Here is a 144,179-nt window from a genome sequence, read left to right as displayed (position 1 = left end):
TAAAATAAGACTGACGTAATTTCTTAAGCTCACTTACAACCAGACATTATTTTCTGCAAGTACTGCACAGTATACCTAAGATGTGATACATGATGATAATAATGCCCACTCTTGACTTTTGCTTCATAGTCTTCTAGAGAACAACTACAGTTTATATTAAAAACTGAAAGTATGTTGTTCCTTGTTCATTTGTATAACAGCTCCAAAAGGAAAAATAGGAAAAGCATCACAGAAATCTGAAAAGCATCACATGAGTTGCAGATTTCACTGCTTAAGGAGAGAGTCTTGACCCCAAGGGCCTGTGAACACTGAGCAGTGTGCTCACAGAAAGCTGCTGTGTGTAAGTGCTGGCCCAGGTCTGGTTACAAGATAAGTTACTCCCTGTTGAAGAGACACTTGTTTGGGCACACAGGTGCAGCACACACTGAAGTCTTTACTTGGTATAATGTAACATTACAGGAGCATTATCTCCAAGTTAAAAGCCACTTCATCACGTTTAAAGGACCTATTTGCCCACAGCTGTTCATGGAAGCTCTCAGCAGAGCTGCAGGAGGCCTCACAACGCAGCCCCTGTCCCTGTGCTCCCGTGACCCCTCTCACAGGCGGCTCTGAGGCTCCCGCTGCCCCACACTGCACCAGCTGAACCACCGGCCCTGTCCCCTTCCTTAGGGCGCTCCCCAGCCCCGGGAGGGAAGGCAGCCGGCCGACAGAGCACAGCCGGCACAGCCGCCGGAGCCGCGGCCAGCCCCGGAGAGCCGCACCTGGACGGGCCGGGGGCAGCTCCAGGGGCGCGGGGCGAGCTCGGCCGCCGCCACCTCAGTCCGCTCAGAGGGCGGCGCGGGGCGATGCTGCCGTTATCCAGCGCACCTCCCGCGGGACCCAGGGCCGCGGACGGCGGCAAAGCGCGGCCCGAACAGCGAAACCCACCTGAGCCGCCACGGCCACCCGCCCTCACAGCCACCACCGGGGCGGACCCGCCGCGCTTCCTCATCACACCCGGCCCGCGCCCGCCGCGCTGATTGACAGCTCCAGGCACCAACCCGCGGCCAGAACCGCCCCGAACCGCGCTGATTGACAGCCCCAGGCACCAACCATAGCCAGAACCCGCCCGGCCGCGAGGGAGGGCAGGCCCGCCCCCGCTGATTGTTTGAAAGCAGGCGCGCATGGTCGCGGGAACGCGCCTGGCGAGCTGATTGGCCAAGCAGGCAACCAATGACAGTGTGAGTTTTGTGGAGGGGCGGGGTTTCGTGGGCGGGCAGCGGCGCCATCTCGGAGCGGGACGTGGCGGTCGCCTGGCAACGCGCGGCCGCGGGGTGACGTCACGAGCCCGCGAGCCGCGCCTCACGGCCGTGTGGCGATGGCGCTGAGGGGAGCGGGGTTCCCGCTCCTCCCCGAGCTCCTGCCCCAGGCAGCCTTCGCTTGGCTGCTCGGGAACCCGCTCTGCTTCCAGAGCTCGTTCTCTTTAAAAAATAAAAACCTCCTCAGAAGGAGCAGATTTATTGCGCAGAGTCGCAGGAAGCGATTCTGACCGAGGGTTGGTTCCGTTTGTAACAGCCCCACCTGGTGCCTCGCCCTCAGCCCTCAGCGAGAAAGGACCCCGGGCAGAGACCCGTTTGGGTCATTTGTTGGAGGATTTTTATTAATGGGAGCAAACACTTCGTGTGTTTCAGTGAAATTCATAGAAGTTTGAAAAGGAACGAACAGCCTATGTTGAGTAAATATGTGACATTATAGGCGAAATCAACCATTTTCCCCAGAGGATTCTAGTAACCATTTGAACAGGGATTAACCAATTCTCATCATTTTTACAGACATTTAAGGACTCAAACAAGAACAAAAAGGGTTTAAATGTGTCTGACAATTCATATTGAGTTTCTCAAGAACAATATTTTGGAAACTTTCCAAAATTCAGACCACTATTTTTCTTTTTAGCATGATTATTTCTAAGACTTCCACAGAGGAGCTGACAGTGTATTTTGCATGACACAGCTGGGCCACAGAGCAGCATTAAAAGCTTAAATGAAGGCATGTAAATGCTAGAAACCAAAAACTGAGAATGAATGTAGTTTATTCTAGGAAAATACATGGATGCATTGTCTTTGACTTTTATCTGTAATTGGTTGGATTATCTGCTTCCTCCCACATCAAAAGATTTTTATATACTTCTTTATTGCTCTAGCACCCAATTATCTTCCTTTCCTTCCTTTTTACTTTACAGTTCTGCTTCAGACACATAAAAATATGCAGGAGCATCAGAACAAAGATCCAGGTCTTTTAAATGTTTTACATTGGTGATATTCAAAAAGAGAGACACATTATACTGTGATGTACTTCACACACTGGCTCTGGCTGTCCTTATTCACTGGTTAAGTGAAAACTGATGAAGAGAAAAAAGTCCCTGAGTCAGCATCTTGAATAGCAAAGTCAAGAAACTTTGATCTCATACTATCACAGCTTCAAATGCTATTAAGTCCTGAGTAACTTTGATTTGTTCCAAAAATAGAAGTGGAGTTCTGCACATTTTCCTTCTATGACGTGTCATAAAACTCAGCTTTGATACAAAAATCAAAACAAGTCTTTCTCTCCACTTGACGTGCCACAGAAGTAGCTGGGTTTGCTTCATTGCTTGCTCCATAGTCATATCAAGCACATGCTGAAGTTTGACAGGATGTGAGAATAGAAAGGATATTATGCAGGGGGTTGATATCCCAGTTACAGTTTCTTGCTGTGGTACAAAGCTCCAGCCTGAACTCTTTCTGGAGGCCTTCACAGGTGAGCACCTTGCACAGGAGAGAATGGGCCAAGTTTGGGCTGTTAGCCCTGAAGGCTCAGGGTATTGAAAATGCCAGACTATTAGCAAGGAAATGAACTCCTCATGTTTAAACCTTCCCACTGCTTCAGTATATGTAATTGAGTAGTTTAATAATATTATTATCAAAGAATGAAATGTATTTTTATGGCTATTGGCTGAGGATAAAAGTAAAGATGTTTTCTAGTAGACTCTAAGTGTGGCTCTTTACATTACATTTTCCCCTCCAAGGAAGCTTGTCTTCCATAATTTTATAAGACCTCTCCTCTTGTTTTCTAGAGGAAGGAGCTCATACTACAGTGTTCCCTTTACCATGAACACTGGCAAACAAACAGTATATTTTTTATGGTCAAGATTTCCAGCAACTGCTGAACTCCACAACAATTGTCTGCCTTAGGAACTGAGCCAGTGGGCTGGGAGACAGAAAGAATTATGTCTGTTCATGCCAGAGAATATTGCTTGTCTCAAATGCACCATTTCCCTCAGGCCATCACCTGGACTACCAGTTCATTCCCCAAATCTTCCCTGCCTTTCTTCAGTCACTTATTAAATCACTGTTTCTTCAACAGGAAGCCAAATAAATCACTGTTCACTCTGAATATAGGATTGTTCATGTTTATAGTCTTTATTGTGGCAAAACAATTAATAGATTTCTTTTAAAAGATTTTTCCATGTTTAGGAACAAAGGGACTCTATGTGAAGAGGGGAAAACTATTTTGTTTTGGAAAGAACACTGACTAAGGACACATGCAAAGTTCAAACATCCTTTAAATAGTTTTCTCCCAAAATGTATCATTAGTTTTGTTCAGCTTTTCTAGTTTGTAAACAACTATGTAATCAATGAAAATATATTTAGCCTACCTTTAAAAAGATGTTTCCAGTATTAAGTGATAATAATAGTAAAATCATATGCAAGACAAAAATATTATGATCTAGCATGCTTGTCCCTTAACAAGTTCTATTCCAAAATTATATTACATATATTAATTTCAACTTTGTAAATGTTCGTAATCTCAAATCTTTGAGCAGTCAGACAGTGACAAAAAATTATTTAGAAACTGGACAACCTTTCTGTATTGTGAATGCCATTCATTTCAAACGTTACTTGCTAGTAAAGTGCTGTTACAAGCAAAATGAAATTGTTAGTGTCTATCGAAAGAAGATGACATTTTAGTAATATTCAAATTGTACTTGTTTTTGGCAAATAGTTAAAAGCATAGACATGTTTGTTTAACCACCCAAAACTAATTCAGTATAAATAACATTGGTTTCAATAATTCTATGCTAAAAGGCACATACTAATATTCCAGCAGTTCTTTCAAGTGAGCTTTTGTATGTAGAGTTTTAATTGTGCTTTTAAATAGTTACTGATTCAGTATGACCTTGAAAGTGACATTTGTGCATGTCTAAAATACCTTCTCACAAATGAATCTCACACTCTGAAGGTGTAATTTTGTTAAGATTAAGATTATGTGTATCTATATAACTATGCTTGTTGATCTCTATAGATCTACATAGATATACACATATACATATATTCATACATACACACACATAAGGGCTTCTTCTGGAACAGCAGCAGAAAGTGCAGTCTATACTTTTTTGACTTGTCTTCATAATAGAAAGTTCAGGTATGAATTGTCTTGGGATTTGTGAGATCCAAGGGATTATTTGTGATACTGCGTGTGTCCCATATTACTCTCTTTCCTTACAGGCTGCTTCAAGCTCACTTCACTTCCAGAAGAGATGATTGGCAAATTATTTTCCATGTGATACTGAATAAGATGACCCACACTATCAAATATATGATCTTTGGTTCTCACCTAGTGGAAGAAGCAAAAGAATATATTTTAGGTTAGATTGTGCTTGTACCCGGATGGACACGAGGCTAACACGTTAAAATCAAAAGGCACTTAAGCCACTGAACTCACTTGAGCAGGATCATTAGGCTGTAGACAGCAATTCAGATCTATCCTTTGGCCCACAAGAAAAGTAGTGGTAAAGTGAAAAGATTGTATGTCAAACTGGGCTGATTATGCTCAGGGGAAAGAAATAACCTTTTTTTTCTCCAAAGAACAGAGATATTTTTCCCTAAATCCCATTGAGGATTACTTTTTTGATTTACTCTCTCCTCAAAAATGTCACTCAAGACTGCTGTTCTGAGCAGAAGAAAGTAGAATTGAAGTGACAACAAACCTTTTTGTATCCAGAAATTCATCATTAAGGATATTTTTTTCCTAGCACTAATGGTTTGCAGGATGTGTTTAGTGCATACACTAATTATCAGCACCTGGACTAACAGTATTTAAATTCCTCACTGCTACTTCTATGGTACTTCAGTGCTTTTAAGTTTTTGAACTTTCAAACCGTCTGTAGCCACTGGCTATATTTAAATTAACCTGAATGGAATCAAATCACTTCCACTTGATGGAATGCAGCCATGCATTTTGATTGAAATATCTGAGCAGCACTGAAATTTCATTATATGAAATATTCATACCTTGCCCTCAGGATCCACCAAGAGTAGATGCTTTGCCTGCCCTCCCTGAAGTCCACTGAGGACATACTGACCAGGTGACGTTGTGCTTTCTCGTACCAGAAAATCGCCGTCGTTGACTAAGAGGCTCTCTGCTGCTTTCCTGTTCAATTTGCCATGGTAACAATCTTCATTCTTTAGCTGTTGCTTTATTTGTGGCAGAGCACAGAGACCAGCTGTGTTGCTCGTGGCACTCTGCTGAACAGGTTCCGGTAACTCTAAAATTAAATGAAAGGGAATGTATTGGACACTTCACCTAAAACCTCATCCTAAAAGGATGCAAGCCAATATCTTTAATAGCTTTTTAAAAATTCAAACAATTCAGCCTTGAAGCAAACCAACCTTACAGACTGTAAGAATATGCACACATGAATGCTCATGACCCTCCAGTGCATTAGGCAAAATTATCACACCACCTCTTCCCCTACCTTAGATGGGAAAGCCTTTGGTCGCTAGGCAACAAGGATTAGAAAGAGGAATTTTTCTGATGCTGTACTGGTTTGGGGTTATATTTCTTTGTATGAAATAGTCAAATTTTCCCTGTAAAAACAAGATTTTTGTTGGCTTTTTAGCTTTATTTTTTTCCCTTAAGATCTTGTTTTTCCTTCTTCCTTAACAAGCTCTGAAGAGATTGTCACAGATCATTGGGAGAGTCATGTTGAGTGGCTCCAGCTATGTGCAGGAATGTAAGACAACATAGCCAATGTAGCCAGAAGGGAAGGATTACAGCATGATACATTTGCTGTTAAAAAACGAACAATTACCAAATGTACTAAAAAAACTGGGTGGTTTGGGATATAGCCAGTCAGACTGCAAATGATTCACAAGCAGGCAGGATTCTTCTAAGGAAAATATGAGGATACCACTTCTTCAACGGAATTGTGCAACCTAAGGCTCCTCAGGATATAGGCAGTTCCTTTTAGAGCATGATGCAGTCCCAAGTTGGAAATGTCTCAATGGTCAAAGATTTCTTTATTGTGTTTCCTTTATTGTCCAGTCCTTTTTCCACTTTCTTGTGTGGAGCCAACTCTGACAGAGAAAACACTCAGTGGGAAACCATAAAAGGCAAGGCTAATAAAGTATATTCAATAATGAGGACAATCAGTAGCAACTATATAATCATTTAATGGATGTCCTCCATTTTGAGTCCATTAATCAAGTTTGGACATACATTTAGTTGATATGACAGATCAAACAGTTTGATTTAGAAATTATTGGATGGGATTCAATGGTCAGTTTTGGAAGAACTAAGAACTAACCTTGCATGCTACTGCCTGTGAAGCAAAGGCATCTGAGGTCATTTCCTTAACCTTAGAGTGGTTAAGACCTTGAGCTTACAGGGGAAGGCTTTTCCTTGAGGCAATGTGCAGTCCCAAGCTCCTGTCATCCTAAAGACTTGTTTTTTAATACCTGTGGCACTTCATTCATTATCATCAATGAACTACAGAAGAAGAAAGGTTACTCTGCTTGTTTACTATCACTATTTCTGCTCTTTAATCCCTTTTCTCTTGAATCTAACAAGGAAAAAGAACAACCAGGATAGATTTCTTCCCCCATCTTTTCTATATTTCTTATGGAAAAGCCAAATCTTTCTGCATGCAGAGAAATGAGAAGCCCCCCTCCTCCCATGCTGAGACAGGCGTGGCATCGCAGTGGGACCTACTGGCCTGGCGCAGAGGGCTCCCAGGGCTCTGTGCTGCTGCTGCACCTCGGGCTGCACAGGCTGCAGAGTGCAGGGACTGTGTGTTGATGTAACAGGGATCATCAAAGAGATCTGCTTTGTAGGCAGGTTTCAATGAGGTTGCCTCTTTTATTGTCTTCTGTGATCTCTCATCACAATTACCTGCAATTAGTATATAGTATGCACAGATTTTTCCTTCTTTTTTTTTTTAAACTCAGCTTTAAGTAACTGTAAAAGCTGACACAGGAATGATGTTCTTCTTTATAGCCCACTAAAGTAATTCAGAAGGAAAATAAAAATGCAAATGAACTTATTTTTCCTGATGTCTAGAAGGCATCAGGTTCAAAAGTAATTAGAATGAAGTTTTCAGAAATGCTCTGCACTGATCCAGTTCTCCTCCAATCAATGTCACTGAACCCCCCACAGACTGGAAAGAAAATAATACATATGCCTCTACAAAAACACAAACCATACATGTTATTTGTTGCAAAACCCTTTCCTTCCCCTCTGCAACACAAAAAGAACTTGTGGGAAGCTGAGCAATTCTCTCTCTTACTATTCTGGTGAGAAGGGAGACATGGAGGAGATTGGTGCTTTGAGGCTCTGCCTAAAGAGCCCAAGCCACATCTGTCAGGTTAGGATCCAAGCCTAGGAACAGGCTAACAGAAAATCCCCTGCAGGGTATGAAAATAATAGCACTTCAGCTAGCCAAATAGCAGGCATATTTTTGCTCTTCAACCAACTTTTTATTCATAGATCTATTCATTCATTCTTTTATTTGTTCTCCCTCTCTTTGTAGAAACCATTTGATTCTCCTTTCCTTGAATTGGAAATAACACAAGAAACTGAAGTATCCCCTACAGACAGTGTAATGGATCACTTCAGAGCCGTGCAGGTGGGAATTCAGAGAGGACCCCACTGTGCAGTGAAAGAGAGGAGCTGAGCAAATGTGCTCAGGGCATCAGCTGTGGCAAAGTCCAGAAAGGGATGGGGGCTGATAATCTCCTGGGGTCCCTGAGAGCAGACTTTGCTAAAGGCAAATTGATCCTGGGCACAAAGCTGCCTAAGGCAGGGGAAGGGCACAGCCATACCGAAGCCAGGGATGCTGGAACCAAGGGGTCAGACTCTGTTGGAAAAACCCAATGCTGATTCTTTGGATCTCATTGAGCATTTGTAGGAGAAGGGGATATACTCAGAGACTGATAAGTAATGAAGTATCTTCGTTTTTCAAATGGTATGAAGAAAGGGAACAACAAAGGAACAACAAAGAGTATGAAAAAGAATAAAAAAAAACAAAGAGCTACTGTACAGTTTCATGAGAAGTAAAATGAGTAAGTCTGCCAGCAGACATGAAGATAGATAAGTGGCCTTTAGAAAAGCTGTAAGGCTTTTTTGTCTGCCCTGCATCTAGGGAACTAAAAATGACCCACTAAGTAGAACACTTTTCACCATTGTATTGAAAGCCAAGGGGTAGCTCTTCCAGGCAGCCTGCCCTGGTTAATTCTGCATATGCATGAGAAGGAAAAGAGAGTACATACCCACAGTTTTGTTTTCTTCTGGACAATTTTCATATATATTGATGAAGGTTGGGCTGCCTGTCTGTAGAAAAATTTTAAAATCAGTCATGTAAAGTAGTCCCCTAGGAAAACCCAGGTAACTTCAAAACATCCATGCATTAGTTACTAGATTTACAGGTAATTAAACATGTTCTTCACAAAAAAATTCCCATCTCCTCAAATAATATTTCACACTGATACTCTTCTTTCTTTAGATGTCACGTCTGGACTCCTAACAGTCTCATAACTGCCCAGTTATGTATCTAATGTTATATACAGTATAACTCCTAGGTAAGAAAGCTCAGATTTTCTAGTAGGGGTCCCTCATCATAAAATCAACTACAGGTATCATGGTTTGAAAGTGAAATGGTTACTAAAATGTCTGAGCAGCACTGAAAGAGAAAGGAAAACAAAAAAGTAACAGCCCACAAGAAAAAGGCATTTTCATTAACATGCAGTGTAACTCCTTGCAACAGTACTGGTGAGCATCAGGTGCAAATTCTGGATATAGTAAAACATTTTTTGATTTAGAGAATTGCTGGGGAGGTGGGGACCTGATTTGCAGAGTGTGGTTCATGTCAGCAAAAATAGATGGTGCAGTAGCACAGGAACACACAGCAGCCCAGGAGCAGTTGCTACCAAACACAAATAACACCTGGGAGCAGCAAGCTTTTAGACAGAACCAGTTGGATTCCAGCAGGCACATCTGAGTGTGCTCCCTCTGAGCAAAGTGGTGGTGCCTTCTTTCCTGTGTGGGGAAAGGATGGTGCTCCCAAGGCCTCACAGAGCAGACTCTGAAATCTGTGCAGCCATCTGAACTTGGCTTGTTTTACTCCCTGATTGGTTTTTATTTCCCACTATGCCAGACAAGAGCCACAGATCTCTTTTGCTGATTTAACAGAGCTTCTTGAAACAATCCAAGAGTAATGAATATTGTATATATATTGCAATCAGTCAATGTTGTATGTGTAAGTTGTAGAGCATAATGGACAGGATGAAATATTTATTAGATCACAGAATAGGGAGCCAGGAGGTCCCAGATTTTGCAGATGTTCTCTCCAACAAGCCATTTAAATTGGTATCTATTTTCTTCTCAGAGCTAATGAGTGAACAAGGGAATACTACTTGGTCTCCTGAAAGTACTCTAAGGACAAACCAGTTAATATTCAGAAAGTGCTTTGGGATTCAATTATGTACTAAGCATCATTAAATCTAGCCTAAAAAAACTTTTCCCAGGATAATCAGGACCTGGTTCTGATGTTAATGCCATGCTTTAACACCACAGAAACATTTTATTATTCATTCCCATAATAGGCAGTGAGTATTTATGCCAGCAGATGCTGTACTTACTGAGCAATACTGCTTTTTGCACTGGACAGGACACTTAGCCCTTGGGTCTGTCTGCACTTTCATTCGCATGTCCAACACTCCGCCGGTGGGAGGCTCCTTCCCTGGAATTTCGTTGTAATATTCATGATGATCCTCCCTCTCCTGTGAATTCCCAGCTGATCCATTAGCATTTGCTGCCTCACTGAAAAAAATATGGGGAGGGGGGGAAAAAATGAAGCTTCTGATGTAATCAATTGCTTTCTAGTGCAGGCAAACATCCCCAGTGTCTGCACAACGCACAATACACAGATCCACCATATGGAGGCTGTAAAGGGCTTTGGGCCGGAACTTTCAGAGCTGTTTATCTTTCCAGTTACTTCTTCCTGAATTAAAAACAGTCATGACAGTTTGGGGTAAAGGGAGGTACAGTCATTTCATTAGCACCAGGCAGCCCAGATATATTTTCAAGTCAAAGAAAAGGTAAGAGGAATCCACTGAAACTTTAAGAATTTCAATGCATTGTTCATTAAGGTATCCAAAATGCTGACCATAAAACTAATTCTTATGGCTTCTTGACTGAAGTCTATAAATCTAGAGATTGCTGGGGGGCAGCCAGACTTCAAGAGAAAAATGAAAACCTCATGGCATTTAGTCAGACAAGCCTGCAACTGTGTTAGAAAATCAAATATTACTACCAAAAAAATAAATAAATAAATAAATTAAAAAGTAGCTGTCCTCAGAGGCATTTACTCTGATTTTAATAACCACAATCAATATTCTGGCTCAGCTTGAAGGAACACTGAATGACATGAAGGAGAGCACACAATGTTTTTTTTGAGCTAAACCAGAATGATGATAGTTTAAATGTACAGCTGATACACTGCAAAACAACTAGGTGCTTCCTGTACTGTCTCCGGTCCCAAAATAAAAAAAAAACCTCATCTCAAATCTTACTTCTCTGATTAACAAGAGTATAATTGGATAAAAGGCCATGAGCAGGAAAGAGATAAAGTTCAAGTAGTTGATTATGTGATATGCAGTGCAAGTATTTGATTATGTGATTCATAGTAGTTTGGAAGGGAGTGACTCATTCACACAGCAATATCCGACTCCTCTGCCTGAGGACCATTCTCGGAGGCTGCCTGTGGGTTATGCTCAAGGAGGAAATCTAATTACCCTCTTCCATTCCTCCCTGCTCCTATGCTGCTTGTGACATAACCTAGCAGGATTTCTTAGGAATAAAAGGCTTTTCCTCTGGTTATTTTCCCCAGGAAAAACAGACCAGTTTTAGCAGTGGAATGGCAAGAACCATCATATACATTGAAATAAATATAAACTGGAGTTGCATTTGTGCAATAAAACCAGCTCTGCTGTGATGCATTAGGCCCTGTTCCAGTGACACTGCCTGCTCAGGACTCCTGTGCTCAGGGTGCAGGTAAGTAGTGGCACAGCTTTACCTATTCATGGGAAGTAGCAGACAATCAAATTTGGTGTTACAGTAAAAAGAAGCCTGAGAAAAATAGGCATGTCTAATCTGTGAGGAGAGCCATAAATTAGAGCAAGAATTGTGTCCTCAGTGCAGTGGAAGAAGGGTAAGTGAAATGGGGAATTGTGGTCCAGAAACTAATCTAGGCCCTGTATTTCAGGCAATGTGCAGAGGACAGGGCTTCACACTAACATACCAGGTAGTGGCTGTGTTTATCTCAGTACATGAGGCTGATGTAAGTCATGCCAGGTGAAAACTGAGGCTGCTGCCAGAACATGAGCAGAAGCAGAAAGGTGAATTAAAATGGCTTTTTTCCCCACCACACACTTTCCACAGCTGCAGCAAGCTTAAACTTGGCACAGGTCAGGACTGAGCTCAGTCTGTGTGTGTGTGTCTGCTATTTATAGAGCTGAACTTACTTGGGCAGAGTAATTTGAACATTTGTTCAACTTGCATGACTTAAAATAAGGCTGCTTTATCTAAGGAACAATACAGCTTAATTCTGTGTTCTGCACCTGTACAAATGTCACAAAAATCAATGGAGTTCACTGGAATAAGCTAATTTTGGTATCTTATACACTGCACGTACAGGCAGGCATACATTCAAATTATCCTATGTCCAGAAAGCATATTCAAAGCGTCCTACTTATGGTTCACTCTTTGTAGTGTATTGTTTTCCTGAAAAGTACCAAAGAGAAGGAAACTGCCAGTTAAGTGACTGAGAATGTGCTGACCTTTCATTAGATGTAACCAGGCTGGATGGGTTCTTCAGGTACTGTCTGAACCGGAGCTCAAAGGCCTGCCCTATGGTGTTGATCACCTCCTGTGCCATCCCATTAGGACATTCCAGGATGTGGCATGCTGAAAAGAGACACCTTACTTTAATTCAGTAAATGCAGTTTATACCAGAAAGTAAAGACTCAAGCTATATTGCTATATATGAAAGTAAAGACTCTATATATTGCTATATATAGAAAGGCTGTTGCCCCTTCATGGAGCCAGCAGCTAGTACAGCTCCAGTCTGACCTGCAGATTCCCACTTCAGTACACAAAGAACATGACACTTAAAGCCTCAGCCTGCATACTATTGCCCCTATACACACAGAAAAGCCAGAAATTGTACAGAGTATTCAGCTGAGTTCAGTAGCTTCCTTATTTTAAAACTCAAACAATTCCTTGTTACATACAAATAAAGCAATCATATCAACACATAATATTTGGAAACTTGCTTCAATACCTCTCTGATTAACCGGGTCTTTTGCTACATATGCCACGTAGTCTGTTGTATCCTACAGGAAAGAAGACAACAAATGTCTTGAACATTGTAATTATGAACAACTCTACCATCACAGCACAGCAATTGCATATAGACAGGTACATTTTTAGCTTTAAAATGCATGCTTCCTTCAGGGAAAAACAACCAGAGGTACTAGCAAAGTGAGCCAAGGAAAATATCAATGACACACTGGTGGCTATCAACACAGTAATTGTCCCATATTCTTTTTCTTCTAAAAAATGCACTAGACCATTTGTCATTCTTTGGGTCTTCAATAAACTGTGTATTCAATTCCAGCTCTGCATCAGGAGTAGAAACACAACTGGTGCCTCATGACCAGGCACTGCTGCCCCTTCCACTGCTCCCATGGAGCTCACAGCCCTTCCCATGTAACACATCAGGGCTGTGTGACTGCTGCTTTTGGCTGAGACCGTCCTTACCAGACTCACTGGAAGATAAAATAGTGCTAGCATACTGCAAAGGACAAATTTCCAATGTTCCCAATTTGTAGCAATAACATTGAGTTTTGAAGGCATCTTAGAGAAAAGTTAAACTTTAAAATTATGCAGAATAAAATGGGTATCTGATCTCAATTGCTCCTGCCCAATTTTAGTCTGGCTGCAATCAGGTTAAATTACCCTGGATCTCAAAGCTGCTGCTGAGATCAGACAACCTCAGTATAATCAGTTTTCTGTTTCTGATTCTCTTTCTAGCCAGCACTGAAATAATCCTCTTTTTCTAGTCAAATTGAAAAGGGAACTGGAATAGGAAAATTAACATTTCTAATGATACCGCAAAAGCAAAGAGTGGCTTGATAATTCTGTGTTATAGTCAAATTGGCGAGGTAATGAATAACATTCCTTTAATTATTAAAGATGCATTTTGTTATTTTGGATCTTTAAGGTGGGACAGGGAAAATGCAATTCACAGCTTAAAGGCATGGTTCTCTTGGGGGAAGAGGCAATCAGCTGGCAGGAAACAAGGCCCCATTTGCAATATGCACAAGAACAATCATTTAATAATTCACAATGAGTGACACAAGAGGCAGGTCTTAGGGCCAGCAGAACTTGTCCTAGATTTTTTTTTCATCTCTAAAGTTAATATCACTAAAGCAAAGCAAGCTAAATATTTCTTATGTGTCTAGTGAACTCAATTTCCTTCCTTTTCCTTTCAAGTTTTTCTTAAATTCATAAATATTTCAGGATAGAGATTTTAAAATAAATCAGATCTAGGGAGTGACTAGAAACTAAAGTAACTGGAGCAGCACCTGCTATTTTTTGTGTCTTTTTAATGTTTATGTAGATGCCTGGATGGTTTTGCTTCAAAATAAAGCCAGAATAGGCTCAATTATCAGGCAGAATAGTGCTACTCCTTCACAGCCCAGAACAACACTGAACTTCAATTAGACCCTGAATGTGGGGCAGGTGGAAAGACAGGTCCTGTGGAAACTATCTCCCGTTTTACATGTAAATTGAATTTTGAAAAAATTACCTGAACAAGACAACAAAATTGCCCCTTATGTGAAGGGCCACTAGATTTATAGTTACCACTGATGAGCAAGACCTCTGTTTTGCATTATCCTCCCAGTAAGAAGTGTCAGCAGCTGCTCCACCAAGCCCATTTCCTGCAGCACATCTGTGCACACACATCTCTTGCTGGCCCTGCCATTAAGCACTGACCAAACCCAGCCCTGTGTAGCCTCTGAAATCTGAAGTCACTGTGCAAGACCAATGCAGGATAATAATATAAAAAACACTAAAAAAGGTAAATAAGCCCTAAGGAATTATCTATCCAACCCAGATAGATGCATTTTTTGCTTACAATCATTACAGTAGAGTCTGAAATAGAATAAAAACCCTCTGACTTGGAAACATCCATGACTGCATGGCAGTGACACTGGGAAGAACAGCCCTATCTGCAGGAAGAAAGTGGTTATGCCACATCTGTCTCATAGGAGCTGTTGGCTTGAGTCAAAATTAATCTAAAAATTTAGAGGTGCCAGTGCTGACAGCTTTCATGACAGGTATTGGATCACAGGGACCACTGAACTGTTCAATTCCTATGTTCGCATTCTTATTTTTAGATCCCCAAGTCAGAGGGCTTTTGAATGGACTGACACTGATGGGCGACAGGAAAGTTAACTGTGTATCTATTAAATAGGCACTGAGTCACTATTCCACATTTCCTTTTCAATGTCAGCCCCAGTTTTCTTGTATTACTGCTCATGATCCAGAAGTGCAGTGTACTGTGTTAGTGCTTGTGGAAAGAAAGGATGAAGCAAAGTATTTCCAGGTAGCAATTATTACATGAGTTCATTATACCTGCAGAAATATATTTTATAAATCAATACTTACTGGGTCACCTCCAGAAGCAAATGAGATGGACTGCATGTGATGGTTGGCAATAATCTGAAAGGCATAACAGGCTAATTAAACATGCTCTTGGGCCACACATTAGAAAACATCAGAACATATGTCTCTATAGAACAAGCAAGTAAATTCATAACAATCCCATTTATTAATTTATGCATGTATCATTTAGGAAGGAAAGAGATAAAAAAAAGGAATATTTTTGAGATTACCCATTCATGTTTACCAATGTCTAGATCCCTGAGTAATCTTCCTTAAAGAGTCTTCAGAATGAATTCAACCACCAACTTCTAATTGTAGCCAAAAGGAAGAAAGGGAAATCTGGTGTCCTAATCCCCTCCCAGGATGTGCAATGGACAGGAGACCTCTGCACTACAGACAGCCCCTAAGAGCTCCTTGATGCTCAGCATGGCACCAGCTCAGTGCAGCATTCCTCAGAGCCAGTGAGCCAAAATGACCTCCCTGATGTTCCCCTGCTCCAGCTTGGAGCAAAACCTGCTGCTGGCCCGGGCTGAGATCACCCAGGGAGCAATACCAACAGCTGAGGGAGGAATTAGGTGGGCAGGACAAAGATCCTTATCATATCTGCCAAGAAGGAAGGGAGCACAGCCCAGTTCCAAGCAAACCCAGGCTCTCAGGAACACACCTCAATGGAGCCTAGAGACTTTCCACAGTATAATTGATTGTACACATGTATTATCCAGCTGTAATATAGCTTTGAATGATAGCAAAGCCAAGCTCTGACTTAATAGCTATATGAATTTTTCTTTCCTTCTATGACTTGTCAGAAACTACAGTCAGGACTTGTTTATTGGCACTTGACAGGCAAACACATCCAGAGAAACAGTTTGCCAAGTGCTCAAGGATTCCTCCCTGTGGAACACACCATCATGAACAAAAATGACCTGTGTGCTTTCATTTTTAAATTCAGAGGCATCATGTACTTCAGCTTCACCAGGCATGCCCAGGTCTGCTATAGGGTGCTGCATTCCCTTTGCAGGGCACTTCCTTCCCTCAGAAGCCACAAACAAGGACAAAACTGTAGCATGGAGAAAAGGACCCTGAGTACAAGGATCCTACCTGCTGCGTGTCAGCATTAATCAAAGTGAGGCTGCTTGTTGAAATGGTCAGCTTTATATTCATGCCAGAAAACTGAAGGTTACTTTTGCCAAGTACAGAAGACAGAAACTTCACTGGAGGCTTTGAACAAAGAAAGAAAAGAAAGAGGCTGTCAGCCCAGTCTGTGAGGGGCAGAAACATATGAAAGTCAAGGAGGTTTTATGGTATCTTATTGAGACTTTCAATGGAGCAAGGATAATGGCTTGATCAAATGCAAATAGATCTTCTAACAAACATCAGCTCTGAATGCAATACTGGTAGGAATGGGTTTTATGTCAATAATGGGAAAAAAAAAAACCCAGTGAGCTAAATGTTATAGCTGGCTCAGTAATTCAGAATGTGCAGTTTTCTTTCTGAACTCTTCTTTGTTTCTGGAGGATGAAGTGTTTCTGGGTAAAGCAAGAAATTCTCTCATGTATTCCTCTTTCAGAAGCAAGTTCATTCCTCTTGAGCTCCACAGTTACAGAAGGAAATCTGTAAGTTCTGCTGGACACAACCCAACAGCAACCACGGATGTTGCCCCTCACTGCATCCCAGTTACTTAATAAAATCCATTAAACACTGCCATTTTAGTTTAATGTGTTTAATTTTTTAATATATATAAATAAGAAGCAGATAACACCCCAGTGAATTAGCTCCCTCTTGCACTGCAAGGGCTGGTAGAAGCAAGAACTCTGGGCAAAGCATTAATCCTGAGAAAAATAAAGTAGGGCAGAGCCTCAGCCCCAAACCAAACAGGATAAACACCCTGCTACCAGCACTTCCATGTTATCCAGGCTGAGTTCAGATGGATTAAAATGCACTAATTCCAGCATGGACTGAAGCCTGTTAGAGAATCATGTATCCAGCTTATCAAAAGCAGATATAGAAAAATAATTGCTGAGCTAAAACAGGATTTACCTTCCGCTTTTTTATAGCTCCATTTGTACCCGCCACAGCTTCGCACAGTCGGCTTATTGCTTCCCTGCAAATAAAAAACACAGCACAAACTGTTGGATCATTTCACATGCACCATCTGTAACAGAGCCAGCAACTCTGCAATTTATTGTTATTGGCCCACTTATAAACTCTTAAATCTTCTGGAAGGTCTTTCACAGTTGTTTTTCTTTCTTCTTTCCTCCCCCTGTTAAAAAAAAAAAAAAAAAAAACAACAAAACAACCAAAAGAGCTATTGAACAAAATACAGTGATTCAGCAGCCTGGTTTGGATTCTTTTTCTTCATCAAACCCATCCATTTCACCTTATGAAAATGTTTTTAATTAAAAAACCCTCAAACATAACTAACCAGAAGACAAGCAAATTAATACCTTCAAAACCTTTTTTTCAGAATGGTTGATAGGTCCCTTACATGGCAGGAGGGGCTCCTCCCTACTTAATCCTTCCTATTTAGCACAGCAGGTGCATGCTGAGTGAGCCCAGCTGGGTTCTCTGATTGACTTTCTGGGGTTTGGGATTTCTTTTCCAGTAAAAAAAAAAAAAAATCCCAAAACAACACCTCCCCCCCAATAAAAAACCAGAAACCCAGAAGCGAAACCAAAAAACACAATAACCCCAACAACAGGGGGGATGTATAATCACTTTCTCCAGTTCCTTTTCAGAGCTATCCATATCTTTCCATCTCTGGTAGGAATTTCCCACCCAGCCCCAGCATCTCCAGCTGCCCTGGCCCTGTCCCACAGGGGCTGAGTCTGCTCAGGCTTAGGCTCCCATTTTGGGCACTCCAAGCCTCAGCCTTTCTCTTGGGGCTGAATTCAGATTTACCTTCCCAGGATGGGATTTTGTTTGGTTCTAAAGGGGAAGGGAGTTTGTTTAATTGTTTGTTTGTATTATTGAATTATTATCCAAAGAGCTAATTAGGAAGCGAGCTGGTTGGGAAAGCTTGTCTGTTTCCAGATCCCAGCGTGTGTGTGGGAGGAAAACACCACTGGCCTTCACCTCCTGAGAAATTTTTAGTCCAGAAGGGCTGAAAATTATCAGGAAAGCACACAATGACAAGAGGCTCCAGCCAGGTATGTCCCATGAAGCAGAGATGCCCAGTGAGGAGGAGTGTGGTCCCCCCAGGACCCTGCAGATGAGAGAGGAAGCCAAGCCAGCCCAGCGCTGCTGAACCCCAGAGTCACTGCTGCCCCTGCTCAGGCCCCAGGGCTGCCACACCAGTGGGCTGTGTGCTGGAGCACTGAGGATCAGTGATATACACTGAGGGAACACCCTGATTCTACTGGATGCTGTCACATGAATGGAGACCTCACCCACAGCAATATATAATTAATATTTTCTGAGCAAAAACATCAGGGAAGAAAAGGGACCTCATTGTGGGCAACACAAGATCAGAAACCCAGCCTTTTAAACGCTGACCCTTCTTAGCATTTAAAAGCAAAGTACTTCCCCCTGCACAGCTGAAAATATGTTTTTTAAGAAAATTTCTGATACCCTTATTGGTTAGCTCCTGCTGTTACCAAGAGGAAGGCCAAACATGGCCAAATTAAAAAAAAAAAAAAAGAGGAAAGCATCCTGCAGGATGATCCTGCAGATTCCAATAATCAGCTTGGAAAATGAGAACACATCTTCTCATTCAATATTAAAGGAAATTAAAATCAGAGCCAAGACATTAAGGCTACTTGGAGCCTTCAAGTCTAGCCTTACCTAGAAAGAAAACCAGATACAGAACAAATTGGAAAAACAGGGAAGTTGTCTCTTTTGGTGACAAATGAGTTATTGCACATGTCAGGCAGCCCATGTGAAATTAAGAGTTGCAGGCAGAGTTGCTAGTCAGAGCCTGTTCTGGTGGCTGCCCACTTCACCGTGCTCTGAAGCAAGTGTCCAGTAAAAAGGAACCAAAAAGTAGCAAAGCATTTAATAGTTTCTATTACCTCTCTTTGGTAGGGGAAATAGTTGTACAGACATTTCTTGCTGCCTACCTCTGGGTGATTTTCTAAGTGATCTAAACACTTTACAAATGTGATCTAAACAAAACTTTACAAATATTATTTGAAAGGTGTGAAAAGCAGGAGTTTGGTAACACCTGCTGCTACAACTGAACACTTCCTACATGCAGTCATTTCCAGAAACTAGAAACTGCTCCACACACTAGGAAGAAAAGAAGCTCTGGATGCACTCACGATAAACAGAAATGAGTGACCCATTTTTGGCATCCATAAGCCTTTAAACCAGCTTTTTGGGGTTTTTTTTAGGCCCACTCAGAAGTACAGTGCACAGGTTTCCTCTGTGTCTGCAGCCTGCAGTGAAACCTGTGGCAGACCCAGCTCCTGCAGCCCGCAGAGCTGCCCGTGAGGAGAGCGCCTGTGGGCAGCAACACTGAGCCACTTTGTTCATTGTTCCCCCAAAACCAGAATAAAGGACGAAGGATGGGCTGATGTAAGCAAGCAAGCATGCTGTTGAGGATTTGCTTTTAAGCATCTAAGGCCCTGCCTACACCATGTAACAGAAAGGGATTATGTGGCTCAACAAAGTTGAAATTAATCTTCCAAACAAAGTCAGCCTTCTTCCAGCAGCCCTCCCTGGCTGCACATTTCAGACACCCTTCACCCCTCACTGCCTGACCATTTTCGAGTTTAGAAGTTAATGCCCCAATCCAAGATACAGAACCTCTTTTCCCAGAAATGCCCAAATTTGATGACTAATAATCAGCTTGATTTAACAGAAATGTGTAAGAGGAAAAGAGCTGAATGGCTGGACAAGAGAAGCACACATCAGGGTCCAGCAAAGGCAGGAAGGACCTGCCACAGCACAAGGGTGACAACCCAAACACCTCTTGTATCCAGAGCAGCAAGCACAGGATTACAAAAAAAAAAAAAAAAAAAAAAAAAAAAAAAAAGATACAAAGACCCTCAAGCAGAAGAACCTGTTACACTTATTATTTTTTGGTGTTACTTTGTAACCTACATGGAGTTTGAGATCACAGACTTCTGCAAAACAGGAGGAATGTCCCTAAGAACAAGTGGGGTCATGGGCAGGCGACAGCAGCGAGCTGGAAAACTCACAATGGAATCTCCTGTGCCAACCTCCCCACCCCACAGCCACGGAGAGTAGAAGCACCTCAGTGCCCACCCTTCTCCTGCTGTGCTGGGGTCATTTGGCCACACAGCACCTCTGCATCCCATGGTCATTCACAGCACCAGAGAGGACACTGTCTGCCTTCCCTGACCATGTGCCTGCCAAACAACTGAAAATGCAAATCCAGCAAGAAGCAGACAGTAAATTCTCTATGTTCTCCTTTGGATTCCTCACTGCACTTTGGCAAACATGAGTTTGTTCATCTTTCCAAAGGTAAATAATATCTTCAATTTTAGATAGCATGAGGTAACAAAGCATGCACATACACATAAATCAAGGCAGGCTGCAGACATAACTAGAGACCCTTTCTACATCACTTTAAAACAGAAGATGCCTCTTTGTTTAGTGAAACGCCATCCAAGTAAAAATATTTTTTACCCCAATTCAAATAACAGGCATGGTTAAAATGGGGTAATTTCCAGCAGCTCCTTGGTTGGTGCATTGTGCATGTGTCTATAAACTTCCTCCCCTGAGAGAACAATAGGGGAATAATCAATGTTATCTTTGCTCCAGTCAGCTTGTCATCGATCGGACTTTAAAGTCTGCATGTGTGAGCTCAGCACTTCAGCATTTGGTTTGCAAACAGTTGAAGTTTTGAATTTCTCATGCACAAAAGAGCCCGTTAAGGTCAGCAGTGGCTTTTTTTTTAGGTGATGGAAATATTTCCATTGTTAAGTTTTGACACAGTTCTGCTTAACAAAACCTTACTATCTGGCCCAAATTTAAGTTGGCAAGCTCTTGTCACGCAGTAATTCATATTCATGATTTCCCTGACAAACCAGGCAAAATTCTGCTCTGTTAGCACAGCAGCACACACACCTCTTGCAAACAGGAGATAACCTCGCCCTCTGGCTGAGCTGTGAAGAACACAGTGCCCTGGGTTGGGTGTATTACATGGCTCTTCTTGGTCTGTAAAGGACCTGCCTGAGGGAGGTATATTGGTATCTCAGGCACCTCTTCATACACTCATGCAGGAACTGGGTGAGTGTGTGCCTGTACCAGTTGTACATTCAACAACTGCTGGTTTTGAATATAAAAGAAACAGGACAACTTTCAAGTGAAGTCTATAGGCATTGAAGGACTCATGTTTTTCAGTTTCAGCTGTTAAGTCTGGGAGCCAACAGGTATAAATGTAACACTAATCCCTTCACGTTGCTTTCCTTTCTCCATGAATTTTTGGATACAAACTTGAGGAAGCAAAACAGCATCTGAAAATCTCCCTCCAGCAGGAAGGAAGAGCTGGGCAGGTACAGGAAGCCTCAACCACACTCCTGGCATCCTCAGCACGAACTATGCCAGAAAAGCAGATGAGAGGAACATGTCTAAGGCAAGGTGAAGATAACCTGCAGCCACCCACCCCCCAAAATGCTGAGTGGCTGCTGGGGCTGCCTGGTGGACCATGAGCACATCACAGCACCACACAGCACTCAGAGCTGGATAGAAGGTGATTGTTTTGAGAACTCAAACACTCCTGCACTGCCAGACTTACAAGGATAAATGTAAAAATAAAAATGTGCTTTTCTATTTCTGACAGGACATTTCAGCCACCCCACAGGCATAGGGGTACTAACAATCTACACTCAGAAACTGGCAGTAACCTGCAAAAGAAGTTGCAAAGTTCTCAAAAGACCACAAAATATTTCACGTTTTAACCACATCCCCAGTTGTATCTAAGAATGAAACATTAATCTTTCTCTGATTTGCAGCCTGAAAACTTAGGCTTGCAGTACAGATGGAAACAGCTGTATTTCAACATGTTTTCCTTGTGACTCCACTTCCAGCTGAGGCTGGTCTTGGTGCAGATGGGGTCAAGCGATGTCAAACATCTGATAAAAATTCCTTAGATGACGTTGCTGGATTGAGGGACAGATGGCACTTTCTGCACCAGGGGGGAAGCAGCAGATGCAGACTGCTGGCAGAGAGACCCATGAGGGTCCTGGCCCTGCACCCTGGCCATGGCACCCCAGGCACAGCAGCTCCAGTGCATGTCCCCCTGCCTTGGAGAGCCGTGCAGGCAGCGCTGAGCCACGTGCAGAGCCCAGCTGCTGCTGGTGCCCAGCTGGCTGGGGACGTCTGCTCTGTGCTGCCACTGCGGGGGGAGGCTCTGAGCAAGAGCTGGGAGAGAAATTACGTCTGTGCCTGAAACAATTCATTTTCCAATGCAAAATAGCCTATTGTAATGATCAAATAATTCAAATCATCACTTAGGAAAAGACAAAACAAAACATGCAAACTCCTATTCAGAATTGTCTCAGAGCTTGGCATGCACCCTCAGCTTTATACAAAAATTAGCACTCAGGCTTTTAATTCTTGGGCTGAATCTCAGTTTTACACCACCTACCTGGTGACTTGTGTTCGTGTGCCAAAGTCCAGGGATCTCATCGACTGCAGCACCTCAATACAGCCCATGTACTATGGAAAACAGAGAAAAGGGAGGACTGTTAATATCTGGTACACAAGTAAGAGGAGGATCTCAGGAGGAAGCAAATGTGATTATTGTCCACTAAGTTTATGCAGAACCACAGTCTAAATGGAAAATCAAATCAGCCATCCTAAAGCTGCTTCCTAAATAGATCTTGTTTTACTAAAAATGTAGAGAAGAGCAATAAAGATACCAATGGCTTAAACACCATAGCACCAAAAAAAAAAAAAAAAAAAAAAAAAAAAGGCAAAGCACTCTGGGAACACAAAATCCAATTATTCCTTTTTTTTCCCATTTCTGCTTACTCTCACTTATTAGCCTGTGACACTGAGCTGGGAGGAATACATGAGGAAATACTGGAGAGGACAGAGTCCTCAGGAGCAGAGGGGCTCTGGAAACCCCTCGAGACCAATGCACTCAGAGCCCCCACGCAGAGGAGCTGAGTGTCCCTTCAGAGAGCAGGAGGCATTACAGGCCACAAGGAAAACCACTGGCTCCACACTGCTCCATGTCTGATGACAAACAACCTCTGCACAAGATGAAGGATGTGAAGTTGCAATTCCAGCTCATAGCAACAGCTCTTAAGAGCCTACACTAACAACTGACCTGCTTTAAATGAAAGGCTGACTGCCACACTTCTGTTGTATGGGACAGAGCTGGGGCTTTTGCTATTCTCATTCGGGATTTGTATAAGACTAATTCTCAGAAATATCAATTATGTGAAGGCATATCCCCAACCATATCTTACTAATCCTTCAGCATTTCTATGGATGTCAATCTCTCTGTTGTTGAAGCAGTCTGATCTCTTCATTTCAACAGGCTGGCACAGGTCTGGGTCTCTCTTTTTGCTCTCAGGACCATCCTGCAGTGCTCACACAGAGCCCAAGGGCTGCAGTCACAGCATGCTTGTGCAGACCTCTCCTGCAGGAAGTCAAAGCCTCTGGGACAGAGACAACTTGGAAAACCCAGGCAGGGTCATGCATGCTCTGTGCCTTGTCTGAACGGATGGAGGAGGCATTCTGTGTCAGAGAAAGGGTCCATATTTAGTTCCTCTGCCTTACTTTGTCTGTAAATCAATTTTTCTGCTGGGCCATCCAGAGAGGGCTGGATTTAGGTATCTGTTTCAGCTTTGCAGACTTTCAGAAATGAGTGTGTGAAAAAGAGAATGTTATATGTGCAGTCAGGGATTCCACAACAATTGTATTATCCCCATTTTGCTTTCTTTCCAATAGCAATGTAACCCTTGGGAGAACTCCAGAATTAGGTCAGAGACCTGGAAGGACATCAATAAGAATCTGAAAGGTTGGCAGAACTGCTTCCCTAATGAACATTTAATGACTTTGAGAGCTATCTGCCTTGTTAAAGATATTCCTGCTTAACAGGAACAAAGCAAATGTGGAAAATATGTCTAGAGCCTCAGCTTGTAGCACAGCAACGACCTTTGATCCTACAGTATAAGGTCAAGCATCCTGTAAGCTGGTTGGCTGCTCCTCTATCCTTGAAAAAAAAATAATTTAGAGAAGTAGGTGAGTCATATGCTGACAAGTGAGTCCCCATTGCATCCTGAACAGATGCGTGGGAAGCTACTCTAAGCAAAGATGAAAAATCAATATTAGGTTTTTGCATAAGTGACCCTGAGTGAAGCTGAACTTATCAATGATTCACAAAAGACCTTTTTTTTTTCCCCTTTAAAAGCCTGAGTAGGGAAGTGCATTAACATGACACCTCACTGCATCTCTCATTTATTTCAGCTGTCGTTGGTTATCTGAACTGGCACAGTTGGAAATGGCTGAACACTCACATCACAGGCACAGAGAACCAGCAGAGCCTTGGGCAGGGGGACAATGTGGGGCTGGGGCAGAGCAAGTCAGGGTCACAGAGCCTGGGAGAAGCCCATGGAGCACACAAAAGGACAATGGAATACCAGAAGCCTATTCAAGAAAACAAAAGACGCTCTCCAAGGAGGAAAAAAAAATAACAATAAACAAAAATATTAACCCCTCCACAGCAAAATATGAGAAGCAGCACAACCAATGCACGAGAGGAAGGGGAAGGCAGCAGAGAAGGACAATGCTTGTCTCAGAGACTTCTGCACCCACACTCCAGCTCAGGTGGTGCCCCCACTCTCCGTCCTGTACACCCCAAACAGCACCTCCCAGGAAAACAAAAATGGATTCTCTGGTGATGCAGGGCCAAGGCCAGCTCCATCCTTCCTGCTGCAGGGAAGGTTAAGCTAAAGCATGAGCAGGGCAGCAACCACAGGTGCCTGGGAGAAGAAGCCACAGCAGCCCACAGCTCTTGCTCCAGTGCAAGCTGTTCACCAGGTGCTCTTGTGAAAACCAGGTCCAAAGGGGGTGTACAGGGAGGGGGTGTTCATCTTCTGAAGCCCACAGAGAGAGGCAAGGCCCCCTTCACTGAGCTGCTGGGCAAGCTGGGGGAAGCTGGACACAGGCCCAAGGGTGCACTAACCTGCCTGGGGCAACAAGCACAGATGTGACTGCAGAATTCAGCTACCTACAGAAAAACAGGACACCAACAGTGAAACAAGCCAAGTGCTGAAGATCTGACATGGCTAATGAAAGAGGATGCTGAACCCACTGTTCTGTCAGCAGCAGGATGGAGAGCTCTTGCCAAGACAAGCAGCATCTCTTAGGAAGGAAAGACTCACTGGCCCCTGCTGGAAAGGGAAGGGCTCCACTAATGGCAATGTGTGCAGAGATATCCCATCTGCCTGCAAAGGGCTGTGAGAGCACTGGCACCAGGACTGCTTTGTCCCTTGGTGTTTGAGTACAGAGGGTGTTCTGGGGCTGGCTTGCATTTCCCCACACCACCAGGAGAGAACAGCAGTTATTGAAGATGCACACACCTTTCCACATCTATTGACATGAGATGACAGAAAGTGCCTGCAAACAGGATGAGGAACTGCGTGGGAGGAGATGAGAAGGCACCAGGCAGGGCCCATGTGAATAAGCAGCACATGGCAGGACAATGCAGAGTGCCAGGCTCAGGAACCTGCTGTGAGATTTCTCTGCTTTCACCCTAGCAGGAAGGTAAAGTGTTGCCTTCCCTCCATGGACAATACCAGAAGCCAGCCAGGGATGTGGTGACAGAGCAAAGCATGATTACTGGAGTTTTGGTAGGGAAGTTTTCTCAGCCCTTCCTTAGATGCTCCCTGTGGTAGCCTTGGGGTTAGAAAGCCACTGTGTCCACTGGAAAGCAGAGACCACCAGCGGTCCCCTGGCAGTGGCTCTGCTCCTGCCAGCACACAGACTGCACTGTGCCAGACAGCTCAGTGCTCATCCTGCCTCTCACAGCAGGGTTTACAGTGCTGGGTAAGTGCTCTGTAACTCTGCAAGCAGCCTCTAGTCAGGCAGCTAATGGAGAACTTTGGCCCAGGTTTGCACCCTGCAGGACATTCAACTGGCTCATTCCTCAGCCTGAACCTCGCTGGTTTCCTCCAGCAAACACCAACCCCATCCAGATCCAAAAGCAAAGGCAGCAGAACCTCTGCCATCCCCAGCACGGGAAGCAGAGAGGCCAAGGCAGCCCCCAGCACACCACTGCAGACGTGGCTGGTACCCCCAGGGCACCTGTGAGACAGCACAAAATCCAGGCAGAACCAGCTGGAAAACAGACTGGATACCTTCAAGGATCAAAGGAGCCCATTAAACACAAACCCACAAACCTAGCCTAACTCTCCTCATGTGCTTGCCCTGCTCTCATCTTCCCCCCTGCAGCAGCAGCAGTGCAGACAGACAGACAGACAGGCCCTTGGTCTGTCCCACTCCTCATGCCCACGCAGCACAGCCTGAGGGCAGCAAGCCGGGGCTTTTTGTGAAGAAGAATAGCTTTTGATAAATGAAATTTTTTTGGGAAAGTCTGACTCTATCATTCACATGTTTTCAATTAAAAAAAATTAGGAAAAAATCATAAATACAGATATATATAAATATTTTAGTTTGTTTTCTGAAAAATCACTTTCTGCAGGACTGCACTCAGCCAGGTCTCTAACAGAATTGTTCCCAACCCACCCTGTCCCGGTTCTCCGGCTGTGCTGAAGGGAATGCCCTGGAAACCCGCGGGTTCCTGAGGGGATCGATCCCCGAGAGGCGCGGGTGCCCCGCAGGCGGTGCCGGTGCCGGTGCCGGGCGCGTTCCGTGGGACGAGGCTGCCCAAAGCCCGAACCCTAAACCCCAAACCCCGAGCCCGGCACAGCAGCACCGCCCGGCACCCCGCTCATGATTCACAGCTGCGGCTGGAGCCATGAATCACCGGAGCCCGGCTCCTTCCTGCGGGAGCCCCGGCTCTGCAGACGCCCGGAGTTATTTATTTACGACGGGCGATGCAGAGCAGCTCTCCGGGGGCAGTGTCGGGGTGCTGCGCGCCACGGAGGTGGCTGCAGCTCAAACACCACAATATTTTCCTGCCCTGAACGTGGAAGAAGCGCTGGTGGCAAGCTAGGACAGGAAAGGGCTGTGCTGGACCCTTCCCCACCCAGGCAGGGAGCAGCTGCTCCAGGCTGACCTGTGGCATCCCCCCTGGCCAGCAGCAGGGCTGAGCAGGGCACTGGTGCCCACACGTGCTTCAGGGTGCAGTTCATGTAATTCTGAACTAGCGTGCTGGAAATGGTCAGGCTCCTTTTAATCTAGAGACATGTGGCTGATGTTAGACATACATGCTGGCATGTATCTATATGCATTCACCATCAAACCACTAGCAGAGGATCAACCTGTACATTGCTAAAAGCCCTTTGAAACAAAGGATGCTGCAAACAACCTTTACCACATTATTATAAAGTATAATGGTTTTATTATGAAATATCTGGCAATAGTATTTCCTTTTCATATTTTAGTTAAATCATTTTTAAAAACCAATCATCTTTCAAAGACTCACGCTTTGATTTAAGCTCAGGTACAGAGCCTTACTCCATGTTAGGTCCAGTAAACATCATCCTTGCTATTCTCAGAGAAACCACTGATGCAGGACAGTGCTGAGAGACAGATCTTATCCTCCTTCCCAGCAGCAGCCACATCCCTGGCACTCCCCAACAAGCAAGTGCCTCTTGGAATATTCGTCAGACTCATCACAGCCATAACAAACACCAGCCGGAAAGATAAGTGCCATGGCCACTATGGGTGCCCTTCAGAGACAACCTCAGCCCCAGATGGGCAGCACTGTGGGAAGGTTTTTAACAGGTAGAATGCGAACAAGGACATGGTAAATATCCCCCTGGGAAAGCCTGCAGCAATCTGCGTACAAAGTATGTTTTGAAACACAACAGCATGAGAATCAGAGCTGTCCAGGCTTCTCTTGGAATATTAGTATTTGGGCTCTTTGTTATTTGCACGAGCATTTGGGGGTGTTATTATGGGTCTCAGCTTCCCCAGCAGGCCCGGGTGACACGTGGCTGTGACACAGGTGCCCTGCCACCACCAGTCTCACCCTGCACAGCTGCTTCCCCAGGGGATGCAATGAGCCCAGCACGGCCCTTCGTTAAAACAACACCAAGGAAAATTCTGCCTCACTGCAGTCTGCAGGGGACAGCTTCTGCCCTACAACATTTCTCTAATTCACCACATTACTGCCTTTCGAAAATAACTGTAGATCCTCTCCATGTACTTGCTGAATCCTCCTCTTGCTCTGACTAAGCTGTTAAGGCCAAAGATCTCTGGCAGCAGCAGTCCCAATAACGTGGACCTGCCCTGCTTTCTAAAAGGGTCTCTGTGGAGATCCCAGCAATCCCATACCCCAACAGGGCACAAGAAGCTGCATGGGGAGAGTGAGTGCCTCCAAACACACAGGAGAGAGAGCAACGGCCAGGGCTAGAGGGTAAGGATTGGAAGCAGCTCCAAATGCCCTTGGTCTCTTGGCCCTGCTTTGCCTTCAGGTGAGACCATCCTTCTGCACCATAGTCCTGCCATGCTGCAGCCTTGGCCACTTACCAGCCCATCTGAGCCCATCACCAGCTACTGAAGAAGCCTGGTGGTCTCTGGGGAAATGAGTGCCTTGCTCATCCTCTCACCTTGCACATCCTCTGATGCTGAAACGCCCAAACCCCCACGTTACTTATTTACCAATCTGCTGTTACTATTGAAATGGCTAGTTGAAAAACCCACCAAGATTGGGCCAGGACATGTCAGCGATGTTCCTGCAGCTCTCCTTGGGCTGGATCCTGCAGGCCCACAGCCATGGGATCAACATAACCAGGAAGATGAAGGGAAAAAAATCATCTCCCTGTTGAATTGTGAGGCTCCCTGTTGCATTGTGGGGCCAGTGAACCCCCTTGTGAGATATTGCCCACAAAAGGAAGACCAGCAGAAAACCACACTGGAAATACAACCTGGGCAGTGCCTGCCCCACAGCCTCCCTGACATATGTCAGCAGCGTGGGCCAGAACGCACCTAATGCCTGGAGCTGCTCTCTGTGAGGGATGGGAGGCCCTTTCATGGGCCTCCTTTTCCCTCCAACATGCAGAATAACCCGTTCCAGTTGTGGTTCAGCAGCACTTCTCAGAGAGTCTACAGACAGTCCTTTGGAATTGGATGATGTGTCACCTCTGGAAGTAGCTGGGGTGTTTTTAGCTCCCCCAGCTCAATGCCACAGCCCTACAGACACCAAAAGACAGGAACTACATGGGAGAACGCAGTGGTTTGGGGCATGGACTCTAGAGGCAGGAAAATGGAGGTGACCCAGCAGCCAGCCAAGCTGTTTGCTTTGTCAGAGGAAGGGAGCCCAGGGGATGTACTCACCCGCACGCTGTAGGTGGTTCCTGGCTCCTGGCTGTACGTGCTGTCATTGCTCTGGGCCTGGCCCCTGTCCTGCCTGCCCACAGCAGCCTCCTCAGCACAGTCACCCGCTGCCTTTGGGGCCAGGACCAGCTTGTCCAGGTCGGGCTGGGGGTAGGAGGCCGACAGGCAGCTGATCTCAGGCGAGGTGGGGCTGCTGGGGATGGTAACGCACTCGGTGAGTTTAATGCGTGGCACCTCTTTGGTTCCCAGGCAGAAGCTTTTCAGGCCCGGCAGATTGGAGGGGTTGGCAAGTTTGATGTTGGCCATCCGGGGGATCAGCGTGCACAGCGTGGTGCAGGTGTCCTGCGGCCCCAGGGACACATCTTCTGCCAGTAAATTAGGTGTTGAAGAGTGGGAAGAGGAGGAAGAACCTTTGATATTTAAAGACGTATTTTGTGTACCTTCATCTAGGGAGGTAATGGAATCATTCCTGAATCGGCTGTACTTAGCCCTGTGCAGCATTCCTGGATGTCTGAATAACCCTACATACAGGACGTGTCCACCGAGGCTCTGCTGGCTGCGTTCTCTCATAGCCTTGGCAGGTCTGTAACTGGATATTCTTGCATAAATTAGCTCTTGTAGATAAATTATATGGAAATCAAGCAAGTCAAACAATTTTCAAAACAGAAACCTATAGGATATTTTTGCTGACTCCCTCTTGAACGGTTTATTTTCCTCAAAGAACAAAGCTTAAAACTGCATGGGCATCTGGCATTTTGTAAGAAGAAATAAAAGCAGCATACAGGAAAGCACATCGGTGGTACAGCAGCTTAAGGTGAAGAGCCACTATCCAAACCTGCCTTCATTGCTGCCTCAAACCAGGCAATAAATCCCACCTAGCTCTGAAGATTCACACAGCTGTAGCATCAATAATTGCAGAGTCCTGGCTGCAGCGAAAGCTCAAGCATATTCCACACAAAGCAGATCAAGACAGCTACAAGCCCAAAGGTATTTTCAGACCGGCATGAACCCCGTAAGGTGCCCGGCTCTCTGCACTTCCACCGCCGCTGCCCCAGAGGCAAAGAGCATCCCTGCGCTGCAGCTCCTGCCCCGCCGTCAGGCGCAAACCCAGGATTCTTTCCAAAAACACTGAGCAGCGTCGGTCTGGCTAATTCCTGCTGGGAAGTCCTTCAGCACCATAATAATCCCGAAACAGCGGAACACTCCCGCGGCTCCGGGGCCGTTTCCCGCAGCGCCGCGGGGCAGCAGCTCCGCAGCGCCCGGGCCGCCCCCGCCGCCGGTTTTATGAATGAAGTTTTTGTGAATGGGCTCGGCGCGTGCGGGCGGGCAGCGCCGTGAATGGCGCTCGGCGCGCGGCCGCGGCCCGGCGGCCCCCGGGGGGCGCCTCGCAGCCAATCACCGCCCGCCGCCGGCTCACGCGCCCTCAGCGCGCGGGGAACGCGGGGGGCGGGGGGAGAGGGGGCGCGAGGGACCCTCGGGGTGGTGCCCAAAACCCCAAAAATGCCCTAAAAACGCCAAAATCCCCCAAAATCCCCGTTCTGCGGCCATCTCTCCTCCGCGGCTGCACGGGCAGAGCCAAGGGCCGGGGCCCAGCCGGAGCCGGGGCCTCGATGCCTCCCTGGCTGTCCGGCCGGCGCCAAGGAAAGGACAGGCTTGTCCTGCGCTCCCTGCCTTCGGCTCCAGCCCGGGGGATCCCCTCAGGCATCGCGGACACCGCCGGCAGCCAAGGAGCGAGGCAGGTTTGCTTTACTCTCCGAAAATATCAGGGCCCTCCTTACTCCGAAAATATCAGGGCACGCGTTAGCTCGGCCCCGTGCGGGGCTCCGACCCCCGGGCAGGGAAATTCAGCACCGCGGGGCTCGGAAACCCGGCAGGAGGGCCTCGCTCCCTGCTCAGCTGAGGCGATTTCTCTCCCCACATTTGCCGTGTTGAGTTCACCCTCCCCATGCTCGCGGTGCTGCGGCCTCGTTCCCCGCTGGTGTCCAGGGCTGTGCATCAGCTGCGGCTGCCCCAGGAGAGGCCGTGCTGCCATCGCCCTGCCCGAGACAGGCAGAGAGAATGACAGCTCTCTGTCACAGAGAGAGAAACCTCATCACAGCCACTCCGTGGTTTTACCCCGTGTGTGAAAGCTGCTGTTCATCCTAGAGATGCAATAATTGCCACAGTAAAGTAGAGGGGAAAAAAACAGTCCAAAATCTTTTGGTGAAATGTGGCCCAAAGAGGAAGTGGCTGCTTTGAATGAGCCCATTTTGGTGAGGATGGGTCAGACTGCTCACAAAATCAAACCCAAAGGCAAAACCTGGACCAGCCACAAGTTACAAAGAATGACTAATTTCTCATGAAGCTTTAATGATGGCTTTGAGCACAAAGGAACAGAAATTTCAGAAGTGACTAGCAGCACTACTGATTGTACATAAAGCACAGAATCTCTCCTGGCATGAGCATTTTTCTTTCATTTCAGTGCCATGCTGAACATGGCATCAACATGGCTGGAAGGAAAACTGGGATGGAGAGGCCATGGGGCCCACACTGGTGATGAGGAGGGCCTGGAGGGGAGTGCAAACTGTGCTTCCCATGGAGGGGACAATGAGGATCAGCATTCAGGGAGACGCTGATGCCCCAAGCTTCCATACGGGGGAACCTCCCAGATTTGCCTTCTTTCTACTGCCATGAAACACATGCAAAGAGACAAGCCAAATTTCCTCTTTGTGCAAGATCAGCCCTACCATCCTTCCTACCTTGTCTCTGAGCACACAGCAAGGGTCTCCTTGCCTTACAGCAGCCCCTTGGCATAGATGACAGCAGCAGGAGAGTATGACTTGGTGACCAGGACACTCCCCTGTGCCTTAGGTCCTCATCTCCTGACCCTGCCTGCTGATTCTTCCTCAGGAGGTGAGTTGAGCCTTCTTTACCTGTGCAGTGGGGTCCCTGCTGGGCCTGCAGGAGCTGCAATCCCCTCCATGTCCCACTGCAGCTAACCAGAGCTGGCAGGTGAAAAGGGTTAATGGGGCAGGCTTTAAACCTGTGAGGTGAAAGGGGACATTTTCAAGAAAAAGAAAGAGCAATGCAGCAGCCTGTCCTTCACCCATCACCCATGAGCTGTGTCTGGAGCCCTGCATGGCACCAGCACCTGCTGCCCCATGGCCAAAGCCTTGCTGCCCTCTCAGGGTGCCAGGGGGGCTCAGGGTGGCTTCTCCAGAGACACAAGGGAGGCTGCCACTTTAATCAGCATTTCTCTGCCCACAGGCACCAGCAAGTGTGATCACAGTGTGGGAGGTGAAGAGTGGCTGGTGTTTTACTGCAGGTTCCAGAGAAAAATGCAATTGTGACAAGCTCTGCTTTCAGCAGTGATCAGGAAATACAAGCTCAGAGCAGAACCCCCTTGGACAAGGCTGCAAAGAGCAGCATTGTCCAAGCAATACCAGCCATTGTGGGGAGGGAGAGCAGGGAAAAGAAAAATGCCATGCCTTTATAAATTAAAAAGCTTTTTTTCTCAAGGCTAAAACAAGATTTCTGTTTAAGATACTGGGAAATCAGCCTCTAACCAGCACAGAGAACAAAGCTCCTTTAAGCACTGGTGAAAGTGAGCCTACAGCCTTATCTAAAAGGAGCCTGTGTTTCTTGCTCACAGCTCGAGTTCCCTGTTGCTCACTGTGTTTAGGGCTCCTCACCCTCCCAGCTCTGCCCACCCCTGCTGCTGCCCCAGCAGGACACAGGGAAAAACCATTTTTCCCCTCCCATGGCTGCTGACCGAGGGCTGTGCCACACATGGGGATGCCCTAATGGTGCACAGCTGAACCCTCTGCCTCAATCTCTGTCACCATCTCACCCCAGCCCTCCATCACCCCCTGTTACAGCCCCAGGCAGCCTCTCAGCCTCAAAGATGCTGCAGGAGAGCCTGCTGTGAGCAGCCCCAGCCAGGCACTGCCAGAGGGGACAGGAGGTGCAAGCACAGGGCTGCGGCAGCACCGTTACTCAGGGGCAGCTCACAGCTCCAGCCACTGCTGACACCTTCAAAGAGCTGCAGAGCAGGAGGCAAGGCAGCAGCAGCCACGTCCCCAGCATCAGCACAGGCAGCTGCTCTGGCTGGAGCAGCAGTGTCAGCCTGGAGCCTCGGGCACCCTCGGCAGTGGCCCCGTTTCAGATCTGGGGCTGTGGGATCAGGGCTCATCCTAATGGCACCACCCCACATCCTCTTTCTGTGTGGGGGCACTCAGCACTCGCTGGGGACGGGAGAGTTCAGGGTGAGCTGGGGACCAGCTGAGAGGAGAGCGGGAGAGCAGGAGAGCAGCGGCCAGCCCAGCTCAGCCCGGCCCGGCCCAGCTCAGCCCGGCCCAGCTCAGCCGTCTCACCGCGGGAGTGTGGGGGCAGCGCACACGGGAGGATCGCTGTCACACACCTGCAGGGCACGCCCCGCCAGCAGCTGCCTCTCGCAGCAGCCCAGAGGAAACCTTTACATGCTGCTCTCAACCCGTGCATCAGAGCCTGGCCTTTCTGTTAGAGTGTGGACTAACCAAGGGACTTTTTTTCCCTTTATAAATAGCAACAGCAGAGTCAACTCATGCTGAGGTGCACCGAGCTGATCTGCCTTACTTCCTCATTGACATGCCTGGCTGATCCTGGCAGAAATCAGCAAATTGTTACAGAATGGCAGGAAAATCCGTGGCAGGTAGCAACATGGTGGCAGCCACCTCTGGGAAGCCTGAAGCTGTTTATTTCCACTAGAGAAAGTCATACACACACAAACTGTTTTATTTCAATTGAGAGAAATTTCTTTTCCCCCATGTTGAATCATTCTCACTGTTGTATCTCCCATCCATTGTTCTGAATGAGATAAAACCAAGTGTGTTTGACAACTGCAGACCCTCCTACTTTCCAGGGCAGTCCAAGAGGGTTTGCGTGGGCTGAAAATACAGGGATCAGAGCTACTGGGTTTGGGGAGGACAAAGGCAGGGCCCTAGATACAAAAATCAGAGATTAGACTATCAGTGCTTCTGTCCTATTCTAGCTAATCCCAGAAATCACGTTCTAGGGTGAAAGTCAAGTACCAATTTCCCTTCTTGGGCACCAGGCTGTGTTTAGCTCAGCCCAGCTTCAGTAGCCACAGTAACACTGCTCTCTCCAAAACTGCAGCTCTGAGAAAGCAGTGGGACAGGGCAGCTCCACCTGGGCAAAGCTCACATCCAGCAGGATGCATGGAAGGACCCAGCCTGCTGTGCAACAGGGCTGAGCTGGATGTGCTCCATGCCCTCTGGTTTTATATCCTCTTTGCCTGGCAGGACCACCACCTCCTCCCCTTCTCCTTCAAACACTGCTGGGCTTTGTTGTCTTTTCCTAGAGCTCAGGGAACAGAAACAAGATGGAGAGTCCTGTGCAAAAGCCCAAAATCCAGTCTAAAGGCTGCTCAAGAGCCAGCACAGAGCCAGGCCTTGGAGCTCTGAGGGAAAGCAGCCATCAAACATAAACAGAGAGAGCTGAGCACAGGAGGAGAGCACAGCATGGGGCACCTGTGCTGCAGCTGTCCCATCTCCAAGACAGAAGAGCTCGTGAGAGCTGCTGCACATCAGAAAACACCACACTGCCCTAACCACTGCTTCCTGAAGGGATCTGCAGACTGAGAGCCCAAAGGTACAGTCAGCAGCACTTGTTGGGCTCCCTCAGCACTGCTTGCAAGGAGGCTGAGTGCCCCTGAGCAAAACCCAGAATCACCTGGCATCTGGTGCATAAAGTCCTCAAAGAGCACACTAAGAGTCTGACTGGATACAGATCTGAGCACAGCCCACAGCAGGAGGAATAAAAAGAGAAATTTCAGACAAAAGTAGCCTAAAGCTTCCTCTCAACAGAATAACCCACCACATGAAACAAATTTCAGCAACAGCATCACCAAACTAATGTCAGCTCCAAAGGAAGTTGGGAGCAGTCATGCTTTAGTGGCATCACAGGGCTTGGTGTCCTTGTGGTAGCAGGCAGGGAACAATCCTTTCCTGCAGTTATCTTTAAACCTGTATTTTTGTAGGGCAATCCACTAGCCCATATTAGAAAATAATAAGTCCCACAACAGGGTTGAATTTTCCCAGTGTCTCCTGGTGTGCAGAGGAGACCCAAGGAAACACTGAAGGAAGTACCCTTGTTCAGCATCTGCCACTTCTATACTTGGTCATTGCCTTTAACTTGGAAAAAATCAGAAAGTAAACCTTGACATGGGGGCATTTCCGATCACTTCTTTTTGTTAATTTGCTCTCTTCCTCTACAGTCAACATTCCTCCATAAGGAAAACTTTCCAAGAGCTGCTTTTTGCTATATATATGTTTTTTTTTTTTTTTTTGCCAAACATCCTCACTTCTCTGGTGCTTACCTATCACTCAAGACAATCAATGACAGAAGAGACACTTACCATCACACCTGCAGGCAGGAAGTCCCCAAGACATTGAAACAGCACTCTTGGGCAGAATGCATCTGAAAATGTGACCTTCCCTTGCAGGAAAAGCATTATAAGGAGTTTAATGCTCTAAACATACATTTGGGGTTCTTTTCCCTGAGAGATGCCACTTAACAAGAAGACTTTTGCTACAATTTTTTCAAAAACTGTACAAAACCCGCAAAGGTTTTGAGTGACAACATTTATTATTGCTTTATAACTGCAAGAAACGAGTAACCTACTACAGCAGTACAAAGCCTTACAGAAGGCTGAAGTTGTTTTACATTTGGTGTGGACACACATTAACTTTCCCTGTAAACACAGACTGAATTGCTGTGGGTGTGAGCAGTGCTGCTGCAGCCTCCAGTGTCTCCTGAGGAAGCCAAAGCCAAACACAGCTCCACACAGATAACTGTGGGACATGCAGTTCATCCCACGGCCCCTCTCCCACTTCCCTTTGCAGAGGAACAAGTCTGTTATCAGCCTTACATGATGATTAAATTCCTCATTACTCACTGAGGAGTAATCACCCACCACAGGAGAGAGCTGGGTGTTCTCATGGTGCCCAGACAGAGCCCCCACGCCTCTGCCTCGTGTGGGAGCTCCCCAGGCTCCCTGGAAAAAACTCCTTCACCAGCTTGGAGCACGCTGGGGCTGCAGCTGGGCCCAGCAAGTGCATTCCAGCTCAGCTTCCCCTGCATCTGCTAACTCAAAAGAGCCCCTGAGGTAAAGAGCCTGCAGCTGGCAGCAGCTCCTTTGGGGTGGGTTGGTTTTGCCCAGTAGCACTTTAAAAAAAAATCCCACAACAATAAACAAAAAAATTAACAAAGCCCTGTGTTTATTCACAATGATCCCAAAAATTTAAAAGCAAGTCCAAGGAGCTGTCCCTTTTGCTTAGTGCAGTTTGACTGACTGGGGTCTTTCCATACCTTGTGGACACAGATTCAGAAAATTCCAGCGCCATCCCTATAAGCTGGTATTGGAGAGCCCATGCTGCTGTGGGAGCACAGGCAGGGCAGTACTGCCTGAAGGAATTTAGCAGGAACAATTATTTTCTTGTGGTGCCTTTTTGGTATGTGCAGAAGTGCAAAGCACCACTTAAAAACTCACCAGAGGCAAGGAAATTTGCTCAACGTTAGTGTTTCTTAAATGGCAAAGAAATGAAGAGGGAGTAAAAAAATTCACTTTGTAAAGGCATAAGAGTAACTAATTTTTTGTCATTTCCATAGCACAGGTCACACTGTGCCACCCACATTTTCTTTTACTTTCCAAACTCCTATCAGGTAGAGAAGACAGAGGCTGAACCCAGACAAGAGGAGTAATTGCTGGAGTAATTCTGACTGCAAGTCACAGAACCTCCAAAGTGAGGTTTGTAACAGAAGCACTTCCACCAGAAGACAACTGCAATAACAGAACTGAAACATGAAGTTCAGGTACATAAAGAGAAGCTTCAGAATTACAGGACAAAGCTTGATCCTTTTTGAACTGCTATAGGTATTTTCACATGTGGGAGCTGCAACCCAGGTAATGACACTGTTACAGGTGAGCAGTTAAAGAGGGGACAACAAAGAGGGAACTTCCTGTTATTTTCCAAATGTGACTTCATCCATCTCTCCAACAGTAAGGGCAGGTCAAGTGAAGTTCTCATCCAGTAAAGTATGAGAGAAATCCCAGCTTTTGGAAGTACCTGTGCTTATCCTTGCTCATTTCCTCTAAAGTAAAACATTGTTTCCAACTCAATATTGTGGACCTGCTTCAGTCCCAGGGTCTCTGAAGAAGGGTGGGTTTTTCTATCTAATATTTTTCTGTCAGTGACACGGTGGGTGACAACAGAGGGCTGGGATCCATGTGAAGAGCCCTCTGCTCACCCTGCTTTCTGCCTCAGCCACTCCCCACTCGGTGTCACCCCGAGTGCCACCACACGGCTCCTCCACCCTGTGGCCGCAGTGTGACACACACCTGTCCCAACTCAGCATCACAGAGTCCTGAACAAACACAGCACTGGAATAAAGCCATAAATTTCTACAATCATTTTTATTAGTTATGGAAGAATCCCCACTAGTATTTACATAGTGCAAAAAAGCTGTTATTACTCCAAAAAGTACGGTAGACAGAACAGTTATCCTTCATACAGCAAAAAAGAAATGGAACAAACCCCTTCATATTGTATTTTATAATGGTTTTTCTACTACTTTAACCTAAATATTACTATAAATTTTAAGACATTGAAGATTAAACAGCTTTCCTTATTAGAATCTATTTAAAAAGTAAATTATATGAACTATTGATGAACATTTAGAGCGTGGGCTGTGCCAACTGGGTTTCTACTTTCAGCATTAGCATTCATTGGTGAGGAAGTTTTGGGTCAGACATTCTCATGTTTCCTTGTGTGTGGCAGGGTGAGCCCCCTGTTCCTGGTTTCTATGGCTTGTTTCTGCTGGGTTTTGTTCTGTTAGCAAATTGCCATGTCTAATTTTTAAATGGCTGACACTGAAATCAACTGAACAGTTTCATTAGTTGGCACAACTTCACAAGAAATACTAAGTGACAGTTTCAGCAACAGCAGCTTTTCAAACAATAATACTTTTTTACATACATATTTAAAGTAACATTATTAAAATTTAAGCTTGTGTTAAAGAACTGGACAGAACCACATTGTGTAAGCTCCCACCCACCCATAAAGACACCTCTTAGCTTTACCAGAAGAACACCAACAAGTGCATTACTGAACATTTTCTACAATGAATTTTTAAAACACAGGTCAATACTCTCTGTCACTGTTTAGCTCCAATCCTACAACAGCCTGCACACAACTTAAGCAGATAAACAGGCCACCAGTTTAAGCCAGTGGCACTAACACTCCAAAGTATGTGTGAGCAGGATCAGGGCCTTTGCCTTAATCAGACATTGCTACTTGGTCCAACTAAGGACTGAAGTTCTTCAGAATTTTTCCCTTTTACAGATTTGTAATCCATGTTTTATTATTGACAGAGATACTTAAGAGTATTTATATAAATAGGTTGTATACATAGCCACCTCTATCAGTTTTAAAGATCCCTACCCCTACCACAGATACATTATTTTTGATTTTACCAGATAAAGTAAGTGGTGAAATCATTTCTATAAACAATGCCTTAAGAAAAGTAGATTTGTTTCCCAAATAATTATTTTCACAACAAAAATATCTATACACCTATAACTACAGAAACATCTTTTCATGGGGACAGTAACAACCTGTATAAACTGCACACTTTTACACTGAAATAGAAATTCAACTACTTTTTAAAAAAATCATGGTATTGTAGAACATTTGTATGCTTTCTTCTTAAATTCTGCTGATAATAGAACCAAAATTACCACAGTGAGATACTCTCCTTAAGTGCTTCAAGTGGCAAGGAACTTCCCTAATTTCCGATGCAAATGGATCACTCCCAAAGCAATTGCAATTTCATTCTTACAGTTATTGCTTATTCCCAGCTTATCAAAAAGGAAGCACTAAACCCAGTTTTCTTTACTCAGTTTCAGTTTGCTCCCCTAAGGGTGATCTGCCACATTTTAAAAAGAAACTAGTTCCTTATTTGCTGGCAAATTGAGAGATAATTATAAGTGCTGTACCACTTTCAAGAACTCTATTAAACTTGTAGCAAAATTGCAGTTAAATAGTGGGCTGAATATTACAAGACTTCTTTGATATAAATGTCAGAAAACTTTAAAATGACAGTCCAAGTTCAGAAAGACATATAAAAAGATGCGCCTCTGATGTTAATAATTCAAGATCAAAAGTTATTTGAATCACTGGCACTGAAAAAGCTCAAGGAGAAACTACAAACACCTTTGTTTTTTGATGTTCTGGCAAAGTTTTGCCCTCAGTGTATGCACTGATCTCACCTGTGCCGAGATGTGCTTACACATCCAAGGGCAAGTTTTGCTTGTCAGCAGTTCAAACACCTGTCATGTCCTAAAGCAAAAACTCTTAAAACATACAGACAGTAGAAATCTGCCATGGGGACAGTAAAAGGTTTAACATTCAGGAGGCATCATTCCTTAGTCCTTGTTTTCCTATGAAACGCCTGTTCTACACCTAGGAGGATTACACTAAGGAGCTAAGAACGTGACACAGCAGCCAGTTGTCACAGCAGCTCTCTACTGCTTATCTACATAGCATTTGCTATGCCTAGAGCTATCCAAGCATTATTTACATAATACACAGTTTCTATTATTCTCATTAGCATCCAAAAACCCAGGGCTAGATGACTTCTAAACCTGGAGTCTTATTTTCCCAGTGCAACTTAAAACACCAGCATCACTACTGCTATAAACATTGGTCCCATGTTCCTAAGTGTGGACTGGACACCCAACTCAGCTAATTTCAGTTTCCTGTGGTTTTCAGCCTACCCAGAGGCTTTTCATGCATTTTGATACAAGTGATCAAAAAAATTAAGTGAAATTAAAAGAAACATGTTTGCTATGAAAGTGTTATTCACGTGAGTTACTCTTTGGCTACCCCTGTGGTGAAGCTCCTGCTGCTGGCAGTTTCAGGATATCCCTTGCCAATACCAAAGATGGAAAACAGACTCCTGACGTGCAAGGTCTAGACACACACTCCATCCTCAGTCTGAAACAAATTCATCACCAGTTAATGCATTTCACTTCAGTATTCACAACAGAACATGGAACAATTCTCTAGGAACAGTTATGTTTCAGAGAGGGCATATTTTTGTTTCTTTTACCTCTGCACCACTGAAATACTTCCCCAAACTACAGGGCACTTCCTTATGGCCTGGAATAACTACTTTCTTCTCTATCTAGAGGTCAACTCCTAAAGCTGTTACAACTGCAAGAGGAGACAAAGAGGTCACGTTTTCAGCAGCAGTTCTTCAGATCCATCCTGGCCAGGATCACAGCATGCAGGTGAAGGCAGAGATAGCCACCACATCATTCACACTTGCTGTTAAAGGATTATTCTTGCTTTTTGCAGTGTTATGCAGAATACAAAATGCAAAACAGCATTCCTGAGGTAAGTGACAGGAGAGAGAGGAAGTCATCAGTTTACTAAAAGCCCTGAATAGGGATTATGGTTAATGAGTCACTTAGTGTGGTTTGGCAGACAGCAACTGCAGAGAGAATGGGAAATTTTTGTTTTCTTTCCTGTTTTGTTGGTTTTTTTTTTTAATGCAATATTTCTACCTTGTAAAGAAAACCTGCAAAACACTAATTGCATCCCTCTGGTTTAAAGTTTTTCTGGAATCAAAGTTATTATAGCTTATTGTAACCATTTCAGCTATCAGCAGCTTTTTAATGATGCATTCACCAAGAACAACTAAAAAGCTGCATCTATCTTAGCATAAGAATCACACACAATTTCTCTACTATTTAATTCTCATTAAGATTGCAAATGGCTTCTTCTAGCTTTTCATGAAAGAGAATCAAAATTTTCTTTTTATTTCTAGATAGAATTAGAAAGTCATGGCCAAATGACACTGACAGGCGTAGTATAACACCATACCACCAACATGAACTGCTGGTAATTTGCCAGTGTTAATGTAGGCTACCTGTTTGAATATAAGCTTAAGAGTCACAACTTGAAAGAATTTTTCTTAAAACTGGTCAGTTGCAAGATGTTTCCTTTTACAAAACATCAAATGAATGCTTACTGACAACTTTTCCACACAGTTTCTAATCTGGGAAATCAATAGTGATTAAGAGCTAAGATAGTTTTTAAATCAAAAAAGTAACAGACAGCTACAAAAATATTGTTGTGAATTAAATACAAGTATTAAATGTTTAACAGTGCAAAATGTTGAGATGAAGCATATGAAATAATGGCTGCAACCTTTACAACAGTTAGTTTTACTATAGTTTCTAAAAAGTTCCTGAGTTCCTGCTTATTTTTACGGCATGTAGATGGAATCTGTGTGTTCTTTGTTCAAAGAACTGCAGATGGTGGGTTTATGTTGAGTGTTACTTGCGTGCTTATCATTTGTCCATTCCTCCCCATCAGTGCCAGGATCAGCCTGCTCTGAGGTCTCCATTTCTTCCTCTTCACTTTGCTCAGCATTGTCTTCCTCAGCACCACTAAGGGTCTTCCCAAGCTGCAGTGTCTCCATAGTTCTCTGGGTCTCTGAAACCCAAGATTCAATTCTGCTATTAAGCTGAACTTCTACAGAAATTGGTTCGTGGGCATAATCCTCATCATCATCATCTTCCTCTTCCTCCTCCTCTTCCAGCATTCCTGGCACAAGGGTACTGGTGGTACTGGTCATGGAGGAATTGAGAAGGTCTCGGCAGCTGCCATCCAGGGATCCTGTTTCTGTACTCTGCTGTGAGGCCCATTCCAGGTTGTCATCTGGTTTCACCTCATCTTTGTCACCTGGGGTGGATTTCCCGTGATTTGCTGCTGAGGTAGTGCCAGTTGTAGCCAGAGGTGGTTGTTTATTAAGAGTGGTTTTTTCCATTTGGCCACTGCCAGCTTTTTCTGGTACTGCAGCCTTGCACACGGATTCTCTCTCATTTTCAGAGGTCTCTAGCCCATCAGATGTTTCCACCATATTTCTCCAGTTTGTTTCTACAAATTTTGAAAGAAGTTGAAGTAGGAAACATTAATTCCTTGTACATAAAAATATTTCTCCTGAGCATGCAACAACAGCCTCAATAGCAAAATGAGCCAATATTAATATTATTCTATGCTTTCTAGAAAAATTTCTACTAGAAAAAAAGAGGAAGAAGGGAAAAGGAGAGACAACAGAAAGAGCTGTTAATAACTTTGGGTTTTTACAGTACCCTAAAGCAGACATTACAAAGTTGAAAGTTTGTAAACACCAAATGTAGTACTAGGAATAGTCAAAGAGGTTACTCTCAAGTATAAATCAAAAGAACAAAATTGCCACCATCTTAAGTTATTATTTAATGATTTTTTTATGAAATATTTAACTCCTGAAATGAATTTAAGATACCACAAAAAAGAATTTACTAAAAAAGACAACATTCTCTTTAATTCACTCTCAGATTCAAAAAAGAAGGCTTTTGACTTCTAACAAGTACTCTCCCTTTTATATTCTTTTTCATCTGGGCTTAAGCAACTGGATAAATGAACTCTCCTTTGCTCACAGCAGAATCACTCACTGACATCTCAAGTTTAAAAATGTAAGCTACATTAAACATGTCCTATCTTCAGAGACTTCACATTTTAGTTCCTGCTGCCATCAGTTCTTCTTCAGTCATATGATCAAGGTATGTTCAATAACAGAACAATTCTGTTCTGCTCAACAAAACAGTTCAATAAAACTGGAGAAGCCACCTACACTGATGTTAGATACCTATAACACTCCTGAGGATGGAAATTATTGTTTCCTATATTTTTTCAAGAAGAAAATTACTTAAGAAATTTACTGAAATCTAGCTGATCTCTTCTTATCCCTGGACATTGTAGAATACTGTAAATTAGGAAGAAGGATTGCATCTTTAGCTACATTTCACAACAAACATCATTTGGAAAATCCCAGCTTCTATTTCCAAAGGTAAGCTTTAAGCTACTTACCATATTCTTTCTCATTGACCTCAGAGATGGGTTCAGAAATAACACTGCAGAAGGAGATAGCACTTGCTGCAGAAGGGTTACGAGAATGGCCCATGTGATGTGGGGCCTTCTTGACATTCTTCAAGGCTTCTTCTGCCTGTTCCTGCTCCATTGCAGCCACCATGTCCCTGTAGGCTTTCCTGGCCTCTTCAGTCAAGGATACCAGCTTATTAAACAGATCCTAAGTACAAAGGCAGTTTTATCAGCAGTAGCTCTTACTAACAGTTTCCACTTTACTTTACGCCTTTCAGTCCAAGGTATACCACATATGAACCGCAAGATTAGCACCAAATACCTCAACTTGAACTAAGAATTAGTTCCTCTCTGTATTAAATAATAAAAACATCACTCCAGGTTTATGTAACTTTGAGGAGATGGCCATACTTTAGAATACTTGTTTTCTAACATTCTTAAGCCTTCCAGAGAATTTCATATTACAGTTTAAGTCTGTTTAAAATCTACTATGAGATTTGACCAAAGTGTTTTAGCACAGTCTCTCAGTACCATAAAACTGAATTTCAAAGAAAAAAGACACCATAATATAGATGAGCTCAGGGTTATTATCAAAAGTCTAATAGGTGTGCTCCAATGCCAAACCAATTCTTTACTAGATAATTGTTGACTCCAGCCACTTGTGTGATTGGAATGACTCACCTCAGCACCTGAGTAGTTGAAGATGCCCACAACACTAACAGGAACCAGCTTGTTCACACAGCGGCCAAGGGCCTTGCGGCCCAGAGCAAACACAAATGGAATTTCTTGTTCCCGTGCCATGGCTATTACATTATAGAGAGCTTCATCTAGTCCACCTTGAAGAAAGCAATTTTAAATAGATATCTAGTCACTTGAAGTCATCATATGGCACAATACAATTCTCTAATCCACTTTAACTGCAATTAGCTAGTAGAACTTCAACACACACATCAGCAGCTCCTATGTCCCAGAGGATAACAGACAATACATTTCAAGGGTAGTGAATGAGCACAGATGAAGGCGATATTCTGTATTCTCTATTAGTCCTGCACACAAACCAGAGTTTCACAGGTCATTTCTTAAGAGAGCTTTGCTACTCTCCTATCTCAGGAAGCCTCTGTTTATACTTCTGTTTGTGCAAAATGCTTTGGTTGGCTAACGAACAATTCACATTCTTCTTAAGGAACCTTCCTAAAAAGCACCCAGAGTCCAGGACTCTCTGCAAGGTGTACTGAACACAGAATGAAGTAACACAGAATAAATTTCAATTCCACAATACCTATTCTTCTTTAAGTTTTTCATCCTCATGAACAAGTTTCTTCCAGAACAGAACAGAAAGGAATAAATGTGGAATGGCAATTACCCAGTTGGAGTCTGGAATGTTACATCATGCATAACAACAAATGCTCCTAACCTTGCTAATTAACACACTTAATCAGCACAAGAAAACTGAAAAGAGCCAAGTGCACCACTTGTTTTTATCATTTATACCTTTTGACTGAATTTTTTCACAGTTGGGGGATATGATGACACACTTGATCTTGTTTAGTTTCATGTGTTTTGTAACCTCGCGTAACCCCATGACGAGTCTCCTCCTGGCTTTGGCTCTCGTGGGATCCTTTTGGTAAATCCGCTCCTGGAAGCTGACAAGCTCTTGCAATAGCAGAGTCACACACTCATCTATTTCTTTACTTAGAACTTGGTTACAGTATCTGTCAATTCAAAACAACATTGACGAGTGTCAGCATTGCTACTTCACAAATGCTAGCATAACCAATGTTTCACCCAGCCTTTTTGCAAATGAAAATAATTTTACTTCCCCAGAAGAGTTATTTAGCTTTTACTAAAGTCACTAAAAGGATTTAGAAATCAGTCTGCAAACTGTAAGTTAAAAACACATCCATAAAACATTTGTATTTGTAGTAATATCCCTTACTTCAAGAAGTCAATCAAAAACAGTATTAAAAATACAAACAAATACTGCAATAAGTGCCACAAGCAATTTTCCTCTACTTAATTTAGTACATTACAAAGATACATTAATAAAAAAGCCCTAACACATTAAGAGGTACTATTACAGGATTTTAAGCATTCCTAAGTATTCCTTCCTTTCCCATTCAAAGCATACAGAGCCTTCCTTCAAAAAATATTTTGCAGAGAAGACTCCCACCTTGCTTATTTCCTGTGACAACGAAAGAACATCTCAAGTGAGTGTTTGTTCATCTATACACACATTTCTGTGCAAACACAAGCAATCCATTTAGGGGGAAAAAATAAAATACTTGCAGAACCTTCTATTTCTGAAAGGGAAGCTTATGTTCATTAAGCTCTTAAGTCTACTAAATCTACCCACACTTGAAACACAAACGTGACTGAAGTGCAAGCCTTGAATTTATATAAAAAAAGCAAAACTCTTACTCTCTGAATCTCTTGCTGTGAATTTTGGTTATTGCAGAAGATGCCATTGGACTGCCAATTCCAGAACTAGCAGGTGAACCCTGTGACACTGGGGTCATGCAGTATGGGGAATTCTGACTTGCTGGAGAAAGTGAAGTATCACTAGGCATACTCAGACCAGTTTCTGAAAGGCAATTTTTAAACATTACAAAATACAAATACATTTTTAATGTGAAAGAAACAGAACCACACTTCTTGTGTTATCACTCCCTTACTTTGTCCAAATTCCATTTTGGAAACACTAAGCATTATTCTTCCCTCCCCTTCTGGAGGGGTAGGGGAAAGGGGAAAAAACTGAACAAACATCCACCACTCAGCATGGACTGGATAAATAAGCGGTATTTGAATATTCATTAAAAAATATCTTGAGCTTACTTTAGGAACTTGATAAAACAGAAGAAAAAACCTATTTAAATGTTATTACTTCTCCCAATAATTCCTTACTATTTATATATATGAAATACTCTAACTTATTCCTAAAACATCTAGGATTTTCCCACTCCAGTCAGACAGGTCCATTCAGAAGAAAAAGTTATGAAGCAGCACATGCAGAATCCTGATAGACACCTCCTTCCCCCACTCCCACTGCCCCAAACATGTTGAAGACATTGAACATTCACTGAAGCTTCTCAGTTGCCCAGGCCTGCTGCTGCAAACTGACAATTCAGAAATTGCAGCTGATTGACATGTTCAACAAACTGGAAAAATCTATTTACAGTTTGCAACTTCTATATCTGGAAAACTTTCAGTATGTTCATCATCAAAAAGTACTGTTATCAACACAGCATGGTTGACAAGAGCCACATTTTGCTTGCTTATCAAAACTACTATCAACTCTGACATGTGGTGGGAACAGCCACTTGAGATGATAATTAAAATGCTGTATGGAGATCATGTACTGAGAACCCACAGAGTCTTGAGCCTTCCACAACTGAGGGACAGCTAAGAAGAGAAACATATTTTATGTTTCTCTTCTTATGCCAATTGTGGGGCATAAGAAGAGAAACATAAAATATGAGAATAAGCAGATTAGTATAGCTGAGGGGGAGTGATGGGCATCTAGAGACAGAGACCAACCTTCCTGAGAGGCCAGCTCCTGAGACTGGTCAGCAGCCAGGTTTAAATGAGCCTCTTTCTGTTCATCAGAACCCAGAAGGCTGTGGTCAGCTGATAAACGGCCTTTCTTCTCTTCTCTCTCTTTCAAAATAATCTAGAAACAAAACCAACAGCTGTCAGCATCTGAAAGTTAGATACACCTGTAAATAAAAACACCCCTTTCAGTGAACATAACAATGTTAAGCAAGTTGTTTTGAACCCTCCTACTCATGCCAGGTTAGAAACCCTGGAAATCATTTCAAGTTTCCTCTTGGATTACAAAGAGTATTTCACTGCAGCATTTTACAGATGGTGTACTCAATACTCACACACTTCTACATAAATAGTACTTTCAGTAGTTTAAGTACTTTTACAGCTTCCTTTCTGATACATAACATTCACTCATTAACAGTTCCTCATCCCCATGCCTGTGGAAGAATACCTTATGCAGGCATACCAATCATCTTTATGAAGCACCTCAATAAAGACAATCCTTTCTATAAAAGAAAGGAAAGTGCAAAGGTAAGTAGCCATGGATATCCTGGTATTACTACCATTTTTAATAGCAAAAACATAAAAGCCTTGACAACAAAGAGCTTAGAAAACTGCTCTGAACAGGTGAATTCCTCTAACTCAGATCACAGGCCAGTCAGAAAAAGGTCTGCATTTTTAGGGGTCACTTTTTTATATTTTACTTTCTGATCTCCATATATATACTCTATTCCTTCTGCATATATATAATTTATGATTGCATGAATATAGATATATAGAAGCAATTAATTATTTCTAAGCTTACTCAAAAATTGTGGGTTTGCTTCAAATTCTTTACCCATCTCTATAAAAAGGAGTAAGAAAAACTAACCATACTAAATTACACTACAGACTAGGAATCAGCCACATGAAAAAACTATGGAAGCTTTTCCATGTGTCCTGGTGCCTGTAGTTAAAAAAAGAAAACACCCTTGCAATCTGTATTGAGATACATTTTGATATCTGCATAATCAGTTGAAGTTAATAAAAGTTATGGTACATGTCTAGATCCAAAGGAGAGGGCACCAGTTTAACACAACTGGAGGCAGCAGCTCATAATTCCCTTGCCCAATGCTCATGGCAAGTAGTCCTCAACTAAGAAAACAACAGGGTTTTTTAATATTATTTTTCAAGTATGAGTGTGGCTGAAAACACTCCAAGGCTGGCACATTTTTACCTTTTTAAGTGCTGTAGGGCGTTTCAGTTTTGCAATCTCTCTCTCTTTTCCTCTCTTCACTTTTGGGGCAGTCGAATCCAAAGGATTAAGGCAACCCATAGAGGGCTGTCCCTTTGTGAAGGACTTTCTGCTGGCAGATTCTTTGGTATGAAAGGGAGCAGCACTGCCAACTAAATACAAGATAGATATTAGTTTCACCAAAAGCCATGTCAGCTTTATTTCAACACTGTTTTCAGAATTTCCACTGATGAATTCTCTAAGTAGATTTTCCTTCCTTGGAAAAAAAGCAGTTCATAATGACAGGAAAATTACATCATCAGATATTGTTGCTTCCAGATGGTTTTAAGCTTTCTTCAACTTAGCCTCATGTTTTAGGAAACTGCGGATTCCAGGAATTATTTTAATAAATGGTAAGGGGTCTCTCAAATGACCACATGTAGCTTTATTAGTTAGATGATTATGGTAAGATAAATTGCAAATATTTATCCAAACATTGATTTTCAGTTGTTAAAGACTTGAATAGTTGAGAGGACAAAACAGATGAGAGAGTGCAGCATGTAGTTAAGTGGATCTTTTGCCAGAAAGAATAAAACAAGTGCTGCCTCCAATGGAAATGCCAACAGTTCTTTGCTGAGCTTTGTTTGATATAACCTTGCCAACTTGAATTAATGTTTGAACACTGCTGAAACTCAAAGCAGGTAAAGGAACCAACACACCAGAAAGAAAAGGGTAACTATGTGCATAATGATGGACTCCAAGCTACATACAAGAGCTTAGGAATCAGACTGGCAGGGTTATAAGTAATTACAAAGATGTCAAGTCTGCAATTGGCAGCTAATATTAAAAAAGCTAATTTAATGTTGTGTTGATACAGACATAACAAAAAAGCATAATTAAGCCATTGTATACATTCATGATGGAACTATAACCTAATCTGTGTATGTCTGATCTTATTTTTAAAAGAATACAGTAGAACTACACGAAGGTACAGAAAAAGAAATATGGATTCTCAGAAAAGATACTTCCAGAATTAAATAACTAAATAGACTAGGACTCCTCAGAGACATCTAGGGATCAGAAGAGGAAAGAAGGGAATGACTGCTCAGTCTTTGTAATACAAAGGCTGTGAAAGCTAACAAAACTTTGAGTTACAGCACAAAAAAACCCAATACTGACCTCCATCCCAAAAAAACACAGCAGAAAGAAAAGTTTCTCCACACAGGATGTAGTAAAGTTACAATTCATTGCCATTGGACATTACGCATGATAAAAGCATAAGGTAAAAACAATGGACAGTTTTAGAGACAAATTTGATTTGAGTAAGCCTTGGGTCAGGAGACCTTGAACTATAAACAGCAGAAATGGGAAGAATATCCTAGTGACATATCCCTCCACATCACTGTCAAAGGTATCCCCTCCTTCAAAGAGTATTTTATAACATCTGCAGTAGAGATGTTCCTTTCACATATTCATTTCAGCACTGGATTACTCTCAGGACACAAGTGAGTTTTGAATAGCAGATCTTCCAAGAAGACATCTGGCCTCAGCTCTACATGGATTTTCACCACTGTGTACAGCAGCTCAGAGGATGATAGCACAGGTAATTAATTGAGAAATGCATTAAAAATCATCTTCCCAGGTTTTTATCACGCTTATATTCAACAGGTAAAACCTGACAGAAAGAAAAACATTTAAGATGCTCAGATCAATCACATTCATGTTGGCACACAATGTTGTCAGGCACATTAGAAATACCTGTGTATGAGAGAGGCCTGGTGTTGGTGATCTGCCGAGCTTTCATTGCTTGCTGCTGCTTTTCAAGAGCTGCTAACATGTCACCCAAATCCAGCTGAACAGGGGTCTTGCTCTTCTTTCCAGCTGCTTTTGATAAAGCCTCCTACAACAGGAACATCACATGCAATAAATACAAAGAAATGGTGCCTGCAACATTCTTTACCAAGGATTACTGCTATTAGAGATTAAGAGGAGCAACAGATAACTAATCCTCCTCTTGACCAAGTGCTGGGGGTGGACAGGGTGCTACACACTTGAAGTTTTTTCTGTTCCATGCTTATCTCTGAATACTCTTGAGCTGTTGCAAGTGCTGCAGCCAAGGCCTTCTTCTTCTGACTTTTTGCACGCTTTGGTACAGAGGTTGTAATGGGAATTGGAGTTTGGACTATATTGATTGGAGAATTCTCTGGTAAGTCATCCAACTAGAATTTTAAACAAAATGCAAAAAAGCCACAGTTAAAAGACCTTTCTCTACAGACTACCAAATATAGGGCATTTCAGAAATCAAATCACCCGAGGTTTTGATTACCAGTATGACATGCTAATTAATTACAGCTAGATGACACAAGTTAATAAGGAAGTTAATAAAACTTCTTTATATTTCATTTTTGTCTGGGAAAGCTATTCTATTTAGCTCCAATGATGGCTTCAGAAGGTTTTCCAATCTGATTACTAAATAAACAATTTCCCCCTCCCCAAGCTTTCACTTAGGACTTGACTTTCCTGGAAAGCAGCCAAATAGTCTATAGGCACAGTTGTGCAACAAAATATTTAAGTAGATCACATACTAAAAAAAAAGTACCTTTCCAACAACTGCTTCCACACCCTTAAAGCAGATTGAAATTAAAAAATCTACAAACTAATTATTTTGAAAAATTGACACCATTACTAAATATTTGCAGATTTAACAATTTTAGGAGACATCTGCATGAAAGCATCATGATATAGCCTGGGACAGTCTGTGATACTGAGTGTCTGCCACATGTATCTTACAATCTCATTAAAAGAGAAAAATCCTGAAGTTGTGTTGTTGGTTTTTTTTGGTTTTTTTTTTTTTTTTTTTTTTTGGTTTTTTTATTTTTTTTTTAAGATGGGTTCCTTTCACCACTTATTTTAACTGGCATTTCCTTAGCATCCAAGGCTGGTAACACAGACACCCCAAAATCACCCCAATTACTGCAACTTAAGTCTTGTAGCAGAGATTCCTAAAAAATTACACAAACTGAATAGTCTCAAAAGACAATGCTTTGCAAAAGAAAATAAACACTTACAACTTTGGGTGAAATCTTCTGTTGGATGCTACTACTTTTGCTGCTGCCATTGTCACTATTCAGCTCTGGAAACTCATCTTCATCCTAAACAATACAGAAGTTAAGAATAAAAAGGATAGACCCAAAGTCACCTGAGAAGCATCAACTGAAACTGCTTAAAGTAGGAAAACAAATTGAATCCCTAAGTCCCACATAAACTAGAAGGGATTATGTGACACTAATAGAAAATAATGCAAAATTAAGAAAGCATTTCTGTATCCAAATAGTATTTTTAATGAAAATTTTTCTTTTTTACACCAAAATAAAAAATCCTATTACAATTAGAGGGGACAAGCCAGCAAACACACCAATTTCTATTCACGAGTGAACAGAAAAAGTTAATTGAAGGCTGCTTATTTAATTTGTCAACAGTGTTCTGTATTGCTGCCCTTTCCACAACACCCAAATCCAAGTCTCTTTGTGTACACAATGCAAGGATCATCTAATAAATCCATGACCTTGACTGTACACCTCTTGGAGCCAGATGTTTTGTAACTTCCCATTGAGAACATCACTTATTCCACACACAACTGGCATTGCTACTATGTGGAAAGGGTTTTCATACACCAGTACCTCAAAATACAGAGGTTCAGGGCTCTGCTCTGCCCTGCTCCCCTGGCTCATAGCTAAAGGTTTTTCGTGTCGTTTCTGCAAACTCTGCATTCTTTCTGAAGATGTGCTGTGGTCTCTGCATCTGAAACCAGACTGAAAAACACAAATGTGATTGGCATCTTGTAATTTCAATATTTGAAGTTATGTACGTGCATGCACATAAAGCTGTCCCATCCATGCTAATCAGCAACTAGGTACAGTTTTTAGAGGATAAATTGTGCTTTGGTGTTGGGGATTTTTTCTTTTGTGGGGCTTTCTGGTGTGGTTTTTTGGTTGTCTTTTTCTTTAAAGCCTGCACAGAAGTTCTATAGACAGTACCACATTATTCCTGCCCCTCAAGACAGTTAATCTTCAGATTTATAACTTAAATAAAAAGGTTTCTTTTGGTCAAATATGAAGAAATTCAGGAGCTGCTGGTGACTAACAGCCATGAACCCTGAGGAACTGTCTGTAACCATGATCACTCCAAAGAACTTCCTCCCACTACATAATTATTCTGCATGCAGTTACTGCCTTTTCAACACATTTTTTATGACAATGCCCATGCACACAATTCTCTAAAGGCCAGAGACAGCAGCATAGTGGTATAACCATTCTTCTGTTTATTATGTGACAGGTTGGTGGGAACCTATGTGCAAGTGGTTGGCAAAAACCAGGGGATTAATTGAATTTCACCTTTATACTTACCTGTTTCTCCAGAAAATTTCCTACAGACCTCATACCAATTTAGTTTCAACAGAAAAGAGTTTCTAGGACAATTCTGCCTTGAGGTACAGTGAATTTGGCTGAGGCAGCCTCATTTAAAACTTTTTGTGCCAGCTTTGTTTTTAAATATCTAAAAGAGCTGCCAGATTTAGAGTCTAAACTGTGACTGGATGAAAGAAAGTCTGGTTCTTCCTGCTCTCCCTATGCCATAAACTAACAATAGTGGCTTCCAAAGCCTCTGATTTGACAGCAGGTTATAAAAAGATTCAGAACTGCTACACTGCCAGATACAAGCATCCACAAACTTCTTTCTATAATAAACCCACAGTTACCAAACAGGAAGATTCAAGACAATTTAAGAATTCCATCTCAAAACCTAAACAGGCCAAGCTGGCTTACATTTGTTTGCACAAACAGGCATGTTTATACAAAGCTCCCACTTGGAGCTCAGATTTCTTGTCTGCAATAACAGAATTCAAGCAAAACCTATGTTCAAACACAGGCAAATGTTTCAGCTTTCTTTGTACCCCTCTGGATCACCTGCCCCAGCAAAATCTCTCAAAATTAAGAAGACAACCTTCTCCATTCTCCTCACATACTAATACCAGAAATCCTGTCCCAATTGAAGGAAGTCTCACAGAAAGATATTCAAGCTTCAGAATAAAATAATTTTAAGCCATTAAGAAATAATAAAAAATGTTTTAAAAATGGTATGCTAATGTAAACTTTAAAAAGTTTTGAAGACAACAGGAGTGAGAACACAGGATTCTAGTTCACCAACACATCAGAATCTTTCTTTAGAAAGTTTGAGAATTTTTTTCTCCTGAAGTGTGAATGGGTCAAAAACTGAACTAACTTTTCCACATCCACACTATCGTCATTTCACAGGTTGCTTTATATATCCAATGTTCTTCCTAGGCAGATACAGATAAAGCACAGGCTATAGGCAGAGAACTGTCAAGGACATTAAATTTTATAGATCTATATATATGATATAGAGCTAACTTACAAAACATACCAGCTAGAAATGTGCAAATGAACAAATGTGCAACTAGACTTTAAGGTTAACTTTCTATACTGTTTTCATTACATAGTTTCAGAATGTCAATTTTACACTTCCCTCCAAATTCCTTATTTCCTCATATTTTAAAAAGCCCCAAATACTTCAATTGAGAACCACTGGCAGCATACCTGTGGATTATTTCTTTGCTCAGCTTGTCTTCCACCTCTAGAAAAGGTTGGAGTTTTTTCAATCCAAGGTTTCTTTTGAGTTGCTTGGGAATTTACATTAGTCCAACCTATACCAGCTGAAAGAGAAGTGCCATCTATGAAAAACTGAATTAGTATCCAGAACATATCATAATGATTCATATGCCACCAGAGCCAGGAACACAGTCCTGATACAAATAAAGTTCTTGGAGAAAGTCTAATTCTCCTGTGACAACGCTGACTTCCGCAGCTATTCTCAGATGCTGGCAGTTACCTCTGTGGAACATTCAAGCTGCCAAGAATTGATCACCACAAAGCAGTGAGAAAGGAAATCTCAGGTTCACATCCATATCTATTTCTGTTCAGTCATAAATAGCAGTCCCTGGTATCACCTACTATTTCCAGGCTAATCAAACTATTTGTTCATGGTATATGTAAAGCTTCTAAACAGTATCAGTGCTTCTGAAATAGAGAATAAGAACTCCCTGGCTCTGTTACTATCCAGGTATGTAGTCACTCCCTGGCTCTGTTACTACCCACTACTGCAGCCCCTGAGGACAAACTAAACAGAAGCACAGCTTTGTCTGAATGCTTCCACTGGAGTCTCTAGCTTTTTTTCAAACTCATTAAAGAAAGGCAGCTGTTAATAAATTATTAGTGATAGCTATATACTTGTTCATTCAGCAAGTAACAGGTGTCTTAGTGGAGGTGGTTGGAAACCACAGTAAAGATGCATCCTCAGAAGTATCTGATCAGTTAGAGCAGCATGCTGAAGCAAATCAAGAGGTATGGAAAGCAAAAATACGAATGCAACCCAGCCAAATTTTAAAAAGCTCACCAGTCAAGGCAATGCTTACTTGTATTTATCGATGGTTCTACAACCTGAAAAGGAAAAAAACCAATTATTTTTAGTAATTTTCATCAGTCTGTAGGCTACAAATATAGTTAAGTTACTCAGTTATGTTTACATACATTCATTGCACATGAATCTGTATTTCTTGAAGCCATAGCTGCAGCCTGGTTATTGCCATGCTTGGGACTGCAGTAGCCACTGTCACTGTCAATGTCTGCCTCACTTGCTCCCTGCTCACTGGAGGACTCTGCAGCAGGGTGAGAGGTTCTCCTGCGCCTGCCTTTTGACTTCCAAAGCATCGTGGAGGCACTCTCAGAAAGTGACTTATTGGCTATATCTGAAGGAAAGTCTTCAAGAAACAATAAAATAAAAATAATTGTGTAGGAATTCATAAGAGACATGAAAAAGCTACACATCATAAAAACAAATAAAAAGTCAGTCTTTGCATTAAACCAGCAGTGAATTTAAATTACGTCTAGGTCCCACTGTTATTGATAACAAACTCCTTCAAGAGTTGGCAAAGTCTCTGCAGGAGTACCATGTCACTGCAACATTATAAGGTGACATACTGAGAAGGTATCTGCAACCATCAGCACCTTTTCTTCATTATCCTTTTGAGCTGCAAAGACTTCTCTTAAAAGCTGCATCTGAATCAGGTCCACCCTCTTTTAGAAAAGGTGACAACTGACACGTAGTTCTAGTTATTTCATACACCCAGAACTTAAAAATAAAATTACCTGTTTGCTGTGATGCATCAACCAACAAAACAATCTTTGATCTGTTCTCAGGACCTGATGAACTGGTCTCCTTCTGAGTGGCAACATTTTTCACTGGAGGACGTTTACTTTTTATGTGCATTTGTAGCTGCTGCTGCTGCTTTCAAACATTGCCACAAACACAAAAAAAAAAAGTTGATTAAAAATGAGATATGCACTTCCTCTGCAAAGACATTTTCTTTTTATACACTTCTACTTATCCTATTCAAAAGCAGACTTACTTTTTGAATGACTGGTCCCCTGTTAGTGCTTCTGCTCCGCTGAGTGGACAATGGAAAGACCTGGCCTGAGGGGCTGGGACGCTCAGTGCACTCTGCAGTAACTGTACTCACAGCGTTTGCTGCTTGAAAGGGTGCAGGATAGGGCGCAGGGAAAGGATGATAGAAACCCATGACCTGAGCACAGGGTGCTGGCATCAGCTGGTAGTAAGTATATTCTGTAGAAACAGGTGGCTGTGCAGATATTATAGGATAAGCAAGGTATGGTCCTGCAGGATTTGGGCTGGGTTGTTGCCATCTGATGTCATTGTTATATAATGGAAACTGCCTATTAAAAAAAAAGACAAAAAGAAAAAGAAAATTCAGGCCTTAATCATCCCTTCAAAAATAATAGCTCATTATAATAAGCTTCTAAACTCAACATATTCTTCACTAATTATGTGAAGAAAACTGGATACAGTTACACATAATACTGAATCAGCTACATAGTACCATGCCATGTTTCACCATGGCAGGACCCAAGCTGGACACCCAAAGCTTTGCTTCATTCAGAGAATCAGACAAAAAAACCATCCTGACTGCCCTAGATGATCCAAGAGCACAGCAGGTAACTTTGGGAGGGATTTTTACCAGACCTTCATAGCCAAGAAAAAGAAAAGGCAACAAAGAATATGATAAGAGAAAAGCAAAGGGAAGAATATAGGTAAAAGACTGAAGGCAGAGAAACTTCCTCCTCATACACAAGGGTTAAATGTGGTGAACAAAAACCTTAATAGACAGCCCATAATCACTGACTCCTCTCAAGCCTGCAAGTTCAAACCCATTTAAAACCAGATCATCTTCCATGAAGATCACAACCACTTATTACCTGTTGGATTGATTTTCCTGTACAAATGGATAGCAAGTGATCAGGTAGCTAGGGATTGGAGTTGGTTCCATGCCATTAATTCCTCCACTGTCGTTAGGAAGCGCCATTGGGATCATTAGTGTTTCTGGACCCTTCTTCTGAGGAATAAATGGTTCTACTTCAGCTGACAGCTTGACATTCTTAAGAGAAAAGAAACAATGTCTTCATTAGTTACAATAATAAATTGCTTGGGAAAATTTAGATTCATAAAGTTGTATGCAAAGAACCATGAACAGCAGGCAAACGGATGACAAGGCTACAGGATTTCTGCAGCAAACCAAGAGAGGTGGAAAACAGTTGGCAAGAGCTTATTGCATCCTTCCAATCAATGCAGGGTGTAATACAGATCACTAACATTTAGCATTTGTGTTAACCTTTACAACTGCAATGCAAGCACTAATTAATTTAAAAGGGACTGAAGCCCAGATCTTGCAGAGGATATATGAGTCGGAGCACAGAACGAAACCAAATTAGCACTGTATGTGGAGCACAGTTGTGTAGGCTTTCAGAAGTGAAACCAACATATGGAAGATGGAGTAATGCCTGGCCTGCTCTACAAAACTGACCATGTTTCTAGGCAATTATAAAAAAGACTTTTCAGCACTAAACCATAGTTTAACTGCTAAGAGATGATGCACCACAGAAGAACCCTCCCCACACACTCCAGCTGCTGCACAACTTGTACGCATTTTACAGTGTTAAGATTATGATTAAAGGTTTTAAACTGTGCTTTCAAAGAAAAGGACCTCCCTCAATCCTGAAGGTATCCTTAGTTTAAGATGGTTTTACTCACATTTTTGGTTTTGTACAACATAGCTTCTTACACTCAAACAATGAAAAATGTTGTAGTCAATAAGATAACTGCAGAACCAAAGACTCCTGAAATTCTATATTCCACTATAACTTACATTCAGATGAAAATAATCTCTGTTTTGTACAAATATTTCAGTCTAATTATATATGTCTCAGATTACTACCTCATGGAGTACCAAATACTAAGAAGATTTATTCTAAAGCAGACAAGAACTCCAAACATTTTTCCTTCCATATGCCTATAAAATAATCTCAAAGGTAACACATAACCTGTATGAGTACATGCTCTCATAGTAGAAAGATGAAATCCTAAATGTTTGCTGAGGACAGTCTTCTATCCACGCTACTGCCTCCAGAACATCCACATGAGCTGAAACAGTTAAATGGGAGCTCTGGAAGTATCATAGCAAGTAGTCCCACACCTACTACACACTTCTCACTCCATGCCTTTGCTCTGTGTCACATCCACAATCCATCCTGAGACAGCCTTCCCACCCAATATCTGAATCTCCAACTCCCCAAAACTTCTACTTAAATAAGATCCCATACTGGTTAGCACGGGAGTGGAAAAGGTAGGAAGGGCAAGTTCAAAAGTTTTTTGAAAAATACAGTTGTCCTGATGAAAAATATCTTTTAAACTGACAAGATACACTGTTCTTGGCAGGAAAGTTTATTTTAAAATTGTTTTCAGACTGTTCTGAAAATGCTTATGGCTATAGTATGGACATATATATATATAAATATAGATGGAATATAACATATGAAAGGATGTCCCATCCCTAGAAGTGTTAAGGCTAGCTTGGATGGGGCTTTGAGCAACCTGGTGTAGTGGAAGTTGGTGTAGTGGAAGGTGTCCCTGTCCATGGCAGGAGTTTGGAACCAAACAATGTTTAAGGTCTGTTCCAATGTAGGGCAGTCTGAGTCTATAAGCACGGATACAGGAGTATCACTCCTGCTGTACAACAAGATCTGCATTACAGCAGAACAATTACCTTATATCAATTAAATGCATTTCTTTATCATTAGTAGAGGGTGAACATTCCTTTCTTCTACAGTAACTCTTCTATTTCCTGAAGTTCCACTCAGAGGAAAAGCTGTGGGGCAGCTGCAGCAGCAGCACCGAACTTGTGCAACACAAATCAAACCCAGCTCTACCCAGAGCTTCCTCTCTGGCCTCGGGCACATCCCTCAGCTGCCTCGTGACTCGCCTACCCCTCTGCAGAGCTCCAAGGCATTCTCCTCCACACAAGAGAAAAACTTCTCATAAGTTTTTTTAAAGTGTTTATGTACAGTGAACACATAATAAGTACCAGAAATGCCAACACTGAAATCCCTCCCTGAAAGTTAAGAAGGTTTTTTTCCATGCTATTTCAAGACTGTGAGGCAAAAATATTTGCTTAAGAATAAATTTACTTAAGGGCTGGCCTACAACACTAGATCAGAGATATTCTGAATTGGAAGAGACCCACAGGGGTCATTGAGCCCAGCTCTGTAATGAATGGTCCATATGGGGACTGAACCCACAACCTCAGCATCATTAGCACCTGCTCTAATCCATGAGCAACCAAAAAAACATTAAAGGAACACACCAAGGGTGCTTCATCCCTGGACACACAGGAGTAAAGCTGGCATGAGTGTTTTATAAATGTGGCATTCCTAAGGAAACACTGAAAACTGCCAAACAACTATTCCTAACCTGCTGGTCACTGTCCTACCACAACATGCCAAGTGAACTTTAGCCAAGATACTAAAAATAAACCAATACTGGCTCAGAAAAGAGTCAAAACATTCTATTTGTCATTCATATTGGGACCAGATTTCCTGTTTTAAAGATCTCTCCTATGTGGCTGTCTGCTCTTTCCCTTATTTGAGAGATTAAAGTGAAAACACAAAAATCATTCTTTATTGACAAATCTCTTGCAGAATGGTCTCATGACAGTGATTTATGTGATATTGTGCTATATCATCACTCATCATTAGGATTGTGTCTTTCACATCAGATATTAGAAACAGAGCTGTAGCTGATCCAAGCAGGGAGTGAGTGATTCCCACCTGTGAGGCTGCTGTAGCAAAATATTTCTTGTCAATTCTCAAAGATAATCCCTACCTTACTTTTACATCCAAAGTGGATTCAATAAAATTACTTATTTGAATCTGTCCAGCAAAGAAAGGGTATGTTGGGGCTTTTTCTGGTTTATTTTAAATTTATTAAAAACCACCAGAAGACTCAACACTCTTATAATGTAATTTCATGATTTCAGGAAAATAATGCACATTCTTCTGCTTGGTTTTATCAGGTTCAAACAATTCAGAGATGCCCAGACTAGAAAGACAACTCTAATTCTTCCTTTCCTGTTGTCAGTCCCTTATACAGGTTATGATTACTACTGCTATGACAGAGCAATTACCTGATATATTTAATTATCATTTTCTGTACAGCTCAAAACAAGCTTAGCTTACCTGTAATGATAAAATAAAGATACAGTAGATCTTGTAATCACAAACACATCTGGGTGCATTAGAAAGTTAAATCCTTTTTTTGCTTACAGAACTCGGGGAGTGTCTGTTACTTAAAGGAATCAGAAGTGTGTTCCACATACCTCTCACATGCATTACACCTCACACACTTCTCTTGCGCAGTTCAGTCTGCACCTACAGGTTTGGTTGGTTTATGGCAGTTGGGGTTTTTTTAATCCTTTCAAGAAACTTGTTTGGCAAAGGATTTAGGGCAAACTTCTGCTTTCAGATTTTGCATTTTGTTCTGTAATGCACACAGAGAATATATGCTAACTCATCAAAACAGCAATTGAAAACTTAGAAACCTCAGTATAGGTGTTTCAAAATCATTCTGCAAGCATCATACATCCAATTCTCACATCATTTATACATTTCATTAGACAACAGGGCCCCATTTTCACTTTGGGGTAGAAAACAGAAAGGCAGCTCAAGTGTATTACCAACTAAACTAAATTAACTTCAACATATTGCTTCCTTAGAGCATTTTACCAGGCTTTCAAAAATACTTCAAGAGTTCTGTGTTTCACAGGCTGTGTGTTCAGATGAGGGCAGTAAATTTACCGACCTTGAAGCAAAAAGGGGAAACAAATGTACTAAGTCAGGTCAGACTGCTAACCAAACCAAAACATCAACAGAATCAACTCCGCAGGGTGATTCTCCAGACATCTCAGCACATTTCACAGATGGCCAGTGGTTTCATTGGACAAGGGAGGGAAACAAAAAAGCAACGCTAAGTAATTTGTCCAAAGCTATCTTAGCAGATCTTTTCAGGACCATAGATTTCTCAGCTAGGAGGAAATGTTGGTGAGGACAGACAGCAAAGTACCTCCTCTTTTTGATAAATGGCCTTCTTCCTTCATAGTGTAAGGAGCAAAATTGAAACAATAAAAAAAAGCCATCAATCAATTTAGTCTCAAGTAAAGGTGCTGCTAATTTCTCATTGCACTGGACAAACAGAAGGTATCTCCTACTGAAACTTGTAATTTCTTCAAACAGGAAAGGCTCCTTTGGTGAGCTACAGAAACAACAAAGCCAAAGAAGCAGTTTGGTGGTGGGTTTGGTTTTTTAAAAACTGACATGCTTAAGACTCAGGGGAAAATGCAACCAATAACAAATGAAGTAAACTCCAGAACACAAGACAAGCTCCTTTTTGTTTCAGAAGCAAACAAGAAAATTCATAAAATAAAGTGCATGCAAATATACGTGAACACAATTCCTCAGAGATTTCACCCACACAGTACAAGTGGAGTGCCACGCGCACACGAACAGCACAAACAGGATCATGCCACTGGTTCCCAACCACTGACAAGAAAGATCTGTCAAACACAAAAAGATTTGGGAGAAGGCTGCTCACTTTCCTTAATCCTTACAACAGAGCACTTGTGATACAAGCTTATGCTTTAATTGCTCTCACAGTATTGAGATTTATTCTAGTCTGCATCCTCTGAAACAAATGAGTGCCTTGCCACTGCCATCAGCAAATGCAAGGTGGTTTGATCACACCATCTAAAAGCAAACACTGAAAACACTGCAAGACCAAACTTATTTTTGACTGCAACTTTTTCATGTTTGTTCAACCTTTCACATCACAAAACCAAACAAAGCTTTATTGAAATCAACCTTTGATAACCAAACTCAATTCTAAATATAAATTTAAGTCATGCTGAAACATCAGATTTTCAATCAGCTGCCTATTAATGGAAACACACCCCTTCAAAAGAAACCAAGATTGAGACAGAAGCCTCTTTTGTAGATACCCCTAGTTTCAATTTACAAAACGTTTTGCAGCAGCTCATTACATATTTCAGTCCAACAATTACAAGTCTTTCAAGACAGCACATATACTGAAGAGCTCCTTTGTTTCCTATATAAAAGCTACTGTAGTCATCAACAGCTGCAAAGACAGAAGATGACACAAGCAGGAACAGACTGGTAAACTTTGTCCTATAGTTATAGCACTGTACATTTAATCTTAGAAAAGTTTTTGTTCATTGTAGCCTAATATCATTCAGCATTTTCCATTAAATAGGATTTCTGTCATCCTGCTCTCAGAGGAGAATGCTTAGACATCAATCTCACCATTTACAGGGTGAGAAAATAGACACAGATGCCACATCTCAGAGGGCTATAATAAAATCAGCTGGTTTACTGTCTCAAAGTCTGGAAACAAGAAGTCTCATCCCAAAGCAAAATAAAAACAGAGCTCAAACTTTTGGGAATTTTTTTTAAGAAAAACAATCCTGCTTCTGAATTCTGGATTTCATCATTTAAACGCCATGTTAGTAGTAAGGCAAGTCACAGTTCATCTATTTTAAGATAAACTTTGCAAATATGGAAGTCATTGTTTCTATAATTAGTTGCTTCTAAGTGGCAGATACCTCGGGAATGGTAAATATGCAGTCCAACTGGAAACACCAGCAGCAGGCCATTTAACGAAGCACAAAATTTCATCTTCCCTATTTACATTTAACACAGTCATTTCAACAGAGCACTTAAAGCAAATACACTATGAAGTGACTCTTTCCCTTTTCCCTCAGCTCATAAAAAGGGAATTGTGCATAACTCTCTTCCCTTTCACAGGATTAAGTATCATGTTCAGAACATAAAAAAGCTAAATATTTAACATTTTTACCTATATATAGCAAACAAGCAAGTGGCACAACATGACAAGCTAGCATGTTTAAACTCAAAGCCAGACTATTTAAGAAAAAAGAGGGGGGGAAACTAAAATTTAATACTCACACAAAGCTTGTCCAAAGACACAAAAAAGCTACCAAAAGGATCCTCCTCACTTACCTACTTTACAGCATTTAATAGTACAAACTTCTAAAACTCATACTATCCAAATGAAGTAGCAATATTTGAGTGCTTTGTAGATAGTGTACTAAAAGGATTAACCCAACCCGACTGATGCAAATCAGTCTCCTGATCTCCACAAACTAGTCAATGACAAATAATTTTGTACTCAAACAGTTAAGATATTCACAGAATCACATCAGTAACACTTAAATTCACCAAAGAACATATTCTAAAATAAGACAACACAAAACTCACAAAATCCAAAACTGTTTGGCACTTTGAAGATTCAAAAGAAAGCAACCTACAGGAAACCAGGCATTTTCCAGTTTTCCTCAGTTGAAAAATCTGCCACGGGTAAGAAACACTGAAGGAAACTGGACAGGATAAAAGAGCACAAAACCTGATCTAGATGTACTTCTATGACAATCACATTATCAAGCCACCTGTTGAGTGGTCATGAATAGCAGAGGTAAGCAGAACAGGCTGTCTTTAAGCAATACTAAAACAAAACACAGGTCACTGATTTTGCAACTTCACCTGATTTCTCAACTGTACTAAAGGAACCAACTGTTTTAATCACAGAGCAAGACAAAAGTAAAAGACTGAGAAAAATCAAAGCACAGCAATACCTTTGAAAGGGGAAGTTGTTTCTCTTTAGTTTTCTGTCATATTCTGCTTAAACAGAAAGCATCATCTGCTGAGTTTTCTCTCTTGTAGGAAGATAACCTACACTTAACTGCTGAAATGCATACACTTTTTAATGGGAAAAATTTTTTCTGGTGTAGACAGAAGTAAACTTACACACCCACTACAAAAATTATAACTACTCTTATCATAAAATAATTGTGTTCAAGCAGCTTTACTCAATTTTCATTTATGTCAGCTGCCAAAATATCACTGAGCATATTAAAACAAGTAATATTAAAAACTAGGTAACAGAAACCTTAAAGGCAGTTCAAAAGCAACATCTTTTTTATCAATTAGGTGTCCAAATGATCTTACAACCAGAAATCTCATACTGATTCACTAAGCCAACACCACAAAACTCTGTTTACCCATCAAAAGCATTTGTGATCTTCCCTTACTCTTGAAATACCACGCTAACACAGCACAATAGTTTTAGCTGCTCATACTCCAATTCCACAGCAGTTACTCCTATAAGCACATACTGTGCCTGAGAGAGCATTCTGAGGGAAGAAAGGAGAGAATCAGTACTGCTAACACACATTTGGAGGCTTTAATGCTCATTTATCAGATGTCATGCAGTACAGGCACAGAAAGGAGCCCAAATAATGAAAAAATGAAATGGCTCCCAAAACTGATGCAACCTGACCAAACACTTACACTGGTAACAAATGATTACATTCAATTCTTACAGCACAAAAGGGTCAAACCCAAAGCATCTAGGAGCCTCCTAATCAAGATGGTACTGTACAATGAGCAGACAAAAGCACCAAGATTGTTGAATCATTTTAGAAACTAATCAGGTATTCATTATTTGTCTGCCTAGAAGCCTTACTAGGGGATAAGGAACCAACAGGACCTGATATGCTGCAAACATAATAAACAAGATGATTCCTGCTTCAGAGTTTAACTACACCTTCAAGTCAAAAAACTGCACTTAGTTAAGACAATCACTCCAAGTCAACACTTTATACTGTAAATAACATAACAACTCTCTGTTTTCATGAACTATTTGACAGATGAAAAGAGAGTGGTTTGATAAGGACACGTGTGTGAACCTCCAGTACTGAAGAGCTCGAACAACAAAGAATAAATATTTCACAAGTGTACTGCAGTAATAATTGCAGATGAAACAAAGGGGAAAAAAACCCACCACACCAAAATCCAAGACTTTAAAGCAAAAACTACTACAGATTCAGCTAATGTAAGTTTCACAGAATAAGATCAGGTTTTCTATATGAGAGCAAATAAAAAGCATTAAAAAATTAAAATGATCACCACACCAAAAAGCCCAGGAAGAAAGCCACAGTGGGAGCCACACTGTAATAACACACACTGTTCACAAACTTCCTTAGATATACGCACAGAATGAAAAGCAGTGTATCTTTACAGAGTACATTATTAGTCATTATCTACTTTGCTACAGGAACCTGAGTTATTTTATTCCTTAACCCTACTATTAGAACCCCTGGAGACACCAAAGCTGAAAACTAGGAAACAAAGAGCTGTAAATCACCAATTTTCAACACATTCGGCTGAAACAGAAGCTTAGAAGTAATATCGGGCTCTAGCAGATGACATCATTCATTTGAGATACATCTTTTAGAACTACCTCCTGATGATGAAATGTTTTATTGCACATATGTAACAAATTATACAAATTCTTAAGTCCCTGCTTCTGTTTCTTCATACCTACACTAATAAAAGCTCATAAAAACAATGCAAACTGATTACCTCACAAAGCCAAGTTTAATACGGAAGAAAAAAATACAGCGACCTGTAGAATTAGTGAGCTACACCCACTCAGCGATGAGACCATCAGCTGTGTCCTATCACTGAAAACTTCAACCCAACCGTGACATTTACAGCAATCAACAAGAGTGATACCTCGATTGTGCTGCTAAGTTCTCAAAGAAACCTGTTCCTTTCTCCAGAAACCAAGTCTCTGCTACCGACCAGCCATGCTTAGCCTAAATGTCACTAACTGCGATACTTCCCCAAGCTTGAAAGAAAGCCTGAAGGAACAGGGGGGCGAAGAACAGACCCGAGTTTTGAATTCCCTTGGAATTCCCAGGGCAGCCGCTCGCGGGTTCCCGGCTCCCCCGGACAGCCGGGCCGGGCGCGGCCTGACGCCTCCCGCGCAGGGAGGGGACGGCGGCGGCGGCGGGCACACACCGAGCTCCGGCTTGCAGCCCGCAGAACGCCCTCTCGGCACCTCCCGAGGGCCGCTCTCGGCCGGCGCGGGGCGGCGGCTCCTCAGGGCCGGTCCCGGTGCTCTCACGAGCGGTCCCGGCGCCCCCCGCCCCGCAGGCCGCGAGCCGCGCCCCGCCCTGCCGTGCCGTGCGCTGCCCGCCGCTCGGCCGCTGCCGGGGCCCTGCCGGGGCTGACACGGCCGGGCCCGCTCCGCTCCCCGCCCTCACCGCCGCCCCTCCCGCCGCGGCCGCTCGCGGTCCCTTCGTACCTTGTCCGCTTTGTCCATGGCTCCAGCTGCGCCGGGCGGCGGCTCTAATGAGGGCGGCGGAGGGCCCGGGCCGCCTCCCCCATGGCGCTACTTCCCCCGCTGCGCTCCGCACACGCCCGGAGCGGCGCCGGCCCCGCTCGCGGTTATCACGGGAACCGGGACCGGCTACGCCACGGCCGGGGCGGGACGGGCGGTGGGGAGGGACCAGCTGAGACGGAAGCCGGGCGGGCTCAGGCCGGGAACGCCTTCGCTCCCACCGCGGCGGGCGTTCCCCTCCCGCGTTCCGCTGCCCGAAAACAAGCGAGGCCGTGACAGCAGCGTGGGGAAAAGCCGCGGGAATAAGCGCGGGGAGCGCTGTTCCCCCCGCCCGGGGCCGCTTCGCCTGCGGCCAGCGAGGGCGGCAGGTGCGCGGCGGGCCCGTCTGCTCGCGGGCGGCGCCGGGGGAGGCTCTGGCCGACGGTGTCCTTGAAATTATCTGGAACACCGAGAGAAAAAAAAACCAAAAAACCCTGTGATTTATTTAGAGGCAGAAATCTAAAAATGTCCCAGCAGCGTCTGGAGCGCAGGGCTGGGCTATGGAGCGGGTCCCGTGTGTGCAGGGACTGGAGCGGCAGCAGAGCGGGGCGATTCTGAGACGTGAGGCTTGTGTGACGTTCCTTTATTTTGCTGCCCTGCTTTTACATGTGGTGAATGATGAGTAACGCCAGCGAAAGCCGTGAGATCGTGTTCACCCGAGCCTGGAGAATGGAAACGCATGTAGGAGCCTGTGCTGCACATGATCCCATAACAACACACGATCCCGTAGTGTCTTCTGCAGGGGATGTCCCCGCATTTCATTACGCTAATAGGTCTGCTGCCTTGGGTTTAGTGGAAATGAGGCATGATTTATTTACAACTTGGTTGATTCATGGCAAGGGGAAGAAAAAGCAGAAATAGACTAAGTACCTTTGTAAAAGAAATACACAAAGGATATCCCAGATCAGACTCTTGAGCGCTTCCGAGTGAAATACATTATAAAAGTATTACCTATTAATACATGAGTCAGGTTCCTGCTTGATATTCTTTTGAGGAATAAATGGCTTGCTTTTTAAAGAAGCAAGAATGCCTGTATCTGAATTTGACAGCAGAAGAAGCTATCAAGAACGTCTTGACAGACCAATCTTGCTATAGCTTCCTAGATTGAACCTTTATAATTAATCTTTCCAGATTTATGATTCCACATAATAATTTTTCCTATAAAATTTTATTTATTGGACAAACCAACATAATCTCTTTGTACTTTCTTTGGAGTTGCTTTTCACCATTATAACTTCATATGTACCATATGGGATTATGAAGAGGGCTATTGCATGGCACAGCAAGATCTCATCTTGTGAACAGATGAGATGAACAGAGAACTGTGCAGACTGTCACTGCCTTCTGTGCTATTCCATCCACATTAGCAGGAGCACCATCTAAGTGTAACTTTTGCCTAGATGTCTGCAACATTATGTATGTTCTGTGATTTAAGTTTTCATGAGGTCACAGTACACAAATTCATAGGTCCCACTGAGCATATGGGAAAGGGAGTGTAACCCCAATTAAATTGAACTTACAGGTTTCTACTAACTTCAGTGAGTACAGTGTTTTACTACCAGTGGAGAGAACAGGAGAGCTGCTGCAATGTCCTAACTGATACAGAAACCTCATCTGAACTGGAAAAGCTGCAGCAGTTGTATGCTTTATATGCACTTCTGTAACCCAGCACTTTTCTTAACAAGATTAAATGGTCAGCAGAACTCATGTAAGTGTTTATAATGCTAGGAAGCCATTTCAAGGTGGAAAGGCAGACTAATTTGAGGTTATGAGGTTGTGTTCCCAGGGGCTTTTACACAATGAGATTTGTTATTTCAACACAAGTCATGAAAGTAAAACTAGGTAATAAGCTGGTTGTACACAGAGCTTTCAACTGATGCAATAGAACAGCATTTCATCAGTAACTGATGAACTTAAATATGAGATGGAAATCTACAGATAAATTATTATGAAACATAAGCTACCTAAACTTCATCTCACTTAAACAACAAATCTCTACTGAGAAAAATGTAGTAGTTGAGAAAAATTCCTAGTAGTTGAATGTGTTTTACTTATTTGTGTGAAATTAGGTAGATTCATTTCAAACTTAATCACTTTTCATCTCCAATGTGGGAGAACTTGCCTGACTGGACAGAAAACAGTGAAAAAATCCCACTGAAACAACTAGAACAATTGTCCTCTTGTATTATCACACCAGTGTTTCAGTGTGGAATGCAGCTTAATTTGTTCAAATTGATGCTGACCATGGAATATATATTATGACATTTGCTTAAGATAGTTGCTGTGTTTTTAAAAAAGAATGACTCATTATGGCAAGGCTGTCCGTTATGAAATTCTTCTTTTGTTCCCAAGATACATACCAACAGAAAGGTCACACTTGAAAGGGCTGTTATGCACACTCAAATAACAGGAATGTCTAAGATCTAAATTGGGCAGTGATTAAATAGACATCAGATCTACATAAATCTATACAATATACAGAATACAGAAAGTCATGGTGGCTGACCTGAGTCATCACTCAGGTGAAAAAACCTCAAGTCTCCTGTAAAATTTAAATGTGTTATCACCAAAAAGAAAAACAAACCAAAGCACTCAGAACCAGTTATGTGAGCTCCTCTATCCACAGCTATCACAAATATGCCAGGGTATTTGGTTACAACATCATCTTGATCAAGTGTTGTATAAGAGAATTTGACAGTGTTAAAATTCTTAAGGAAGCCATCAAAAAATTCTACAAACCCTGTTGAATTTTAAAACACTTGGTAGCTGCACATGGCTGAATTTGAACATCCTTGGCAGCTGATTTTTCATACTCAATTGTAAGAGTCCAGTTCTCAAATCTGGCAGTTTGTAAACAATTATTGCTACTTCTTTGCTCCAACATGGAGTAAGTGAATAGCTCATAAGCAAAAATGATGGTTGAACTCAGCATGTGCTGACTGCAATTTTGCTACTAAGTTTTTGACTTTATCTACTGGGTAGTGGAGATATTCTTCCTGAACACAATGGAGGAAACAAACCAAATAAAGAAAATCTAGGTTGACACAAAAATAAAAAATGGGAGACTAAACCAAAATATGTCAGTAAAATGGAAAGGCACTTGGTAATGACTGTATTCAGAATTCAAATCATAGGATTACAAGCAAATCTAAGAGCACACGTGTGGCTACTCACACCCTTACTTATATGGGCTCTGTTTACATCTAGTGGGTACAAAGTCCTGTGGAACACAAGGATTTGATTACACACATCTCACTGAATTCAAGGCAGCTTCTCATATGGAAAGCTTGAACATTTGTATAGGCTTAGTGGCACTGGATGGAAGCACGAATGAGGGTTGCTCAGTAACAGCCTCCCCCTGACGTCCAGGCAGGCTCACACCGAGCTCCACGGCAGCAGCAGCAGCACCTGAGCAGGGACTGCAGCAGCACCAGTGGGGCTGGAGGCTGCCACGGTGAGCAAGTGGAAAAGGCAGCAGGAACAAAGCAGACTCCAAAATGACACAGTTTTACCGGCCTGGGACTAAAATCTTCAGCATAATTACTGAAAAAGACAAGTCCACAGTGCAAGTGTATCTCGGCACATAAAGCTGTATGTGGCACGGGACAGGTGGTGTCCTGCAGGCAGCCCCAGCAGGGAACAGAACCTGAACCAAAGTGGGAAGGTGAGCTGGGAGCTGCTCCAGGCAGCTGAGAATCACGGTTCAACAGCGATTGCTGCCTGGCAGCAGGCAGAGAGAGCCCAGCTCTCCCACCGAGAGCAGCTGCAGGGAGAGGCAGCAGAGCCAGGCAGGACAGAGCTGCCACGCAGCTCCTCCTAACACCAGGGAAGGATCAGCCTTCACCCTTGCTGTAATGCTTGCACTATTACATCTAAAATTTAGCACTACATATGCAATTATTCTATCACAGATAGTTTGCAACCTATCTTACTACACCAGAGGCATTTCAGATGGTGATAATCCTTTCTTAATATCTTAATTAACATTTAAATAGTTGACTATCTTGTAATGTAGTTTACCTAGTTCACTAACCTGGTTCTAAAATACATTTTTAGCACTTTGAAAATAATAAAGTAGCAGCTATACTTTTATATTTAAATTCCATATTACCATCTATATCAAGAAATTTAGTTCTGTATTTAGGCTGTATTTTTGAGAAAGCAAGGGGTACTGTCTCAAGTGATGTCATTTTACTCTACTCCATACATACACAGCTCCTACTCAAATTAATTCACTGCCTCTCAAAGAAAAAAATATGAAAATACAATCTTCAATTACAGACAATGTTTTACAGCTATCAACTCCTGAATAATTACAAAATCAGAGTTTATTTACAGACTAATATTCAAATAACTTCATTCTCTTATTTTGCTAGGTGCATTTCAGCTGCCTAGCCATTTTTCTGGGGTTTGTTGTTGTTAAATATATTTTCAGGCCTTTTTAAAAGGAAAATGAAAATAAATTGGTTTCAGATCCAATCCATTAGAATAGGACTTTGAGATGCACAAATACATTCCTTCAAAGTATGTTTGACTAAAAATACTAGTAAAAATCTAAAATGCAGACATAGCACCCACATCCTCACAGATTTGCTTGTTGTTCAGTATTAATGCATAAGCTGCCAGCGACTCAAAAGAAGGGTTTATATATACACAGCTTAATCACTGTTTTAATCTTACATGAGATTACAACAGCCATTAAAATGTTCTTTTGCAAACAGTGTTATGGTAACTAGCTAAAATGCCAGTTTGTCTTGTACCAGCAGCAATAAGAGGTGTATAAAATCACCCAAGAAGTTGTGACAAGTGTGGGTCTGACAATTAACAACAATTGCAGGAATTTAATGATTGGACCCAAGACTGAGAATGCAGTGAGGCTGCTTACCATGTCTCAAACAACCTGCAGTGCAATGGTATTTCTTGGGAAAAAAAATCATTCACCCTCTTCTTCAAGTGCTTGTTCACTTTTCCTGAGGAGACAGAAATGACATGAGAAGCAGATCTACCAGGGACTACAGGAGGGCTATAGCAACTGTTGGTGATTTATTTCTACTGCAGTTGTATGACAACAGAACTCCTCAGTATTTCCCCAGAGAAAATCTTCATCTTCCAGGTTAAGAATTGAGAGAACTCAGAAAAGGGGTAGAATCCCTTAGGGATTATATAAATCTTCCTTATGTGCCTAGAGCACAGATGCTAAGGCACTGTACACATCAGTAAGACCTGAAGGATGCCAAAACACATAACCATTTCTTAGAGGTAGACTGACCCTTTTTCTGTCTAAAAACATTGCTAGCCCCCACTGTTCAGACTGACAGTCCTTCACTACTTGGAACAGTCCTACAACAATTAATCCTTCAGAAGAAAAACATAAAACAAGGGAACTAGATGGACATGACAAGATGTACTGCAGTATTCCCATTTCCTTCTTGAAAAAAATCCCAGAATGCCAAAATGCCTCCCCAGCAGACATGGCTGGGATGGAAAAGGTTACATCAGGTACAACACACAAAGTCAAGAAGACTTTTATTTTCAGTGATTTTAAGTTTATGGACAGTTCTCTTTTTCCCCCTCCTTTAGAAGAGAGGACTTGTTCCTTCCCACAGCAAGGGTGGTGGGAAATGGCACAGACAGGAAATCTACTCAAACAAATACTCAAACACTGTCCCCATGGGAAGGAAAACCTTGACAGAGCTGTGACAATCCTTGTCCCCATGGTAGGAAGAACCCTGCAAGATCTCTATCCAATATAAAATCTCTGGATGTGTAGGTAAGGGTCCCAAGGACTGTGCACTGTTGTTATGTTCAACTTTACATCACCAGGTATTACTGGAATTTTCAAAGTAAAAACTACATTACACATCACAGCATTATAAGGAAGCGAAATACAAGGTGCTTTAGTCAAATGTTATATACAAATTTTACAAAAAAAAAAAACCTTTGCTTAGAAATTTAAATTTTACTATTATTTTAAGTAAGTGGATAAATTAAAAACACCTATTGGTAAAAAAATACATGAGTGAAGAAGAAATTCTCACCCAAGATTCAATAACATGCTACTCATGGTACACATTGAGTTTTATGGTGTAAACACTAGGAAAAAAAATCACTTGCTTTGACAACCGCAGAACAAAATAATTTTCTAAGGGACATAACTATTCCTTAGATTGAAGTTAATTTTATCCTATTTAATTATACCCTGTTACCAATTTAAATCCTGCCCTAGAACATTGAGTTTACCACTCTGCCTTTCATGTATGTGATGAACATTTGTAATTTATTAGACTTTTTCATTGTTTTCGAGGTGTTGTTAATTACTCTACATACAGATTTTTCCTTTTACTGTTACAATGCCTGTGTGTGGCACTGCTTGTGTACCATCACCCACTACTCTCTGCTTTAAACTGGAATACTTGCATTTATGGAAAATTTCACCCTTTTTACTACATTTCTGAGACCTGCAAGAGAATTTTTCTGTCAGCTCCAATCTGCTACAGGAATAAAATTTGCTGTGGTCAACACTTTATTTATTTTAAAATGATCTGGTGATCCCAAAATCTTAGGCCACAAAAGACATGTGGCCATACTGTGGCAGGGAACAGCAGCTCTGAAGGGATTGCAGTGCATTCAAACATTTGGGACAGAACAGATTCCATTACCAGCAAGGTCACTGCACTGTGTCCCCACTCCACACACACAGTGTCATTTTCTGTACACTGAATCTGCTCAAAAAGACCACAGATTAGGCAAAGAGAGAGAACAATCAGGGTCTGCATCTCTGTTCCCACCGAGCTGCATGGAAAATCTCTATTCTTAAAGTAGCAAAATGAAAACCAAGAATATCCCTGAGAAATGCCAAATACCCACCAACATACCTAGGCTGATAATAGTTTGGCATATTGAAGCTAAAAGTTAGTTAGCAACACTGCTAAATGTCAGCTCTTTAGTATTTATGTTTCACTATTTCAAGGGGAATAAAAAGAAAAATCAACAGCACACATACCAAGGGGGTCAGACTTAGAATCTCCATATTGTCCTTCACAAATGTGATGAGATTGAGTAATACCTATTTTCTTTTAAAAATAACACAAGTGAAATTCAAGTATAATGAAAGCACATCAAGAAACAAACTGTACAATTTCTGAACTGCACTGTTTATTTTGCTGCTTGAAACCTAAGTGACAGTATGCCACTATAATTATGGGGTTTCTTCTAAACCTTTACTACACTGCAGGTACAGAAATATATGGACACATTTTTGGAGAATTGACATTTTGCAAAATGCAGCAAACATTTCAATTTATACATGAGAAAAGGAAGTGTTCAAAAGGGTATGCATTTCAAGTTATTGCAGGTTATTTCTGTGAGAGAATTTCTGCAGGTAAAACATGTTTAAATTTAACCAACAGTAACGTGTCAGTGTACTTAAAATCATGACAAAAATCTTCTCTCTGGTCATTAATTGCCCCTTGACAAATTACTAGGATGTTGTATGTTTAGGGCAAGATGTCAATACAGCATAAATCCCGTGGCATTTTGGTTTTCTTCTGGAGATTAAAGCTGTTTTTTTCTTGGGATAAATGCAGCAGCAAAACACAAACCAGCTGATCAAAAAAGCACTTCTGCCATAACTCCAATAATTTCAGGGCACACCAACCGACAGTAGTTTTGCCATTCCCAGTTCTTTTAAGGTTTACATCACTGCACAGTTGCCTTAAGTAGGTTTGTAGAAGCTTGGTTTCTGTTAGGCCAGCTTGCTGACTACAGCCTGGTTGAGAGAATTTAGTTGGTTGGTCCATTTATCTAACGCAGTATAACGTGCACCACCTCTCTTCTGATGGTCCAGTTCTAGGAGCTGGTTGACTTGATCAATGCGGCCATGTATAGTGCTAGGAGCAAATAAACAAAAACTATAAATTGCTAATGGACATGGAAATAGGAGCTAACAATGAATCAGAGGTAAAAATAAGAGGTCTTATCCAAGAGAGGCACAAAGTTCATTTCAGAATTCAGCACTTTTATAATTACTGTCCTGGGCAGTAGTGCCTATTAAGCTGTCATCATGACTGGAAATCAAACAACTAATTCATTGGGCAATGCATGTTTTATCTGCTTGGCTATGACCCCACACAAAGTCTGAAGCAATATGACATAAATAGTTCTTGAAAGTCAAAAAATCATGAAAAATGCAGATTTATGTGAAGAGAAGTCAAACAATACAAGCCCATGTATGGATTATATATTTGTGGTAGTTATAACAAGTTACTCTCCAGAAAAATAGGTTTTATAAATTGTAGTTAAATTTTTCTAGTTAAGAGAGCAGACTACAATCTGTCAACTTGAAAATTAATTCAAAAATATACATGGGTGTAAGCAGCAATTACTAAGAATAACAACTTTCATAATTTCATAATAATTCAAGGATTTATTATTTAATTAATAATTAAGGAAAGAAGATGCTCCCTGTATAATTTTCTTGGTTCCCATCCTTCAAACATACTTTACTGCTCAGAAACCAAGCAAATACAAAGTCAGCACCGTTACCTTTCACTTCTAGAATCAGCCAGTATTATGATAATGCCCCAAAATAGTTTTGTTGCCCCTTCTACAATTTGATTATTTTAAAGTAATCAAAGATCAATAATCAAGAATGAGGTACATACTTATCCAATATGCACTGCACAAGCAAGCTTTCCACATCAGCTACATCTATGTTTAACTCCTGAAACAAAAATAAAACTCATTATACTGTTACTATGTTCTGCAACATTAAAACCCCCCAATCTTTATTTTCATATACAGAATTTAGTTTAACCTGTTTCTTACTGTTCATAAGTATCAATTCAGTAATGATCAATTAAGCAAAAGACTTCCACCCAAAGGACACATGGCCAAGAATCAAGAGACCAGTAACCTCTCAGAAAAAACTAAAGAGGCAAAAGCAAAATTTTAGAAGCTCCAGAAATGGGTTCCTTTACTGACTTACTGAGAAAACAAACAGATAAAAAATATCCCAAACCAAATAGCAACAAAATAAACCACAACCACAAAAACCTAGGAAATAAAATAAGACAATAATTATCAGAAAAGAATGGATCTCCACTCAAAACCAAGTAGAGACATAATTGCATCTTCTGGCTCAAGCAAGTTCTGCAAATGTTAAGTCTAGCTCAAAAAAAACAAGTATACCAAGTTCTAAAAGGAATTTAAGCATAAAAAACAGGCATCCCTAATATTTCATGATGTATTTTGTAATGCTGTGAATTTTTGCAGGCAAAATCATAGACCCACAGGAGATGGGAATAGTCATATATTACCACTGGGTTTTTATTTCCTTCTTTGCAGATTAGGCAGTGAAATCAGGGATTCTATGGTAATACTTGGTTTGTTCTACTACCACAGTTCTGTAACTACATACATGAACATAGCTTAGGAGCAAAAGAGGTTAAAATTTTGATTTTTATGTACATAAAATTTATGTTCATAATTATATTTTTTATTATACAAATTTCACTTCTTATACTTTTCCTAAGAAATGTGATTTTTCTACACCAAGTAGGATATGGTAGCTGAGTATTTTAGAAGTATATCATGGTACATATTATAACAAGCAGTTGGATGACACTTGAAATTTACATTTTTGCACTGCAAAGCTGCCAGCAGTGCATCATTAGTACTTTATGGTTTAGAGTGTATTTTAGATGTTCTATTTCTGGAAGCACTGTATTTATTTAAAAGCTTTTATTCACAGTTAATAATTTACTTAAGCAAATGCAAGGCTACTGACACATACCTTAGAAATAAAAGGAATATGTATTCTTGTGTAAGGCTTAATTAATTTTATAAGCACTTGTGTTCTGATGTTTCGCAAAAGCTCTGTAAGAGAAGAAAACACAAACAGTGTAAAAACAACAGTATTGAAATAAAACTGCAATACCACTCCATACAGAAAGGTGCTACCTTCAAAGACCATGGTGTTTAGTGTAATTCAGTGGGTGGGGAAGCCCAGCAAAATAACAAGGACCCTCCTTTTCCAGGGATCCAAGCAATATGTAATTCTGAAGGTGGAGAGACAGAGCTGAAAACTGTTCAAACATGGAGCAACATGTTCTCTGGTAAAAATTTTATTTATTCAAGTTAACTGGATAGATCATAAAAATCATTGCCTGGTATGTCTGCCCCCCTAGTTTATGTCTAGAATGTTTGCTGTGTACAAAAGTGAAAAGGGGCTTAAAGCCATGCAATTTAAAATGTCTGAGCATTTAACTTCATAGAGAGTATTCACATTTAAAGTTAAAAGTCAGGGCCTAATGGTGTAATTACAATGAGGAACTGAAGTTGTATAAAATGGTCTGCATGGAAAGGCTCATTTTGCTTAGATAAAATAGTGCAGTAGTTTTATAAATTTTTACATTATTAAAGACAGTTGGGATAAAATGAAAGCATAAATTATAAATTAACAGAGAAAAAAAAACTAGGTCCATTTTTACATGTTTAAACAAGGACTGTTTATATAACAATATACCACTGAACACCAGATTATGTGTCTCAATAAACTACGGGGATTAAAACAACAAGGCAAGGTAAGTAAACATAACCATGAACAAGTTGTGTATCACTGCAGAGTGAACATGGTGAGACATCAGTAGCATATAAGGAGTGGCACTCAATTCCCTTCAATGCCTTAATTCAGCTTCCTGCTCTTGCTCTCCAGTTCTGGCACAACTTCCTCCATGAGCATCCAGCTCTGATCTTACCAAGTCTCCCCCCAAGACTTTGCAGCTCACCAGCAGTCCACATGGAACAGCAGCACTGGGTTATATTTAGTTTCCCCTGCTGTTTGCCCTGTTCTCTTTTACAAACAAGTATAAGGAAACCAGGTCTCTGGATTTAACTCTTTTCTTTCAATAACTACCCAGCTAAATGATCCTGCACTGCCACAGTCAGATCCACTCTTGAAAAACAACAGTTAGCTGAAGAACTGAGCACTGTATTCAAGTGAAGAGACTCTTCAATTCTCAGATACATGAAAAATGAGTGAGGTAACTTTATTTTGTCACATTAATGGAACAGAAGGGCATGTGTTAATGTGCTCCCATTCTATTAAGTAGAGGTACTATGACTCCAACTATTGTTTACAAGATAGAAATGAAAAGTATGCATCTTTTCATATGTTCTATTACTATATATTTATTAGTGCAACCTTCATTATACTGTCTATGTATTGTGTATTTTGTGTAATCTGAAGCAGTAAATTATAAACTAGCAAACATCAAAGTGGGTGAGACTCATACAAACCATCTTTAGAGATGAAGCTTTCTCTCATTTCACTATTCCAAAAACAATATTCAAAGTATTCAAGTGTCTTAACACCACCATAGATATCTTACAATATCCACTCCTCTAGAACTTTCTCCATCAATTTTGCATATCTTTGCAGTCATGCCACATGCCTGGATGCAAGTTAGCCCTGACCAACTTCTAAATAACTTGTAAAGGAATAATCCACAAGTAATTACAGGGAACTCAGTGCCAAAAAGAAAAATAAACCAAGGTGGGGAAGAAAAAAAAAAGGAGCTTACTAAGTAGTGAAAACAAAAATGATTATAACAGCCCTTAAAATACCTTCAATGTGCTCCCTTATGAAGGGATCGTCCATGATGTTGCTGTGATTTGTTTTCAGAATCTTCTCAAATTCAGTGATGTCATTATTCTGATAGGCACTTCAGAAAAAAACCAAGGGACTGAATTATTCATTTTAAAAGTAAAACAGACTCATAAGATTATGTTCCACAATTTCTAAAAAAACATGTATTAATCACTGGTGGAAAATATTTCTATTCAGAACCTTTATATGCAAAAACTCGATTTCAAGATGAAATGCAGCAGAACTGACCTTTCTCCTGTTTCAATTTTAGCAACATTTACTGAAGTTTGGTATGAACATTTAGTTGTTCCACAAGTGCACTCTAGTTTAAAAACTTTCGTACTTTAAGAAGCTATTCTTAAATACCCTGTTTTGAAAAGTATCATTACATGAATTTTGGCTTCATGAAGTCATACTTTATGGAACAAATAAGAGCTAAAAAGAGTCTACAGGGCTGTTGCTGTCTCTACAATGTCCAGCTTAAGCTGAATGCTAAAAATACTGAAAGATGAAAGAAATACGGACTTCCAGGATTATTCATCAGTAATTTTGGCATAATATTACTTTTTAGATTTTTATTTATAGCTTATTTGTGTATATATCCTTTCGTGAGTCAATCCTGTCATCTAAGAAAGCATTGCAAAAAGAAGGTGCCACCACAGCGTCATTTAAAGGCCAAGAGCTTCAACCTCTGAAGAAAGGACTTTTTCTTGAAAAACATTCTTTCAAAACAAAACTTTCAACTTCTGTTTAAATACTAACATCAAACATTTTAATAAAAACATCTATTTGTCCTTCATATTCTGTACATTCTAAGATTGTTTTGAAACTGGTCAAAAAAGATTCATCTGTTATTAAAATGGCCAAGAAAGAGACCCGTTAAGGCAGAACTTGAGCAGCTTATAAATAGTTATGTGAGTGGCACAGACTGTATCACATGAAACCAGTAAATTCTACTTCATAATAAAAGAAATTGCATTTCTGTATATTTTATTGTTTATTTCATAGGTCTTTTTATCATATGTAAAGCATGCAAGTTCCCACTGTAGAGTACAGGAAGGATTAATACATAACTGTAATATTTGAAATTAATTTTATCATCACACATTTCTTATCAATATTGCTTTAACCGTGTTATTAATTTTAAAGAAGGAGTTATACTCAAATGTCAAGATAAAAGATATAAATGAGAAACATGAATAAAATCAGATTGCGTAAGGCCATCTGGAGTTCCTTCTCCCTCAAATTCATATGAAACTATGACAGTGAATTAGAAAAAAAACACATCTAAAGTGGAAGGAGTTCCTGGAAATAATCCCTTACTAAACTGCCAAATAATTGATTCAATCACCATGTCAATAATGGATGTATGTCCTCACTTTCAGAAACAATTTGTATGTATACAATGGTAAAGCACAACAGCAGTGTCACAGCAGTTTGTTCCCACCCAGATCAACTGTTTCAAAATGTGAGCAGACATTACTTCTTATGGAGGGAAAATATGGGAAAAGAGCAGAGGCAGGCCAGAGAGGATAGTAGGTGAGCTTCAAAACCCAGTGTACAAAACCTGCCTCAGTTCATTGACCTAATGACCTTCATGCACTGGAAATTCTCACAGTTGCCTGTGAGGTACAGGTAATGAGGTGCCTAAGAGATAATGAGGCTTTCTTTTGATTTTTTCACTTGTTTGAAGGATACAGGAGATCATTGAGAGTTAGGTTTCATATTCCTAACTTAGGAACTCATGATATATACATGCAGCAAATTATTCTACTGGCTTTGGTATGAGATGTCACTCAACTCAATTTCTCTTATGTAATCAGCCAGAGCCCAAAACGACCAGTTGCAGTACAAGATGGGACAACTTTATTTAAGGGGAGAAAAGAGGGCTTTGTCACACCATAAAGTGGCAAAAGTACACAGCTTTGATATCCCAACATAGTGTGGCATCTATACTATGGTCACTTGCAGTTAGTTTCTAAAGAAAAACAATCCTTGAATATTTGCCCAATATTTATCAATAACTGTGTTAACTGTGCAGAGAAAAGCCATTTCTAAAAACATTCCCTTTCAAGTTTGGACAATATATCTTTTTTCTTTTTATTATTTTGTTCCCTTCTCCAAAAAAATTAAAATCTTACCTTACTAAATTCGTCATTGCTAGAATCTCTGGATCATTTTTGTATGGTTTAGCCTACACAGAACAGAAAGCATAATATGCAAATTCACTTTTTTTTTTCATTTCCATCCTTTGGGTAATTTCTCTATATATTCAGAAAAGGGTGAGGGGATGGGGGGTGGGTGGGTGTGTGAAGGAGAAAGAAAAAAATACCTCCTGAGAATCAAATGGATTTATTCCAGACTTCATGAGCATGTTTGCTAAGACCAAATATTTTAAGCAAGTGGTTCTTCTGGGGCTCCCTGATTCATCGTAATTCTTGAATGCTTCAAAAAAATCAGTATGTGCCTTTTCAAACTCTCCTTCTCTTAAGTGCATTTTGCCTCCACATTCTGAAAAGAAAACACAGATGAAAAGGAACACTGTGTGCTTGTTGCTGGCTACAATAATTGTACTCAAGTTCCATGCTATTTCTAAATAGATTACTGAAACATTTTCAGAAGTGATTTGGTTCTCAGAAATCATTAGGAAAAAAAAGCATTAAGGCCTTAACATATAGCACTGCCATTTGAATAAACCCATTCCAAAGAGGAAAAAACAAAACCCAGCCTACACCATAGAACTTAAAGAACACTAATCCTCATAGCCAATAATTACGTCACCATTATGTTACAATATTGCAAAAACTGAGATAGAATTTATCTCCATTTCAGTGGCAACAGACTTTGTATATTTATGGAATTTTCCCTATCTGTTAAGCAAAAACACACAGAAAAAATGAGAAATACTTTCTGTATCCTTTTATTTCCGAAGTACCCACTGCTGCCTGATTGTCTGTGCAGCATCTACACCAGGGAAAGGAGGAAGGCATAACAGCGTTCTGAAGAAAGCTGTTTTTTTTCAAGACACACGGCTTGCTTCCACTACAGTTCATTATTGCAGATAATGAATTATATTTTCAAACACATCTTAAAGCCCTTTGGTTCCTGCTGAGTTTTAGTGAGGTAAGACACAAATTTATAAAAGGAGATTGCAGGAACAGCAGCCTTTCTGCCAGCAGTCCCTTCTGCCAGCAGTCCTGTCAAGCCTTTGTTTTTATGCCCTGCAGATGCCTTTGCATTCTTCTTTTGCTGCCTCCCCTGGTGTCAAACAGCAAGTCCTCCTCTTGTCTTTCTACTGCTTCTCTCCTAACAGTTATTTAGCCAACTGTCCTGCCCTTCTGACCAGTGCCTCAGGTACTTGGGCACCAAAACTGCAGAGCTGCAGTCCTGCAAGAAGAAAATGATGAGACTGAATCTCCAGAAGCCTCTGTCTTGATAGGTGGAACTGGAAAAAACCACTGGTTATCAGATTTTCATGGAACAAATCTCTGCAACAGAAGACAAATGAAAAATTCAAGATGAACTTGCCTCTGATAACTCCCATGATCAGTGGATGAGGAATGGCTGACTTGATGTGCAATGACTGTTCATATAGTGCTTTAAGTTTTTTGTTATTTTTCTGTGCTGTATACATTTGAATTTCCAAAGCATAGATTTCCAATAGTTGAGTACCTTTTTTTAGATCATCTTCCCCATCATCAGTCTAGGACAGATTAAGTAATAAATACTGTGAAATTTTAAGAGAACAGCAATTTCAGTTTTATACTAGTAAAACACTGATAACCAAATACTCTCAGTAATTTCCTGTCAAAAACAAGGATAGTCCTGAAATTCTGATGTAACTACTAAGAGAAGACATAGTACTCAAAGAACTTACCACAGGCTACATTTTTAAGCCCTTTATCTAAAATATCATTATTTTCTATTAAATGTTTTTCTCAAAACTTTAATTATTTTCCACATTCCTTAAGCCACTCTCAGTATATAAATACAATGACTGACACAAATGCATTATATATATATATATATATATATATATATACACATATATGACTCTTTTGCTACTTCTAACAGAACCATTTCCCAGATATCTGTAACCTATTTCCATACTGAAGAAGGAAAAGTGTCAGAAACAAGCACAGCAGACTGCATGGCTAATTTATTTTTTCCCCTTCCAGATGGGAAAGTAACAATTGCACTTTCATTTTTGAATAAAGCTCATTTGGAATCTTTGCTATATTTAAAAATGAACGTCCACGCATTATAGATTATTGATATGTGCTTCTCATCCTTGCACCTGAAGAGAAACCCAATCAGCAATCATGAATAATTTTTTAAAAATCATCTTCAAGGAAGGAATAAAGCACTTAGCATTTTTTATTCATGTTACCAAGCAGATAACAAATAAAATCAGGCACAGTATTTCTTCCCTCTGTACTAAAGCTCAGCAAAATGCCTCAAAGGCCAACAACAGATATATTTTAAAAAAAAACATCAATGTTGTTTACTAAGGCACAGTGATTTAGAATATAAAGGTACCTGGCATGACTGATGCAGCTGACGCAAAATCTTTTGTAACTTTCCATATTCTTCTCGTTCTAAATATAATTTGCCAAGCTGTAATGAAAAGAAAGTTGAAGTACTGAGGTCTATTAAAATTTCACAATTATAATTTATAAGAATTAGCTGAAGGTGTCAAAGAAAAGCAAAAAATAGGAAGTTATATATTTTACCTTTGTGTTTGTCTTAAACCACAATCTATCATTCTTAGCATCTTTCAGAGCTTCAAGTGTTGTTTCATAGAATTCCTGAAGCAAATCCATCTGACATAAAAAATCAGAATTCTATAATTGTAAACAGCAAATTTGTACCTGTTAATAAAGTCAATCTGAACAAACTAAAAGTGCATGCTTGAACTTCAAAATAAGAAAGGTATCTGCATCTTAGTTTATGTTAGCATTTAAACTGCAAACAGCTTCTAAAATAATCAAATTAACTACATTACCTTTTCTTATATGAAACAGATATAATTAAAAAGTATTCACATTTTAAGATTTGTACCCATCTGTGAAAAATGAAAGCCACCTTATAAAACCCATCTTATATAACTAAGGCACAGAACTCTGATGTTTTGTAACAAACACAGGCAATATTGTTCCCACTTAAAAGAATAAAAATAATTTACATAGCAAAAAGAAAATATGCTTTACAAAAAAAGAGGAATATGGTCAAAGGAGAAGATGTCTTCTTCTTTCTGGAGTGGCAATGCTGAGTGGAAGAAAGGTCTTGAGTGCATCAAAATAATTCTTTGCATAAAACCAAAACAACCCCATCTGAAATGGGAATTAAAGTGCTGAGTGTTACCTTTTACAAGGGTTCTACAAAGAATGCATTAGTATTGTTCATGGCCACTGTTCCTTTGGAGATAACAAATCTGTGACTATACATTAAGTTAAGACTTCCAGACTGTCCCTGCAGGTCTGGCTCAGCTACAAACCAGAGACACTGAGCTCTGCCAAGAAGGGACAGTCTGAGACAATCCTTTAGACCTCAGAGTAACCCAGCATTCAACTTCCACCTCTAAGAGTGGCAGGATTGTGATAATGACCAAGGACTCAGCCCTGATCACCAGTGATATGAAGGTGCTACTTTAGGTAGTCAGTGAGGGAAGCTTCCTTTTCTTTGTAAAGCTTCTACAACAACTCAAAAGGAGCTGGGCTGTGCATCTATGGACATGTACCTCACCAGCACAGTGCACTGGACAGGCAGGATTTCACACCAACACTTCACTGCAAAGATTCCCCTTCCCCTCCCCACCAAAAAAACCCCCACATTATTAAATTTAAAATTATATTTGAAAGGGTACTTCTATTGTGTAGCTATGCTAAAAAAAAAAAAATAGAAATTCCAGGTAAATGTTGCCAAAAAAGGACAACTTTATGAAGATTTATGTTAATAGAATCCACTACATGTGGGAAATATATTTTTACATATGACAGCAAATGAATACTCAAAATTCCTCTATTAAGATCAAAAAAGCCCAAAACAAACATAAAAATTGTCCACAGTTAAAAATGCAAAACTGAAAACTATGAAGATGAAATAATTGATGATCCAACCTGCTTGGAAGTCGAGATATAATCAAGAATAGAATTGATGGATTTTTCAGAGTAATTTCTTGTAACTGCACTCCGTATGTAGGTCAATAGCTGTTTATACCTATTCATCATTTCAGGAAAGTTAGTCTAAAAGAAAAACAAAATAACATTAGAATTTTTGTTTTAATTGTTGAAACTGAGATATCTTGCAAGTTTACATACAGGTAAAAAAATGCTTAAAGAAAGACAATGCAGTAGTGGTTGCTATTAAAACTTTCATATCACCACTTTATTCATAACCTGCAGAATCAGAAATAACCTCAGGACTGCATAAAACACACAATTAAAATATTCATCTCAATGAAGAAAACAGAGCTGGCCAGACAACTCTTTGGAATGGCTGCATACACAGCATATAAATTTTTCACTGTTTTGTTCTGGTGCAGTACACACAGAGAAACATGACCACTGTCAGTGGTGTGACACCTCAGCACAGCAAGGACTGAGCCTCACACTTCAATGGAGTAGCAGCAGACTGCAGCAGTTATTTTGCATCCATTTTGCCTTTGTCTTGCAAACACCACATCATTTCCCTGCCATATCTGTAGTAGCCATTAAAGGCTGCAAAAGGCAAGTTCTGGTAGATTTAGTTGTCATAGCCATAAATTAAACACTAATTTAAGACCTCTGGATGAAATAAATATTTATGCTATTTACTCCCAAGTGATAGCTGTAATTCCTACCAATTTAAAGTTTATTTTAATCATCTGTTTCAGAGCTTTGAATCCCCATTCTCCCTTTTCACCTTCGAGCTCCAAAACCTGAAAAAGAAGAATTTTAAAAACAATATTTATAAAAGCTTTATTCAAACTTGAGTTGTTTAAAATACACATATCCCATACATGCCCTTCCCTCCCATTTTGTTCCTTACAAAGTATTGTTTGACTCTGCCCTGTTCTTCAATTTTATTCTTTCCTGGTAGTATTGAAAAAGTGAGAGTGAATCTCCTCAGTGTTCACAACTTAGCTGACATAGGGAGGGTGAACCTGATTGTTGCTGTTGTTGTTATCATCTAACAGCAAACACTTTAATGCCAAACACTAAATTTTAACACCACTCCATAAACATGTAAGCAAAAATAGTTGTAACACCTCCTGCAAAACTGAGGCAACTAAATTTTGACCAAATTAAGCTAAAAAGCTCTTCTGAATTACTATGAAGACGATTCCTTCACAGAGGAGAAACACTTCTAGGTTTTAATGCAACAATGCAAGGAAATGTTTTGTAAGTAAAAACTTTAGAAACTTTTTTTTTGAAGTCATGTACATAGTTTTGTTGTATACTATAAAGGAGGAAAGAGATGCAAAAATTTATTTTTTCTTTAAAAAGTTGCATCTAACATACTGCTTTCTCATAGCAGTGTGCAAACATTAAAAATTTAAAACTGAGAGGAACAAAAGAAACTGTGTTAGTTAGTATTTATACATTTAAAGCTTTGGAATCAGATAGCAAAGCAAATATAATGTTACATAAGACAGTGGGGAAAACACCATTTCATTTAAAAAACCCAAATGGATCTGGTTTCTATTGTTGATGCATGAAAACACATTTAGACCTGTTTAATTAACTTAGTAAATCCTGAGGATTAAAAAGTCAAATCTGTGATAAGACTATACTATGTCCTATTTATTCTCCCTAAGAATGATCCTGAAAGGCAGTCAGGAGTTTAAGATACTCAATAATAAACTTAGCACATTCGTAATTTAAAAGATAAATCCTATTCCTAAAGTTTCAGAAAATAACTCAAATAGTACCAAATATTTTAAAATGTGAATTAATATAAAAAGAAGAGATAGAATATAAAGACAGACAACCTTCTGAAAACTGCTTAATGCTGCTTTGGGGTCATCTTCCTTCAAAGCTTTGGAATTGTAGTATTGATTTTCCAGATCCACATTTGGTTCAGAATTGCTGTCCTCCGAATATTCCTACATTTCAAGAAAAAAAATAATAATCAGAGAAAAAAAAAGAAATAATAATCAGAAAAAAAAAATCTGCTGAGAAATAGTAATACATATCACTCCAGCTGGCACAGAATGCTTGTTTGAACAGGCAGTGTTTGGTTTCAGAGCACAGAACAGGTATGGACCCATATAAGGATTCTCCTTCTCTCCCATTCCTAGGCCAGACTCCCCATGCACCAACATTTGCTGTCAGCAGGTTTCTTTCTGGATTCATGAACTCATAGCTCCACCAACTTCACCTTTATGACAAGTACAGATTGTATTACTGAAATCCTGCCAGTGCTAGAGTTTCAGCACAGAGGCCCAGGAGCACATGGCATTTCTGGGAGGGGGAAACACGCTGCCCACTGCTCCTCCTGAAGGCACCCAATGATGCAGCCTTTGGTAGCCACAGAAAAGGCTCTGGTCAGCTGCCACACCAGGAATGATTCAGCCATGGAGGGTAGCAAATGCTTCCATGAATGCCTCTATCATCTGCCTTTCTATGCCGTAACGATTCATCCTTGTCTAAGGAAATTTAAAAAAAGAATAATGACAATAACACCAGCTGCTTCTGCTCTGAGAAGCAGGAGATGATTATGAAAATGCTAAAAATGCTGCCAAAGATGTTGGGGCACAATAATTTAATCAAATAATTATCCATCATGTACACTAGTGCCAAAGAAACTGAAGTATTTATTTCTAACAATTGCTACTTAATTTTTTTAAGAAGTACTCTGAGACTACTTCTGATGAAAAATCCCTGCATATTTTATCTTCTTTTGCTAAAGGACAATGCTGCATGTCCAAATTACAAAACACTAATAAAGTTCAAATAATAACTTCATTTGATATTTACATGATTAAAAACCACTTCACACCTCTGCATTTTCAAGCTAACTTCTCTGAACAGGATTTTGGCTATTAGGAGATGAACTGTTCTAACAGAATCTGTTTAAATCTCAAAGTTGCTGCTGTCAGAGTAACTTTCCTTGCACCAACATATGCAATGCACAGTCAGGTTCCTTCCTTTAGGGTGGATTTTACTCTTGCTGTACTTTGTCAGGCACATTTATTTTTTTGTTCATTTGTATATTCCTACTATTAATGGACTCTTCCAAAACCATAGGAAGGAATGAAAAAAGATGAAACAAAAGAAAAGTTTTAAATTAGCTCTCTCCTCCCTGCACTGCAAGCAATCTCTCAAAGTTTAATTTTACTGAAGTTCTAAAGCAAAAATTAATTATGGGAGCCCACAGTCAAACCAAGTTTTAATAAACATGGTGCTTGAGATATTTGTCCTTCTACCTTTTAATGTTTCTATTTGTAACATGTAGGCAAGTTGCCACGTATGTATTTATTTTCACCCACCAAAGTACTATCATTAGTGAGAATGAATGGACTGAAAAGTTTTGTGAATTCCACAAACCTGTTTTCTGAATTCCCACAGAACTATAAAAACATGATACTGAAAACAGCAAAGAAAACAGGAAGCAAGTGTCTTATTTAATTGGGCAGTCTCTCATTTTGGTTGGCTTGTTTTTGTAAACTCCTTATCCTATCCATCCAACTGCAGTGGAGCAGCCATGGGTACACACCCGGTGTCAACAGCTCTATTGGGCACCTTATACACACAGGCTGCCAAAAAATAAACAACAAAGCATTTAAGATATGTGTAATCAGCTGATGTCTTGTTTATGCTTAACTTGGACAATAGGGAATAATTTTGGCAGAAGTGTCTGTTTGCAAAGATAAAAGGAAAGCAAACTAAATTAATTCCTTTTAGGAGACAACGTGCTCCATTAGCCTCAAGCCAGAAACATCTGAACTTTCATCTTAGCTCTGGCAATGATTCTGGATGTGGATTCATGCAGGAAGCCTTTTTTCAGATAATTTTTCTCAATGCTACTTAAATATCCCATAAAGATAATTTCATAATATTAATACATAATAAAGAAGTGTTAAGTCTACTGATATTTTTCCCCCAGCGGAAATGCATTGAAATTCAGAAAAAGTACCGGTTTACATTTTCACAGCTATATTTTTTTCTTCACTTGATGCCTATGTGCATCAGACTTAGGATGATTTGGACTCAAAGCTGTAATGGAAATAAGGCTTTCCTACTTTCAGAAAACGTAAGGTGATTTATTTTAAAAAAGACACATTTAGACTTAGTGGCTGTGAAAACTTTAAAACCTCAGACTAAGTATGAGTGGATGCCATTAATCTTTAGACAATGTTAAAAACCCCAAACATCAGCCATGTAGATACTGAATCTTATTTCAAGCACTGATGCTCATCATGCCAGTGCTGATATTCAGAAGGACAAGCACTCTGTCTTCTTTTGAGGCAGAGATGGCTTAGTGCACTAGGATACAAATGCAAGAACATTAAGCTTCTGCCAAAAGCAAAAAAGGAGGAAAGTATGAAGCTGTGTCCTCAAAGTTCCAATTAAGAAAAAGATAAATTTCCTTCTCAGTTCTGAAAACGGAAAAGTTCTTTTAACAATAAATTCAGATAGCAAGAGCCTATCCTTTCCTCACCCTCATTTTCAACACCCCTGGTTCCTGCCTGAACAGGAACCTCAAACCTTATAGGTAAAAAGTTTGCTGCAAATCAGGTAGAAATATATGGTTTACAAATAGGATTTCTACATAACCCTAAAAATTTCCACTACAGCATCCAGACCTAACAATCTGCATAGTGACGAACATACTTAATTAGAACTCTGAGATATAAAAGCAGCTGGATGATATAATTTATCTCTAGCTGATGTAAAAAAAGTAAGAGGCCTAGGAATTTTTAAAACTAAGGTCCTGTTGATATTTTTTAAATGAACATCAACATTATACGAACAAATGAAAAAAAAAAAGGGCACTCTGAGTACACAGAAACCCATTGCTCTTTGAAACCCATTGAATTCTTCCTTCCTCTGAGGATCATCAAAACAAACAATTGAGGTTTTTATCATCACTCAAGAAATTAGAAAGCCCTGGTAAGAGTTTGAAAAAATGCAGTTAAATAAATCAGGATATTATTTAAGCATTGCTATGTTGAAAATCTTAATGTTCTAAATGTAATCAGTTATATCCAATCCTAAGGCATCCCATTGCTTTTTGAAGGAAGAGAAATTACTACAGTAGCTCAATTGTAACAGAGATAAAACCTCTGATGGAGTTTACTCTGTCTGGAACATCGTTCTTTCAAACAGTTTTAATAAAAGTTAAATTAGTATCAAGAAACCAATTTATTTAAGCAGGCTTTATTATGTTACATATTAAGTTTTCATAGAATTTTATCTAGTAAACAGCTTTAAAACATTGAGCCTCAGCTTCTAAAATGAGCACACACAGAAGTCAATTCACCCGGGTCAGCTTTAGTCATCCTTTTCAGTGCCCGGCTCCATCTGCAGCGTGTCCAGCAGCAAAGGCACACGAACAGCATCCAGCGCTCCGGCTCCTCCCCATCCTGGCTGCTCCCGGCCTGCCCTTTCCATCCCTGGGCTGCTCCCGGCCTGCCCTTTCCATCCCTGGCTGCTCCCGGCCTGCCTTTTCCATCCCCGCAGCAGGCAGGGCCTGGGGCTGCTCCCAGCCTGCCCTTTCCATCCCCGCAGCAGGCAGGGCCTTGGGCTGCTCGGCTCCTTGCTGCTTTCTGACAACTGTGCCAGGAGCTTGGTCAATGTGGCCTCCAGAGATTATCACGGCCCCTGAGGTCGGGGCCAGAGCAGGGCCAGGGACACGAGAGTGTAACAGTGTATCAGTGACATTTCAATGTACACGTCGGGCATTCTGTTAGAGTGGCACACTGACCTGCTAAGGTTCTACATGAACAAAAACAAAGATACAAGTATTTTGTGAAATCTACTGTTGTTACCAATTTTCTGGTCTCCACTCTTGCTGAAGCACTTCTCTAATTTCTACATCTACTTCTTACCTAAACTTGTGCTCCTCTGTTTATCATTTGCCACCACTACAGGAACTGAATTCCTACTTTGCAAACCTTTTTAAATAAAAGGAGTAGGGGGAAAGCAGCTATATACAGGCAACTTTCCAGAAAAAAGGACAATACAAAGAGTTCTATTTCTGTAAAAAATTATCTTTCAAGGACATTGTTGAAATGCTTATTACTGTTAACTGTCAATTGCTGGTGATTTTACCAAATTTCATCCATTTGACTGACTCAAACAATTTATTTTTTTATGAAGTGCAATTGTTTCTGAGAACAATTCTGGTACAAATTTGGTTTTACTTCAGCTAACTTTGTTTCATAACCATGGCATTATGAGGTTTACTAAGCACAACTTTCTCTGCATTTGCTCCTCCTCACCTGCAGGCACCAGGACAAGCAGCAGCTACCAGGTTCTACTTGCATTTGCCAGTTGGTATCCAGGCACACGAATATAAAGAAAGCAATCAGACCGGAATGCAAAAGAGCAAAGAGGAAAAAAACAGAGGCAAACCCTGAGAGTAAAACCAGAGTGTGATTTGTGTAAGGAGCCTGCAGCAGCTCAGCCATGCATTGGGAGTCCTGGTTTCTTCTTCTTCACATTCCAGGTCCGTGTTCTGCTGCTACTCCCTAACTCTGCAAGTCATCCCGTGCCTGCTGGCTCACACCAGGGCTGACACCAGGAATAGAAGTCTGTGAAACCAGCGCTTTGCAATGGCGTCACCAGAGTTCCATGAAAGACAGTGCTCTGCCTTTGTTTTATTTTTTTTTTCCTTTGGAAGATGCACAGAAATGAGACAGGAGACTGCAGAAAGAAAAACCTGGTATTATGACATGTAAAGAGAACAGCAAAAAAGTGCCTTTTCTTTCTGCCTCTGTTGTGCAGCTCTGTAGTCTTCTCAAAGTCCAGTTTACAGAATAACTTAGATCTAATTTATGTCTAACACCCAACTGGATATCAGATCCTGGAGAGCACCGTTCTAAACACAGCCCTAAATAACTGTCAAAAGAAGCCAACAAAAACCAGAACTTACCAACACTAGTCAGTGTTTAGATAGAAGGAATTTACTGACTAATTATTCTCAGGGTTTTTGCCTCAATACTTCCTTCTGAGACATTATGGTAATGAACAAAATAAGCCTCAAATATATTAATTCTGTGTTTGAAGGTGAGTGTGAAGAGAATGCATAAAAAAATATCACAACACATACTGAATCCATATAAAATATGAAACAATAACTAATTTAGAGAACAGTATGCCCTATGTCCTCTGTAAAGTACACTTTTTTTTAAATCACATACTACTGTAATTAAACTCCACTAAGAAACAGAAGAGGGCCAAGTGGATATGCTTAATTTGGTACTTCCCTAGATATGAATACTTGATTTTGCAGCATTACCACATTCTTGTTTGCAACATATATATGTATTTCATAAAATGATGATAATATGAAATATGATCAATTGGGAAGAGGAGACAACATCCACATGAAATTTCAACTGTATCTACTAAAATCCAGCAATCTACTGATGAGATTGCTTATCAAGTTTGGTAACAAACAAAAATTCCTTTTGCAAAGGACTCTGTATTTCACCCTGTTGGGAAGAAAGAGACAGCCAACTCATGCAGCTTGAAATAAGTAGTAAGGCTGCATTTGTCCCGATATCATCATATCCCAAAACAGGAAATCCTCAGCAATCTGAAGGGATGCTGCTGTATCTGAGTTGTGCCAATCCTCATGAACCTGCAGCCATCTCCAGGGTGCAAACTGATGGCTGCTCATTGGAATTGTTACAGGTCTCCCACAAGTCACTGCAACAATACAACTTTGTAAGGTAAAAAGACCAGTTGCTTGGAAATATATTTGTTCAGTCTTTCCTCAGATTAATTTTAAAGTTGAATTTCAGAACACACTAAAATGACTCATTAAGAACACCACAGATTCCTTATTTATTTAAAACAAAACAAGTAAACCAGTAGATGTACTACAACAACTGTCAATGTGTTGTCATTGTGCCTGGAAGAATCAATTTCTGGAGGAAGACTGAGTTTAGCCTCCAAGTCAATTCTAAATATAGTCTTTTGTCCCAGACTGAAAACAAAAATGGAATTTACAATGGTCCTTCCCTCTTTGTACTTCTCCACCCTCAAGCTGGATCTAGTAAAAATAACTTGTACTGAAATCATGAAAGGCACCTAGCAGCACCAAACTAAAAATTAAAATTGAGCGGCTTTCATAATGACCAGTAAACATTATTCTGTTCATTGAAGCATAAAGTGGAATAATTCATGTTATAATCAAAGCTGTCACAGCACATTACTAGCAAATTGTGAATCTAGGTTCATCCACCCACAAATATAAATGAAATTTCTTCCTGATATCAAGACTCCAGTGAATAAACTCCATTTCTGTAGGAGTAGCTGAGGTCATTTACATGTAAAACTTTGACTTTTGACCTACTGAAAAACTAAACAGAAACAATCCAATACAACCTGGATAGTCTTCAATTGTTTAACAATGTAGTAATTACACTTAATTATATAAAATTCCACAATGAAGCTGGGAAAGATCTGGGACTTTGGAATATCTGTTCACATTTCAGTTCAAGTGTGAAACATTTGCATACTTAAGGAAATTTAACTGACTGGCTTTACATAATCAGCAGGTCAAGTGCACATTGAAGAGGAACAGCCATAATCACTTCTAATAAAAGCTGACAAAATTAATTTTTTGGGGAGTCTTCACTGCAATTGTTATGATGGCAGCTACCCTGGGAGACCTGAACCTAGTTTCACCATATTTTGACAAAATAGCTGCTTCTTTCACTGACTGTTTCTGTAATCACTGCCTTTCCTCTGGTTCTTATTCACAGCACTCACATGTGCTCTTTTACTTTCAATTCTGCACTGATAGGAGTATTATGTCTTGTACTCATTCTTTTGTTGCAAAGCCTCTTGCAGCAGTCATGATGCTAAACTCTAGAATCCCCTCACAGTCTTCTCTTAATTTAACAAGCTACCAACATGAAAGGAAGGAATCAGGCCCTACCTTCAGGGCCCTTAAATTATTTCTGAAACAGTTCTGTGAGCACTACAATTACAGTCTCAAGCATTTTTGAAAACAACAGTCAATCATGGTTTGTTAGTCCCAGAATGCTGAAGCCAATCTAGCTGGAATGTTTTTACTCTTCAACTCTTGGGGTTTTTCCCCCCATCAACTATGAACTGAAATGAAATTTTAAAAATCTGAAGCTTGGGTACTAGTTGATGCTTTACATGGGTGTTACACGCTGAAAAGAAAAAAATGAATGTGCTCCTAATTATTACAAGCAGTATTTTAAACATTTTGAAAGGTCTGAGCGAAGGGTAATTAACGACAATGAAAATGTTCCAGTAAAAGTAACCCCAGTCAGAAGTGGAAATCTGCCACAAGCAAGGTGTTTCAGGAAGGTTTTTCCAATGAGAAATAAAGTACTTCAAAAGAAACAAACACAGGAAAAAGCACTAGACTTAATTATTCTTGGAGAAAACTGACATAAAGCAGTGTAAGTTTGAACTGCACTTTTATTCACATCTGTTTGGTTTAAAAAATGCAATTCCAATGGTTTCTCTACATGCCCAGCTCTGATGTTATGGAAGGATATGGAACATGAATTCTGATTGTACTACATGGAAAAAGAACACCACAGTATTTCACATCAGGACACAAATTTCAGTGTTAATAAAAATGATGGAAATTAATTTTGGAACAAAATGTTGTTAATGGTCTCTGTGTATTTCCTTCAGTAACGCTGTCTCTACAGTATGTGAATTCATTCATAGACTGAAAAGGGGAACGCAAACAGTTTTTGGAATAGTGACACGAGCAGCTCGTAGGGTTTTGATGTCAATGCCTGTCAAACAAGCACTCTTACATGAATGGAAAAAACCCTCAAAACCAAAAGCAGATGCTTTTATTCTGTATCTACTGTCATCCAACCATTCTAAGCAGTTCCTAACAAAAACTGCCCAGAAACTATTCCAAATAAAATTAGGTAAACATTTTAAGTGAATTCCTAAGCGGCAATGACTATCAAATAATGTGCCAGAAAGCAAGTCTTCCAGAAGCAAGTGTCTGGAGTTTTTCAGTGTAACTGCAACACTGTTAACACAGGTTTAGCTAAAATTAATTAAACAGACTCTCAAGCTTCTACCATATATAGTTTTTTTTTTTAAAAAGTCTCTAGTTCTAAATCAATCAATCAAAGTTCAGAAAAGAAAAAAACCCAAACAAGCAAACCTCAAGCTCCAATATAACGTAAGGGCAATAGAAATATAATTAATCAGACAAACAGCAATTTTTTAACTTTAAAAGCTTAGGACAAAACCCGATGTTAACATTTAACAAAATGTAACACGAAAACCCCCAAACCTTACAATTAAAACCAAAAAGGGAGTGGTAGAAAGGTTACAAACACTACAAAGACAAAAAGTTAGAAATAACTGCACTATTCGGCGCGCTGGATCAGAAACCGGCTGTGAGGCCATTTCTCCTCACTCTCCTTTCTCTTCCCCCTACTTTTCCCCAGTTTGTGGCTCACACAAGCACACGTACGGTATCTGCCCCAAGGGCCTCTCGCAGTCGCGGATGGGGTGAAGGGCGGGCAACTTTATCACTTCGCTCCGTGCCCACACTCGGGCCGGGGCAGGAGGACAGAGGGACGGAGGCAGCGCGCCCGAGCCCTCCCCTCAGCGGGAGCCCCGCGGGGACACCGGGGCCAGCCCGGGGCGGGGGCACCAGCCCGGGCCTATCCACCTGCCCGCCCGGGGCTGGCCTGCTCCTCCGCGGAGAGGCGGCCGAGCGGCTGCTCCGACAGCAGCACCCGCCCCTCGCAGCCCCTGCCCGCATCCTCCTCCCCGGGAGGGAAACTCATCCTGGATGTCCGCGCTCCCTGCCGGGGCAGCACCCGGCGGGGCGGCCGCTGCGGCGGGTGGCCGCACCAGCAGCGGCCCGCAGCGCCGCCGCGCCGGCGGCACCCCCGGCTGTACCGCTGAGTCCCCGCGCCGCCCCGCGCCCTACCAGATCGTAGTCCTCCTCATCATCGCACATGAAATCATCCTCCATGTCAGACATCTTGGCCGGAGGACGGGCGGGGGGCGGTGGCGGGGACGGCCCCTTCTCCCAGAAGCCCGCGCGGCACTGCCCAATGTGGCTCCGCTCCGCCCGGAACCCGCTGCCGCCCGCGCCTCTCCCGCCCCCGGCCCGGGGCGCTCGGAGCCCAATCCGCGCCGCCCCGCCGCCGGCTCCCTCCCTCTGCTAGCGACCGGCCCTTGGCAACGGCGGCCGGGCGGGGCCTGGGCACTGCGCGCCGGAACCTCCGGGGCCGGCGCTGCTGCTGCCCGGAGCGCGCCGTGCTGGCGCCGGGGCCGCCTGCCGTGGGTCCGGCTGGGCGCTGCCAGCCCGGGTACTCCCCGGAGGCTGCGAGTCTGGTGACTGGCGCGTCTCCGGAAAGGTCGAGGGAAGTGATCCTGCCCCTCTGCTCAGCCTCGATGAGGCCGCATTTGGAGTACTGTGTGCAGTTAGGACTTTTACAGTAGGAAAAAGATATGGAACTCCTAGAGCAGGTCCAGCAGAGAGCTAGTGAGTTTGACAAGGGTCTGGAGAGATCTCTTATGAGGAAGGGCTAAGGGAGCCAGGCCTGTTCAGTCTCAAGAAGAGTTCCCTTTCACCCTGACCCATTCTGTGAAAGCTCGGCCTGTTGCTGTGACCAGCGCCACATTTTGCTTTACTCAGTATTGCTGAGTTTACCTGCGATGTGTTCACCATAAACAAATAATACCAGAGCAGCAGTTTTAAAGGCCTGAACTCTGAATCCACAGGCCTTGTAAAGCAATACCTTTATAAAGATTTTTACATGCTAATTTCTGCTGCTGCTTTCAACTGAGTGAGGCAAAACCCCCAAGTGACTAGCTCTGCCTGCCCATCTCCGCAAGGCCTGGGCTTCTCACAGACACACAGATGCATCTACAATATTTACTAGGTCTCCAGGTTTTCCTATTGTTGGTCATTTTACACTGTTACCGTTTCTGACAGTGGGTTTTTGTTTGTTTTTTTCCCCTACAGCTACTGACAAGTCTTTTAAAAGCTGTGTTTGTATTCTGCAACTGTACTAAGGGTGAAATAAATATTTTACCTCAGAAAACCCACAATGAGATTTGTTACTGTGCTTCCTTCACTCTGAGCACTTAAAGGTGCCAGAATGGGATGAGGAACAGTAAGATAGATAGCAAAATGGACAAAGATATACACCAAAACACTGAGTGAATGAGCCTGCGAACACTTTTGAAATGCTCAGTTCCTTGCAAGTATCTGTAGCCATTAATCCGAGGGTAACAGGAGCCACGAGGCCGCCTGTTGGGAGGGGAGCTGGAGGAACAACACACCGCATAAAACACGGGGACAGAGACACCCATCCCTCCAGGCCATGAGGGATGCGACTGTCCATTATTCTCATCTCACGTGCATTTTGCAGGAACCCCGGCAGGAATACCGGAAAACCCCAAACATTTCCTTCGCACGTCGCAGCAGCGTCCCCGTCCCAGCGGGGCTGTGGCGGCCGCGGGGCCGAGGGCGGAGCGGCTCCAGGCCGAGCGGGCCGTGGGGTGCCCAGGGCCGAGCACCGCCGGCGGGGCGGGACGGGGCCGGGCCGCCGGCGCTGCCGCCCGGAAGGACGCGGCGTTCGCCAGCCCCGTGACCGCGGCCCCGTCGGAGCCGCCTCAGCCGGGCCCGCGGTGCCGCCGCCATGGCGGGGGACAGCCCCAGCGCCGTGCCGGTGCAGCTGGTGGAGCAGCCCAGGTGGGTGGGTCGCTCCCCGACCCCGCCGCCGCTTATCCCGGGGCGGGTGGGCGGTGCGCGGGCGGCCGCGGGAGGTGGGAGGATAGGTGGGATAGCCCGTCCTCATGCTCCGGGCTGAGGTGCGAGGAGGTGTGGACTCGTCGCGTCCACACTCGGCAAATTTTTCCCTGACACGACCAAAGACTGCTCGGGAAGCTCCCGCTGGCCGGGGCGCGCCTGGCTCCGGCCCCTTCTCCCACCCACAGCATCCCGGCCCGCCCTGACGCCCCTCGCAGGGTGGCGCTGGAGCTGCAGGAGGAATCGTTCATTCATTCATTCGTTCATTCATTCATTTAGTCATTCATCATTTCGCCTACATCATTTTACCCCCAGAGTTTTTGGGGAATGCTAATTATTCTCTCGTCCTTTTTGCTGGAAAAGCCCTGGAGCAGCGCTAGCCTGGCCCGTCCTGGGAATGGCTGCGGAACCTGTCAGAGCCCGCTCCTTGCCCGTGGAGTTGCGCTCGGTTTGTGCAAGGAACACGCACACACACGAACCTTTCTGCTTGCTCGGTGTGTGCAATGAACACGCACAGGAACCTTTGTGCTTGCTCGGTGTGTGCAATGAGCACACACACACACACACACGAACCTTTCCGCTGCACAAGGGACACTTCTTAAAACGCCGCTTACTTGCATACGATTGCACCGTAAATCTCACGGAAACGACGAGTCCAGCATTTCCAGACTTGGAAGTGTGAAGTTGTGAGGAGTGCCTTTGCTTTAATGCTTCTGACAATTTTCTTCTTGATGGAGGTGCTTGAAACGCAGTGTGTGTCTTGCAACATCAAGGCCAAAGCCTGTAAATAGCCTTTCATTACGCCTGCTTGTAAAACCCACATTAAAAAAAGAGATCAGTCAGCACTTAGATAAACATGCCCTCATGACTGCTTTGTTTGTTGTCTCTTGGTACCAACACTACTATAAAAATATCTGTGAAACAAAGCAGCATTCTAAATACTGACACAAAAAGGAATAAAGTTAACACCTAGAATTCTGCCAACAGATTCCCCTGTGGACTATAATATTATTAATGTGATCTAGAGAAGGGATTGAACAATGAAATGGCAGAAATTGCTTTTGCTAATTGGATGAGCGATATACCAGTCAATGGTAGGGGAGATTATCAGAAGGGGAAATCACACACCTAATACAGCTTTGTAACAGGGCACAAAGATGGGTACTGAAAGATCTGTTAAAAAATATCACAACAAATCATATTTTGTAGCTTTCCATTTATAAAAACCTTATGAAACATTTGCATACACGTAGCTGAACAGTAACACAGCCTTTACAAAGCTGTAGAAACAAAGTAATTGTGGAATTTTCTAACATCTGTTTCTCATTGCAGTCTTCTTACTTCTACTTTGCATTAACTAGGCCTCCAGTTCTAGATGTAGATTAAATGTAGAAACCTTATCAGGGTTCCTGTTACTAGATTTTTGTCAGTAGACTAAAATTTTGCTTTAAGGTAATTTCAAAATTAATTACTATCAAGTTTCTTATGCCTCACTAAAATAAATGGCTTCATCTGTTCTCAGCCCTTGTTTTCCTACTGTTCTGCATGACACACTAAAGTATTCCAACTTAGCAAACATCAGGCAGAAGGTTGGTTCCTTTATAGTTGCAGGAAGTAAAGCAATATGACAAAGTTTATTTGCTTTGAACTTTCAGTAGCACAACAGACACCTCTAAAACCTGGAGGAAAACCTGAAGTACTTTTGCTGGAATCCTGTGGAGTAAATACTGTCATAAGTCAAGGGGATAATCTGATGTTTGGAATTTTAGTTCTCTGTGTATGTATTTATACAAAGATGGGGCATGCCAAATAGGAAAATTGATAAAAATCAAAATCTAAGTAGAGTCTTCAATGTTATGTGAAAAGCAGAAATAACCAGCTTAATGTCATTCCTGAGGTAGCAGAGAAAACTCCACATACTTCAGGAAGCTGAACTGAATTTGCTTCAAGAAGCATTGAAGCTTCCTGCCTTTTATGCAAATATAGTCCTTCTAAATGTTTCTAACCTGCCTTTCAGATTGCAGAAACTGAAGGAGATGTTTATATCAAAGTTTGGATCAGCTCCCAAGTTTTATGCTCGTGCACCAGGACGAGTCAACTTAATAGGTAAAAGAGAAAAATTAACCTTATGTTGTTTTACTTCATCTGTCATCATGGAAACCTAGTAGTTTAAAACACAGAATGAAAATGCTGGTCTTAATTTTATTTTTTCAGAGAAGTTTCTTGTGATAAATGGAAAATCATATATAATTTCCTAGATTTTACTGTATCTTATTATAAACAACTCTACATGGATATCAGTTTTGGAGAAAAACATTCATAGACAGTAGTGATGGTTTTGAAAATTGGAGTAACTTGCCAGCTAATTTTTTTTTTTTTAATCAATTAAAGTTACCAAATATAACCAGCCCCACAGCAATATACATGATAAAGCATAAAATTCTTCTACCATCATCTCTTATTTACTCTTCCATAGAGATGTGTCCACAGAACTTAAAATAGTGGGTGTGATTCACTGGAGAGTCACAATTGTTTTGTGTTTAGGACTTACTTTTATTTCTGTAGCAGCCTTACTTTTTAGATTCTCGGTCCATATTAGGATTGTGTTCTCCCTGGAGCTGAGTTTCTTGCATAAAATAATCCTACACTTTTGAAGACCTAGTAAAAGGATCCTGAGAAACAGAGCTGTAAAAGTCAATTAGTTTATTATGCAGTTGATGTTAATTTTTATCTCAGTGTTGTGTGAACATCTCATATAGACTAAATGGACAGCATATGGTAACTGGGAATTAGTCCCAAGGGAGAGGATGTTTACTACATACATTTTCTATTTGAATGTTACTTTATGTGTTGTATGCAACTGTATTAATAATTATTTAAATATAGTAGTTATCTTCTTGGAAAAAGGTCCAGAAATTGTATGTACATGACAGTTCTCGTTCTTGGACAGTAATCTACATGGTGGGGTTTTTTTTAGAATTTTTGTAAGCCAGTGTTAAAATACGAACATTTATAAACAGGTGCAATAGATAAAAATCACTAAAGAAACAAAAAGATTTTGTGAAGTAATAAGAAATGGAAGAAACATACTCCAAACTTTAGGTAATAAGAGTTGAAACTACAGTAAGAAATTGTCTCATCCAGTAAACAACACTGATGCCCTATAGAAATTGTGTTACTGCTATTCTAGAAAGAATTATTACAAAGTATTTTCTTTGTTTCTTTGCTAGGAGAACACATAGACTACTGTGGTTATGCTGTGCTCCCCATGGCTATAGAACAAGATATCCTGATTGCAGTAGAACCTTCACAAAATCAAGTTGTGCAACTGGCAAATACCAGTTCTTTGTACTTGTATGTAATTAATTTGTTTATTCATTATTTTTTATGAACCTCTTCATGCACTGCAATACAGTTTACCTTTTCAGAGATCTGACAGACTTCCATTGCAATAGAGAGTCTGATTGTGTAAACAATTTATTTCAGCAGATGGAATCCCACAGACTGACTCCATGCCATGTCTATTAGTTCAGAGCAATAGCTTTGCAGCTGCTGTCTCCCACCTGTTTGTTCATATTACTCTGTAAAGCCTCTGATTTTTCAATCCTTCTAAAACTCTGCAATTCTGTCCTCCCTTCTTTTATCTCATCTTTCTTGATATAATCTCCATAACTGGCAGCAGCTCCATGTCCCCTGGGGAAGCGAGTGAAATGTTTTGTAATCAATTACTGCAAAAGTAAGGTAACACTCCCCTGCTCTGGAGAACCTGGGCCTGTGTTTTCGCAGCACAACAGCTTTAGCAACAATCCTGGCTCAAAAAACCTGTATACCCTCACTTCCACTTCCTCCACAGCTGTTCATAGAATTAGAGGGCAATTTAGGTTGGAAAGGACCTTTGAAGATCCCTTGTAAATAATCTTGTTGGCCTTCTGCTGAACTCCCTGCCAATGTCTTTCATGTATTGGGAAACCCCAGGACTGGATGCAATATTCCAGCTATGGTCTCACAAGTGCTGAACATAGGGAAATAATCCTGCCACTCTTTTCAACTTCAGGCACGTTTTTCTGCCTCTTTGTCACAGACAGATATTTGTGTAGTTGCATGGCAGTTCAGATCAGGTCACTCACCCACATGAGCTTTTGTGGGCATTTTGCAAAAATGAGAATCAGCAAAAGCTTAGTTTAAGCCATTTTTATTAAGCCATTGGTTTAATTGGTAAATTAGTTCCTGAAAGCAGAATGTGTGGCAGCACAGGGACAGGAACACACTGTCAAAAGTGGGAAATACTTGAGCACCTATTCCTGCTTGAAACTCAGTTTGTTATAAACATATTCTGAACTGCTGCCTGTGACTAAGACAGTTCAAAGGAATTTGTACTTCCATGCTAAGTATAAATACTCAGAGATTTTTCACCTTGTGGAATATATTTTCACATTATAGCTGGGCTGAATTAAGAGTTTGCCACTGGCAAAAAGCAATGGCTTGGCTTCTTTTACCTCTAGTCTCCCTGTACCTGCTTCTAAGATCAACTCAACCTCTGCCTTTTAGCAGGTGTAGAGTACTTGTTTGATCTTAAGGTAAAGTGCACTATTCCCTGTTTTTTGCTTGGATAATTTTCTGTCATTTTAGTGAATTGCCATGCACTCAGCACTAAAGCTGACTTGGGGTAAACAGTGGGAACAAGCAGTGGTGAACAGGGAAGGGAAATGGAAGGTGTGCATGGGACCTTTCCCTGTCTTCAACTGCAACCTCCCACCAGGGCTTAAGCTGTGTTGCAAAAGCATTCTGCAAGAGACAATGGCTTCAGAATTACAATAGTTTTAACTAGGACAAGTTGTAATAGTGAACACAAACTAAAGCAGTAATGAAAAGGTAAACATTTTCACTTGGTCTTCAAGCTTTGCTGCCTTATATTGCAATTGAAATGGCCCTCTCAGGACAGTTCCACAAAATGTAGAATTACAGCTTTTGAATTTAAATTGCACACACTGTCATTGTATTTTTACATCTGCCCTAGTTTCAGTTTAAAATCATATGCTTTAAACCATAAACCAAGAAAAGATCTCATAACACAGCATTAAGCATCTTGGTTTTGTTGAGACACTGTTGCTTACAAACAAAGCTAAAACATGTCCATAATTTCATAACAAAGAAATATTTTTCAACACTTTGAATGTTACACCACACAACAAAACTGATGACAGTATGTCTTTTTTTTCCCAGCCTGTTGCACTGGTGGATTTATGCCTGTGGTGAATGTGCATCTATAGGCCTTTGGTGACCAAGGACTAACCAGAATCCTCTGTAGAATTACAATTTCCTGTTTCATTCTTATTTTGTGAACTGGTAAAATGTGGAACAGTTCTGTAACACTCTTCCACCCTGATAGTTCATGTTAACTTTTAGTAGAAATAGAACAGAGAACAGCTTGCTAGAAAAACACCTGTTTGTTTTTTATCATAAATTATCTCAACTGATCTCATGCCTTTTATGTTATTGGGACTAAAAAGGTATTCAAAACTTACATTCTTTTGAAGTTCCTGATACCTTCCCTTCACAAAACATCTTTGTAATTGAGAAGTATGTGTAGAGAGAATATCTGACATTATACTTTTCAAAGTGCCTTCAGAAGTACCAGAGGATGGTAATTACCAATCCGTTTCCATCTCACGACAAAACCTGAAAGTTTTGTTTGTTTGTTTTTAAATCAGGGTATTTGTACAGAAGACTCAAACAGATAAACTACCAGACTGACAAGACAATAAGGTTCTGTGAGAAAGAGCCAAATTGATCTCCCAAAACTAAGGATTATTTACTTTTCAAGCAGTAAAAACCACCTCAGACACACTACTTAAAAATCCTATCTCTTCTAATTATACAGAAAAATTGAAGTTTTTATGTCTGGTTATGGAGAACTGGCGTTTTTCCCCCAAGCATTCTTTAAAACAGAAAGGCTGGAAGAGACAATATAAGAGTATTTTTATCTCATGGGTATGTTTTTCCCAATATTTTATTTTGTTATAAAGTTCTGATCTTAAATGGCCTAATTTTAAGTAGGAGGTTCAAAGGCAAGCCTAAACATTCACTGATTTAAGATAAAGCTTGGATATTTAAGAATTGTTTTTTATAAAAACTGAATATCATAACAAAAATAGACTTAAGGATTCTGGGAATTTTGACAGTCCAACATTCTGTGTTTGTGTAAATTATGTTCATATAAAACCTGCCAAAATCAAAGCCATATTTTTCTTCCATTTTTTATGTGAGAAGATTGCAAAAAATAGCAAAATGCATTTTAAGAAGTCATTATTTTATTTTATCTTGAGAACCAGAAAATATATAATTATAATATGTGTCTTCTTGTTCATTGAAATTTTACTCTGTCTGAGAGGGTAAAATGAATTATGAAGGTAAAATATTTTAGAATTCTTTGAGGCAAAGAAGACTTAAGATTCCTTTTCTCTTAATCACTTTCATCCATTGCTTTCTACCAGCCTTGTTTTTTACAACAATAATTTAGGAATATTTCAGGAAGCAAGCATAAACAAATACAGAATTTTAAAATCTTCATTACTTATGACAAGTATTTTCTATTTTACAAATGCCTCGTGGGGGGGGTTATTTTATTCAAAAACCCTAAGCAAGTTTTATTCTCTTGGAGATCATTCTAAATACACATGAATCTCAAATTGGAAGAATTTACAGCCATTCTCAAACTTCCTTAGTACTCTAATCTCAATACTCCCTTTCATATCTTTTGTGTTCCTCAGCAAAACCTGGTAATTTCTTACTCTAGCTTTGTGCAATCTTTGCTGCTGCACTGCTGATAAAATCCTGTTTGTGGCACTAAGATAGCAGCTTACACATTAAACTGCGCACCAAGCTGATGCTCTGTAATTAAGGTTGAACTTGAATGTCTAAAGATGCTTTAGATTTGTATAACTTTTTCTCCATGGGTAACAGAATAATCAACTGATAAAAACATCTTTTCACTGGTATCCATTACAAGTATTAATTAGTGTTGTCCTTTTGGACAAAAATAAACCCAGGAAATCAATAATCTATGTACTTTACTAGGACCAGTGTAAAAAAGAAAAATTCCATCCTTTTAGGAGTTACAGACTGTAAGTATTATTTCTTGAAACTGGTTTTATTCCTGTTAAATATTTCCAGGAATTCAGCTGCCTCTGTTCATATTTTTTAGCAGACCTTGCCTTGTAGAGCACATGTTAGTCTGGAACTTCTGAATATTTTTCATTTGATTTCTTGCTGTTCTCAGTGGCTTTGCTGTTTCTGCGTTGGGCACCTTCTGTCACAACATCAAGCACATGAAATTCCTGGATGTTCAAGGGTACAGATTGCCAAAACACTTGCACCTCCCTGAGGCCTCTGTGTGTCACCCATGCCCATTTTGACAGCACCTGGATGTTCTTCAGGAACATTCAAGCTCAGTATTTTTATTACTTTGAAAGAAAGGTGGAGTAGGAATTATCCAGGAGGAAACAGATAAAATATTTAAACTAAATATTTTTGTCTTGTAACATAAATAATAGAAATCTGGAGCATTAGGCTTGTTTTAGTGAAGTGCCATTCAGAGCAAAGGTAATGAAGATGAAATCCTGAGCAGGAATTACCAGAGAGCCTGAAGTTTATCTGTCTCTAGTCATGGTTTGACAGATATGATTATTTGAATTTCCACTTCTAAGAAATCATGATAGCATACACGTACATGATAGAAGGCATCCTGCCTTAATTAAGGATGTCAAAGGCAGCTTAATTTCTGGATTTATTTAATATATTCTTTATACTTCCTCAAGAATTCTTATGCTTTCATCTAAAATAACCATAAAGAAATGATTAATAAAGAAGATATGTAAAAAGTTCAAACAAGACACCAAGCCTGAAAACATTGCACTGAAAACCATCAAGCCAGTTTTTTCCATCAGCAGGTGGCAGTAACAAGCCATGTTTTTCCAAACTAAATTTAATACAAATTAAAGCCTTAAGGTTTTTCTGTTTTTGCAGGGATTTCAGTACTAGTGTTAATAACATCCAGATTAACAAAACCAAACCTCAGTGGCATAACTACTTCCTGTGTGGACTGAAGGGTATTCAGGTAAGCCAAATTCATTTAATTTATGAAATTAATGTAGAAGTAAAATACAACAAGAATACCTATTTACCCTTGAAATGTTTTCCTGCATTCTACAGTTTTTTTTAACATAAAGTTAAGTATTTTAATGTTAAAACTTGAAGAGGAGATATGACTTGGTTTGCTTTAAAATATTGGCAGAGCACTATTTTCATCTCTATAAAACAAATTACAGTAGCAAATAATTGCTTTGGAAAGTCATGATCAAACATTATCAGGATGACATTTCTGGATTTTGAAGTCAAAAGGAATGCTTTCCAATGGAATTCTTTAATTAAAATCTGCTTTGAAAAAGGTTTAGAGGTTTGTTTTTCAGGACATGAAGATCATATCTTAACCCTTTTCCTTCCATGGAAGCATTTAAAAACAATGAACTTGCATTAAAGCTGAAAACCTGTAATTTGTGCACAACAGCTGAGTGAAGCTGATTCATGCAATAGGCAAAAAAAATATGCAAAAGCCAAGTAAACAGCATACAGAAGAAATAATTCATTAAGAACCATTACTCATGGTGGTTTTCAGGGTTTGGAATTTGAATGGGATTTTCAGAATGTCCTGAGTTAAAAGTGCAGCTGTGCAGAAGAGGGCACACTTACAGAAAAGGAAGGAGCACAACCTCCCAGATGTTCTCCTGTCTGCCCACTCCAGCTTTGTCTCCCTGGGCAGCTCCCTCTGCAGCCTGGCCCCAAGACCCAGGTGAAAGCAGGTGCTGCTCCTCACTGCTGCCCTGGGAGGCAGCCTTAACTCCCCATCGAGGCTCCTGCAAATCTCACCTGCTCTTTGCAGGTGAGGCACAGGATTCACAGAATTCATGGCCCTTTGAGGGGAAAAAAAAAGGTGTCTTCTCTGCTTGATGTCAATCTAATGATATTTCTGGAAGGGCAGATGGACTAAACAGTGATGGTAGGTCAGGAACAGGTTGCCTGTTCCAGCCCAGCCCAAATTATGGGTAAATGTGCTTTTTAAAGCACATGAAGTTTTCCTTAGGATAGGCTGTCTAGGTCACCCCACAGGATGTTCCAATAGATAAGGACTGCAGACTGCTGAAAAGCCTACCTCACACCCGCCACTGAAGTCTTCAAAATACAATATTCAGAACAATCAGTGCCACAAATCACTTTATTACAATTCACAGGTCCTAAACCGCCCCCTGCTCCTATGCATAGACCCAAATAAATTACTCATGCAGTAACATGAGTATTTTCAATTTTGCATTGCTCAGTAATACAGGCATTTAAACTGCACTGAATGTAGAGATATAGATTAGGTTTCTTTACAATATATCCTTTCTTATATTAAGGCTTGCATGACCAATTGACTTTATTTATTTTGCAGTCTGCTACTGAGATCTGTTTCCTAAGGACAAGCTTTCATACTTGAAGGTTAATTTGCAAAGCAGGTTTGCAGACTCTGGTACTGGCAGAAAATAAGCATAAATGTTACAGACTTAAGAAAGCCTGAAATACAAGTACTCAGAGGGTCCAGCAGGATAATCTGTTTATATTAAGTTGAGCATGCTATCCTTTTGGGACAGAACTATTGCAGAACTTGGCAAAATCCATTTTCATTTTTGAAACTGAAGTACGTTTTCTATTTAAACATCGCGTGATAAGTCTGCGAGCCTGATTCATATTCAAGACGATCCAGAAACTGTGGATCAGTTTCTGGTTACTCAAGCATTTTCTGTTTATGAACAAGCCTGTCTAGTGTTCTTCATGAAGGGGCATGGGCAGCAATAGTATGCTAGATATGAATTTCCTTTATTTGTAAAACAGGAAATTCAAAATATAATTTGAAGTGATGGTAGAAGACTTTAAAGGAGGCTCTTTGTGTTTGCTGATCTCTATCATTGGTATTTATGGTTGAAGTTGTTTCAGGAGAAGTATCAGAAATCTTTTCAAGATGAACATTTCTTCATGGAAATACTGTTATTTTTTCTGATTATTGGCACTGTAACAGTTTATTGATGTGTAAATTGCATCAGAAGTTAGTTATTCGTATACCCCCCATATACAATGATTTCTTAATAAGTACTGCATGTTTGTTTCAAACTTAATAACAGAGAGAAATGTATATAAAAGTGATTATAAATAAAAAGAAAAAGCAACTAAAGAATATTTAAAAGAGTATGTACATGAGGATTTATGACTTCTGCATTCAATGTATTATCTGTGGTATCTCTCATGTACGTTAGAATATTTTAAACTTCATTCAAAAAATAGCATGCCAGAGAACATCCCCACTGGTAGGTGTGTCTTTGTGACCCTAAAGCACAGAGCTCCTTAAGTACCATTGTGGTTTTCCCAGTGTCAGTCCTGTGGGTGCTTCAGGACACAAGTATCTGCTTTGAAAACCCTGCATGGCTACTGGTTCCCCCTCAGTGTCATGTGGCTCCCTCATACCGCGTGCCAGCCTTGGAAGTGAAGCATAAAGTGGGCCTTGAGCTCTTTGTGGTGCCTAAATGAAGAGCTGTGGAGAAAAGGACAAAAGTAGGGTATAAAAGGAGTGGTAACTTTGCATTGTCACCACAGCAGCTCAAAGCAGAGCCAGTTGCTGCAAAACCCACCCACGAAGCTTGGTGAATTCTTGGGCGTGCAGCCCATCCTGAGTTCTGCTTGGGGTAGTTATATGGCTGTTTGTGTACAGCCATTGCAGACATACCTTTGGCTGAAGCCCCACCATTGGCTTTGTTCTTAAGGAACAGAATGAAAATTTTGCTTTTGTTTTATTTTGTAGATACCAGAAGCAGGTCCTTGCTTCCAGCAATTCAGCAGAAGGATTCTCTTTCTAAGTATCAGATAATTGCAAGCCTGAGCCTGTCTGTACTTGAAACTGAGATTGTTTATTTTTTCATTGTTAGGAACATTTTGGTCTCAATAACCCAACTGGAATGAATTGTCTGCTCGATGGAACCATCCCTCCAAGTTCTGGTCTCTCTAGCTCCAGTGCTTTGGTGTGCTGTGCAGGACTCGTGACACTCAGAGCTAATGGAAAAACCCTCTCTAAGGTAATTTACTGTAAAACACGAGAGTGTCAGCAGTAAAATTCTACTTAAAATTAAATATTGTTAATGCCTGTAAACATTAAAAACACGATACAATTGTTTTTGCTAAGAGTTGTTGGATATAAACTTAAGATATTGCACAATCGAGCAAACATCTTTGGCCAAATTTTGGCAGGATTTGAATTTGGCAAGAAAACAGGCTTACATTAAAGCTGAAAAAAGCAGCATTATTGTAAGCCTGTATCTTGGCCAACCATCAGGTCCATGCCTGGACCAGATGTGCTATCTGCAGGCCAGGGCTGAGGATATATGTGCTGAAGCATGTGGACCACACCCCCGAGGCTTTACTCTCTCCCTGAATGACTTTTCATGGCTTTAACAACAGAGCATCTGTTGGAGGCCTGTGGAACAATTTCTTGATAAATTATGTAATCAGCACAAAGTAGAGGTAAAATTCTTCCATCTGACTCTCCTTATTCTCTTCACAGTTTTTTTGGAACACATATTTACAATCCAAAATGTATTCCTCACTTTTAAACAAACATTAGTCTAAAAACAAACCCCAAGTATGTGACCTGTTAGCAGTACAACTGTTAGCACTGTTTGGCTTGCGTAATACAGATTTCTGGAGGAGTCATGGTCCTTGAAGGTGCCATATGGGAATGGAGTTCTCTCCATTAAAAATGTCTGGTTAAGTGAAACTAGGATCTTAAATTAGAACATTGTCAGGAAGAGAAAAGAACAGATCCAAATGTAACTGTTACACATATTTGTGCCTATTGTCTAAGACAGACATTCCCAAATTGTGGTACAAAACCAACTGAAAGTGGCACATGATGATGGCAGCTGTTAACTCTGCTTGTAACAAGCACTTCTCTGAGCCATGAGGTGAACAGATCCACACAGGAGGTTTTTACTGATCTGTTGAGATTCTCTCTGAGGCTGCAGTTGCAGGAATGCTCTCAGCAGCGAGTGCACAATCCCACATTGCCCAGCTCCCAGGGCTGCCTTCAGGAGCATCAGGCAGGGCTCAGGCAGAAGGGAGCAGGGTTGGGGAGGCAGGGAAGCTTTTTAGGTAGGAGGATGTGGCTGCAGTTACTGTCACCCTGACTGGTGTTGGTGTCCAATCAAAGGTCAGTAAGGGATTGGACACTGTAAGAGAGGCTCTGGTTTGGGAGCTGAGAGCGGTGGTAGATGAAAACACAGAATTGGGGATCCTTCTTGGATGAGTGAGACTGTAATTAAAGGGTTGGAGGTGACTGAATATGTACCTGGCCTGACAAGAAGCTTCTGGTTTTGCATAGATGGTCCTACCACAGGTCAGCACTGTCTCTGATGGTGGTCACCTCAAGAGTGAAGCTTGGGAACAACTGAGCAAAATCACTGGCGTGCACATGTTCAGAAATTTGGTATCTGCACAAACATAAAACTGGCAGAGGTCAGAAAGCCCACATTTTACTAGGTAGTAAAAATCTGTATCTGGAAAACCAGAAGCCAGGTTTTCATTATTCCAATTCTGCACAGTGTTCTTCAGAGAACAAATGATACAGGGTGTATCCTGGGCTGAACCTACACATAGCTTGGGAGTGCCAGCCAGCATTATGCCAGATTTGTTATAAAGAAAGGTGCAAAACTCCTTCTGTCATTTTCATAGAAAATTATGGAAGAACAGAAGGAAGACAGAGACTCCACTGAGTGTCTTTTCTTTTCCTTATGTGTCCTGTTCAATCCTCTTTTTGCTAGTTGAAAAATGTGCTGAAAGTTAAGCTTGTGTCTGAAATACAGTTGGACAAACACAAGAGACACAATTGCACATTTTTGTCAGGAAACCCTGCTGCCTGCAGCCAGATATTTTGCGCTTACAATGAAAAATGAGCAATTAATGTACAGATGAGACTTCTCAATAGCCTCCATAGGAGCAGTTAAGAACATATCCAAGGTTTTGTATGCTTGCATAAACCAAGGAACCTGGTTGTCATGCTTAGGAGAGAGTGTGACAGCTCTGAAGACTGATTGCTTTTGTCCAGGCTTTAAGTTGCCCCAAATCTTACAGGACAGTAAAAACTCATTCAGTGTTTTTTGCTAATTTATGATTTACCATTAGAGACTTCTTATATGTAGCTAAATCCAGAGTCTCTGTTGCACTGGATTTATGCTTAGCCTAGCAGAACTGCCTGGTAAAAGGCAGGGCTAGTCAGAGTATAAATTAGTGCAATTTAGGCATGTGAGTCCTCAGAAGAATAAAATGTGCTCTGGCCACTTCTTGCCAGCTCCTAATGCATCCTGTGCTGGTGTCAGATGGGATCTGTGCAGGATCCAGTCCTGCTGGCTCTGTGTCAGCAGGGAGCTCCCCTGTGGCAGGGAAATTTTAGCTGAGCACAAGTTGGGGCCTTCCATGTCCTTTCTATTAGAAAGCTAAGCAGGACAGTGTATTTTTAAGGCTCTGGATATTTATGTGTTTGTTTATTTTAAATAAGAAATATCACTTTACCCCTCCCATCCATCTTTTTTTTTTTTTTTTCCAAATGTTTTATAGTTGTGAAACTTGTAAATTGTGGTATTTATAAGTAACAATATTTGGTTATGATGGTAATTTTATGAGAAAATATTGACTTTTTGCCCCTCACTAGTCTGATGGACTTTGCAAAATCTTAATGTGATGGTTTGTAGCAGGAAGACAGGAAACTTTTGGCTTTGGAATCAAATTTGGCTGAATTGTAGGGCTTCTGTAGCCAAAGTTATGAAAAAATGACCTTTTACTGAATGGAACATTTATCTGTTTTGTTTCTGTGAAACTATTTTTATGAGAATATTTTAGTTACATGCTCTTTTTCCTGATAAATGTAAGTTTAAAATAGTTGCTGTAGAGTAAAAGCCGTTGAAATTTAGAGCTTTTATGAGATAACACTTCCAGTGTGAGGTTCAGGCCTATGAGATTAAGAGCCAAAGCCCCACAAAATTAAAAAACATTGTAAAAGCATGGCTAGAATTTCATGGTGGCTAACTTTAAAAATAGCACTTTTTTGACATTGAAAACAAAATCAGAAAAAAACATGCTCTCACTAATTGTGTGTAGCAGTCTGAAACAGGGCATTGTTTCAGTGTGCATACAATATTTTTTTAAAAAAACCATCATACACATTCACAATAGTTAGGGAAAATACCAGTTCAAGACAATTCAGCCAGATGTGCAGTGCTAACCAGTTGCAGCAGTGCAATAGCATTCAAATAACAAGATGGAAAATGTAGAATGCAATCTTTAAAAAGAATCCCTTTTTCTCCTCCAAACAGGATACCACTTTAAGGCTGTGTTGGCATCACTCAAACAGCAGCAATGCTCAGAAGTAGTGGTTCTTGATTTTAAAGTGATTTTTATTTCACAGTTACAAAATCAATCTTTTGTATAACTTTTCATCAGGACATGATGCTTTTTGTAAAGGAAACATAATAATGCTCTAAACTGTCCCAGCTTTGTGTTTTGTGGTAGGAATTAATGAGTACAGAAAATCACTTAGGACTGAGTAACTAGATTTACTTCAAAGATGTGATAATAATGTTGTTGTCAAATGTTAGATTGTGTGAAAGTAAGGTCTGTTCAGCTACCTTAACATTTTTTCTGTTACTCCAAGGCTGGGTATCTGTGCACATACTAATTGGGAAGAAGAGATCAAAACTGAATAGGGTTTATCTAATTTAATGTGAAATGCTAAGCATAGGAAGGGGAATCATATTTGGCTTTATCTAGACTGAGAAAAAGCTAACTCAGACAGAGTAAAATAAGGACTTAAACCTAACCTGTAATGGCACAGTGTCCATTGGTTTCACTTTTCCCAAACTATGGCTCAGATGAATTAGAGTGTGGGTGTTAAACATTTTTAAACAGCATTTCAACAGTTACTATACCTGCTACTGTCACTGGTTGCAGTGGGAGAATAGAAAGGCCTTCTGGAATCCTTTCTGCTTGGTTTCTGAAGCCTCTGTATAATAATGAAAGTGCTTGAGTTGAGCCCTTTACCACTCCTAATGCATAGTTGTCTGTGAGTATCCACACTGGTAGTGTGACTTTGAAATGAGTAACTTTTGCTGATAATACTCCTTAGGATTGGATTATAATTTATTTTATTTTCAAAATATTTATTTTTATAATTTATTTTCTTGATCTATCAAAATCTTTGATAGATACATGCTCAGGATAATTATGTAAGAAACCAAATTGTTTACACAAAAAATGGCACATAGACACTCTATTTTAAAATACTCTTAATACAGAGAAATGCTAAAGTTCCTTTCTCTCTGTGGAACTGAAAACCAGGGTTCTTGTTAAGCTTGACTGTATGTTTGTAATCAAGGGGAAACAGAGTACTTTAGAGCAGTGGTAATCAAAGGCCATAATCTCTCATCAACCTAATTGATAACCTTCTATTTGAGCATGTTAGGGGGCAGACAAAGTCAAACTAAGATTGCTGTGCTTATGAGGACATCCAGATACTATCTGACAAATATATTCCCATTCTGGAAAAAAGTAAGCATAATTACCTTGCAAAACATATATGAAGTTCAGCTAATTGGAATTTTATGTGCAAACTGGAAGCAGATGGTAACTTTCAGCAACCTATTCCTAGTCAAGAGGAGATATTAAAAATAAAGGCATTCCTGGTGGTAAAAATAATATTAAAAATCTGAGCATCATTTTATACCTTACTAAATGAAACACAGTGCTTTATATTTCAGAAATTATTTTTATACCTGTATATATGTATATAAAATGTGCAAAGATTGAAAAAAATTACAGTCTAACTAGAGTTGAAATATGATATATGATGGAGAATGTTTCCTCCTTACTGTAAAACACTCATCTTTATCTATAAATGTTTCTTCTGCATTTTCATTCTTGTGTGTTGTGAACCAAACTCTGTAGAATTTAATAAAAAATCTACACTACATTTGCCATCAAATTACCAACATTATTTGTTGTAAAGGAAAGCAGCAGACTGTGTCTGACTTTTCAGATTAACTTGCTGAAATGTTAAGGAATGTTCATTGGGGGACCATTAATCTATTTCCATAGAGGGAGTAAATATATGCACAGCACTTTTGACTGAATTGATATTTAAATACTCCAGTTACTTAAATTTGCATGATGAAGAGAATTCTGGAGCACTGAAAATGACAGTGCTAAAAATAACTTATATTAACAAATGCATTTTCTTCATGGACCTTCCAGTCACAAACAATAAAATTTAAAACAAGAAGAAAAATGCCTTTTTTTAAATTTTAAAGATTAGTTACCATTACTACTGCACTGTAGTGCATAGAAAATCTAGCACACTTAACTTGGGCCAAAATGAACTACATTAAACCACTGAGGCAGATGTAATTTAATACTATCATTTTATGGAGAAGATTGCTTTATTTTGGCTGCTGTCGTTCTGGATTTGTGTATATCAAGTTTCTGTGTAATGTAGGGTGAGCTGTTCCAAAAAAATACTAAGCAACACTAATTCTGTTTTACTAACAAATATTTGCCTGTCTCCTACTCACTAATTGTCTTACTCTTTTAAGGGGTTTACTCTTACACAAGTTTACTTCTTTGAAGGGCTGTGGGAGATTGAAAGGGATTGATCACTGATTTGGAACATATTAACAGTGACAGTTATATAGGGACAAATTCTGTCACAGTTTACACACTGTCCAGACCCATTATTGCATGAGTCAAAATCAGAGCAGTTGACCCTTGGCCTCTTTGTGAGCAAGAGGAATACTAAAGGTGAAACTCCCTTATCTGTCCTCATTCAGATAATTCTTTAGGTTTCTATTTTTTAGGAATTATTTTCATAATTAAATGATCATCTGTTCACTTTCATTATTCCTAGGATATCTAAATACCTTTCTACATTTAGGTCTTCATTCTCATTATCACTAACATCAAACTGATAGAAAGTAAAATAAATGATGGGGCAACAGAGAATCAAGTGAGCTGTATGTGGTGGGTTATAATTTATTAGTTCTTTGACTTGAAAGATCAAAAAGACTCAGCTGTAAATCTAAACCTGAATTTGAGGTGTTTCATATTGAAATATAAGTAGAGAAAAGCACATATTAGTGAAAAGTATCATTTTACTGAAAACTCACTTTTTCCATTAAAAATCCCAAACAAGGTAACATGATGCAGAGCTACTGATGAGTTCTTATTAGAAGAAATCTCTCCATCTAGAGTAACTACACATAAGGCAACTAATAATAAAAAATCACAACCTTTCTTTGTCAGACTAAATTATATCTCCACTGATATGATTTCCCAGATTAGACTCTCTGCATGCTGGATAGGAAATCTTGTGACTCAAAGATAAAACAGATTTAAGTGGTAGTAATTTCTTTCTTCGTAACCCAAGACTGACTTGCTCCTTATCAGGGAGAACCTTAAATTGTTCAAACAAAAAGCAGGGATAGTTAGTAGAGTCTTAGATCAAAAGCTAGCCTAGATCTGCAGGGGGGGCAGCTGCCTGCTAGGGTGTTACCTTCTGCAGTAGGATACATTCTGGACAGACTTTAGAATTAAGCTTCTCAAGCAAACAGCCTAAAAAATACCTTTTGAAAACTGTTAGTTTTAGATATTTCCTAGTGCTCCAACTAACATTGTCTAAAACATGTGAGCAGCTTCCTTAAGTAATTAATTTACATAAATTTCTTAAAGCTTAATTGTTTGTTAGTGAATTGTATGTACTGAGATTCTTCTCCTAGTGATGTGGCTTTATATTGTTTTAATTATGGATATTCTCATTTATTGTGCTGTATCTTTTTTTTGTTGGATAAACAGCAAAAACCCCAACATTAATATATCATGAAACTCATTGATTCTAAACATCTCCCAGGGAAGCACAGCCAACCTGGTATGTGTACTTGCCAACAGCTATAAAAGTAGTGTTTGTGTGGATGATATTTGGCCTGGCATTCAAAAGCTGCAATATTTAGTGTTTCTTGACAGACCACCAGGGAGACTTCAAGGTTTTACTCACCTGCCAGCTACTGCTGCTGCCCCGTTACGCTCATCCCTCCCCCGTGCTCAGAGGCTGAACAGAGCCAGAGTGGGAGCAGCTCTGGGTACTGCTAGAATAACTGCAGGTATTTCCAGTCTCCATCCCAGCTGCCCCACTCACCCACCTCCCTGCAGTGTGCAAAGGGGAACAGTTGGCTTCAGCTATGTCACTGCCAGGTTTAAACAAAGGGACTTTGCACAGATGTGGTCACATAATGACTCTGGCAGTCCAACCTCAGGGAAAGGGGTGGAACAGTAGTGCTGAACTGCTTGAGGTTGCATTACAATGTGCTTATGTTAACACTAATTAACACACATTTTATGTGGCTCATTTGTCACATTAAAATTGCAAATGATACAGTGACATTTTCCCTAACGTGTCTAGGAAGAGCTGTAAGTCTGCCTTTCTCCTTTCTTACCAACCAAGATAGTTAAACTGAAAAAGATTTAGGAAAAAGCCACATGGAACAATTAAAGGTACAGAATGACCACCATAAAAAAGCATGTTAGGACTATGGAAAAATCACCTAAAGGAGGAAGGGTCAGAGATCCATCAAATGATGAATTTAATTGATTGAGTGGGTGGGAATCATTGTTTGTTGCTCCCTCAAGTGTTTAGAGCCAGTAGGTATGAAATAAAGCTAATCAGGTACACATTAATAATTGACAAAAGGAGACAGTTCTTCACCTGACAAGGTGTAGAAGTCCTTGTTCCTGGATGATCTACATGTTAAAGTTATGCATAAGTTAAAAGGGAGTCTGGACAAATCCACATATAAAAATCTGCTGTTGGTAACTAAGGGTGTAGAACTGACATTCAGCTTAGGGAACTCCCGATCACAACATAAAGTCCTGGGGAAATAAGATCTTTACTTGGCCTTTGGTCCATACTAAGAGCCCACATTCAATTACAAGATACAGGACTAGAAGTGGTATTGGTTTGATCCACAGAGGCTGCCTTTATCTTCATATATTCTATATTTTTATTCTGACTCAAGTCTATTAATGAATTTATCCAGCTGACAAGCCCTTACTTACAGGCTCAGGCACATGCTGGGATTCTGGGGCTTGTCCTGGGCAGGGCCAGGAGAGGGACTCAGAGATCCTTGGGGGGTTCATTCCACATCAGGATATTCTGTGATTATGTGCACTTCCCTTCTTGGCTAGGTTGTTGGGTTCTTTAGGGGTTTTTGCAGGGGGGTCAGATCAAAGGAAACATCTCCTGATGTTTGAGCTTTTTGAATTACTGTATTAAATATATCACTTTGCTTGTTTAATAGTGTAGATGACAGCTTAGGGCTTACTGTCTGCATGATACAGTTTAGCTGGTCTAGTTAGTCCTGTTGGAACAACTTCCTGAAACAATAATACAGAAATTCAGAGGGCAGTAACATATGTAGACCTCACAATAGGTGAGCTAAGGAAATTTTTCATTTATCTAAGTAGTTTTTTTGCAGAGTCATAATGTTACTATTTAGACCCATTTTAACTATGATTTTAGTATCTCTCTGTTCCTCTTCTCCTTACCATAATATGAATAAGATTTTACATCTACCCTGCAGCTGTTTCCATGAGACTATATTCCTTACAGAATAAGCCACAATGCTGGAAATAGGGAGGGTTTTGAATTCTCATTTCATCTTTGTGACTGATTCACATGACTTTGAACAAATCATGTAAGTATCTGTGCTGTCTCTAAGTTGAAGATAACAGCAGCCTTATAGGAATGCTTTTAAAGTAAACTATGTAAAATTCTATGAAGATTTAAATTGTGATTTACTAGTATTTTTGAAATACTGCTTTAGGGATGGAAAAGCATGCTAATGAACCTTGAGTGCCTAGAACAAGCTATGTTTCGTGGCTGGCTCAAAGTGGTCTGTCATATGAATCAGAATGTGTGGGATGCAAGTGGAGTCTATGTGCAGATGGGGTTTTTTCATTCTCTGTATTTCTCATAGTGCCTCATGAGGAACAAATATCTGCCTGAGTTCAGTGAGAAAACCTGTTCTAGGACTTCTGCAGAACTCAAGAGGCTAACACTGTTTATTTTATACACATAACAATTGTAACTGGAAGTCTGCCAAGGAGTGTCAGGCCCCTCTAACCTACCAGCCTGACAGGTGATGCTGTGGTGCAGTTCCCCTAAATGTGACTGTGAGTTACTTCTCTGCAGTGCATCCAGAAGGAAGTGCTGTGCTCAGGTATTGTTCAGGCAGATATTTGAGATGTTGCCAAGTTATGCAGTGAAATATGGGATCTGAGAAGCTCTGTATTTTTACACGTCAGACGTACACTGAAAAGGTATAAATAGCAGATGATCCAAACAGTCTCTGCCCTAAAGAGCTTCTGGGTGTTGCAAGTTGAAAGGAGACAAGGCATTGCTCTGAGATAGGCAAAAGCTATTTCCTTTTATTACATGGTTCTCACAGACTTTTTTCCTTAGAGATATTTTCCGTGGAAGTCTAAACTCTAAGAACTTGTGTAGTAAAATGGGGATTTTTTCACTTTCTAGCAATGAAGTCACACATATTTATAGCATTATCATGTAAGAATCCCAAGTAGCAATTAGTAATTAGAAAGAGGGGGAAGATACTCCTCATTTTATTGAGGAAATGGAGCTGTGATGAGTTAAAGAGACTTTCCCTGACTCACAAGAAACTTAATGTGGAGCTAGAAATTGAGCCCAGACCTCCTGAAATTCAGTTCACTGTTTCAGTCATATGGCCATCCTTTTCCAAGTATCAAAAATGTACACAAGGCTTTGCAGTTTAGTCTTCACATTAGTTTCCAATGAAACTTTGCCCTTTCACTCATTTTAGCAAAAGGCAAACATTTGCCCATTTGTCTCAATAGTAAGTAGAAACTGCTCTCTATACAATGACAATTTCCTCTCCATTCACATGCTTCTCATCCTAGTATTAAAGCCAGCCTGTGTCAGCAAGGGCCCGTTTAAATTAGAAACCAAATAATATTTCAGGGATGCCTTGGGCTGTCTTGTGGAGAGGGTTCTTTGCAACCCTTGCCAGTTACTACTTGGTGGTCCTGCCAATCCTTGCTAAGTTTCAAAAAAGAAGTTGCTCAAGCTGGAGCAGCGCTGCCTGCCCGGCATACACAGCTGGACAGCTGGAGAGCCAGGACCCAGCAAGGCCTGCTGCTCAACCAGGCACAGTTCACCAGACCTTGTAAAGGGACAGGGGAGTGGCACTGTCCTAATTGTTAACATTCCTCCTCTGCAAGGCTTCTCCTGATACTCATTTAATAAGCCTAGGCTCATAAAGTCTAAACAATTTAGGCAATCAAGTGGTAGCTGATGTGTATGTGGAGATAGAGATGCAGCCAGACTAAGTGAAGAGTGAAATGCCTCATTTCTGACTTTGCCAAGCTTTATCTGGCAGCTGCAGATGAAGTAATAGCTCAGGCAGCTGTACCCAAGGACAGAATTTATGTTGGGAGTACCTCAGGAGCTGTACTTCAGGCCAGGTTTGCACAGCCACAGCTCCTACTTGAGTGCACATGGCCCATCTGCCAGCGTGGTTCTTCTCACACAGTAAGTAATACCCATAAGCTCCAGTCTGAAAGCTCCTGCCAGTGGCAACAACAATTAGGGATGTGGTATTGCCGTGTTCTCAGAGAGACAAAAGGCAGGTTCAGCAGAACTGAGTAAAACACTCAGGTAACAGATGTTTGTAAATAGGCACACCTTCATATGTAGAAAGGAGTGAGCATCTAGAAACTGCTCACTCATGTGGAGGTCTGGTCTGTTATTTTCTGTGGAGCTGTTGCTGAGTATTTTAGCATGAAATGGGAAAAAGCATCACTGCCTTCATTAGCATTTCATTCAGAATTATTTTCAGCTCATAGTGGAGCAGGGAGATATGGTAACTACATGTTAAAGTTTCATTGATGGGATGAAGAGATCTGAGGTTTGGACTGGAAATGGGACTTCAGTGAACATGGGGAAAGGAGGAAAAATGAAGTTTCATTAACCTGGGAAATGGGTTTTGTTAAAAAGAGAGAGTGCCACAATGTTTCTATAGTTTCTATAGTTTCAAAGTTTCTATGGTTTCTCAAGAAAAATAAAAGAAACATTGTTTCAGCTCATCTTCAAAATACACAAAGGAAAGGCAGTGCCAAAAAGGAGAGTATTTTTGCTATTGTACTCTCAATGTTCTCTCGTTAATGGTATTTTTCTTGTCTTTTACCATGTTTGAGTCAAAGAGATACACTCTGCATAGTTTTAGAGTAACTTTGTTAATGTTTTTTTGATAACTTCTGCTTATCAGCCTAAGGCTTATTGGCCATAACTGCACTGTGAGCTGAGTAAATTGGTTGTTAGTGCATTTGCAAACAGTTCAGCCTGATTACATTCATCCAAGCACCAATTTTACAGCTGTGTCAGTGGGGCCATTAAAGGACTTGAGCAAGCAAGCAGGCAGGCACCCTGCACATACCTCTCTGAGCATCGTGATTTATTGCCTCTATCTGCTGCCTTTTACAGCTGTGTGCTGGCTAGTGTCCCTGTCTTGCTGCTTAGCTTTTTTCAGTCCTGTAATGCTGCATCCTTACTGTGGAATCTGAATCTGACTTTGCCACTGGAAAATGGCCTGTGGCTTTTCTAAAGTTCTTTTCCCATCTTCCTTGGGGTTACCTTGTGCTTAGAAAAACAAACTGCTAGGGGTCATAATAGGTGGACACAAATACTTTCCTCTTAATCCACTTCTTTTTGACTACTCTATGTTCTTTGACCATTTTCCAAAGTTTCTCTTGTGTTTTGTTTTGACTTAGCCTGATAGCTGAAAACTTCACTGTTAATTATTATTTTTGACAGTTATGACATTGATATTCCACCCTCCCATAGTATCCTCTGACGTGCAGGTATTAGAATGCACAAAGATATGCCCAAAATGTCACAAAGGAATGCACATCACATACAGCTATGAATTAGTTCAGATAAGCAGAGTACAGTATCTCAAGGAGACACAACAAGCATCACTGACTTGAGTATCTGCAGTGAGAAACAGTTTTGGAGTAATTCCTGATTACGGAATCAGTACATTAAAACAATCTGGAATAATAACTTGCAATTTTTTGCTAAGCTGAGATTCCCAAGTAGATGGATTCATCTAATTAAATCAACAAATCATTGCCTATTGGGATGGAAGGATATGAAGTGCACAAGGAAGGTGGGAGGAGGACAGCTACAAGAGTTAAGTGTCTAAACAAGGATACTCTGAAAAGCATTTGGTTGTGGTAGGTCCTGTGGAGGCTGGGTAGTTGGTTCTTTTTTGCTTCAGAAAAAAAGGGAAAAGGGGCCATGTGGCATCCTGGTTGATAGCAGCATATGTTATTTGACTTGTGAGAGATAATAGTGTCAGAACTCTGACATTGTTTCCTTCGTTTTCTCACTAATTAATATGTAAGCAGAATAAAAGTATCATCCTTAACTGTGGCTGAAGGTTCACATGTAAATATTTTTCCAGGTGGAACTTGCAGAAATTTGCACAAAGAGCGAACGTTACATTGGCACAGAAGGTGGAGGAATGGACCAGTCAATCTCTTTTCTGGCAGAAGAAGGAACTGTATGTGTACCTTTGTAATCTAAGCTAACAATGTAGTATTAATAAATGTAAGCAAAAAAATACCTTCATTAGTATCTAGAAGACAAGACTAGAAACTGGAATACCCTAATAAGCAGTACAAGCACCATTGGTATACAAATGAATCAGGAATTAAACTCACAAACTTGGGTACATTGGAGTATGACAAGTTTGAATGGATATGATGAGAAAAATCAGAAATGGCAAGGAGGAAGGAAAAGATGTGGGGGAAAGATGTACTCTAGAAGAGCACCAGGTTCCACTATTTGGCTAATTCATGCTGAACTTAGAATGTTTCCCATATAATGAAATCTGAATGGTCAGCGTGCCTTGTATTCAGTGCAAATGGGATAATTATTACAAAAATGCTTTCTTGAAACTTCTTATAACCAAACAGTTCTAGGAAGTTTTGCCAGGTTCAGTTACAAAGACAATGGAGACTTTTTTTCCACCAGTTTTGCTAATTCCAGACAATTCTGTGGCTGAATTTTGATGTAGAAGGCATTTAGCAGTCTTAAACGTGGTGACAGAAGGTGAACTAGCTGTGATAAACAGGGCCTGCCAAGTTATGCATGAGTGCTTGCAGAGGAATTTACAGTGAGGTTCATCTGCTGTCCCAGAAGGTGCACAGGACTGCAACTGTTCAAACCTCAGACCTGTCAAAGTACTTTTATTGGAATTAATGTAGTGTTTCATAACAACCTTTACTTTCCTTATGATTGTGGCATTATATCTCTACAGCTTTTGTTCCTAATGAGATGTCTTGGATTGCCTTACACAAAAAAACCCCTATTTCCTAGAATTACACCAAACATTTAATGCCATCATGAGACACATGTATTTTCAATTTCACATCACTGTACCTACTCTACACCTTTCCTTCATGTTTTTACTGTTAGTAGTAAAAACACAGTGACATGAATAATGAAAGAAGGAAGCAGCAGATTTTCCTGCCATACGCAGACACGATTATGTAAGTGGAAGCTTTTCCGATATATAGCAGTGGTGACCAAAAAGACAAAGAAAACGTTAACACAGATGAGAAAAGAATTGTGAACAAACCAGAAAAATATCCTTGCTTCAGTGTATTTGCAGCTGAATGAAGCTTGAGCCACCCATCTTAAAAAAAAGAGAAAAGTACAGTAAAGGACACTGAGGTTTATCAAAGCTATTTTTTAAAATATGAGCATTGACTGAACAATTTAAAACTTTTTGGCTTGGAAAAGAAGAAGCTTTGAGGGTGATACTTTGAAGTTTGCAGATTCCCTAAACAAGTAAAGAGAAGGTAAATGGAGGATTCAATGTTTTTCATAACTGAAGAACTAATAGAAACACAATGACATTAGCAAGCAGCTTGTAAAAAACAAACAAGGAAGTTTGGGTTTTTTCCCAAAACATTCATTGTTAAATTGAGAAATACCATACATTGTGGAAGGCAGAAGTTTTAAAAGGATTCAAAAAAGACCTTTGTGGATACACTAAGAGAGTGTTAAACTGTATGTAGCTATCTAATTTAATAGATGTTTCTTCCAGTGTGAGTATAACCATTGTAATCTTTGCTTATGGGAATCTGGAAAAACATACCCCTAGAAAAGATTGCTTTGTATATGTTCTCTCTTTATATTCTCCCTAAATAGCCATTTATGGCTACTGTCAGAATCAGGACACTAGACCAGCTTAGTGGTACATTCTGGTCTAATGGAGCAGATCTTAAAGAGTATATTCAAATGTAAGCAAGTCTGTCTGTCTTGATAGGAATTCTGTGATGGGGTCCAGAATCTCAATGGCAGGGAGTAACACATATGCTGTACATAATGTACAAGCAGATTTGTCATTGTTTATTTAGCACTCTAGCTGCTCAAGGGACTCTCTGGGGTTGAACAATGCCAAAACCAGTAAGATGTCCCTGCTTGCACAGTTACAGTCTATTCTAAGAAGCCAAAACAGGGCACATGATTTACAACTTACCCCAGTGAAAAACCAGATGTGAATTTAATCTCTTGATTACATTACATCCTGAATTATTTAATTAATGGATGCCTAACTTATTCCATGAAAAGGTCACAAATGTTGGGAACATCTTACACAGCTTGTGTAAGCATGTGTGAGGCAAGGCAGTCTCTTATGTCAGACAGGAGGAAACAGTAACTACATTCTTACACTTAGTTTTATTTAGTTTCTCAGTTTGATTGTCTGTATGTACCATGATCACTGCCTCAAATCAGTCTGAAAATGTTGGTCCCATACTGTACCTCAGTGTACTAATCTTGCTGCAGTGCAGAATGAGAGGACTGAGGGGGAGATGGACAGTGATGAAGGGGCAGGGAATGCAAAGCCCCTTGTTTCTAGGGGCATGCACATTAGCTTCAGCCAGGCCTGGTACTTCTCTGCAGATCAAAGTGAAACTGTTGTCTTAAACAGGCAAGAAAAATAGGTTGGGTGGGGTTCTGTAAAATGCTGAAAAAACCCAAAGACTTAATGGAAACATTTTAAAATCCAGCTACAGGGAAGGGTTTGAAGTGTATGTGTAACTTGACCAATGAGGTTAAATCTCTTTTCTTCCTGTTTCATGTCAGTTTTCTTTCCTTAACTGTGCCTGGATTTTCAAGAGAAAAAACACGCAAATTTGCATTTGATTTATAGAACTAAGTGCACTGTTAGCTAGTAGTAAATTAAAACTAACCATTCATTTTTCTTTCAATAGGCCAAGTTGATAGAGTTCAGTCCACTGAGGGCAACTGATGTTAGACTTCCAAGTGGAGCAACGTTTGTTATTGCTAACAGTTGTGTTGAAATGAATAAAGCAGCAACTTCTCATTACAATATTAGGGTAATGGAGTGTTGGCTGGCTACAAAGGTAACGCATGGCTTATGTCAAACTCTAATGAAACCTTCATCTAAATATGTGCTTTTTTCCACTTCTGACCAGTTGTGTCTTTAACACCTGGCTAGGTGCTACTCTTATATAATTTTTCTTTCCAGAACCAGACACTTCCATATGCAGGAACAGAACTCCTGCTGAGCTTAATGGAAGTACAAGGACTGTGTCCTTATATAGAAGATTATGTGATTTAGTTCTATTAAATTATTTTTATTATATTTCAGTGGAGGAAATAAGTCTATTTTTCAGAAAAAAATATTCCCAGTTAATAAGATAGACTGTTTCTAATTAAAGCTGAAGAAGCTGAATAATGACAAATAATGGAAAGTAACCACTATGGTCACATGTTTATATGTATATATGGCAATAGATGTGTATTTTCTAGAATTTAGAGAGCATCCAAGCTAGTAGTTGAAGGCCAGGAAGTAAAATTAGAAATGCTGAATAGCAGCATGTGTCTCAGCATAAAGTTCAAAAACAGGCTTGAATGAAACCCCAACATTTAGGGTGTACTGCTAGTTTACAGCTTGAAATTATCTCTAAGGTGTATGGAAACTGAACAGGGGAAATCTAAGTTCTGCTTTAATTCTGGATTTTGTATGTTTAGGAGCATGTAGATGTAGGGTTTGATTTGAGTTCTTCATGAGAAGACAGTACATTTTTCTTTGATAAGAGTAAATGAGGAGTAAGCATAAAAATTCACTGCAGTTGCACCAACATAGGGTGCTCTGGGAAAGAACAGAATGTGGGTCACAAAGTCTAGAAAAAAGCTTTGAAAAATGCAATGTGGAATTCCTTGCCACAGAATATCAGACCAATATCTGATCAATATTCAAAAGTACTTTGAACTCTTGCTGGTGTCATGATTCCATTAAAAAATAATTTTTTACAAGTTTTACTTAGTGCTAAAAAATACTTGAAGATCTGATCAGACATTGACAAAATGTATTAAAAAATAATGTGCTGAGATTTTTTTGAGGAGAGAAGCTAGACTTCAGATGACTTTTCAAATGGGCTTTAAACTCAAGTATCAAAGGAATAGTTGTATTTCCATTGTATCTAAGATGTGGTAAAACAAATAGCACCAATGACCACAGTTAAAGCTGTTGTCACTGAAGTTAATAAGATTTTTAAGCCATTAAGAAAATGAAGATAAGGACCTGCCTATTTGTTAGTTCTGTTATAACTGATAAATTTCTAATTTGGGATTGCTAATGGACAAAATATATGTTTTTAAGAGGAACTTCTTATTAAGCTGTGAGAGCTTTTGAAGTTATTGTTCCATATACCAGACTTTGTGAATTGAATCACAGTTTTCTAAATTGCTTTAAATTATTAGTCCTGTACAGTATACTGAAGAGGTAGTAAGGAAACATCTTTTCTTTTACATTTCTGTTAGCTATGATGCAATCTCTAAAAATGCACTTTTAGCAGATGCTCGACTGTAAGGAGACTAACAACATACACCTGTCTGTTTTTAAACATATGCTACCCAGATGGAAAGCTGCACACACTATAAAAATACATTGAGCCAGGAAAAGTCTGTCTTTAGGAAGAGGTCACAGTGGGGTGAAGGAGGGCAGGTATGTAAGTTGAAACAGGAAAGTCTTTTAAGCACCATTAAGCTAATGGAACTATGAACTAACATGCTCGGCCTTGCAATGATGCTTTAAGAGAAATTCTCATTCTAAGTGCCTTAGGATAGGCTTTTCCCCCCCTTTTCTGCTTTAGGTAATTCTAGAATTTCATACTGCTATACTGCATAGGTAAAGATGCCAACACAACATATCCCTGCTAGCATTAGTGTAGAACATTTTGCTATCAGTCAGCGAGTTCTTGATCATCCTGGTAAATTATCTTTCTTAGATTCTGTTCCTTTCCCTTCCCTCTAGAGAATCATTCTTTTGCCTTTCTCTTCCCCTCTCTCTGTTCTTGTAGCAGCCTCTCAGTGCTCTCCTGCACTCTGTCACAGTGAGTTTCCAGTTTAAAGACATTTCCTGTCCTCACTGCTCCGAGCTCCCCCCGGCTGGGCTGGGGATGTCACCTCCCTGCTTCACCCTCAGCCTGGTGTGGGGCCAGCAGTGGCTGCAGCTGCAGGGCCACCATCAGCTCCTGGGCACAGGGCTCAGATGGCATTATAGAAATGCTATGTGCAAGGAAGTGATGCTGCTATAAAAGTATTCCTGGACTTACTCTTAGTCAGACTTTCTTGTATTTATATTTGTCCCATCATTTACCAAGTATGTTTTCCTCTCAGTTACTCACAGTTTTCCAGTGTGCCTATGTTGAACAATAAAGAATAATAAAGCCCAAAGATTCTATATCCTGGCAGTTAAGAGCTGCTTGATGTCCATATCTTTAATCAATCTAGTCAGTGATCATCAAGAAAATATCCAGCTGTGGGAGAAGTATTGGGATTAGTTTTTGTACATTAAAGAGATGGGATTTTTTCCCCCCATTTCTGTTCCATGTCCATTACAATTCAAGCTGCTGCAGATAAACTATTTTCAAAAACCATTTCTGTTTGCCCATAATATTTTTCCCAGTGCTGTTAGAATCAAAATTTTGCTCTAAGCAGGATAGACCTTTCCAGCAAAGCTGTGCCCACTGGCCCAACAGGGTCAGTTTCCATTTGGAACATTTGACCTGTAAAGCCCCAGTGTGGAGGCTTGCCTGAAATACAGCATCTCCCTTGAAGAAATGGGAACAGATGTGACAATGCATGTGGCATATTTCTGCAGGGGATTATTTATTAAAAAAGACAGTAGAAATCATTTTGTTGCCTTATAGAATATTATTGTTTGTAAATTCTGTTTAACTTCTCATAATGAAGTCCAGGGGATGCTAAATATTGGGATTAAAGCATGAGGAAAATAATTTCCATTCATTTAGCACCTTGAAGAAGATGTGTATGCACCACCATACAACATATTTAACTAAAATGAAGCACTAAATTGACTTATCAGTAAGTAAGGTAATATACAAATTACATAAAGGCTGTAGAGTTCTAGGTATTCAGAGTCTTTAAAAAGGAGGCCAGAAGTGACTTAACCAGTCTTTTACAGAAAAAATTGTCTCATGCTGATTTCTGCATTAGGCACTAAACAGTTCTGCTTCTTTCCCTACCACTGAACATGTAAAATTGTGTTTTAAATGGCAACAAAGTTATATGATGAGGATTTTGTTTGTTTTGCTCTGCTGAGCCTCACATAAATCTCAGCGAGTCACTAGATGGCACCAAAAGTAGTTAATTTTTAGATACTGCAATAAAGCAAAACTGGAGGGGCCCCTGCAAAAAAAGCTCTGTTGGGGGAGAGCAAGAATCTACACCAGATAGCTGGGCAGCAGATCTGCTTAAATTTCATGCTGTAACTTTGCACAAAACAAAACAAATACTTTTCAGATATGTATCGAGAAAAATTATTTCAAACCAATCTCATTCTGAACCGGTGCTTATTGAAAAGAGTTAAACACATTGGGTGAAATCTTGGCCTTGTTCATAAAAGATTTGAATGCTGATTTGTATAGAAAAAGGATTTAATTCCCTGGTCTTTCTATACTGTTTTAAAGTCTTTCCAGACATACAGCTTGATTTGGAAGTTTTACTCAATTTAAATGGTGCAGCACTGGACACACACCATGTGCCTGTGAACACAATAAAATGACATTGCTGTGTACCTGCTAATCTTTGTTTTACTTTGTAATCTGCTGAAATTACAGGTGCTAGGTCAATGACCACTGACTATTCATCTATCATTCATAACATCAAAATATTTCACCTTATGAGGAAAGGTGAAAATGCTTTACCATTTTCATTAGACGGATAGGAGCATCAACACATATTTCAGCCTTCCAGAGAAAAGCCTGTTGGACATTCTGTCTTTCAGGATTCTGGTGTGTTGTAGTAACGACTGTCAACTGCCAAAACATCCCAAAGATACACAAAGCATGGTATCATTGCCAGGAGTGGGGAAAGCAGATCCATCTATAACTAATAAATATCACAGCAACCATGTAGAAATGGAACAGATTCAGACCAACACTGTACCACTCCTTTAAAGGCTCAGAAGTTCCTTTAAATTTGATGTTAAAGAAAGTACTTAAATTTTACTTAAAACTCCAGAGATTGAGAAAGGTTATGGTTATTCTCCCCACAAATCTTATGACCACTTTCATGTTTTTAAGGCTATTATGAGAAAAGGTTGTAATGACAATCTCAAATGTTCATCAGAAAATTCCAGGGGTGTATTGGAAATGCCAAACTGAAATGTTAGAGCAAATACTAATAGTATGGAAATAAACTTTTTAAGGACTTCTAGTGTTACTGCATCATAGCATTTGTATAAAGAGTTGCCCAGATGGGATTGTAAAAGGTTGGTAAGTGCTTGAAGTAACAAAGTCCATGGAAGAGGATAAATCACTGATCTGATTTCAAACCAATAATGCCAGTAGGGCTTTTACAGACAGTATCTGATTTGAGGGAAGAATACCTGTCATTCACAGACCTTTAATAATAAATATAAGAATTGTCTGCTCTTTACTGATAGAAAGTAGGTTTTGATGGTTCTCAATTAAGAAGTGAAAAGAGAAAATGGGCCTTAAAGGTACTTATAGACAACTAAAAGTTTTAAACAGGAAAGCACAATATTTTATGTTTTCTTTTTTTTTTTTTAATTTTAGCTTCTCTCAAAGTCAAAAGGCCTGGAGTGGAGAAAAATGTTGAGACTCCATGATGTGCAAAGCAAGCTGGGAGTTAGCCTAGAGGAAATGCTGACCATTGTCGAGGAGGTATTACATCCTGAGCCTTACAGCGCAGAGGAAATTTGTAAATGCCTGGGAATTAGCCTGGAGGAGTTCCACTCTCAGATCCTTAGTCAAAACATGCAAGATGGTGAGCATATATGAAATGGTGGGGTTTACTGTACAATGTTTGTATTATATAAAAGTTTTATGCATTAATAAGTAGTTCAAGTGGAAGTCTTGCCAGACTACTTGGCTGGAATCTTGGTTGGGAAGTGAAAGAATTGATACCATCATCAATTGATATTTTCATTCTAACTTTTAACTTAAAATTGAGCAAACTTTGATTGTGATTGAACTGTTTCTAAAACTATGAAAGTAGCAGATTGCTTAACTGGTGTTCAAGACCAGCAGAGATGGGCTTGTGCTTCTGTTCTTAACTGATAAATACATGATCACTTCCTAAAACAGTCACTGGGCAGCAAGGCTCAGTCTTTCCTGAGAAAGTTTCTGTCACTTTACTTTTTCTTCTAGGAAGATGTTGGTGGAGATGAACAATTTGCTATTTAAAGTGTTTCCCACGTATTATTGTTTAGGATTATACCAGGCAGTCATGACCATTGTCACACATGAAATGAATCCTGGATTCATGTAGTAGGGTTGCTAATAATATCAAATGATAGAGAATTTATGAAATAATTTGTTCACATTCATAACAAGTTTCCAGTTGAGATCAGAATCTTCCTTTAAGAATTACACAGAATCCTTCTTCCTTGTTTCCATTCTGTAGCATTAATACCTGTATTCTCTTGGAGCCAAATTACATCCTTATCAGTCCTTTCCAAGACTACTTTCAGGAATGTGTACATTGGATGTATATAGATCTGTAACATACCTATCTGTGCTGACACTTAAATAATCTGTTCATCTGGAGTGATTGTAAATTTTGTATATTAACCAAGGACCAGGTCCTGAATTTTCAACTTGTTTTGCACCCCAGTGATATCAGACAGTATGAGATTATCTTATTGTCTAATTACACTGCCAGCAGATACCAGGATGGAATAAGATATCTTAAGCCAGCTCTTTATCTCTATAGAAAGAGTTTTGATAACTTTGTACTGTCTGTACATGAGGGATATAGGAACCATGTACCTGCACTCTGCAGCACTTTCCTGGGAAGCTGCAAGGTTGTAAATCTTACATAGTCCATGCACTCTCCCCTTCATGAAGCAAGACTATTAACTTACAGATGTTTACACTCCTTATACCTGGTTATAAAACAAAATTCTACAGTTCTGCAAAATTGAGTTGCTTATACAGGTTATCTTGATATTTAAAAAAAAAAAAAAGTCTAGATGAAAAATTCAGACATGAAAGCCATAGAAGAAACTCAAAGGAAATTTTATACTGTAGCTCTGAATACCATTTGCAGATGTTTGCTGAACAGAATCTCTTAAACTTGCATGACCGTGATTTCATTTGATAAGACCAATTAAAAAGGCTTATGCTGAAAGCCTTTTTGCATGTACAATATAAAATTAAATAACAGATTTCTGTAAAACATGCAGAAGAAATAAGACAGACATAGAAAGAATCTAAGTCTGCTGGGTTTGTTACACACTATACAGATTACACATTATGTTGGCTTTGGAATATCAGAGGCTGTTTGAAGAAAACATTTTTCTTACTTCCCCTCTACTTTCCCACTCTATTTTAATGACAATGCCTGGCTTCTTGATGTGAGAGAGAAAACATCCTGTTAAATAAGTAACCTCTTCAGAAGATTTCAGAGTGTCACTGAATTTCTTTGTTCAACATGAAGAACAAACGATAACATTTAGGAGATCTTTTCATGCCCAGGGATCGTTACAAATACTGTTTGGTATTGGCATTATGTCTCATGTTTAAGGATCTAAAAGTGCTCTGTACATACTAAATTATCCTTAAGTCCAGCTTCCCCTCCTCTACTCCTCCAGTGACAGTACTGTATACTCACATAAAGTTTTATCAGTATGTAAGGGTGACCAGATAAAAACTCCACATCTCAAAGGAACATTCTATGGACTGGCTTTGGTCAAGTCCCAGGCCAGGTCTGGAAGCCCACAGCAACTCTGCATCCCTTTTACAGCAAGTATTCAAGGATTTCTGCAGTTCCCCACTGTACAGCCCATTCATTCCCCATGTTTGGAGAAGTACAGATGGTGTGTAAATCCTCTCTAAACTTTTTGCAGTTGTTCCTTGGTCAACTCAAAATCCTGAGTTTAAAGCTCCCTTGAAAATGTTTACACATGGATTGCACTTGTGGCTTCTGAACATCTCTAGAAAAATAATATTTATTACTTTCTAAGGTGCACTGTGCCATAATTTTGGCTTGGACTCAACTGCTTCACAGAACACACAGTGTGTGGTGATTGTGGGACATTAAGTATTTATAAGCTTCGCCACAAAAGGATATTCTCCTGTAAAACACTGTATTCCTTTAACCATGAAATGTTTTTTCTTCTTAAATGAGGTATTTTTAAAACCCATTTTTCCTCTTCATATAAAAAAAAATTAATCTAATTCTGACATTTAAACCAGAGAATGGAAATGCCATGGGAGGAGTAGGCATCCATTTTCTGTGTGGATTTGGCTGTTTAACTCCTATTTGTCCCCTGGAAAGAGAATTCTAAATCTGTGCTGCAAATTCCACTGGTGCTTGAACAGCCATTCATGGGTGTTGATGGTGACCTGAGTGCAGGAACAGTTTCCACACTCCCTGCACTGATGGGTGTAGGTGAGGGGGTCTCGAGTGTTCTGTCAGGCAGCTTGGGGGCACAAAAAGCTCTCTGTGCATCAGATGTCCTGCATGACACCTCCAAACTGACAGGCTTCAGAGCACTTTCCAGTTTAAGGGTCCAGGTGCCTAGTTCAGCCTTGCCCTGATCCATGTCATGGAGAAATTTTGGGACATACCACAGAAACTGAGATATGGCTACTCCAGGCAGATGCCATACCTAAAAGATGGAGGCTTTGGGGTGTGCCACAGGTTAGGCACAGGCCCTGAATAGTCCAGATTAATTGCTAAAGTCTGTAAAGCCATCAGTCCTCTGGGGGAAAAATCACTTTAAACCAGTAGTTATCATAATCTCAAAACAGGTGTCTGCTAAATGTGTCACCGAATCCAGCGATGACTCGTCCCCTGGTTTATTTTCAGAAAGCTGGATTGCAAGCAGTTACTTGAGCAGTCCCAGTAGAGTAACTGTTCCCCACTTCAAGTAGGGGGTTCACAATCTGGCTCAAATTAAAGCCATCTGGCAGCATTTTCTTATATACATTATGAGCCAGAAACCTTCACCCTCATCATGTTCAATCAGCAGGATGCCTAACAGAGAAGGGTACAATTCCACGTGAGTAATGGTGCTAGAAGCTGTCCCCTACACAACTGCGTGTCCGTGAGTTTTTCCGGTTGTAAATTTCTGACAGTCCCATCAGCCATGTGTAGCTCATTAATCTCCAGTGAAATGTATCTTTAGAAGCTGCCAAAGCAACTAGAAAAAAATTATATTGCCTGGAGAGGTTGGTCTTTAGCTAAAGGTCAGATAGAATTGTACAGGAAGCCTCTACAGAAAGGAATCTGCTGAAGTTGAAGTTGTAACAAATAATATGAGTTGCTGAGAAGCCACAACATTTACTTATACAGAAAAAAAAATTCCTTTAAATGGACTGGACAGGTTTGCACAATTTTTGTAAAGCTAAAATTAAAAATATGACCATACAGTTGAAAATCCACAGTAAACATTTCTGTTATATTTAGTTAACCCACAATTACTTGGGTCTATTAGCCCAGATTTTTGTCTGTTAAGGGATTTTATATGGATTTTGGACCAGCTTTCATTAATATTTGTCTGCTGGGTCACAGCAACTTGGAAGGCTCTTGCTGCAGTGCTATCTATTAGTGCCCTGGAAAATGGCACCATTCTTTCAAGGGCATTTGGTGGTTTGAAAGTGAACTCAATTTACCTGTTCATGGGTGACCTGACAGAAATCCTCTGCAGGAGCAAAGCTCAGAGAACTTGGAAGTTGAAGTGGGAGAAGAAACCAGGCCTTTATTATAGTTGAGTGGATTAGGAAAGTATATTTACATTTTTGGTCTAATTAATTACTTAATTCCATACATTTCAGTAGCCTTAAGGATCCACATGCTTTTAAGAATCTGGCATTTGTTCCCTAACTCTGCTTTTTATGTTCTCCTTTGAGCACCACAGAAGGTGAGACCATATAACCCAGTTCTGTGCAATCCTGCAAGGGTTTCTTTGAGGGCTTCCATTTTTCCTCTTTCAGAGCACTCCAGCCTTGGCTCAGATATAAACTAATCAGGTGTGGACCCTCTGGTTTTGTTTCTTTTAACTGTGACTGGCTTAGGAAATGAGTGAGTATGGCTTAGGAAATCAATGGAGCTCATATACAAGCTGTGATGTAGCTAACAGATTCTAATATAGATGCGACTTTTAGAAATATCATCTGTACTCTATCTTCAGTTAGGTAAAGAGGGTTTGTTTGGACTACCCATCCAAACAGAAGACATAGAAGAAGGTTTCTGTATTATCAGAGGCATTTGGTGTTGAAAGCTGAAAATGCGTGAATCATATCGTTATTTTAGAATAAGTCTTAGAGAGTACCGAGCTGTTTGCTATCCTGAAGATAATTCTGCCTGAAAAGAAAACTGCCTGAGAAGAAAAGCAAGCTATAACAAAAATTTTTAAACACAAACATAATTTTTTGGAAATAAAATGCTGCCTATAACAGACCCATAGCTAATGCCAGGATCCCAGCCTTTAACTGGTACATTTGGTAAACGTCCGCAAAGGAGTCTGCAAATAACACACAGCCACTCTTTGCTGCCTGGAAGGAGCCAGAGGAAGCTGTGTCAAGGTAGCAAATTCCCCCCTCCACTGAGAGGCTCTCCCAGAGCCAGCACTGCCCAGGACACAGCTCAGGTCCCCTGGCTCACAGCCAGAGCCAAGAGCCCATTGTGGTTGCCAATTCCCATCATGACGAGCACAACACAACCCCAGAGGTTTTAAGGTAATCTGGCCAGTAGAGCACTGCTCTACCAAAGGGTGGTCTCCGAATCAATCACAGCCTTTGGCAAGTCTGTGGCCTGACAATTGAAACCAGACATGTTTTCAGTTCATTCTTTGGGTTACTACTGTTCTATGGTGATTTACAAGAGAGTGTGAGCTATGGCAATCTCTCACGCAACTTTAGATATTCCCTAAACGAATGCACATTTAGAAATCTCCTTGCTCTAAAACAATGCCTCATAAGAACAGAATATTTAAAGAGAAACCATCCTTAAAAATAGGCCAAGCTGCCTTTCTTCAGTGTTCAAAATAGAGGCACCACTTTGCAAAACACAGTGCAACTAACTCCAGCAGCAACGAAATCAGAAACTAAAATATGCTCTTCCTGTGTGATACTCTCAAGTCCATGGTACTGGGGGGCACTCAATTTTCTCATTTCTGTCCTAGTTTGAAATGCTTTCAGAAGGCCTGTTCACAAGACAAACAGGACAGGGTTTCTCAGTAGCAGGCTGTATTGAATTATAAAATAAATAGGAGCAGAAGCAATATCAGCAGTAGCAGAACATTGCTATGTTAAATGTTTCTGTCTCATTTTAGACTAGTTCTGTCTCAGCACTATTTTCAGCATTTACAGTTGTGAAATACTCTGGAGAAAAAAAAAGGCATTATAGAGGTGCTGATGAAGTTTTAGTTTGTAAGGATTGCTGCCTGGAGTGTTCAACATGAGAGATTTCATACTGAACCTAATTTTATTTCCAGTCTTTCAAGGAAGATTTCTACATGTATTTGCAAATCTAGATTACCGAAAGTGCCAGAAGTGGTTCCAGAACTTGGCAGTCTCCACAGAACAGCCAAGTAGGAACTCTGTGGGACTGGGTCAGACAGCAAGTACTGTTTTAAATACAGGACTGGTCTTGCTTCTCCTTTTACCTCTATTTGAGAGTTTTATCAGCCATTTTAGAAAGCAAGAAAGACCAGGAGTTGAATTGAGAGAGAAACTTCAGTCTAAAGGAGAATTTACATGCAGAAAAAAAAGAAGATGAAGGATGTTCTGAAGTGCTCTAGCAAGGCTTTGCTGTGCTAAAATAAGGAAACAGTGCAGTAGGTGCTCCATATAGAGGTTCAAGTCCATTAATATTTACCACCCAAACAGCTCACACACACCAATTAAGTCATAAATTAAATTATGTCATGCATGCTTCTGGTGAACAATACTTCCTCAATAGTAGCCATGGTATTAAAGCAAACAGAACTATATTGGGAGAGGAAAACAATGGACTACAGCACGAGCTTGGGAACAGCAGATCAATTCTCAAATATTAGTTGCAAACCAAACCTTCCTGTAAATATGGGTGGCTTGTGGTGTCTTTAACCACAGCCATCTCCTTCCTTTTTGTGCCCTATTATGCAGGCTTGGTGGAGGTCTCTACGCTGATGGCCACACAGGTTTGGACACCCCCCTGACCCTTCCCAGCAGAATTGCTTTTTCATGGCACAATAGAAAAAATTTAGCCAAAATCCTTGCACTAGTCTTTGATCTTAGTAGGTCAGTACTAACCTGTCTGGGCTTGGCATCTCTTCACATCCACACAGGCAGCACTGACACTGGCAAGTAACCTGTACCAAAACTGAACCCTGAAAACCAAAGTGAAAGCACCTGTTCTCTTCATGGTACCTTTAATCCAGTATTAACTACAGTCACAGTGAGCCTGCATTGTTGAGAAAAGCTAAAAAAAAGGGGAAAAATTGGGTGGTGTTTTTTGTGGTTTGGTGGTTGTTTTTTTCCAAGTAAAGGTCCATCTGCACAGTTCCACAGTTGCTGCAGATTTGGCCTGGAGCAGCCACACACAAGGCCCTGGGCCAGCAGGTGCTGGCTGACAGCTGCCTGCAGGGCACTGGGGACCCTCCAGGTGTTCTGCTGCTATTTGAAAACCTGAGAGCTTTAGATTAATGCCCTAATGCTCTCACTGCCAACCCTTAAGCTTCTGCCTTGCCTCTGCAAAGTAAGAGAGACTGAGCCTGTTCAGTGGCACAGGAAATAGCCAGAGCATGTGCATGAAGCTGTCAAAATGAAAAAAGATGTGTACATTGCATTTTGATAACCTCTAAACATTATGTTTTATTAGGGCTTTGAAAGAAGATGTAGGAGAACTTTTGCAGAAGACTTTCAGCCTAGCGAGTTCTCATATAAAGGATAAATTGCTAAAACCCCACAATTCTGTTATGTTTTTGTATGTTGCTTTTGTAGCAAATAATAATGCAGTTTTCTTTTTGTGTAGTTTCCACCTTTAAGTTATACCAGCGTGCAAAGCACGTGTACAGTGAAGCTGCCAGAGTGCTGGAATTCCAGAAGATTTGCAGTGAAGCACCTGCCAATGCACTCCAGCTGCTGGGAGAATTAATGAAGCAGAGCCATATCAGCTGCAGGGAGATGTATGAGTGCAGCTGTCCTGAACTGGACCGCCTGGTCGACATCTGCCTGTAAGTTGTGACCACAAGGAAGAGTAATCGCCTGTGGAGAATACGGTTTGGATTGAGGAGAAAACATCACATCCTTGGCTATTGCAATCTTAAAATGAAAGTATTCTTGTCTCTTCTTACAAAATTAATCTCCTGCAGGGACATTACATGGTCAATTGTTTCCCTGCTGACATCTGTGTAATACTTTCAGATGAAAGCCACGGTTTATGGCTTTATTACAGATTTTGCTTTTGGTCTGACTCATCGTCACAAGTGTTACGTTAGACTGTTGGCTACTCTTTTTTAAGTTGCAAAAGAAGTCATAAGTAGTTTTCTTAAAACATCATCTTACTTGTTCTATCTGAACTGCTACTTTTTCTCTATTTCTTAGAATTATAGCACCATAGAATGATTTGGGTTGGAAGGGTCCTTAAAGATCATCATGTTCCAACTCCCCTGCCATGGGCAGAGACACCTTGCACCAGACCAGGCTGCTCAGAACCCCATCCAAACTGGCCTTGGACACTTCCAGGGATGGGGCATCCAGTTTCTCTGGGCAACCTATTCCAGTGCCTCACAACTCTCATATGAAAGAATTTCTTTCCAATAGCTAATCTAAATCTAACTTTCTCATGTTTCTTAACCATTTCAGTACTGCTGCCACAGGAGTTCCAGGGCATAAATGAGCTGTTCTACAATCTTAGGTTGTCTTGGATTTATAATGAAATGTAGTGAAATGCCATTTGCATTTTTTCAATTAAAAAATAAGTTGTCCAGGGTATCAGATAGGTTGGACAGCATTTCGCTGTTTAAGAAATAAGTGTGCTGTTACAGGGGTTGACACTCTGCTTCTCTCTGTGCTGTCTGAGCTTTCCACATATAATTAAGTCCCCATCTCTGCCTCAGCATTAATCTTTCAGCTGTGATCCATTCCTAACTCAGTTTGGTGGTGAGGAAACAATCTCAATTCCAAAGTACATTCTCCGAGTGCCATTTTGTCCCTTCTCGTCTCCCCCACACAGGTTGTCCCTTCTCTTCTCTCCATACACAGGCTGTTGTTTCCATGGCTCAGCTACAGGGGACAATGAGATCTGGTACAATCGTGTGTTAATCCACAAAGTAAAAACAAGCACTTAGTACTCACATCCTACACAGCATTTCATCCCTCCAGCAGGGTCAGCATCAAACAATGGACACATTTCAGTCCTTCCTTATTTCTCTTTTTCTGGTATACTTAATCACAGGACAGACTACCTTTCATCTAAATCCAGTGCCTATAGAAGGAATTTAGTGGTTGGTGATCATTTTAACAGTGGCTGGGGGAAATAAACAGTTGCCCAGCTGGGCTATCCCTGCCTCTGCTCCAGCCACCCTGTCCCACCTGCTCCCCACAGTCCCATAATGGCTCCCTGGTGATGCCACCCTCCTAATTTGTGCCCCTAATTGTTCCTTCTTCTCCTTGGAGAAGGGTGTGCTAAGTTTGGGAAACAGCCCTAAGCCAGAGCATTATGGCCCTGCCAGAAGGGAAATGTGGGGTGACACAAGTGTTTGCAGGCCTGGGTCAAGAAATGGTGTTTCACTGTCTTTTAGAAGCAGATATCCCGTCCTCTCTCTGTATCTTTTCAGTCTTGAAGAAAATAAACAGTTTCAATTTGAAGTTTAAAAAATTAAATAATTAATACCTTACCACCTTTAGAAATTAGTCTGGCTTAGAATGAAAATATCAATTTTACAAGCATGCAATTTACCATATGTTTTTTTCTTCTGCACTCATGGATTTTTTAAATTGCAGTACCCATTTATCAGGTTTGTAAATCAACTGAGTATGAAACATGATTATTTAGGTGGGTCTGATTTGTTTTGCAGACAAGATGGAATGTGTGCAAGTCAAAATGTCATTCTGAGACAGAAAGGTACAAACGTAAAAACTGAACAGAAGACTTCTGGACATTGACAGATTATTTTGCATGTGGGATACACGTACTCTTTTGTGCTAAAACACAAAGCAGCCTGATAGCCACTGGACAGACTGATAGCAACTGAGCAGAACAAGTTTTGATTCTTCTCTTGGGACCCAGTCCAGGGTGTAACTCCCAGGCTGTGTTCAGTTTATTGTATCACATAGTGACCACATCATACAATAAGCTGTGACAGTCACTCAGTAGGACAGTTCCACCAGAGTTACCCCAGCTGCTCAAAGGGAACTGCTGATCTGAGTGTGAGAGGGGAGAACCATCTCCAGGGCCAGCTGGAGACAGAGACTGAGCTCTACTGAATTATCAAAGATCTTGGGCAACAAAGTCTTGATCCTGTGCAAGGCATTGGCATTGCCTGTTCTGAGGCACCACTGGCAGGGCAGGAGCCTTACATTAACATCTGCATTGCTTTTGATACAGTAACTGCCCAGAGCTGGTGCCTCAGTCAGTGCCATCCAATGAATGCACTTGGCAGATCTGAGGAACCCATTCTGACAGGGCCTGTTCTCAGGAAAGCTGGGAGGAAACTGTCCTGCCCTGGGCAGGGGACAACAAGCAGGTACAGCCTGGCCAGATGTGCTCTGCAGTGTGGAGTTACCCCTGTCATGTTCCAGCAGACACAGAGTTACCTGTGCCATGTTCCAGTAAACACAGAGTTACCTGTGCCATGCTCCAGCAGACACAGAGTTACCTGTGCCATGCTCCATTATACACATTGCCATGTTCCAGCAGACACAGAGTTACCTGTGCCATGCTCCATTATACACATTGCCATGTTCCAGCAGACACAGAGTTACCTGTGCCATGCTCCATTATACACATTGCCATGTTCCAGCAGACACAGAGTTACCTGTGCCATGCTCCATTATACACATTGCCATGTTCCAGCAGACACAGAGTTACCTGTGCCATGTCCCAGTAAAGCAGCGCGCATGGCAGTGACAGCCTCTGGCAGCAGGAAGCTCAGCACAGGAATGGAAATTGTGTCCCCCATTTGTGCTGAGCTCTGTGCTTCCATGGTGACACAGCTCCAGCCAGCTCAGGCAGGGGTACACTGGCTGGCAGGTAGGAGCACAGCCACAGCACCAAAAGGAAAGCAGCAGTTAGGATTTTTTCTAAATTAAATTAAAATTCATTGGAGCATTTCAGTTCCAGGGAGCAAAATATAAACAGTAAAGGAAAAAAGTGTTGTGTGTGCCCATGTAACATCAGATTTCTGATTTACCAGCAGAAGAGCCCACAGTATATGATGGCAGAGCTAAGTACCACAGTGGAGTGTCATTCAGATGGAATGATTTCAAATTTATATATTAAAATTATTTCATCTAGGTTTTTTTATTGTATTCTTTGCACAGAAAAAAGTAAATTGTTTGTTCATTATTCTTTGCAGTCTTGTCCCATCAGGAATATTTCCTAAGAAATGCATCTTTCTTCTCTAGAATTTTAGTATTAAATCTTTTTCTGATTCAGTAATTAGATTTCTAAAAGTGTATAGCTCTTCTGGATGAATGCAGCTTAAGCCACCATCTAATTTTTGGAAAAAAAAGTCTTAACTTTTCTTAAGTTGTACATAAAAAAACCTAAAGAACATAAAATCACTAGTCACTCCAGGAAGACTTGGCTGATGTGATTATAGAAATGGTCAGGAACTACATAAATTACATTCTTTACTCACGATGATATACAGCCGCCCTGTAACTTTCAAAAGCTTTTCCAAAAATACATTCCACAGAATTGCCTGAGTCTACTTCTGTTCTCTCCTTACAAGGTTTAAACTGTGAAGAATAATCTGCATATCCAGATGTTTTCTCTTTTGCTTAGATCTTTATGTTTTAGTATATAACCTCTGCCAAGAAAGAAAGGGATCCATACTTGCTGTGGTTTGTAGTGCTGAAAACTGTAACCACGAGTTGGTCAGTTGTTTTTTTCATTTTGCAAAGATTGAAGACTTGTGCTTTCTCTAACCCTCCTCATCCTCTTAGTAGCTAGTTTACCTGTTTGTCTTCTAAAGCAGGTAACACAGCAGATTACTAAACAGTTAAGGGACAAAAAATCTGATGTGAGCTCCCGAGTAAGTTAGGTACCCTTGAAAATCTCTCAGTCCTTAGTGTTGCACATAACTTACTTTCATTTTCTTACTCTCCATCTTTTGGTGCTATAAATCCTGATAATTTTTGTGTTCCCAGCCATGCCTCTTACATGACAGACAGATGAATCCTCTCTGACCACTTTTAAAAGATACAGATTGTACATTACATCCAGGTACATTATGATAGCAAACACAATCCTGCATTTTTTCAAGACTCTTACCATTTCCACTGATGATTTTCTTAAAGCAGCAGAGCCTGCAGTCATGGCATAATTTGAAATTTCAACAAAGCCAGAAACAGTTAAAGATGCTATCCAAATGCAAACTAAATTACAAAGCAGAATAAGCACAATCCTCTCCATTTATATATTTCAATCTTACTGTGTTAACTCCATGCCTTCTGAAAAGCTACTTCATAATTTTAAGTATTTCAAATTAACAGTATTGCTCTGGGGTTTTTTTACCTCTTAAAAGCACAGTTATTTTTTAAATGGACTACTACCATGGCTTGCCCACTGTTTCCATATACCAAACTATGGGATTTCCTATTTACTCCCTCCTTTTATTCTTTTATTCTTCTTTCCTTTGCTGCACTTCTCATATTTTTACTCATTTACACCCCCATAAGCTAATTCTCTTTATGTCCAGTGAAGACTGGAACAAGATACACAAACATTTGCAGAAGCAAAGGCCAGACCCTGGGACTGGGGGCTGAGTGCCCCAGCCCTGGAGTCCAGCCCCAGGACCCTGCTTGCTGCAGCACAGCCCAGCATGAAACCCACAGCTCCCACTGCGTGGGGCAGCTCCCCATCCACAGGATTGTCTGCTCAGACTCCTCTCCAAAAGATCCCAGTGCACAAGAGGAGTGTCTGGCCAGGAATCCCATTTTACCAGAGGGGTCCAGCTTAGTACTGAACTGATTAAAACTTTAATGAGGCAGTTTCAGACCTGTTCCAAAGAGAACTTCCTTGTGTTTGGTCTAGAAGCCTCCCAGGCACCACATCTCCTGCAGACATAGAATTAGGTGCTCCCTCCTGGATCCACGTAGTACCAGGTACCTGGTTTTCAGATGGTGCAGCACTGCCCATCAGGTCCCTCAGCAGCCTCAGGTGGCTGCTATCACCACATTTGACACTGTTAAGCCACAGTATTTTGAAACACAGTGACTTCAGCTCTGCAACAGGCATATTTTCTGTCTACTTGATGCTTTATTTCTACTAAGTATTCGAAAATGACTCAGTAAAAATGAGGCATGAGCATGACCACAGAGAATTATGAAATCAATAAAAGGTTCAGAACAATTCTGAAGGGATTTCGGTTGCCTACCAAAATAAAAGCCAGACACCATCTGAAATACGAAGTTCTGTCTGAGATAACAGACAAAATGAGTACAGGCAATTGATTTAACGGACACTGAAAAGTGGATTGGGCCTTATAAAGTCAATGGGAATATCCTTATTGATTGCAACTGATACTGGATTGGGTCCTGCTCATTTTAGGAGGTTGCTCCATGGACTAGAAACTACCAAAATTGCATCAGAGGATGAGTGGCTTACAGGAATAACAATAAGTAAAATAAAACATCAACAGGAAATGCAGAATGAACATAAAATCGAGTCAATATGAAGGGTGGCACCACACAGACACACTGAAGAAAGTGTTTCTGTTCAAGAAGAGATGTGTGTTTAGAATCAAACACATATGCAAGTACTTGCTTGAAATATGACCTAAACCTCTACTAACCCAGCACTACACCAGATTTATTTAACATAAAATGCACACATGAAGAATTACAACAGCCCACTCTAAATGAGCTGTCATTTTCCAATGCTATTCACATGATATTGTCTCTCCCTCTAACATATTCTAGGGCTGGTGAATCTCTCTATGCATGGCAATTGGAAACACATCAAAAGTATTTGTTTTTAAGTCAGATTAGATCTCCCACAAGAATAAGATTTCAGAAGAGTTTTCTAAATCTGACTGGTTCTGTTCTCATTGAGTTAAAAAAGCCCCAAAGTAATTCATTACATGGTCTTTTCCTACTTTTTCCAAGTAAATATCAGGAACACAGGTAAGCAAACTATTGAAAACAGTGCTAAATTCTAATGAGATGGCATCTGAGTCTTGCAGTGTAACAGCTTGGGATTTGCTCTAGGACATTTCTAGCAGGCCAGTGTCTTGAGGCTGGGAATGGTTTATATTTTGCATGTCATTTATTTGTCATTGTTCTTTCTGTTCACACTCCTCATTAAGAGCATTTTTTTTTTTTGGGACTACATTCATACTTTACCTCTACTGCTGTCAGTCTTAAGTTCTTGAGGTTCCTCTAAAGAGAGATACTCACTTATGTCCATTCCGCATAAACACAAGTTTATGTGAGTTTATTTATACAGAGCGCAGTGACTCTATGACTTTTTGAGAGTCTCTGAACTCTCCTTTTCTTGACTGGCATGCTCAGTAGTCATGCAGAAGCCTGTGAATCTTCAGCATGGTTTAGATCTGTCCTAGAAGAATAGAGCTATTTGTCTTTGCCACATTATAAAATGGCTTGCATGCCTACATCCTGTGCAATTAGTTTATGAACCCTCTTTTGTTATTTTTGTCATGTATTTCTGTTTTCACTTCTGATGTCTTATGAATGTTGCTAACACAATTCCTTTCTTCTCCTGCTTTCTTCATCTCAGCTGTGCTGTGATCCTAAAAAAGCTGATGCTGAAGCTTTAGAAAACAAGGGGACTTTTGGAGCTGACAGAAATTACTATATTGCAGTTTAAGGCATCAGTACTTTTCTTAGGTCCAAAAGGGTAACTGCAAATTTCTGTAGTGTTACATACAAGGACGTGAACATCAGAAAAGTCTGATGACATGGGAATACTCAAAACACGTCTGAGTTTTCTATAAAAATTTATACATGACAAAGTACCTCTTTTTGGTTTATTTTACATGATTTTTTCCCCTGTTATTTTCTTTTAGGCAATTTGGGGCCATTGGGTCACGTCTGACTGGAGCTGGATGGGGTGGCTGCACTGTGTCAATGGTGCCTACTGACAAGCTGAACACTTTCCTAAAAAATGTAAAAAAAGCTTATTACCAAACGGATGGCCAAAGGTTAGCAGTGGAGAATAACAGTCTGTTTGCTACCAAACCTGGAAGAGGAGCTTTGGTTTTTGTTGAGGCCTAAAGAACATAAAAATTTTAAAGAAACTATGTAGAGCATGTAGAACTGGCAGTACTTCCCATGCCACAGTACATGAATGCTTTTTTCTGGTTTGTATTGTAATGAGCAGTTGCTATTATCAAAATGTATTTCTGAAGAAGCAATTAAAAGTAAACTCTTTGATTATAAAAGTCTTTTTCCCCCATATTAAATATATCTTTCAGTATAAACATTGATTTACTAAAACCTAATGACAGGGAAAACTGAAATTGAAATAAAGATGATGATTTGTTACAGTGTCTCTCTCTTCTTTTCCCATTACTGTATTAAAAGAGAGATGAGGTGTGCAATGAGCTGCCTCAGTGGAGGGAGGGTACCTTGCAGTGTTTGCAGGGCTGTTCAGTGCTTTTCCTCTTCAGGTCCTGGGCATTGGTTTTTTTTGGAGTGTTCTGTAAATAAGGAAGATTAAATTGAAGCATTCAAAAAATTGGAAGGGCCTCGCTAAACATTTGAAGTTTTCTTTTCTCCACAAGTAGGATAATTACTGTTGTAATTAATGATAATATTGGAGGAGCACCTGCAGGCCAAGTAAAGCATTAGGAATAGATTGTGTTGAGAAGGACTTTTCTCCTAGGGATATTTCTTAGTGTCTTTGTGAAGGTATGAAAGTTTCAACAAAAACGAAATGCTATTCATGAGCTGTATGATGTGACAACTTAAGTGAATGAGCAAATAATGAAGCCATGGATTTTGAGTGATCCAAACACCAAACTCTCATGCTTGAGTCCCAGCTGTGCATCTACATCATAGAACATTTTTATTTTATGCAAAACTATTATAAAGGACTAAATACGATCTGCTGACCATGTAAAAGAACAATTAAAATGTAGAAGGAATAATTAATGAGAGAATTTACTGAGTTGGACGAGGCAAAAGTAAGTCCTAGGTAGGACCAAGGGAAACTGTCATTGACATTACTGACAAATTCTGACCTTGCTACCACTGTCTGCTCCTGCCATCTCCTACAACTGCTCTGGCAGTGCAGAACCACAGTTCATAACCTGCCTCCTCAGCAGGAGAAATAGTTGTGATTGCAGAAAGGGCACTGTACATCAGGATCCCCCAAAGATGTCCTAACCCCGCTCCCAAGGGGAAAGTCAGGCTCCAGTGGCCTCTCTCTTGCACAAACTTCCACTTCTCTGCTCTCTCCAAAGAAAACCAAAGAGGAGATTTGGTTGTGTCACAGCCCTTGCAGCCATAAAAGACACAGCAAGAGTTGGCCCTGGACACGTTTTTGTGATGCTAAGCACAAGTTAATGTCCAGAAGTCTGCATGAAATTAAAGATCTCTCAAATTTTCTGTACATTACCCATGCTAATTCAGGCCAAACCCAAATTCTCAGAAGCTCCTCATTCTGTGAGAAGACTCTGCCAAATCTGAGCACAGCAGATGAACGACAGCCAATGCAAACTACCAGATCTTTTCAGGAACCTCAGAGGGGAATGTCATAGCAGTAATATCAGTAGAGAAGATCTCTTGTTTCTGAAAACCAGGAAGAATGGAA

General features: G+C 40.6%; 5 protein-coding genes across 9 annotated transcripts in view; 1 reads left to right on the top strand and 4 right to left on the bottom strand.

Annotated features, from left to right (window-relative positions):
* CEP152 (centrosomal protein 152) overlaps positions 1 to 977 on the bottom strand; it is a 21,331-nt gene extending 20,354 nt beyond the window's left edge. For all 3 annotated transcript variants that reach the window (XM_054272940.1, XM_054272941.1, XM_054272942.1), the window contains exon 1: positions 928 to 977. The gene's annotated coding sequence lies outside the window, so the exon portion shown is untranslated. The remainder of the gene's footprint in view (positions 1 to 927) is intronic.
* Positions 978 to 2,821: 1,844 nt separating this feature from the next.
* Positions 2,822 to 30,672, bottom strand: SHC4 (SHC adaptor protein 4). 2 transcript variants are annotated; one of them, XM_054272567.1, is made up of 12 exons: positions 29,407 to 30,672; positions 22,577 to 22,647; positions 17,062 to 17,125; positions 16,123 to 16,242; positions 15,028 to 15,081; positions 12,635 to 12,686; positions 12,132 to 12,258; positions 9,933 to 10,113; positions 8,565 to 8,625; positions 7,009 to 7,188; positions 5,310 to 5,563; positions 2,822 to 4,632 (listed from the first exon to the last, which is right to left on the bottom strand). In XM_054272567.1, exons 1-12 carry the CDS (start codon positions 29,974 to 29,976, stop codon positions 4,477 to 4,479), a joined length of 1,890 nt encoding a protein of 629 aa, XP_054128542.1. In that variant the 5' UTR covers positions 29,977 to 30,672; the 3' UTR covers positions 2,822 to 4,476. The 2 variants fall into 2 exon arrangements, with proteins under 2 accessions (XP_054128542.1, XP_054128543.1); XM_054272568.1 differs by lacking the exon at positions 7,009 to 7,188.
* Positions 30,673 to 37,839: 7,167 nt separating this feature from the next.
* SECISBP2L (SECIS binding protein 2 like) lies at positions 37,840 to 65,993 on the bottom strand. Its single transcript, XM_054272731.1, has 18 exons — positions 65,791 to 65,993; positions 56,478 to 56,656; positions 55,613 to 55,937; positions 55,353 to 55,488; positions 54,735 to 54,964; positions 54,620 to 54,644; positions 53,745 to 53,860; positions 51,810 to 51,941; positions 51,198 to 51,281; positions 50,181 to 50,348; positions 49,888 to 50,029; positions 48,133 to 48,302; positions 46,908 to 47,040; positions 45,792 to 45,954; positions 44,865 to 45,085; positions 44,055 to 44,209; positions 43,362 to 43,581; positions 37,840 to 42,389 (listed from the first exon to the last, which is right to left on the bottom strand). The coding sequence occupies exons 1-18, from the start codon at positions 65,806 to 65,808 to the stop codon at positions 41,716 to 41,718; spliced, it is 3,291 nt and encodes a 1,096-aa protein (XP_054128706.1). The 5' UTR covers positions 65,809 to 65,993; the 3' UTR covers positions 37,840 to 41,715.
* Positions 65,994 to 72,998: 7,005 nt separating this feature from the next.
* Positions 72,999 to 94,725, bottom strand: COPS2 (COP9 signalosome subunit 2). 2 transcript variants are annotated; one of them, XM_054272869.1, is made up of 13 exons: positions 94,619 to 94,725; positions 85,485 to 85,598; positions 84,354 to 84,431; positions 83,632 to 83,757; positions 82,246 to 82,356; positions 82,052 to 82,129; positions 81,041 to 81,215; positions 79,845 to 80,023; positions 79,654 to 79,706; positions 77,491 to 77,588; positions 75,659 to 75,741; positions 74,529 to 74,587; positions 72,999 to 73,754 (listed from the first exon to the last, which is right to left on the bottom strand). In XM_054272869.1, exons 1-13 carry the CDS (start codon positions 94,670 to 94,672, stop codon positions 73,610 to 73,612), a joined length of 1,353 nt encoding a protein of 450 aa, XP_054128844.1. In that variant the 5' UTR covers positions 94,673 to 94,725; the 3' UTR covers positions 72,999 to 73,609. The 2 variants fall into 2 exon arrangements, with proteins under 2 accessions (XP_054128844.1, XP_054128845.1); XM_054272870.1 differs by having other exon boundaries at positions 82,246 to 82,335.
* A 1,571-nt stretch (positions 94,726 to 96,296) lies between these two features.
* On the top strand, positions 96,297 to 142,912 carry GALK2 (galactokinase 2). The gene is made up of 10 exons (XM_054273042.1): positions 96,297 to 96,394; positions 98,469 to 98,557; positions 99,682 to 99,805; positions 104,477 to 104,567; positions 107,464 to 107,610; positions 120,124 to 120,222; positions 122,945 to 123,097; positions 127,802 to 128,012; positions 135,210 to 135,411; positions 142,432 to 142,912. Exons 1-10 carry the CDS (start codon positions 96,342 to 96,344, stop codon positions 142,637 to 142,639), a joined length of 1,377 nt encoding a protein of 458 aa, XP_054129017.1. The 5' UTR covers positions 96,297 to 96,341; the 3' UTR covers positions 142,640 to 142,912.
* The last annotated feature ends 1,267 nt before the right edge of the window (positions 142,913 to 144,179 follow it).

Source organism: Melozone crissalis, unplaced genomic scaffold (assembly GCF_028551555.1).
Source record: "Melozone crissalis strain CALT ecotype California unplaced genomic scaffold, PUWL_Pcris_2 ptg000014l_1, whole genome shotgun sequence".
Lineage (NCBI taxonomy): Eukaryota > Metazoa > Chordata > Aves > Passeriformes > Passerellidae > Melozone > Melozone crissalis.
The sequence above is the reverse complement of the archived record's forward strand: the minus strand, read 5'-3'. Positions and strand labels throughout refer to the sequence as shown.

Excerpts from the sequence above, each read along its gene's own strand:
- SHC4 (XM_054272567.1), bottom strand. The coding sequence starts at position 29,976 with ATGAGAGAACGCAGCCAGCAGAGCCTCGGTGGACACGTCCTGTATGTA. Across the intron at positions 22,648-29,406 it reads GAACCACCTACAGCGTGCGG|TACATGGGCTGTATTGAGGT; the intron begins GTGAGTACATCC and ends TGTTTTCCATAG. Across the intron at positions 7,189-8,564 it reads AGAAGAAAACAAAACTGTGG|GTAATTGTGATGAGAGATCA; the intron begins GTATGTACTCTC and ends TACTAATTGCAG.
- SECISBP2L (XM_054272731.1), bottom strand. Across the intron at positions 50,030-50,180 it reads TGGAACAGAAAAAACTTCAA|GAGGCTTTATCAAAAGCAGC; the intron begins GTGTGTAGCACC and ends TTCCTGTTGTAG. Across the intron at positions 47,041-48,132 it reads GCCCTACAGCACTTAAAAAG|ATTATTTTGAAAGAGAGAGA; the intron begins GTAAAAATGTGC and ends TTTTGTTTCTAG.
- COPS2 (XM_054272869.1), bottom strand. The coding sequence starts at position 94,672 with ATGTCTGACATGGAGGATGATTTCATGTGCGATGATGAGGAGGACTAC. Across the intron at positions 80,024-81,040 it reads GATCATGGGAGTTATCAGAG|AATGTGGAGGCAAAATGCAC; the intron begins GCAAGTTCATCT and ends TTTTCTTTTCAG. Across the intron at positions 79,707-79,844 it reads ATCCATTTGATTCTCAGGAG|GCTAAACCATACAAAAATGA; the intron begins GTATTTTTTTCT and ends TGTTCTGTGTAG.
- GALK2 (XM_054273042.1), top strand. The coding sequence starts at position 96,342 with ATGGCGGGGGACAGCCCCAGCGCCGTGCCGGTGCAGCTGGTGGAGCAG. Across the intron at positions 96,395-98,468 it reads CAGCTGGTGGAGCAGCCCAG|ATTGCAGAAACTGAAGGAGA; the intron begins GTGGGTGGGTCG and ends CCTGCCTTTCAG. Across the intron at positions 99,806-104,476 it reads AATACCAGTTCTTTGTACTT|GGATTTCAGTACTAGTGTTA; the intron begins GTATGTAATTAA and ends CTGTTTTTGCAG.